The following is a 140143-nucleotide window of genomic DNA, read 5'->3' as shown; positions in this document are numbered from 1 at the left end:
CCATACAACTGTGGGCAAAATTTTTACCCATGGGGTGGGGGGGCATGGTTTCACAGCACCCTGCACCCCATAGTCAAAAAAAACAAAAAACCTTCCGGTGGCTGTGTTTTAGAGTAGATTTGTTTAATATAGTAAAAATTGCGTTGTTGTACAATCAGTAGGGCTAACTCAAAGGATTCTGTTAACCATATTAATACATCTGAGATCTTACCATTGCTACAAAATGTAGCAGATTCATGCCCGGTTTGTTGGCTTTGGTGTCAGCCAGTTTTAGCAGCGATGAAATTCGGAAACCAGCGGCATTCCCCGCATATCCACCCTGAAAAACCACACGCACAAGGTCAGAATAACATACACACAAACACATGCACACTATTTATGGCAACTTTAAACAAACAATGTTACAGAACCCAGGTGCTCCTGAACACACACCCAGAACTTCAGCATCTTGTAAGTATTGTGCACAGATTAAAAAAAGGGCAGATTCTGTTTTTGTCAGGTTATATAAAAGACAATATAAAGAAAACTCACAGCATTCATATAGTTTCCAGCTTTCAGCACCAGACGAAGGATGGAGTGTAATTCGGGGCAGCTCAACAGTTCTAGGAGACACAGATTCAATGTTGTACCTCAGAAACGTAGCTTACAACCAGGTATTAAAATGAGCTCTGAGGGGTTGAGTGTGAGCAGTGATGTAAACCTCTGTACAAAGCAGCTTTCCTACATATCCTTCATTTATTCTGTCTTCTGGGTCACCATTCACTGGCACACTAATTGCATATAGGAAGTGGTGGAATACACAATTCCATGCTGTTGCTTTACCTCTGGCCGCCTCCCTCAAACATCTGGCAGCCACACACAGAGAGGTCACAGCGGGGTCAAACTCTTGTTGCAGGATCATGGCATCCAAACGCAGCCGAAAACTAATGGAAGAGGAGAGAGACAGACGGATGAGTGACTGGACAGGTGAGTGATGATAGAGACAAAAAGGGACTCCTAGTCAATCGTCGGTTAAATAAGCGTGTGTTGTTATACAAAAAAAAAAAGCACAAGTGGAGGCATATTTGTGTCAGGCATTTGGGGGAAGAAGAGATGATTTTTGTACATATGTTGAGGAGAGTCAATAAGTGTAGAATCAGGTCGAAACAACAAGATAAAGTGGAAACGTGGAAGAAAACTTAGAAAAAGAAATTGTTTTAGAATAAGGTCCCAATGCAGAGAATAAAGTTTAGAGAAAGTTAAGAGATCAGTCAAAATTATGCCAATAATATGGAAATGTGAATAGTAGAGTTGAAATTCTGAGAATTAGATCAAAATTACACGAATACTGCTATAATAATGCTGAGAATTCGGTTGAAATGTTTTCATTTAGGTTGAATGATAAGTCGAATGGAGAATTGTGTGATACGTCATAATGTTCAGATTTAAGTCAAAATGTCACAAGTTACATTAAAATGTAGAGAATACAGTCAAAAACAGGAAAAATCATCTGGTCTGTGGAAGACCTGACCTTCGACCTCCTCCTCCAACTTCGGAGAATATCAGGAGTCTGAAGTGGAACGTTTATATTCTCATCTGATAACTTTCTCATATCATTGACATAGCTGAGCTTATTCTTTTATTTAATTCTCAAAACTGGATTTTAACTTTGAAATGAAAACTAAAGGAAAAATCCTCCTCAAACTTGTTTTAGTCCTCCGCACACATGCAAGACGAGAGTCACGTGATAAAAAATTTCTGAAACAGTTACAATGTGGATTGAGGCACCAGGGACGTGCTTGGTAATTGTATCCAGTGTAGATTTAAGGTGGGGTGTACCTGGGGACTTCCACCAGGAGCAGCATGAAGAGATCAGGCTCTCCGAGCAAGCTACGCTCCCCACTGAACCTCCTCAGGCGAGATTCCTGAGAGAGAACAGATGTTCAGAGAAAATCTGGGATACTAAAAGCAACATGCCGTTAATGGTCAATTCCAACATCTTTCACCATGCTCTTTCTCCGGAAACAGACCGCATCATACAGCATGGTGTAATGGCAAACTTTTGATCATCCTAACCAGAGCCAGATGATGAGTAAAAGGAGGGGCTTCAAACTGTTGCGTTTGTGTGCCAGAAAGGGCAGTTTACCTCCTCACTGTCAGGCAGCAATTTGCAGAGCTCTGCAAGCTTCTCTGCTCCGTAACGGTCCCCAGCACCATGCCTGATGTCCTCAACTATCTCCTTCGCAGGCCTGTGGAGGAAAAACACGCATGACATCATCTTTAGCATATAATAAGGTTACCTTGGGTAGACCTGTGACCCCTCACACATTTAATCCTCCTCTTATCAACTAAAGTGTTGAGGACAGACGCTTGGTTGACGCCACACTGGCGACGCTAAAAGTTGCATATCCACTGTACAAATAAAAGGCACACACACACACACACACCATGTCTGAAGGACTTGGGGATGTCAAGGTGAAAGAGCACAAACTGAGCTGCTTGACCTCTGACTCACTTCTTTCCAATGACACATCTGTCCTGTTGTGCAGCAGCTTTCTATTATCCTTTTCCTTCCCCTTCTCATCTTACAGCACATCACACACACACACACACACACACACACACACACACACACACACACACACACACGTCATTCCTACCAAATATTCTCATCTACTTTAAACTCACTTTAAACAAAACTTATCACAAAAAAATCACCAAATAAAAGCCTGTAATAATACACAGTGAGACAATACGGAAGTGCCAGATTTGTTTGAACTGCTCCTGCCACATTTCAACAGTAGCTCCATCTTTGTTTAAAACCAAGAGCAAATAAACTCCCAACAAGACCAACTTTTGTGTGCAGAAGAGGCACTTTCACATAATGGCTCTCCCTACAAGTCTTGACAAATCTGTTTCAGAATAGAGCCGCTCTTCAGTTGAGAGCTGCACAATTGAGTCTCTGAGGACATTTAACGCACACGTGGAGGCACGACAATACAGCGATTCAAGCACTTCCTTTCCCTTTTCTTTTTTTTTTGTTACTACATGCAAGGTTGGAATATGTCAACATCAAAAAGTTGACGGGAGCAATTGTGTGTTTTAGAAAACACAGCAGCTTTGTTTGAGGACATGCTAAAGAGGTGACCACGGGGGGGGGGGGGGGGGGGGGGGTTACGGAGCTGCAGGGGGTCGCTTTAACAGTACGCGCTTCCTGAAAGGGCATCAGCAGGTGTCAACTCTGACTCCCTCGGCGCTATACCCGGACACTTAAGACACCCGGTCCAGCTGCTCAGATCACCCCCCCTCCCCTGCACCTGTCCCCTGCTATATACTCATGTCCCCTCCGTGCCACCAGCCATCCTCTCTCCTGATGGGTCCTCACACTTCTGACACCCATCTCTGATATATGGCTTCTCCCTCTTCTTCAAGTCAAGAGCTGTTCCTTAAGGCACAGTTGAGCACGTGTCTGTTTCCTGCTGGCAGCTCCAGTTTCTGACTGATGCCACCAACGCACAAACGCCAGAAAACTGCTGTTAGTAACAGAGCTGCAACTCGTGAGTGGTTGTAGGGTTGATTAAAGCTGTATCCCCCCCCCCCCACCCAAAAAATGTAAACACTATTTTGTCTAACCAACAAGCTGAAGCTGCTTATGTCATCTGTCAATTTACAGAAAATTATTTTACATCTAATAAATAACCGACATTCACTGTTTCATTAGACTCACTTGAAAACCTTTAGCGGGACAACAAACTCAAGCTGAAACCATCTCAGGCTTAAAATTAAATTTCAACTGAAACAATTCATAATAATGAATATAATCCTAAATAATTGATTAGATTTAACAGGAGAACAAAAATGACAATCTTTACATTTGTGAAGTTAATTTTCCTTGTCCATGACAACTCAGTCATGAAATGTTCTTATTCTGAAATGTACTCCCACACACGAGAGGTTTTTCTTTAACCTCCAATTTAGTCTTACAGACAGATAGCAATGCCTGATGGGTATTTGTATTCCTTGCTCCTGACATCTGTTGTGTACCTTAGAATTGAGGACTAAACACATCCTATAGGGTGTAAGAACATATTTGTGCCAAAGAACACTTAATGAATGTTCCCCAGCTCATGTTAGGAAGGAGTGAGCTTACATTTTGAACTGGCGGAGAAATATTCCAATGTTCATGCTGCGCTTGGAGTCCAATAGGGAGATCTGGAAAGAGGAAGAAGAGATTTTGATGAGGACAAATAAAGAGCAAGAAGAAATGATGGTAACAGGAGTTGGTACCTCCTCGGCGCTGTCCTGGGGGGTTCTGCAGCGCAGCAGAGCAGAGCGCCGTCTCAGGGTGGCGCTTCTCTCCTGAGGCTTACTGTCCTTCTGGCCAAACAACTCATCCAGAGAGTGAAGGTCTATGGGGAACTCATCCTCACCCGAGGCAGCACCGGTCCACACACTCTTCCTCCCCTCCACCTTCTCTTTGGGGATACGCTCCCAGTTCAGCTTCCTGAGCCGGCTCCGTCTGGCGCTGTCCACTCTGCTGAAGGGTGAGGAGGAGGATTCAGGTGGAGGTGGGAGAGGAGGAGGGGGAGGAGGGGGAGGAGGCGGGGGTGGTGGAGGTGCCAAGGGAGGCAGCTGAGGGGTGACCAGCACCGAGACCGAATCCATGGCTGTCACTTCCACAGCGTCACGGGCAGTGGCGGGGAGGGGGGGCGGTATTCCATGAAAGGCACGAGATTCCTTGACGGCCACAGTCAGGTTGATGAGCATAGAGGCTGCCTGGTCCCCAGAGGGAGGGGAGGGGGGCGCTGTGCTGACGTCTTCTCCAGCTTCCAGTGAGCTCTAAGTTCAAAGGTCTACCAGTTAATCCAGTCTATGAAAGAGAACAACAATAACAAAAATCTAATCTCAGACGTTATTGAGCGGAGAGACGAACAGGAAGTCAGGCTTATCCAGGAGTTTTGCAACAGCAAGCCACTCAGACGACTGAGGCCGATGACCTCACCTGAACGTTGTACGTTTGGCCGACACTTAGCCTGACATCTCCTTTCATCAACAAGACGAAGGCTTTAACCCCAAGTTCAACTTTCAATGCAAGTTCAAGGCATTTTTGGGAAAGTACACACTGGGCAAAATGAGCTCTTCTCCTCTGTGGGCTTTTAAACGGCTTGTCCCATCCTGTTCAGCTTCACCTCACTGCATACACACAACTCCACCATGCACCTTCTCCCTTCTAATTAAAAATAATATGGAGACACCAAGATGCTCAGCCCCCCCCCCCCAACCCACACACACACACACACACACACACACACACACACACACACACACACACACACACTTCAGTCTGTTCTGGTTCTGGGAGGTTGACATCTGAAAGCTTGTTGCACACTTGCACCAGCAGGTTTTAGGCTGGATTACTAATGTAATTGCTGATGACTCACACGTTTCAGGTGCCCGTTCAAGGAAACATTTGTCATCACGGCAAGCACACATCTTTTTTTTTTTATACTTTCGCATTGTTGCCATGAATCACAACTTTTGGGAAACTTTGGGAGTCTTCCGCTGAGCGCCGCATGAGCGCTCCGATGATCTCACCTCCCTCCAGCTCCGAAATCTGCATTTACAGGCCAACTATTAATATTAATAGCAGAAAATAATGTGGCTGCTTAGGGACTCACGCGAAAATACACAAAGGCCTACTTGCGAGTTCAGTTTTCTTATTCACATTTATACTCATTTCATATCAAAATAAACCTCGACAGGTTTAATGTATTTTAGGTGGAACTTCAAACCAAAAGTTGGTACATTTCTGTAATTTTTTATGTTTAATTCAAATTTTAAAAAAAAATCATACGTAATTAAATGACGCACCCCTGTTGCTGCATCAGATTCAACTCAAACAAGTAATTTGATTTACCTGCAGTGAGGAATCAGTTAGGTCCCCTCCAGGGGACTAACTCCAAACATTCAATACTCCGCGAAAGTAGAAGCGCTTCACTCCAGTCTTCTTACTTGGTACTTTCCTCTTTATCCCGGTGACTTCCGTCGACCCGCTCAGACTCTCTTGGCTTGCAGGAAAACTTCCACACGGTTCATCCAGAGCGCGCATGCGCGTTCTCGCACGCTGATATCCCTTTATTGTATCCTCCCAGTTTTCCCAGGGGCGGATTTAGAGCTGTCAGGTGGGAGTGCACTCGATCTTAACTCCACTACACTTTCTAGACTTTTACTGTTATGATGTTACCAGTTATGAAAAGATAAGATTGAATTGAAGTAACAGTTGCACTTAACCTTTTATTTTTCTATCTCTTAAGTCAGGCTGAAACCATAATGCTTCTTTAATCCTGTTAGTTCACATTTTCCAGCCTATTCATCGATACATGCAAAAAAAAAGTTAAATCTGTTCCAAAGATTCTATATCCAAAGCCAATGACTGTATCCTTTTTATTTTAAAGTGTTTTGTGAGCAATAGCAATTCTTTGCTAAATTAAATAACTAGTATTTAGTTGGGTTTTGTTTGTTATTGTTGTTGTTTGTTATTATTTGGGGGACATAACAACAACATTTGTGCTATCAGGGTAGTAGAAGAGTCAGTTTAATAACACCTCAGTCCAGATGATTTCTAGAGAAGTCAGATTAAGTAAACATGTTTCAGGGAGTGCTCGGCTTTGGTATTTGTTTGAACTGCTTTGTCACATGGAGAGGTGAGTTCCAGCATGTGTGGCTGTGACCTTTTGCCTTCTATGTTGTTGTCTTATTTACTTGAATCTTGTTTTTTTTTTTTTTAGTGTAGTTATTTTTTTCTCCGAAAAGCAACCATAGGTAACTTATTCAAGGGTTCCCTTTTCATGCATCTTGTATTTTGTGTTGTATCACTCATAGTTATTTTTGCATTGACGTAAAATCATGCGTTGCTGGATCGTTTACACTCATGAGCAGAGCTAAATATGCGTTAGCTAAATGGGAAAAAATATTAGTTGGCTTATTGGGCTGTAACGTGGTTCGTCGTCTCAAACTTTGTTTTCCTACAGAACTGTGGGCTGAAATGTGTTTGTGATGAGGAATTTGTGTCAGTTTTAGTTTTCTTTTTTTTTAAGTACTGCCTCAGCAACTACTTGGAGCATAATCTGGCCTTTGTCTCCCTGATGGTTACTGCTCACCTGTCCGCGTGTACCGCCGCTGCCTCACCTAACTGTAAGTTTTGACACGATCTAGGTTCGCCCACGTTTCAGTCAAATTCCTCCCAACGTTATGCACTTCCTTTCAATCCAGATTCACATCACGCTGAAGCAATTAGACGCTCTATATCAAATAGTTTTGATACCTCATATAAAGCTTTATAGCTACATTTGCCAAGTCCGGCGGTCGTACTGACCTCTCTGTTTCAGACTAATCTTCCTAGAGGGTGGGACTCTGATCTGTAATTGGCGTAGAAGGCCTTGATCAGCCTCGTCTGTGGGAACCTGAGAGAAAGGTCGGATGGCTATCAGATATGGGAAATGATGTCTATATCTCCTCCATGAAATAACCTGGAAAAGGAGATAAAAATGGGTGAAAACTAAGAGTCTAGAACTCACTCCAGGGTGTTGAAACGGCCCGGGTGCTGGCATGAAGACCCATAACACTGACCTTTCATCAGAGGTGCTGGACAGCTCCTGGCCCGTGTCACCTGGTCTACCCGAGTCCAGCTCAGGTAGCATCTTTCAGAGGCCATGCTGACAGGCACTTATCACCACCTCTCGGGCTACGGTAATTAGGGGGTTACGACCCCGTGGATCTGGCTATTGTTGTTCCTGTGCAGCGGGGCATGTTTTAGTGTACCCGTGCCAGAACAAACCTCTCTCAGGAAACTTCATTTTCTATTCAGTCACCCTCTTCTCAGAGTACAGTGCACTTCTCAGAATACAAGGAAATGCCACTGTTGAGAGATGGCTGCTTTATAGTTGATAAAGGGCCTGAACAACCCTGCACGATTTCACTTACCATGCCAGCAGTCATGTAACGCAGACACTGCCACAGTGATGAATGAATAGTAAGGAGTTAACTTGGCATCCTTCACTCCTTGTTTCACCAAGACAGTTAAACTGCAAGAGACAAAACAGTCTGTGATGTGTTTACAGGCTCGCTCCTAGCCAGCCCCCCCCCCCCTTTGCATAACAGTGAGCTTCAGAGCCCGAGCTTCACGCAGCCCATTCTTCACTGAATGAATGTGCATGAGGGTGTTCATGTGTAAGATTTGTGTGTGAGCCCGTGTGAATGCCCTCATGTTTAAATGGCACTGCAATTGACAAACTGTGAGAAATTGGGTTTGTGACATTTCTGTGATGTTTGGTGGAAACGTGCTTGTCTTTAAACACACGAGGACCTCCACCCCCTCCCCCCGCCCCAACCGAGGTTTGATTCGATGGTGGCAGCCATGCAGCTAAATGTTAGCCCTTCACCATCTCCCCTTCTTAATCCCACTTTGAAGTCCCAGAAGGGTTACATAAAGGTGACAGCTATTACTTCCCTCCTCCTTACACATTATCATGGGTGATCACACACACACACACACACACACACACACACACACACACACACACACACACACACACACACACACACACACACACAGCAGTGAAAACAGCTGCAGCAGAGGTTTAATTCTGTACACTAAGAATCCGGATATAAAGAAATCAATGCGATTGCTTGTTGCTACGCAGATGTCCCACTTTTAAAGCGTGTAAAAGTGGCTGTTCCATGTGAAAACTATTGATATAACCAGCTCGGTGTAGTTCTGCCTCTGGTGTATGTGGTCTGCCTCCTGGGTCTTGGCCATGTCCATGGTGGAATAAATAGGTCAGTGTGACTGTGGCTCTGCGGGAGTATTAAACACATGCATAGACAAAGTGTGTGTGTGTGTGTGTGTGTGTGTGTGTGTGTGTGTGTGTGTGTGTGTGTGTGTGTGTGTGTGTTCATGAGTACTCATACACACACCTGGGTTTGATCTAAGACTCTTGACAGTAGGTCCGGGGAGGTATTTCTAATCAAAGCCAGCTTCCTCGGATCTCCTCTGGTTTCCCAGCTGCACTGGGATCACGTGCAGTTAGAGCCTGACAAGGATCTCTGGCTTTGGTCAGACCACCAGTCTGATAAGGAGAGACAGCAGGAGACAGACAACACAAATTCTCTCACACACAAACACACATGTCTACAGACTGCTTGATGACATGAGAATGTACTCCCACGTAGTTATACATGATAGCGAGAGACAAAAAGAGACTTCCACATGCTGCTGCTGCTGCTGCTGCTGCTCAGGGGTTCACAGACAGGCCATTAGACCATGATACAAACATTCTGGAGACAGCCAGATGAAAGAGGAGACTAGTGGAGAATGAAAAACACTCCTTAAAGAGTACGGAAGCTTTCACTTTCTGTGGGTTTTCATGTCTTTGTGTGAATTTCCAGCTTGAGTTTTGCAGCAATGCTGGCTTTTCTGGATTCAGATAGCAGACGCAACTGTCCCTCACTCTGTTGTCCTAGCGGGACAGCTGAGGCTTGGCTGTGTTTACCAAGCTGTCCTTTGTCACAACATTTTTTGCATCAAGCCCACGTGTGTCACATTGTCATGAAGTTAAACTCCCTAAAGATGAAGAGCTGCTTGTGGTCAGTTGTCCTTGGCTAGTGTGTGTTGGGTTTAGATTAAACACAGCAGGGTGAAAAGGGAGGCTGCAGCGCTCGTGGTCAGTTGCCCTCAGGGGCCGTGGAAGGGGGGGGGGGGGTTGGGGGTTGACTTGTTTGTCTTTGCACATCTGGCCACAAGAGCCACTTCCGACTCCAATTAGGATTTCCTGAGACTCAATAAAGGGGATTATTGGCCTGCAAAAAAAAAATCCCAGCCCTGACTCTCCCGCCCTCGGCTGCCTTCCTGCCCCAACTGCTGTGGCCAACACTTGAGGCTTACAGTCCTTCCCTCTTTTTGTTTTGTATTTAAAATGCATCTGTAGTCTCTTCAGAATGAATCAAATGATGTCACTGAAGCAAATTTCCACCTAGCCGGCTGATGAAAGATTACATTTGTCCGTATACCAAGCTGTGGTTGGGCACAAAGCCCCGAAGCAGACTGCAGGGGAGCAGGGCAGCACTGATAGGGGGTCCAGAGCAGCAGCTTGTGTGGCAAGAGTGATCACACAGTTAATATTCAAAGGGCCGGGTCTGTTGTAAAGAAGCCACTAAATAGAGGTTGACAAAGCGCGTCGTACAAACAAAGGCTTCTCTCTAAGTAGGCTGTGTATATAGCAGCGAGCACAGTGAAGGGCTGGGCTTTGCTGGGGTGGTCATGTATGGAGTCTATAGTGAGTTATTAAAGCGGGGGCTCTCCCACCATCACAGCAAAACTCAACCACACAGCTTCTGTTTCATGTCTGCATGGCTTTGATGTGTTTGAAACATTCTGATGCACTGCAGGGAATGAAAGTAGTAGTAAGTATAACATTTACAAAGCTTCTATTTCAACAGCATTATTTTTCTTCCGCCTCCATTTAAGTATTACTCATCATATCTACGTGCTTCATGTGGAGTAAAGCCTTGTGAAACCAATTCAAATCCGACACCCCCATCATCTCTGCGCACACACACACACACACACACACACACACACACACACACACACACACACACACACACACACACAGAGTTACTTCAACCATCCAAACTTAATTATTCCCTCACGCTCCTCTGTGCCAACCAGTGATGTCACTCCCAGAGAAACAGTGGGACTGTTGGCTTTGTGCCAGAGGAGAGGAGAGGAGAAGAGGGGAGAGGAGAGGAGTGGAGAGGAGGGGAGAGGAGAGGAAGGGAGAGGAGAGGAGAAGAGAGGAGAAGAGAGCAGAGGAGAGGAGAGGAGAAGAGAGCAGAGGAGAAGAGAGCAGAGGAGAGGAGAGGAGAGGAGAGGAGATTAGCAGTTGAGAGGTTAGCAAAGCAGGAAAATGAAGGGGGACCCCTGGAGTCTTGGCAGGCCGTTGTGTTGGAGCTTCAGGGATTAGCTGCACTGCCGATACACCTCCACAACCCAGACCTCCGCCGTTCTCGCTCCTTCTCCTGCTCTGATGTAGCCAACACATTTAAGACAGCAAAACACAGAGGAGTTATGAGGGCCAAGGGGACTCCCTCTGGGATTAACGTTGCTACTCTTCTCTTCCCATCTTTTCCACTGGCATTCACTGGGCCTGTGGTGAAACCTATTCATTCGTACCAAACTGTTGCATAACAATGTGGCCTGGCTTTTCCTGAAGCACATGGGCTGTTGGTAAAACAAGACGCCCTTGGGCCCCTTAACCCAGGGCTCACTTGAGATTGATACTGCCCTGATATCTGTCAACTCCAGATAAAATTATTCAGCATGCAACATAGTCTTAGTTCCAGTTACATATCCAGGGAATCTTAAGCAAACTTTGGAAATGTAGCAAAAAAAAAGGAATTGTAATAAATAAGGTGCATCCACCAAGAGTAGCAGCTGGTCAGTCACGTGAGCTAAGATTCGCCAGTCAGATAATCTTAACTCATGCGCATTTCAGTTTGCACAAAAAACAAACATCTTAAACAAAAATTAAAACATTTTTCCAAAAGTGAGAGTGTTGTTTAAAATTTACAGTTAAATTCCATGTAAATAGGTGAGCTTTGGTGGATTTTGTTAGCATTGGACAGAGCCACACTCTTCACCTCTTTCCAGTCTTCATTAAATGAACCAGCTACTGTAACGTAGACCAGACAGTGGCAGCAGTCTTCCCTTGGCTGGAGAGCAAATTTCTCCCAAACTCTTCCTGTATTAAGTATTGGTGAGAGTATGAATTTGTCTCTGATGACCCTTTGGGTGTTCAGGTCATTTTAAACAATAACAACACTTAATTTCAGTGAGGGAGGGGGACAGAAAAGAAGAGAAATGACTTAATGTAGGTCAGATAAATGGGAGGACAGCGTGGGGTATATTCTACTCTCTGGGGATCACGTGCAACCCTCTCTCCTCTTCCTTCCTCTCTCCCTGACACATGTTTGGCAGAGGGAGAAAAGACTCTGAACAAAAGGATGAGTGACAAATGCAGAGTTGGGATGGTCAGCTGAGTTATTTGGTCAGGACCCAGTAAAATGGAAGGACGGGCTGTTGCTAGGCTGTGCTGTGAGAAAGACAGAGCACTTCAGCAGAGCTCATTGAAAAGAACCAGGCCTCTATTTACTCACACACATATAGTACTTTAGAGGCGCTGCAATCACCACCAATTAGTGTTATTATCCATTATTACTTCCTATCACTCTCTGGGAGCCTTCATTAACCACTCAGCCCACCGTGATCTAATGGACTTACAAAAGGCTGGAAGAGAGCCTGAAGTGTAGGCATCCATCATAAAAACATCCTCAGTTATCACTTTTGTTATTTCTACATAATGTTCATTATCTATATTTCTATATAGATATCTATATCTATCTCTATATCTATATCTATATCTATATCTATATCTATATCTATATCTATATCTATATAGATATAGATATAGATATAGATATAGATATATATAAAATAAAAAAAATTCTATAAAGACAGCACAATGGAATGTGTTCCAAAATGCACTGAGACGCTTCAGGTGAGTCAGCCAATCAGAGTGCAGCCTGAGGTGAAGGGGGTGGAGCAAAACCTGCACCACCTATAATAAGTTCTATGCAGCTCTAGAATGGGGCTAAGCTAGTTAATGCACAGCAGCAATGGTACTGGACATTAAATTCAGATTACGGGAGAAAATGATGGGAAGTACACAAAAACTTGACACAAAATATCGGAGAGTGAAGTAAAACAGAGCTAACCTGGAGCCGCAACACCAGGTCTCCCCTGGGATTGATACTTTGTTCCACTCCACATACCAAGATGCACACAAGTTTTTTAATCCCACGTAAAAGTCTTTCCCATCGCAAGTAGTTGAACTGCTTTTCAGGTTTTTTTTTCCTGTTGCATCATATTCAATTCCATGAACAGATGAACAGAACAGGATACACCACAGTAAAGCAGCATGGAGGGCAGCGACTCTGTTTTAGTGCCTTTTATTAGCCTTTGCTCCAGTTTGTATTTTAGACTCAATGCTGACGAGCAATGTTAGAACACAGAGTTTATCGTATCATCAACATTATCTCCATGGAGCCCGAACCACTCATCACATATGGACCTGAGGTAAAAAGCGCCACTAGCAGACCAGAAGTTACGATGTTCTGTTGTGTTTTGAGTGTATTCATCAGTCAATCAGACTTCATTTGTTGAGCTCTTGTCAAAGTAAATGTAACACAAAGTGCTTTATAAAATACCCCCAAGAAATACCATCAATAAAAATAATATTAGATAGGAGGAGGAGGTGGATGAATGGAAAAGAGTATAAAATAAGACAATAAAGAAATATTATGATGCCATATCAAGGTTAGTCAGTGCCAGAGCAGCATGTACCCGTGTCTACTGAAGGGTCATTTCACCTGGGACCAAATTAAGCCCTTTCTCACTGCAGACAAAAGCCAGATGCTAGCAGATAAAGGGGCAATAGAGAGTATTTTATGTATGTTTCTGGATCAAGACTATATGACTTTGCTGTCTATAGTCTATATAGCTGATGTCAAACACACAGTTGGTTTTACCTTTTCATTGAATTTCGGGTCAAAGTTGTTAACGTTCATTGTGAGCAATGTTTGAATCTATTTAATGATTCATGAACGTGTTTATGGATAAGTACACTCGTGATCAAAGAAAAGGGTTTCATTGTCAGAAATGTGTGTCCACATGAGGAGCATTAGCCAGAGAAGCTTGGACAAACAAATTCATGCCCTGCTGCCTTTGCACCACTGCAGCCTCTGGCTCTGTGCTGTGAAAGCTCAGGATGGGCTCCGACGGAAACAGACTCCGAGGTTTATCTTGTTGCGGCCCTAAACATAAATCAGAGAGCGAGTGGAACTAGATCGCGGTGTAGAAAGAAGGAGAAAGCAAAACAAAGAATGAAAAAAAAAAAGAAAGCCATTAAGATATGTTTGTTGAGTCCCTAGAGGCCAATGTCTTGTTTGAAGAGCCCTGAGGTTAAGGTCAAAGGTCACAGGTTATGCTGGGAGGTTATCAGCGATGGTTTGGGGGTTAACTGTTGTCTGAGTAGATGGGTACTGCTACAGTTCAATGGATTAACCCAGCGAAGGTATTCAGGGGTTAAAACCTGAGCCCACAACCGTCACACTCCCACATTTTTGTGCACGTGTTCTGTTTATTGAGACACCCACTCGGGATTGTATCTCCTGCTGCTCTGGGTGTGGCTGAATGTGGAGCTGGGGTGTGAGAGGAAGTCAGTGGGGAGCAGAGGTGCTGAACCCTGTCATCCTGTTGTTGGTGGTCACACCTGCCTGTTGTTCCCAGGGAGTGTTAAGGAGCGTGTGCGCATGTGCATGTGTGTGTGTGTGTCTTGGGAGGATAAAGTTTACCAGTAGAGAACCAGTTAATCTCACAATAAGACTTGGAAAGAACGCATTTGTGACAGAAGAAGGGGCTTGGCAAGGTACAAGAAGAGACACAACAATTACACACACACAAACACACACACACCCATATCCACAAACACACGCTTATATGAGTGATAATAGCAAGGCTTTTATTTGACGCCTCCCTCATTTAGCAAGCTGGGGGATGTACTACAGTGCATTCTTAATGGTCTTCCAACTGTGACCTGAGCAAGACGTGTGGCGGAGGAGGGGGAGTTGGGGGATGGGGGAGAAGAGGGAGGCAAATGTCCTAACAACACAAAAGTCTTTGGCTGCATTCAGTGTCCTCATTGGCCTAATTCCAGTTTTTCTCTCTCTTTTTTTTTTTGCCCATCAGTTCATAGTTTTGTATTTCATCGTGAGTCAGTAGCATCCATGTGGGTGCATGGATTTCACTCTTTTCCCTTCCTGACAGCTTTTTGTAACATTTAGGTAACATTTATCAATAACTGCACATCACTGCAACACTGTCCCAGCACACACACACACACACACACACACACACACACACACACACACACACACACACACACACACACACACACACACACACACACACCCCAGCTTCACCTTGGCATCGGCACGGTTTCGCATCTTATTGCACAGTAGAGCCCAACTGTGAATTCTGTGTATCTCAGTCATTTCTGGTGACCCGCAGTGGTGTCGCCTATGAGACACGCTGTCGTCATGCTTAGCCTTCGCCGCTGCTGTGATCGAGCATAAACAGAACACGGCTGATTACTTCTATAGTACTCTGTCACAATATGGTCATCAAAGTAGAGAAGGGTGCCAGTATGTGGCACATCAGGGCTGTGGGGTCCAGGGGCACAGTTCTGGGCACAGAGTGGCTCTTTCATATGTGGAATGTATTTGAACCCTGATTGACATGGAAATGTCTTTGAAGTGCGACTTGGCGAGGTTTAAACTCTGAAGCTGTTTTAACATGTTGAACGTGTTCACAGATATCAGAGAGACTTTTTTCTTCCAGTGCACAGACCAGCGTACATTTGGGGTTTTTTGTTTGTTTGTTTGTTTTAAAAAAAAAACGCTTAAAAAAAAACAACCACTTTGACCCCGTTTCCTTTTCCAAGTAGATGAGTTGACTGAAAATACAGTGGGTTAGAGGGCAGCATGGAGGCTACTGATGGTCTTTTGGTGGTTACTACTTTATATTTACCTCTGGTCTTTTTTTTCCAATCTCAATTGAATGATGTGAATGTGCTGCTTGAGTGTAGTTGGGTTGAATTTGAGGCCACAAAGACAAAAAGTTACATGTTGCAGGATTTTGTGTTTACATCAATGCCAATCATCTTTTTGCCCTTGCAGAAAAAAACCCAATGTTATCAGTTTTTTGGCAAATGTAAAAGCAGCGACAGAGCTATTTCCATCATGTTTTTATTGATCGTCATATGCATTTTACTGAAGATGTAAATAAGAAATGTACCTCAAAAGAAGACAGACATAGACCAGGAATTCTAATGACATGTTGGAGCTGCCATGATAATTCTACCAGGTGCTAGATATGGGTATAATAACAGGGGAAGAGCCACAAATTGCACAGCTATAGTGCCCCACAGGTCATAATAATATAGTACCGCCATAAAAATAGCAGATAAGCTAAAGTTACTCATTAAAGTTCTTAGCACTATAAAGTCTATAGTCAGAGAAGATTGTAAATAATCACAAAAATCCATGATGAGGACGATCTGTTGATTATTTATGGACAAATGGAAATGTCCTGTTTCCCCAGGTGCACTGGGCGGGTCCTTGCTGGGAGATGCTAATTATGAGCTGTTCGATTTCAGCATTATGTATCGCACAAAGGGGATTTGCTGCTAACCAAGGCTATGCCAATAAAGCAGGCCTGGACAAAATGCATGTAAGCCTGGATGGATGAACTGCAGGTTGTATCAACACAGTGACCGCATGCCTCAAGATAATAATATTCCATTATGAGGCATTAAACTTGGCTTAAGACCACATATTAATTTCTCTGTAAGCATGTACACACCATGTGAGCGTAGTACACAAATCAGAGACAGCAGCGACTTGTGTCTTAGGAAAGTTCACAATTTGCCCTTTAGCACAGATTTGCAAGCAATGAGCCAATGCTGATTTGTCATGTTGGCAGGCTCCAAAAAGGCTAGTTAGAGGCAAATCCAAACAAAAATTTTACATTGTGAACTAAGTGTGTCTCTATTTTGTTTTGCACATTTGAAAGTGACAAATCGTTTTGGTCAACACTTTCCTTTTTATGCTGTTATTCATGTATTATGTTCTTATGTCAAGTGGCTAAAGTGGCCAACATCCTTTAGACTTTATGTGTTTTTCTCTTATTTTCGGTGGAAAAATAATGGCTCTTATCTCGAACAAACATATTCACTTGTTGTTGAGTCAGTGCCACAGTCGGAGCCAATAGCCATTTCTTAAAACACAAGCACTTCCCCTCCTGGGGCATTTCAGCTCTCCTCTACCACAGAGCCTTCAAAGACTTATGAAACAACCAGCTAGTCACACAATATAAGGACGAGCTCATGAAATTACAGCGCTTTCTTGTAAAATTTTATGAAGCAATTTCATTTAAATTTGCTTGTTGTGTTCAGGATGATGAGATTGAGCTGTGTCAGTCCAGGGTCCACATTCTTGGAAGGCTGTATTAATAAGGCTGAAACGACCTGGTCAACCAAGGATTTCCTATTCACATCACCAACTGCTCTTTGCTCTTGCATCATGAAGTGTTGCTCCTGTTGCCTGGCAACCATAACAGCTACAGTTGACAATCAAGCACTGTCACATGAGCTTATTATGTTAATCAAAACGGTTGGTTGTTAGCTATTTGACTGAGATGTGGCTGCAGTATTGGGACACAATTAGAAACACTGACGAGCCTTTGATAGTCACGAGCTAGCAAGATAGCTTCTATTCAACACGACGTTATCATCTCAAGCTACCTATTTGATTATTCATGCTCATAGTGTAACTGACAGTGTTGGCTGTCACGGTTGATGCTACATGCTGCATAGAACATCGTGCACCTCATTAATATCTCATGAACTTAATACACACAGGTATGGTGAGTAATTTTAAACACTTTGGAAACTAAAGAGTTGTAGTCTGCAACTCTTTTGCTGCGATGTCAAGGGTCACCAACCCATCCACTCCCTCGCTGACCCTTGTTTCTGCATCAGCAATCTCTGACCTTTGACCTCATGTTTCCCCCTGGTTGGTCTCATCTCCTCAGGCTCCAAGAAGCACAAGGAGAGCATCAAGAGTACAGACTTGCTAATATTCAGAGGTAAAACTGAAGAAAAAATTTATGTATGAGAACACTTGATGTCTCTCAGAATACATTACTTCTGCGTACCCTCTCACCTCGCTGTTCCAGTGCTTCATATAAATCTTGACAAAATAACTGTGCCAAAGGACGTGCCTGACCTTGGACACTGTTTTATATCCTCATTGTTTTCACTTTTCATTCATACTGTCAGTAAGACAAAAGAGCCTGTGATTCCTGTCATTGTTTTGCAAGTGATAACACAGAAAGGATGTAATAATGTGAATTTGAAAAGCTTGCAGGCGTTCAAAAAATTCCCCTAATGTGACTCTTTGGGTTTTGCTGTGGGTCAAAACTATTAATTTTAGTAGACCATACAGTAAAGGCAGTCCGTATGAAGTAAAGGTTAATAACCTCTGCTCTCTGGTTGGCCTTTGACTCGATTGACCTCACGACCAAACAGCTGAACGCCATCCCACACTGTCTCCTGTCTGTCTCCTCACTGAGCAAAATTACACTTTGAAACAAGTGGACTGGTGCACAAATAGCACCGCCTTCTTCCATCTTTCAATTATATACTTTAAACACATAATTTGTTGTTTTGGATACTGTGGTTCATGTTCTTTTGTGATTAATAAGGGTGTGTGACTTGCAGAACAACTTTGTGTAAAAGCTTAGCAGGGTGTGAACTCTCCAAATGTGGGGCAAACAAATTGAATGTTCTTGCCCAGCCCAGTCGTACGCTGATTATACTTTCCACTTTTCATGTTATGGCTCAATAACAGCCGTTGTCGCTACAGCTCTCTTTGCCATTTTTTGACATGTTCAAGAGTGTGTGTGTGTGTGTGTGTGTGTGTGTGTGTGTGTGTGTGTGTGTGTGTGTGTGTGTGTGTGTGAAAATGCCTTGCCTGTATATGTTTTATTGCACCCTGTGGCAAGGGTACTAACTGTAGTGGTCAACAGGCTGCAGTTAACGCCTTTTCCTCCGGACTCCTTCCCTGTTCCTTCCACAGCTACTGCGGTCCAGCCCGTTTCCGACCTCACATGCACACACACACACACACACACACACACACACACACACACGCACGCACGCACACACACACACACACGCACGCATGCACGCACACATACAAATACACCCTCAATATGTCTAGAGAGAACCTCACATAAAACTCATAAAATAACCCACAAACCTTTCAAAGCAACCCTGACATACCAGAAGATCAGACCCTGAGTCTGAGTTAGGTTAGAGTGATAATATTTACAAAAAGCTGTCAAAAATCTTCCTTTTTGTACACACTCAAATCAAGTGTGTATTGTATCTTGAAATGAGTCCCAGTTTCCGCAATATTTTTGTAACTGTGTGTCATATAAACAGGATACCTAAAGAGGAAAAGAGCAGGGTGGGAAAAGACAGAGACAGACTGAGATTGGATTTACGCTGTTCAAACAACTGTATGAACCAATAATTGTGCAATTAGTCTATTAGAGGAACTGGGGAATGACCCAGTGGGAGGATGAGCAAATAAAGAGATTTTTACCTCACTTGCAGGGAATGGGATAACATATTATACAAGTGCAGCTTGTTATTATTATGAAGCTTATCTTTTCAAAGTCATTCTAATCCTTTATTGTGGCATAGTGTGCAGTTACATAACTTGAACTTGCATCAATAAGACAGAGAGGAAAAAGTTCTCACACGGACAGAAGCAGCCTAATTAATTGCTGGTGACGTAAACGCCGTCAACCTGTAATGTGAACAGGTGTGATAAGACCAGTTCAAACACACTGCCTTCCTCTTAAGCTGCTTATATGAAGGTGGCGGTTGGAGATCTTTTTGGTTTTAGGGTTGAACAGTGCTGTATTGTGCCCTGAGCCCAATAAGAGGCTGATTTCTACTCCCTGGCGGTGACCTTCTTTCCGGACAAAATGTTCCCCCCACTGTAACTGACTCACAAGGTACGGCCTATTACGCAACCACGTGGCAGGAGAGGGGCTGGAGGAGTGTGAATGATGGATGATCCATTTTTCAGGATAAAAGGTTTCACCAAGTTTTCACACAAGCCCTATTTGCTGAGGGCTGGCTACAGTTGAGTTGCTGTATATTGTAAGTGTCACTACTGAGGAGAGCCATTGGAATGATGCGGAGGAACCCACAGAGATGACGAAAAACGGAACGCGACAGGGAGGTTGTTATTTTTATTTGGTTGAATCAGGGTGTGTGAGTACTTTAGGCCAAAAGAACAACATCAATCTTCTTATTTGCACATTTCAGTGTATTGCATTACAGAAGTAATTACAAGTTTAACTTCGGTTTATTTGTATTTTTCATTGAAATGTCATCATGTTAAACCTTCATGTGATCTGAAACAAAAAAGGAACGCGCCACAACATGAACTCTAGTTACAGTGGAAAAGTCTGCTTGGTGCTTTGTCACATTTATTTTGAATTTGATGGTATGATAAAACATTCATGTCTCATAAAATAAAGGAAGTTCTAAAGAGTGAGTTAATAACACCATAAAAGATACTGAAGATAAGTCACACAGTTAACCTTTTAATGTGGACTCACAACGTTCGTCAAAAGCAAGTGAAAGCAAACTCATTAAATAAACTGAAACAAGTCTAAAGAGGAGCGTAAAGCAATAAAAAGTCATGAAAGACAAACTTATTTCATCTCCCCCCACCCCCCCAAGACAAGGGATTCTGGTAGTCTGTCTGATCTGAGGCTGCACACCAGTTCAAAGAGGGTGGAAAACTACAGCATCATCAGAACTGTAAAACGTGCCCCCACGTAGGCACACACGAGTGCCTCTCAGATAGTCCAGCCAGCCAGGGGGAGTCTCCTCTAATCCTTCTCTATCCCAGACATCCCGTCTCTTGGATTGTATGCCACCTGATGCCCCCTCAGGTGGATCTAAATGGGATCTGGCAAAGCTGGGATCAGTAGAGTTTTTATCTGAGGAGAGTTTTTACATGGGGGATTTAATCTAAAGCCTTAGGGGAAGGCCTAGTCAATGCAGGGTGCAACACGTCTTTTTTTTTGAGGATGTCTTCTTTTAAATATTTTCTTGTTGTATGTCCAGAGCAGGAGGTGGTGTTCTTAGAGAGATCTGCATTAGGGAGGGGACAGGGCCAGAGATGGTGAAGACTCCTAGAGGGAGTATAGAGGCTTGAACCAGGGTTTGAGAGGCTGTCAATCAGCCGATGTAACCGGTAGAGCAGACTAACAGCTGCTGTCATGGGTGGTGTCATCAGGGCTTCACCACTTACACTCTCCTCCCTTAAACAGAAAAAGGCAGAATAAGAAATGCAAGAAAAGAGTAGCACCCAGGGTGAGTGAGAGGGGTCAGGAAGTCAGATGGACGACAGATGATGAATGCGGAGATGTAAACGAAGGCAGGCTGTGACACCTTGTAAGTCAGCCTGGACCTGTCCTCTTCCTGCTCTCTGACACCATGATGGACACAGAAACAGCCTGAGCACTCAGATAGTGTCAAAATGTGTGAAGTGGATGATGATGTATTTGTGTTTTTACCAGCCGTATCAGAATAGCTTTAACTCAAGAGCACTGGCAGAGTCGGAAAAAAAGAAAAAGGAAAAAAAAAAACGGTTATATTTTGTAGTTTTAATACCTGAGTATTAAAGTAACTTCAAACAGAAACAAACTGTTTACAGCAGTGCATTTTCCTGCATAGTTGTTTTGTTCAGACACAAGTTCCGACCGCAAAATGTGCAGCTATAAAACATCAGTCTGCACCTGACAAATGTCTCAAATGAGCGCCAGGAGCATGAATCAAACTAGTACCTGATGATTAAACTGGCTGGCAGTCAGAACCAATATGAGTGTCTACCTCTGCTATCTAAGATTTTTCCACCTCACACACCAATTCTCAAGACTGATGAAATGTTGCTAATAGCCTAAATTACAATGAAATCGCACGCTGAAAAGTGTTGCACCATGTCAGTTGGACAACAGTCTGTAAGGATGTTGGTTTGCACTACAACAGCAAAGCTGTTTCAGAGTGGTGGTTACGAAACTTAACAAAGTCCCACTGAGACGTTCAACCTCCTGCCGTGTACCTCTCTACCCCCACAGATGGCGCTAGCACTTCCAGTGGTGCCATCGCACATCCTCCTGGATACAGAACGACATCCTTCCAAACATTCATTCAGACTGAGCAAGTTAGACAAAATATTGTTGGGTTTTTTTTTGTTTTTTTTTAATGAGCCGGGATGAAATGGACATGGGATACTGGGTGTGCCTCACCCGACAAATTTCTTCCCAGTGTTTAGTGAGAGATGGACCAGGGTCAGCATCAGAGGAAGAGACGAAGCGGGTCCTCACAGGCTGGGGCTGAGAAAAACAAAAAACTGGTTTATTTTTAATGAGGTATTCTGAGAGGATCTTTACAGTTTATGATCTTTATCTTTATTTATAGTCAAGTGGATGGAGCATGTGTGGGGAGGAGGAAAGAAAACAGCTTACTGTCATGCCAGCATAGTCTTGCTAGCTAGCTAACATAGAAACATCAGGTGCTTGGATGTGTGAGTTCGTGTGCGTCACCGATGTAAACGTTATCATTTACATTCAGTTGAAACTGTCGTTTGATTGTACAGTAATTTGCACTTGTTGAGTCATGAAAGTTAAATTTCAGTGAACAATGTTACATTATAATATTCTTGTTGTAAGTTAATGTTACTTGGCATGGCAAGCTAATGAGGGGGACACCAGGGGAAGTTTGCCCCAGGCATGAAACATGCTAGGACTGGCACTCTGTCTCACACAATCTACAATCCAGATGCATGTTTATCAGCTGCAGGACTGACTGCATTGTTTTGTCTTGCAGCAACTTTACTTACAAAGTTGCAGTTCTATCCGCCAACAGACATTGTAATTAGTTCTATTACTCATTTTGGTCCTGCTTTCTTAGCTTTATAAAACTCTTCATTAACTCCCACCTGGCTCTTTAAATAGATTTGTCCACTTTCATCCAGAAATCAGTACTTATTCATTTGGACCACTGCAGAGGAGAAAGATCCGTTGTGAAACGGGGTCTCTGAAAGTTAAATTAAACTGCAATCAACCTAAAATTTGCATAAAAAATATTTGTCAAGTTGTTCCAGATGTGTGAGACTACGCAAGCTCACCAACTATAATTGTGTCTTCATGTGCAGTAAAGACTCACACAGCTTTGAATGGCTGAATACAGACAAACATCTAAATAATGAAGCCCCTCTCTAACCCAAAGCGACCCTATTCAAGTATCTAGGAAAACATTCCGAAGCACTGCAAATAATGTGGGTCATCAGCTTGGATTGGATCTTCTTGAATAAATGGGTTGCAATAATTTAGGCCGCTCATTTGCGAGCAGAATATGCTGGCCTGGCAATTAAACAGCCCAACCAATTCTTAATGTCTCGGGGCTATGCTGAGATTTTAAAAACAAACAGTCTAAATTGACCAGTGAGTTAGCGAACCTCTTTCTCTCTAATGTGATTCCTAAAATAGCCTGTGTGAAAGCAGGGCCTGTTGTGGAGAACTGTCAGCGACCCTCTAGGCAGGGAAGATGTGCTCAGCCCAACTGCCAGGCTGCTGACTATAGCCTGCACAAAGATAAAGCATGTCAGATGCGATTGCCGTAGACACACAGTGCCCATGACATCATTCTGTGCAGCAGTGTGAAGAGCAAAGGAAAGGAACGCGAGGAAGAGTACACAAACCCCGCGCATGCTTTGAGCACACAGAGCAAACCTAACATGTGCAATGATGTCAACTACTTTCCCATACCGGGACGATGGGAAAAATGAGGTGCAGCAAGCAGAAGCCCCCTTTTCAACATCTTCAGGGCAGAATGGCACGTTAATGACTTTCACTGGGCCAGATCCTCAAAACTGACTGATAAGGGAATGCGAGAGATGCTGCACATAATGAGGTTCTGTGTTTGGCTCAAATTAATAATGGATTATTGGTTGTGTGTTTGCTGTTGTGGAAACTGAAGAACTCAGGAGGATGATATGTGCACTCGCTACAGGCCTGCAGTGATCTGAGGCGTCATCCTCAAAAACAGCCTGGAAGTCTCCTTAGTTATTGCTTTACAGAGGTTGCCCCCTGTTGGCCATAATTTGACACTTCAACAAAAGCCTATAAAGTGTCACCGCTATCCCTCGTATTCATTTCAAATGTGGATTAACAGGCAGGAGAGGGGGGAAAAAAAAACACATACATGCTGTACATTTTAGTTAGGATGGAAGGTTTCACTCATGAGATCTTTATTGAGAAAAACAATCGGACACAAAACATTCTCGACAAATCCGACCCACACAAAAATAGACAATACTGGTCCGTACTGAAATGGCATAGAGGGGTTAAAAAAAGGTGTACTGATTGATTAAATACATTATTTTATCGGGGTGGCACGGTGGTGCAGTGGTTCGCACTGTCGCCTCACAGCAAGAAGGTTCCGGGTTCGAGCCCCGGCTCCAGCACAGGATCTTTCTGTGTGGAGTCTGCATGTTCTCCCTGTTCCTGTGTGGGTTCTCTCTGGTACTCCAGCTTCCTCCCACCGTCCAAAGACATCAAGAGAGGACGAGGCTGATTGATACTCTAAATTGACTGTAGGTGTGACTGTGAGTGTGAATGGTTGTCTGTCTGTATGTGTTGGCCCTGTGATGGACTGGTGACCTGTCCAGGGTGAACCCTGCCTCTCACCTGAAGGCTGCTGGGATAGGCTCCAGCCCCCCACAAGCCTAAACAGGAATAAGCGGTAGAAATTGGATGGATGGATGGATGGATGGATGGACATTATATTCCCATTGTACTTAATGTCATACATGCACAATATAGAGGCTTGAATCTCTTAAATGGAATAGAGACATAATTAATGTGGTTAATGGCAGCAGACTACAATACATCTTCCATCATGGCTTAGTAATAAAAAAGATTAGATGTAATGGTAACACTGTTATTATATCACTACTATGGTTTAACCTTTGTATCTTTAAAAGAACTGTAGTTTAACATGACATGAAATCACCACAACAAAATCAATTGGAAACAGGGAAAATGTGTATTACAGAAAAATGAATCTTTCATGCTCTAAGTGAACACAGAAATATAATGAGGATCAACTATAAATGTCAACAAGAAAATGGAAAACATCTTCCAGTCTCATGACAGAAATACACAAAGGGATGATAAGGTTTGTGTCCAAAATGTTCCTCTAAAGGTCTAAACACACACAGCCTGCAGTATTTGTGAAAGGATATCTGCTCAGATTATTATTTGTCTCTGTGTTTTGCCTAATGAAGGAGGGATGCAGTGTTGCAAACTCCAATGATTTATTTCACGTAAAATAAAACTTTTCTCCTTCCTAACATGGATATGTCCCACTAGACATCTATCTACAGGGAGTGCAAGGTCTGTACTATCCATCCATCCATCCATCAATTTTCTACCACTTATCTTGTTAAGGATCGTCAACTGGGTTTATCACAGGGCCAAGACATAGAGACAGACAACCATTCACACTCACAGTCACACCTACAGTCAATTTAGAGTATCAGTCAGCCTCGTCCCCTCTTGATGTCTTTGGACTGTGGGAGGAAGCTGGAGTACCAGAGAGAACCCACACAGGAACAGGGAGAACATGCAGACTCACACAGAAAGATCCCATTCTTGAGCCGGGCCTCGAACCCAGAACCTTCTTGCTGTGAGGCGACAGTGTAAACGACTGCACCACAGCCTTGGGCTGTACTATTTTACATTAAAAACAAATTAACCAGAGTGCAGCACATAGTAGTGATTCTGCAGCAGGCCAACACGTTTGGTTTCTCTGACTTAAGAGAATCAAATTATGAAGCAAATAATTAAAAAATCCATTGATACATATTTGATTATGTAAATATGACAATAAAACAAAGGAATTGCATTACCATACTCAATATTGCTATCAACTACCAACTTTATTTTGAGCACTATGCCTCTGTTTTGCATGTATTAAAGAACATTTATTGGTCTATTTGTAAGAAAGCTTATCCCTGAGTGTGTGTGAACTGTACAGGTTTCTACTTGGACTGGTCTGTAAATTGTAGACTGCTCTGTTTCGTCACACGCTCACGGGCACGAGCTCACCATCATCTGCACTCCGTCTCAATGCACCAATGTGCTCCTCCGCGTAGTATCACTCGATGTCGGTATTGTATCTAAGGAATTCGTATAACTCACGCTTTTTAAATAATACTGATAGCCTTCACTCGATGTAGAATTTCTGTCTAATCCAGTATCCATTTGTATTTTTTTCATAATTTTATTTCGTCGAAATGACGAAATGTGGAACTACTTTCTCTCAAAAATAAGTGCCACCATTTCGCCATTTTATGTTGCAGAAGTGCTTTGTTGTGAGGAGGAAAACTGGTGTGAGCTACAAAGTAACTCATGTATTAGTCAGATTTTAGCTATTGTTCACGCTGAGATGGTTGATTATTAGTCAGCTATATGCTAACCACTACTACATTAACTGTGCGCTGCATGAGGTACGGACGATCAAAGATAGAGGGAGCTTCTTAGCCTGCAACGTGTTTGCTAGCCGAAGCCGACCAGGACGACTTCCCGTAGGGCTTTATTTTTTCTTTTAAAAATCGTTGCCCACCAGCTGACACATTGACGACCACCGTGCAGGACGCGAAGACCGAGGAGATGGCGAGCTCAGTGGGGAATGTGGCTGACAGCACAGGTTGGTTGTTTTTAATTGAAATAAGTAAGCCGTTACAGTAACTTACCATGGCCCAGCGGTAGCTCTAACAGGATGGAGCGGACTTGTGGCTTTTGAAAGAGAGAAAAGGAGTTAAACTGAATACAGTTTAAACGAGTATTACGGTCTTAACCTCTGATGTGACGTTAGTGGGGCGCGATGGCATTTTTCGCTGTGGGCCTGCCTAATGACAGCCATATTAAACTGGAATAACCGGAAGGCGCATTTCAGGTAACGTTAGCATGAATGTTACGGTCCACGCGGATATATTTCGTTACAAATTTCAATTCATTGAATGTCTATAAGGAGTATTTATGATAGAAATATATTGAATTAGCTAGATCTATCTGGGTGGAGTTGCTATGCGATTATCTGCTAATTTCCGCCATGTTAGTGCGTCTCAATATGATTGGGGTGATCAATCCCTTACCCAGACACCATGACGTAATTGTTACGTTACATTAAATCAAGATGAATTACTCCTATACCACACTTGAATAATTGATCTGAAATGATACTGCAGGCTCACCCATAACCAGTGCTTCCATTTGTAGTGGCATAGAGTCTTTTGACGATTTGTAAACTAGAGATTGTGGTGTGTATGTGTGTGTGTGTGCGCACGCGCGCGTGTGCGTGCGTGTATTTCCAATAGTGGTATGTGTTTCAGACCCACGTATTATAGACTTTATCTCAAAATAAAGTTTGACATCAGTAGTGCAATGCTTTTGATTACAGTTTTAAATATCTTGATTTTCACCACCAAATCCCCTACTTTGTCTTTTTTATTCACCATCTCATGCATGCACATTTTTATTCCTTCATTTCAAAGTAAAATAAACTAAGTTGTTGTGTCAAGAAGGAAAATTAAATCAGACTGATATTTGCAACATGTAAATTAAATTTTCTCATAGAAATCATATAAATTTGTAAAAATTTCCCATAATTCGTCTGCAGTTATATGCAACTGACAAATATTTTATCAAATATTAGATAAAATGGATTTATCGGCAGTAATTTTATTTTAAATAAAATTCTGATCCCAAAGATGAGCTACCCCTGACAGATATGACATTTAAGATTTTGCATTTGTCATTGTTGCAATACTTGAACTCAGTTCTTTTATGATGGCCATGTCGTCTGTTGAGTTTCAGTCATTACATATTATATTGAATGCAGTGGCCATATTTTTATTTAATTTGATTATTTTCCTTCATTTTCATTTTTCAGCCTTATTTTCTTCCATCACCTCTAACATGTTGTTTCCCCCCTCCTTGGGCTGTGTTGGTGCTCCAGAACCGACAAAACGTATGCTTTCCTTCCAAGGGTTGGCTGAGCTGGCACACCGGGAGTATCAGTCAGGGGACTTTGAAGCAGCAGAACGCCATTGCATGCAGCTCTGGCGTCAGGAGCCTGATAACACGGGCGTGCTGCTGCTGCTGTCCTCCATCCACTTCCAGTGCCGAAGACTTGACAGGTGAGGTGTGGGAGTGCTGATGCATTGCACACTGTGCAGGGAAAGATGGAGCTTCTGTGACTTACAGTTCACACAGCTGGTCTGGGGAGGCAAACGCAACACCGGAACTGTCTTCTGGAAATCCTGTAGCCCTAATGTGGTCTTGCTCTGTCCCCTCATGATTCTAACACAGCGTTTGTGGCAACACTAATCTTGCTTCACAGGTGACATGGTGAAGGTGTCCAGTCTTAAAAGGTTGCAGGTTTAAAGATTTAATCCTCCATGTCAATTTCTATGTTTTCACTGACCCACTGCTAGCAGTATACTCCAATAAATTTAGGTAGTGAGGGGTTTCTGTGGCTGTTGGCTCTGCATCGGTTGGTGTGATGTAAATGTTGTCATCTGCCATTTTCGACAAGGGTCAGCAGAAATTGTCCGTTCACCCTCCCAAATCTGTCACCATCACTTGTCATGCTCTGTCAGACCAATGTCCATTAGGTGGCAAATGCAGTAGGAAGTGATGGCTGTGACCAATGTCTTGTGTTCCCCATCTCACATTACACTGATCCTTTTTCAAATTGCTCTGCTATGAGTAGGAGCTTCTTACTTAAAAGAAATTATTGAGTTTGATAAATGAAGTTGTGGCACACTGCCACCTCCAACTGGGACAATTGCCAGTGTACTTGCTCATTAATAGTGCACGTCTGTCTTAAGCAGTGAGATGAGCTTGTGGGTTCCAGCTACATGAGAGTTTGAAATACTTAAAGACAGGTTAAATAATGATTGTCTGAACCTGTGCAGTATTCTAGTTGCAGATGCAACACTGTCATATTTTTTTCAACTTAATTGGGAGTATACTGCTAGCAAACCATTTCATTTATTGACTTTGAATAATGAATAGTAATTGCATGTATTAATTGAAAACGTCAGTTTTCTCCAACATTGTCTGACACTTCTAAAGGTTATCAAACATTCAGCTTGGTGCAGCCAATGCTTCCACTTGATCCTTTCACTATTGTGACCATTATACACGAATTGTGACCCTGCAGGTCAGCTCACTTCAGTACCTTGGCCATAAAACAGAACCCAATGTTGGCCGAGGCCTACTCCAACCTTGGGAATGTGTACAAGGAACGAGGCCAACTGCAGGAGGCCATAGAGCATTATCGCCATGCGCTGAGGCTCAAGCCAGACTTCATTGACGGATATATCAACTTGGCTGCAGCTCTTGTGGCTGCAGGGGATATGGAGGGAGCCGTGCAAGCTTATGTGTCTGCGTTACAATATAACCCTGTAAGTGATGGAGGACACAAAATTGGAGTCACCACGTTGGTCTTCAGCATATTGTAGCGAGATGACAATTGATCATTACTGTTCTTTTCTCCTAGGATCTTTATTGTGTGCGTAGTGACTTGGGCAACTTGCTTAAAGCACTTGGGCGTTTGGAAGAGGCCAAGGTATGTCACAGTGGGTTGGCTTTTCAGCTGATGTGTGGTTTTGATTTCTGTTTTTTTCTTGTCAGTCAGTTCTTTGTTTTTAGTGTCCCCCACTAAAACCATAGATATTACTTTCTCCTCTGACATTTTTAAATCACATGGAGCCCCTTCCCTGCAACACCAATGGCCAAGTGAAGGACAGAAAAAAATTAGCCTTTTGTCATTCTCATAGCAGCACATCCTTAACTTATCAAATGCCTTTGGAAGCATTGGACTTGAATGAGTCAAAACCCATTTGAGGTAATCAACAGTTTTTCTATGTTTAATTTTGTCTTTGAAATTATAAGTAGCCTCAAAAATTTCAATTGCTTTTTAAGTAAGTTTAATCTGTATTGTTTCTCAGTAAATTAGATATCTGACATCTATCCCCACCCTCTATCACCCATAGTCCTTTGCTTTACCTTGACCTTGTACCAGAGGTCAGCCCCCCTCCCCTCCCTTTCAGGAAGAAAGGCTGGAGTATTGACTTTGAATCAGCTGATCTCTATTGTTCATTTCCGTAGTTGATTTTGGAGGGAAAATGCTGGCTCGATCTGTGAAGAATATATGAACTGATGAGAATCTAGTTTATATCTGACGTGCAAAAGATAAGATGGTCTCTAACCTAACCACGAACTCCAGTATTATATAGCTGTCTGACAACACCGCACACAACGCAGTTGCTGCCAGTTGTGTTACTCCCTTTAGTGTTAATCTTCCATGTAACGTCCAACTTGTCCGGGTACTTGGGGGACTCCCTGGGTTGGGTCAAATCTGGAGATGTGGAGTTGTCCCAGTGGTTACAGGCCATCTTATTTTGTGCTAGAGGGGGGTTAAGGAGTGGGGAGGAGCACCAGGGAGTGATAAGCTCCCCCGCTCTGTCGCTCCGCCCCCCCGCGCGCTTGCTGAGGATCGGTGGAGTGTGCGCGCCCAGAGCTGTCTTCCTGACCTTTCAGCTATTCCCATTAGTGCAAAGAGCACCTCAACAGTGCTTCTCATGCACACCCTTTTGGTTTTTCCTTTTCAATGGTTAATAATGCAGTGTTATCTGCTACCCAGTGTTAAGGTTTATGCTCTTAAAAGAGTGAAATCTCAAGTACCCTTTAAAATAGTCCCAAGTGGTGTCAAGCAGACAGCTCACTCTCTGTACTCCACCGCCTGCATCAGATGCTGGGTTAGAAAGACAGAGGCATGCGCAGCAACAGCGATGACTTCTTTATTTCAGAGCTGTGGAGGCTTCTAGATACAAATAATTAAACCACAGACTTTTCTTCCTACCCCATTGGCCAGGATTCAAGAAAGCAAGCCAGGATAAAGAAAATCAAAGTATTAAAACATTTCCTGAAAATGCTAAAAGAATAAAAGGAAAGCAATGATTAATTCTTCTTCCATTTTCCTTCAAATATGTAATATTATTCCCAAAGAAATGGGATCAGTTCATTTGGGCAAGATCAAGCCAGTAACTGCCCTCCTGTAGTTTTGAGTAATTGAATTGTTTGACTCTTTCATTGATAAATTGAACACATGAACACGTCAAAGCCTTTCTTCCCTCCCAGCTACCCTCGAAGCTTTATTTTTGTTCCTTTGAAATGAAACATTTATTGCATGAATGAAAACTAAGAGTAGTTTGTTTTTATGTTTGTTTGTGATTTCAAACAACATGTTTTATTTCCATATTTAAAGACAAATGTATTGTTTGAAAAATTTTTTACTAACGATCTTGTTTCTGATTTTGTCTCTTTTGGTTTTTCCACAACTGATATTGTTATTTAGAAGGTTTCAGGTGGGTGACACTATTCCTGCGTAGGTGCCCGACGGAAAGGAACACTAGGGCAGCCTCAGTCTTCTCCTCTTCTTCCAGCCAGCTGCGGCCACCACTCTGACAAAGTCCAAAAATATGGTAACGGGTTTGTAACTGCCAGCAAAAGAAAAACCACCTCTCTTCATGCTTGAGTTCCTCTGTCTTGTGGCATCTTTGAAGAGCAAAAGAAAAACGTAACAAAAGAAATTACAGTAAGCATTTCTTAAATATGCTTATACTAATTACCAAATTCTATATTAAGTAAAAAGAAACTTCGATTTGGAAGCAATAAACGTGAAAAACAAGTAAGAACCCTCTAACTCTGAACTGTTGGGTTATTTTTTTCCTGTTTTGTTTTATTTTTTCCTTCTTTATTTGGAGTTGCAGCGTTCTGATGATGCAGATAGTGCGCTGTGAGTCTGCAGTAACGCAGGGGCTGCGCAGCGATATCCTCCAAGCGACCAAAAAGGCGGAACGCGCAAGCATGCGACCCCTACCCCACTCCCTTTGGCCAGTTGGTTGCGGACCTCGCCCTGCTCTCAACCAGCCTCGCTCCCAAATGCCCCCAAACCTCTGACACAATCGGCTCTTAAAAAAAACGACAATTTAATATGTACAAAAATGACTCTACTAATTCAGTACCCTTTCATGAAGCATTGGCTGTTTGCTTCTAAAAGTCAAATATTAGTGTAGCCACTGGCCATTGTGGTCTTACGCTCTCAACATGCCCCCTCCCCTCCATTGTGAGACAATGTGGGCATAAGCGTGTGCCAGTCTGGTGTTGCAGGTGTTCTGCCGGGGTTGGTGGTCTGCAGCTGTTGACTTGGCCATTCAGCGAGCGCAGCAGCAAAACAATGGCCTGTGCCAGGAGCAAGGTCATGCCAGCATTCTATGGTGCATTGTGGTGGTGCTGGTGGTGCTACACACACCCGCGCGCCCGCGTGGAAATGTTGCGCATGCATTTCAGGGACCATCACCTGCACTAACTGTCCAGCATCCCAGGTTGTGATATTTAATGATCCTAAAATCTGTATAAAATTCATTCAGATAGATTTATGTTCATTTCTAATAATATGAAGAAAGATGGGTTGTATCTGGAAGTGTTAATGCTATCGGAGCAGAGGGAGTTATAATGTAATGTGTAATGGCACCACTATGTTTGGATATAATGTGGTCATAACTGCAAGATGCGGGCCTGCGTGTGGGTGTTGGTTGGATCAGCGCAGCGTAGGAAAAAGCAATGCAGCTTAGCGCGGCAGACTGGTGCGCACGCGAGCCCATGCTGTAGACTCACTTTTTGTTATCATGGAGAATAGTCACTAATTTTGCTTTCTCTGCTCTTTTTGTTTTTTCTTACTTTTATTCTCAATCTTCTATTTGTTTTTATTTTACAATCCCTTGTCCTCCCCCTTCTACACACTATACCTCTCCCTTTCTACCTCTTCTCCTCCTGTCCTGTGGTTTTTCATTGTAAACACTGAAGGCTTGTTACCTGAAAGCCATTGAGACTCAGCCCAACTTTGCAGTGGCTTGGAGCAACCTGGGTTGTGTGTTCAATGCCCAGGGAGAGATATGGCTGGCCATACACCATTTTGAAAAGGTCAGTTGCAGCAAACTCCATAACATATTTTAAATCTTGACTAAGCCTTGTGTTGTCCATATTTTTAAACTTTGTTTTCATTTTAAGGCTGTGACTCTGGACCCAAATTTCCTTGATGCATACATCAATTTAGGAAATGTTTTGAAGGAAGCCCGCATCTTTGACAGGTGAGTCCAAATCCCGACATAGTACGCTGTGCCTGCATCCTGCATGAAAAGGAAGCGTCAAGAAGAATGTCAACTGCATCACCTTGTCTGTACTCATAGCACTGTTGCAGCAGACTATTTTTGGAAAGTTATCAGAATTGCTGTCATGGTTGGGGTTGCGTTCATTTTATTAAGGCCACTAATACTATGTAGAAAGTAATTGATGTAAGGTTAGATTTTAAATGTGGCAACCTCTGAATTCTTGCATGTTTCCAGAGCTGTGGCAGGATACTTGAGGGCCCTGAGTCTAAGTCCCAACCATGCAGTTGTCCATGGGAACCTGGCCTGTGTCTACTATGAGCAGGGTCTCATCGACCTGGCTATTGACACCTACCGCCGTGCTATTGAACTGCAGCCCCACTTCCCTGATGCCTACTGCAATTTGGCAAATGCCCTGAAGGAGAAAGGCAATGTAAGGCAGTATTTCTTTGAAAAGAAGCTAAACATTTATAGAGTTGAGCTAAGATGTCATCCTTTCTCACAGGTGTCCGAAGCAGAAGAGTGCTACAACACAGCCTTGCGATTGTGTCCGACTCATGCTGACTCTCTCAACAACTTGGCGAATATCAAACGTGAGCAGGGCAACATTGAGGAGGCTGTCCAGCTCTACAGGAAGGCCCTAGAGGTGAGGGCACTTTTGAGTATTGTAGTTTTCTCCTATCAGGTCGTATTGAGCCATTTTATCAAGATCTCTATAATTGATGTAATAATGTTCATGATTGCCTCTTGGTTTTCAACAGGTATTCCCAGAATTTGCTGCAGCTCACTCTAACCTGGCCAGTGTCCTGCAGCAGCAGGGGAAACTACAGGAGGCACTCATGCACTACAAGGAGGCCATCAGGTTTGTGGATTCATGCTCCAATCATCTGCTCCTGTAAAACCTTAGATAAACCACAAAGTTGACAGCTCTTTGAAGATATTAGACATGTATGATCTCTTTGTTGTGCAAAATTCACATTTTACCTGCAATGTTTGTGCATGAATTGAACCGCTAACCATACTCTCTCAGGCAGCAGTGTTAATGTTGTGCAGCAGCTGTTGACACAGGTTTCCTATGTTAAATTCAGGATCAGTCCCACATTTGCAGATGCTTACTCAAACATGGGCAACACACTGAAGGAAATGCAAGATGTGCAAGGAGCTCTACAATGCTACACACGTGCCATCCAGATCAACCCTGCCTTTGCTGATGCTCACAGCAACTTGGCCTCGATTCACAAGGTAAGAGTCATTCTTAGACTGTAGTGCTGGATTCTTTTTTTGTTTGTTTGTTTGTTTGTTTTGCCCGATTTCTCCGAGAAACAATCCTTGAACAGAATGGATCAATAATGAGTTTGTTTTCAATTTATCGAGTAAGAATGTACTTTATCTCTTTTTGAACCAAGTGACATTGAACTTCACATATAGACATAAACATTGCAATGATATTGTCTGGAAAGGAGCTGTCTCTAATGTACTCTGTTTGTCTTAACTGCTAGGATTCTGGAAACATCCCAGAGGCCATTGCATCCTACCGCACAGCCTTGAAACTCAAGCCTGATTTCCCTGATGCTTACTGTAACTTGGCACATTGCCTGCAGGTTCTGACATCTTTATATATTAGCATGCAATAACAGTACTGACCAGTGAATTTTTGCTGTTTGTATACTCACTTTGTTTAGTTGAACTTGAAGCACATTTATTATTTCTGCTCTTTGGATTGCTTTTCCAGATTGTTTGTGATTGGACGGATTATGATGAGAGGATGAAGAAGCTTGTGAGCATTGTGGCTGACCAGCTGGATAAGAACCGCTTGCCTTCAGTCCACCCTCACCACAGTATGCTGTATCCACTCTCTCATGGCTTCCGTAAAGCCATTGCTGAACGCCATGGAAACCTTTGCCTGGACAAGGTACACGCACTCATCAAAGCAAGTAACCTTTACTTCATTTTGGGTGGGAGGGGGGTGGTGCAAGGTGGCTGGTGATACATTGCCTGTCTGCTGGGATGAGGGGTAGGTAAGGGTTGGCTGGGATACTGGTGAATGGATGGCTTGCAGGATTGAGCGTATGGTATAAGATGGGACATGATGTCAAAGTAATTAGTCTATTATGTATCCATGTTACTTGTCCCTTCAAGAAGTGATTATTCTGCTGTAGTTTTCTTAATACATCACTGCGTTTTCCACAGATCAATGCACTGCACAAACCTGCCTATGAGCACCCTAAGGATCTGAAGGCCAGCAATGGACGCCTGCGGATCGGTTATGTCAGTTCAGACTTTGGCAACCATCCCACGTCCCACCTGATGCAGTCCATTCCTGGGATGCACAATCCTGAGAAATTTGAGGTGGGTGCCATCTATTGTAAATGTTGGAATATGTGGTCTTGTAAGGAGGTAACATGGAAAGGCTTAAAGGAACTATTTATTATTTTTAAATTAAAGTGGAACTTAAGTTTGTCTTTGCCCCCCCCCCCAAGGTGTTCTGCTATGCACTCAGCCCAGATGACAGTACGAACTTCAGAGTGAAAGTAGTTGCTGAGGCTCACCATTTCACAGACCTTTCACAGGTAAGTGGTCTTCACCTCTCCTGGTAAATATGTGTTCATGTTCAGGATGGACATTTCACTCCGTCTGGTCATGTCTGTACAAGAGCTGTTACCGAAACTTAAAAGTCTTCTCAACATCCAGATCCCATGCAATGGCAAAGCAGCTGATCGCATTCACCAAGATGGTATCAACATTTTGGTTAACATGAATGGATACACCAAAGGAGCCAGAAACGAACTGTTCGCCCTCCGCCCTGCTCCTATCCAGGTATGGTCTGCATACCATTTCTGATTGGGGCAAACTTTGGCATCAGAGGGCATCCTTAATTTTTTTTCTTCCCCTATGGAACAGGCTATGTGGCTGGGGTACCCAGGAACCAGTGGGGCTCCATTCATGGACTACATCATCAGTGACAAAGAAACATCACCTATGGAAGTAGCTGAGCAGTACTCTGAGAAACTCGCCTACATGCCCAATACTTTCTTCATTGGAGATCATGCTAACATGTTTCCTCACCTCAAGGTGGGTTTACTCACATTTCTGTTATTTGTTTCTTCAGGGAGTTTTTCTTCATTGTTGCCAAGTAACAATCAAAAAAAAAATTGTGAGGTGTTTTGGTAACTTTTTTTTTCTTGACTCAGAAAAAGGCAGTGATTGACTTCAAATCAAATGGACACATCTTTGACAACCGCATTGTTCTCAATGGCATTGATCTGAAGGCATTCTTGGACAGTCTGCCAGATGTCAAAGTAATAAAGGTGGGTACCCAGAGTTCCCTTTACTTCCAACCTAAATAAATGCAGCATATCTCCAAATCGGTATCAGATATGATGTTTTGTTTTACATTAAAATGAAACTCTTTTCTTGTGCAGATGAAGTGTGACAACAACCAGGAGGCTACCGGAGAGACAAATGGAGCTCTCTCCATGCCTGTAATCCCCATGAACACGGCAGCTGAAGCAATCATCAATATGATCAACCAAGGCCAAATACAAGTCACAATCAATAGCTTCACTGTCAGCAACGGCCTAGCCACCACACAGGTTCGTAGGACTTGGTGTCACTTGTCTCTGTTAATATGTGTCATGGGCAATGGAGCTCTGGAACAGAACAGTATAAATGCAGACGCAAGATAAGAGCAGCATTTAAATTTAGTTTGGTGCTCTTCCAGATCTCCTCTGCCAATTAGGTCATAGTCTGTGAGACTGGACAAGTATGGTGTGTTTTCTGAAAGTAAGGTGAAGGCACAGAGTGTTGGTGAGGGGAAGGAGGCTCTGAATCTATAATCTTCTATTTGTAAGACCAGAAAGGCTTGTCTGAATGAAATACCTGCTGAAAGCAACATCTCAGCTCAACCGCTTACTTTTAACCCCATTTTAGATCAATAACAAAGCTGCCACTGGTGAGGAGGTGCCGCGCACAATCGTCGTGACAACCCGCTCCCAGTATGGCCTCCCAGAAGATTCCATTGTCTACTGCAACTTCAACCAACTCTACAAGATTGACCCTCCGACCCTTCAGATGTGGGTCAATGTAAGTTACACAGATGTGCTCACCTATCTGCAGCACAGCAACACAAATCTTTCCGTTCACAGCATCTTTGTCCTCCTGCAGATCCTAAAACGTGTGCCAAACAGTGTGTTGTGGCTTCTGCGGTTCCCCGCTGTTGGGGAACCCAATATCCAGCAGTATGCTCAGAACATGGGCCTCCCTGGCTCTCGCATCATCTTCTCTCCTGTGGCGCCAAAGGAGGAGCACGTAAGGCGGGGCCAGTTGGCTGATGTGTGCCTGGACACCCCTCTTTGCAATGGTCACACCACAGGCATGGATGTGCTCTGGGCTGGAACTCCCATGGTCACCATGCCAGGTGAGCTTTTAATGATGCTGTCACATACCAACTCCTGAAATTAACATGGATAAGAAGCATCTGTGTAACAGATTCATGTGAAGGTAGCTTCTTAATTCTTTAAACTTCATTTGCTAAGGTGAGACCCTGGCCTCCCGTGTGGCTGCCTCACAACTCAACTGTCTGGGCTGTCCAGAGCTAATAGCCCAGAGCCGTCAGGACTATGAAGACATTGCAGTCAAACTGGGCTCTGACATGGAATAGTAAGTGAAACTTTCCCAGACTGTTTTTGAAAAACAACCTTTTCTGTTTTTGTTACCTTTAACTGACTCACCTCACCCCCTGCAGCCTGAAGATGGTTAGAGCGCGTGTTTGGAAGCAGCGAATCTGCAGTCCTCTTTTCAACACCAAGCAGTACACAATGGACCTGGAGAGGCTCTACCTGCAGATGTGGGAGCACCACAGCAACGGCAATAAGCCAGAACACATGTTCAAAGTCCACACAGTAGAGACCAGTGAGAGTGCCTGAACTGGAAGCACGCTGACATCCTCCCATTTGTACCCCACCATGTCCTCCCATCACTCCACCCCCACCCCCCCATTTCACTATCAGCACCCCAGCTTGAATGATCCCCTTGGATGATTGTGTGCCCCTCTCTCATTGACTATTAATAGGACTCTTATTTTCAAAGGGTCCTAAAGAGGTACACGTGTCCCCATCACATTCACCATTGAGGCTGTCAGGCAGCTTGTCTGAGACTCTTGTCCTATACCTGAGTATATTTGGTGAGCATGAGCTGAGCGCGAGAGCCCCGATACACCTTCAGTACTTGGATCAGTGGATTTTTCTCTTTTGTTTGTGTGTACAGGACTGATTGCAGCTTTTGGAGACAATAGCCAGCTATCATTACTTGTTGATCTATTTATAAATGGATTAAGGATGTTGTGTGTTTTAAAAGGACAAATGTTGCACCATGAAAATTGTAACTGACTTAAGTTTCATCAGCTTTAACATGCAACTGTCAAACATAGACTGCAACTGCTCTTTAGTTTGTCTCGAGCTGTTATTAAATGGCTGCGATGAGTAGATGTGCTAGTTTTGAGGAATAGATGAGGACTCCTCCCCCTCCCTTCACCAAATGACAAGTTCTATTAATTTTGTTGTCAATTATGGAAAATGTTCACTAGCTGTTGTCCTGTTATGATGTCTCACTGCTTGTAGATGACTGGACAAAGGAGCTTAAAGTCATTGGAAAAGGGCCTAAATTTCAGTTCAGCAGCAAGAGCTGTTCACAAATTGATCTTGTTTTATTTTTTTTTTAATCACTCAAAAAAGGAACGGCCTAGGTAAGTATTTTCTAAGCAGTTTTTGTATTGTCTGTTTACTGTATGCTGTCAATGATGCCATGAGGCCCTAAATATAATAAAGAGATGGCAAAACTTAGTAATGTCTGGAGTGCTCATCTGTCCCCCAGGGCAAACGTCCTGTGTCAGTGTTATTAAACCGCCCATGATTTGAAGGATGACTCCCAACTGCCCTCCAGTGGCATCAGGGGTGGTCCATATATATCTGTGGGACTTGAGGTCTTCTATTGACTCCTTCATCAGGAACACTGGTGTTTGGTCATGGCTAATCACTCTTATTCTGCTCAGATCAGATCAGTCACTTCCAGAGTTAGGGGCAAAATTTGAGAGTGCTTTGTGAGATCCATGATTACGATTAAATGTATATAATCATAAATATTAACATCAATAAAATAAAAAATTCTAAATAATAGGTCGTCGATTAAATAAATGACTTAATTTTTTGCAGATGTTGCGTACATGTATTTCAGCGATTTGTCATAGTTTTCGCCGTGTAAAGTAGGCGGGGTTTAATTAAACGGCTCTGTGCTATGACGTCACTACTTGAATCCTGTGTTGAATGGCCAATTGTCCTCGTGACCGCTGATTTGAATTTACCCTCCGTGATATGAACGTTTGCTAAATTTGTCTCTTTTGTTTCTGACTACAGAAGAGAGTTTGGATGCCATATATCAAGTAATACAAAAAATAACTTAGCCTAATGTTATTGTTGTGTCTCCATAGTCGTCATAATATTAGCTTGTTCTGACACTAGCACGATGCTAACGCTAGTGTTGCTAACGCTAATGTTTGTGATGCTCGTTACATCATGTAAAGTTAGCTTGTCTTTGCCCGCATTACGAGTAACAAATTAGACTGTTATGAACTCTAAATAATCAGTTTAAGGGTCAGTTAGTCGTGTGGTATGTTCTTTAGGTAGCTTACTGCTATTGAGCTATAGAACCGTCGTTAGCACTGGACTTTAAATGTTAAAAGACTCATGCTGACTTCTGTCCTGTTTTCATAGACAAAAGTAAGGAAAATTATGAATGGCGATACCAGCAAATTATTTGAAAGAGTGGCCAAAAAGATGGGGTGGATGGACAACGGCGGACTGGTCACAGCAGAAAAGAAGGTTTGTTGCAATAGCACGTCTTTAGAAGCTAACGCGAACAACATCAACTCAACGCACGCCTGGCTCCCGAAAGAAACACCTATGGAGTTTGAGACCTCGGGGCTATTTTCAATTTGAAAGATTTATAGAAATGCCATGTTGGTATGTTTTATAGCTGATAAGCTCAATTGGCAAGACTCGCCATGCTGCCAGAGGTGATAGAAGTCCTGTCAAGCAAATCTTGTCTGAGGATGAGTTGGACTCAGAAAAGGAGAACCAGGACCGCAGGGGACACCAGTACAGGAGTCAGGTTGCAGTCGAGTCCAGCGATGATGAATTTGACCAATGTCAGTGAGTTTACTCAGAATTGATGTTAAAGTCCAGATTTTATCACATGTGGGGTTGAATGAAATCTGTTTTGTGCATTTTACCTTCTTCAGTTCTTGTGGATCAGGCGACTCCAAAAGCGAAAGGTACCTCGAAGAAACCATGCAGCGCTGTAAAGAAAGACAGGTATGATCTCATGGAGCAGTCTTACTGATGATTTAAATGTCTCATCAGTCATTGGTCATGATATTTGAACCAGTTTTGCTCATTGTAGCTCAAACGCTGTTGTGGTGAGTTCTGACGATGACTGCAGTTTTGAGAAATGTAAGTTTGACTGTATTTTTGCTTATTACGAAGACAAACTTGAGGAGGGAAATGTGTAACATTTATGCTGTTATTTAGTTCTGCAACAAGTGAAAACACCAAATCGCAAGCCTAAAATGTCAGAAAGTGGAAGTGAAGACAGGTGAGTTATGTAAATGCACTTCAACTTTTTGGAAAGTTTTGTTTTGAAAAAAAACGACTAACTTGTGTTTTTCCTAAAGTATGAAAAACTTCATAGTGGATGATGAGTCATCAGATGATGATTTTATAAAGCCCAGATCATCTTCTAAAGGTAATTCTGATTGAACCTAACACTTCGGTTGTGCCTTATTGTTTTAACGAAAAGCAAAACCCATTTGTGAAACTGACTTTCCAACTCCTCTCTTTTTGTCTCAGCGCCTAAGAGGATCACCACTCCAGCAGCCCAGCGCCCAGTTAGGAGGCAACTGTCTCAGTGTGACTCTCCAGTTTTTGTTAGCAGTAGTGAGGATGGTGATGATAATGTTGTGGTCAAGAGCACTTGGAGGACTCGCCACTCAAAGCCAACATTTCTGCCAGAGCACATGAATAACACTGCATCCTGTAACCATGGCGACAGGTGCCCGTCACCGTTTTTCCCCCCTGTGCCTTCCTTTTTTTCTTCCCATCAATCTTCATCTTTACTGGCCACTCCCAAACGCACCCTCTCAGCTCCATCAAAGCTGGATGACTCAGCCAGCTCTGATGAGGAGTTCATGTCGCTGCTGGAGAGACTCAAAAAGAAAAACAAGCTTACAGGCACCTCATTCTCACCACAGAACAGCAAAGGTATCTGCTATTATTTGCCATTATATTTTTAGCTGAGTTATGACACAGGCACACACACACACTGATTTATTTGTGAAAGTGTGTTTGATTGAAACTGCTAGGATTTTAAGTTGAGGAATAGGCTTGAATTGAGATGAAAAATGCTTGATACTGTGTTTCATCAACAGTCGCTCAAGTAATATTTGAAATGACAAATATTAATATTTGTTTGTGGTACGTAAAGTAATTAGCATAATTATGACCAAATATAAACTGATTTCTCTGTATAAACTTTATTTTTCACAGTTGTGTCTATGTAGAAGTGATTATTCAAGCTTGTTTGTTTGACTTTTTCTTTTAAAAAAACTGTACCCACCTTTTTGTGGCTTTTGTTGTTGACTTCAGAAAGCAGCAAGGATCCGCCACTGCCAGTTCCACCTGTAAAGGGGCTTGTAACACCCACGTCTAAATCATTTGGGGAAACTCAGACGTACGCAAAGACTCCAGTGAACCCCACCACCACCTTCAGGCCAGCAGTGAGTCAGACAGAGCCTAGACGAGGCCCCGTCAGCAGGTATGAGGAGACTGGACAAACACTTCATCAGTTTTGTTGGTCAAGTGTGTCACATGCCTACAGCAGCATTTCTGTTTGCTGCTCACTCATGTAAACTTCTTCACTTTTTCCTCCAGGGAAGTGGTGTGTAAAACCCCTGGGTGCTTCCTGCAGTCCCTCTCAAACCCGAGCTCCAGCTATGGACATACTTTTAAGCAGAAAAAGGAAGAGCTGACCAAGATCCTCTACCAGTTGTACAACACGAGTGTTTTTGACAGTAAGGTAAAGAGTACATCAGTCTTCTGATTATGGATATGTGATGCTCTGTAGATGGTTTGTTAACATGTTGAATGTTTTCTGATTCTAGCTTCCTGTCAATATGTCTGTCACCTGGAATAAGAAGATGCGTAAAACAGCTGGCTACTGTGTTACGGGGCAGGAACGAGCCGGAGGGAACCGGTACGCTCGCATTGAACTGTCGGAGAAAGTCTGTGATTCTGCAGGTAAGATGGCCTCCAACCTGTTGCAGCTCATCTCTGATGTTAACAGAGGAGGGCTAGATCGCCCCAGTCATCTTGAGAAGACAAAACATTCTCATGAAGGAGCACTGTTTAATGATAAGTGAGCAAGATAATAAAGTTAAGTGAGTAAGATAATAAGTGAGCAAAGTACTTGTCATGGCTATTGATTGTTTTACATTAGCCAGCAGTACTGAATCTATCTAACGCCCCTGTATGGTAAAAGATGCACACCAGAGACTAAGACCATGTGAACTGCCTGTTTTGGTTTGGTCCTTGCTAACAAATGTGGATGAATAATGGAATTGTGCAGCTCTACTGACTTTGTGAATGTTTTCAGGTCAAGTGGATCAAGTATGGAGTCATTTGCAGGGGTTGTGTGACAGACTTAATTATGTATCCGCTGCTTTGCAGCTGAAAATGTCATTAGTTTTTTGGGATAAGATGAAGCAAACAACTCCCTGTTCCCCCTCTGGGAAGCAACGTGGCTGTGTCATGGGCGATGATGGAATGAAACAGCTTGAAACAAACAGAATATGGTGGAGATACTTTCAATGTATTCTGTGCTCTTCTATTCAGTGAGACCTACTTTAAATGTCCAAAAGATTGATAGTGGATGCGTGAATTGAATTAAAATATGTAATATCATCCATATTATGTCACACGTACAGAATCGCTTCTGTCTGCTTGTTATGTCAGTGACAGTCTGGTTGCTCAACCCTTCTAGATCGACTCCGAGACACACTCATTCACGAGATGTGTCATGCTGCAACTTGGCTGATAAATGGCGTGAGGGACGGACATGGAAACTTCTGGAAGCTGTACGCTCGCAAGGCCACGGTGGTGCATCCTGAGCTGCCGATGGTCACTCGCTGCCACAGCTACGACATCACATACAAGTACCAGTATCAGTGCACTCGCTGTCAGAACACGTACGGAACACTTACTAACAACAGTTACTCTCATCGAACATTTATTCAACTGTTTCCACTCTGTAATATTCCTTCACCATGTTTGTCCACAGGATTGGGCGCCATTCCAAATCTCTGGATGTCCAGAGGTTTGTGTGTGCGCTCTGCACGGGGCAACTCGTCTTGCTGAATCCATCAAAGTCTCGTGCTCCGACACCGTTTGCCAGCTTTGTCAAGGAACATTACGGGAGCGTACGGCAGGAGCTGGCAGGACAAAGCCACGCAGAGGTGATGCGTAAACTCAGTGCAGACTTTGCCTCCAAGTCTAAAATCAGTCACAGTTGAGATCTCTGGCCTGCTGCAGCGGACAGACACACAACCGGTGAAACACCTCAGAACTATGGTGCAGCTACCACAGTTTAAAAGATATCAGATGTTCAGTCCATGTCCTTGAATGTGTTTGGGCTCAGTTTAGTCTGTGTGTGTGTGTGTGTGTGTGTGAGAGGTTATTAGTATTTTTTTTATATCTGTGAGCGTTTGTTGATGAATTATGTATGTTCTTCTCAGGTGTGTAGTTGTACTTCAATTCTATTTGACTCAAATATTTGTTTGTTTTTTTCATTGTGAATAAAGTTTCAGTATGTATTTGTACTACCTGAGGATACTGATATTTGTATGTCAATAGCTGAAAGTATGTTGAAGCCAAGTGACAGAAAACAAACATAACGTGATGAAAATATTCAAATATATGAACACAATTACTGCTCCCCACTCATCACTACATAGTGCTGTACATGGGGAGTAGTATTTCAGACACCACCCACCCATGTGGTGGGGAAGTCCATATTTGGATACTTATTGGCAAACGATAACTGCTTTAATATCTTCAGCCTGACTCCCCTAAAGGGGTGCAGGCTGTAACCAGGGACCTCCACAGTTCTCCTTCTAATGCCAAGTGTGTCCCTTCTTCAGGAAAACATATAAAAATATTTCTCCAGTCTCTTGGAGATTGTTTTCCTGGGATGTTCATCATGAAACCAAGGGAAAAAAAAACAAATTACTATGATAACGGCCCCTGAATACATGTGCAGAGAATCCTGCTGGTGTGCAGCTACCACGGACGAGAGCTGCAGCAAAGGAGACCATCACTGCTGCAATGTGTTAATCGTGTGTGTGACTATGTCAGAGGTCTTTTTACATTTATGCATGATAACTTCTGAGGGATTGAAATGATTGAGCCAGCTGAGCTTGAGTTCAAACAATGAAAACAAAAGACAAAACTGCTTCAAGGGGTTTAATTTTTATCTTCAACACTATAAATATCCTGTTTGTACTGTATATATATATTCATGACTATACAAAACATTCAAAAATACAGGATGACTAATCCAAGCTACAAGAAAACAGCAGAGCTGGTGGGAGGTGTGGGGGCGGGGGCTGCTTCCCTGATATTAGCGGGATGTTCACTCTTTCAGAGGCACGTCTGCAGGGAGCGCTGGGGTGAGACAGCACTCCCTCTTCATCATCACTGGTTACACGTCATTAACTGCGAACCTGCCAGACAACAGCTGATACAAAAAACACTGCAGCTGCCAGCACAAACGAAACCATGGAAATGCACAAACAATAATATCAAATGACACGTTGGAATGTAATGTTACCATATATAGGCAGGCACTGAGTTTCTTGACAAAATAAGACATAGAATCAATGCATTCTTTGTATTTGCAGCATTCTGAACAAGACAATCTTTGTACTGAGTGTTTCTTTCCATTTAACCTTTGAATGTTTTTTGTGATTTTTTTTTTTTTATTTTTATGGCACAACACAATACTAAGTAAAGGGAAAGTAGAGATAGAATCAAATCAATGAGCAGCTTCACATGTAAAACCTCCTGGTCCCGCTGGTCTTTCAGTACAGGCAGGTTTTCTTCATGATCCGCAGGAACTCCTGCTGGTTCACCTCCCCGTCTCCATCTCGGTCGGCTTCATCGATCATTTCCTTCACAAACACACCGTAAACATACATGTACATACAGTAGCTACTGGATTGAGTTGTATTAATATACAAACGTACCTGGAGCTCTTCATCTGTCAGGTTCTCTCCGAGCTCTTTGGCGACTCTCTTCAGGTTCTTGAAGGAGATCCTTCCTGTCTCGTCGTCATCGAAAAGGCGGAAGGCTTTCAGGATCTCCTCTTTGGAATCCTTCTCAGCCTAGATTCAAATAACAGGAAGGGATATCTTTTTTTCTTTTTCTTTTTTAACTTAAGACGACATGTACATAAGTCACTGAAAACTCTGAGAAATATGGTTTCTGTACTCGAAATGGGATATTACACTGGGAATATCGGAATCAGCTTCAAACACTGACGTTATCCATGCACCGATCCAGATTTAATTCCATAGCTGCTATGTGTGTGTGTGTGTGTGTGTGTGTGAGTGTATATATTTAGTTTTTTTAATAAGAGGTGACATGATTTACTACAACCTCAAGATGTAACCTTATAAACAACAACAATCAAAATGATGACGTTCAAGAAAACATGCTCTGGTATCAGAATCCGTCTCAGCAGATGTGTATCTGGATCGGATCAGAAGTGAGAAAATGCATCAGAATTGGATCTGGAACTGGAATATATAGATCGGTGCTTCTCTATACAGTCAGTCCAACAGCTGACAGGAAATGAAATAGTCCAGATAAGACTCAGTTCTAACTAGGCTGCACAATTAATCAACATTTTATCAAAATCACAAGATGGCCTGGATTATCCAGGCTACCGCAACCCTAAACAGGGTAAGAGGATGACGACGGATGGACAATACAGCAATTTTTAAATCCCAACAGTACACTATCTTTATTAAAACTAATTGTATCAAAATACCAGTGTAAATTAAACATTGTGGTGCTGCAGGGATGTCCTAGTTACACATCCGATTCTACAGATTCTTAGGAAAACATTTCTTTTGATACAGAATCCCTATCCCTTAAAAATTGCAATTATCATCCAATTGGGAATTCAATGAATTGGAGCCTACCCCAGCTGCCTTTGGAGGAGAGGCGGGATCCAAACCCTTATTCCCTCGAATAATGAAAATCAAATCAAAATATCAGTCAAAAATAATTGAAATAACACGACTTTCCCAATCATGCAGCCCCAGTTCTAATGGATGAAGTGGTTTGAATTATTTAATTATTTAAATTAGCAACTGTGAGTGGTGGATTCCTCGAAGAACTACAACATGGACATGTACCATTTTCTGTGTCATGACACTGAGGAAGTCAGCGAAGGAGATTTTCCCTGTTCCATCCTTGTCCACTTCACCGATCATCTTCTTGATCTCCTCCTTCTTTGGTTCGAAGCCCAGAGCTCTCATCGCCACCTGGGAACAGCAGAAAGAACCTGTTGAGGGTGTCACAGGAACCATTCCTCTCCTCCTGGGCCTTTGGGTACCGTTTTACCTTCAGCTCCTTCACATCAATGTATCCGGATCCATCGGTGTCGAACAGCTCGAAAGCCTCCCGGATCTCCTGCTTCTGCTCCTCCGTCAGCTCGGGTTTGGGGCTGGTCTTCTTGCGAGGAGGGGGTACCGGCCCCTGCAGGGACGGCCTCTTGGCGCTGGTCGCCTGGTGTACAGGAGGGGATGACGAAAAGGATTGCTGTTGATGATCTCAAATTAAGCATCAAATTATAATCACCAGATTTCCACTCACCATCCGTTTGTCTGTGAGGAAGCGGATCAAATATCCAATCTAATAGGCTGCGGAGGCTTCCTGTCATGTAGGGAGAGAGAAATCGAACAACGATCTCTTCCTCACATGCAGTCGCACGCAGATGATCGCGGAGGCACTTATTCTTCAGAACAGCGAATTTATTTACCAGGTTCAGACGCTGAAATGCAAAGAAAATTGTAGCGTCAGGTAGAATTCACAGGTTTGGATCAGTCCAGCTGCTGCTGTCATGGAGTCCAGATGTTTGTTTAGTTCACCCGAGCCAGGAAACACGCGCGGCATCCTGAAGACCAGGACAGAGTTCCACCAGAGGCACAACGAGGAGAGGAAATCAAACATACCAGTCGGGCAAGCCTGTGATTGGCTGGTGGAGATCACGTGGTACTGAACACGATCAGTAAATTTAGAGTTGTAGAACGTAAATATGCTTGTGTTACCTATATCATTGAAAGATAAGAAGGAACAGTAACGGAGAATGTGTGTGTAAATATACGTTAGCACATATACTAAGATGGTGTGCTGTTACTACGCCTCAATGCGCCCTCTAGTGTCAGGTAGGTTTCATTGCCTCACACAGTAGTTTGTATGACAGATTCACCTGATTACAGCCGGTTTTAGAGCTTCTGAAAACACATGATAAACTAGTGAATTACTTATATTTTATTATTTAATTGAAATGCATATAAGGAATTGTTACATGTATAAAATTATAAGCCTGAAAAGTAGAAGCACGGTTTCGTATTTGTACATATTAATGTTATGTTTAGTCATTCGTTGTTGTTTAATACACATATTTCACATTTTCTTTTAGTTATATCTCTTTGGTCTTACATATTTTCTGAACTTGAAAAAGATTTCGCGCATCCTTTGTGTCACATACAGTCCCACATCCAAAAACTACAGCCATAATAAAATACATTCACATTTCACTTATCAAGCCAACTCTTATCTCCGACTCCCGAATGACCAATAAAATGAACAAATACCTCTCAAACACATTCAACAAAAACTGAACATTATAACTTTCATGTCTACAGTTTACGCGTATTTGAAAAGCGCTCTGTAAATAAAAGGTGTCATAATAATAATAATAATAATAATAATAATAATAATAATAATAATAATAATAATAATAATAATAACAATAATAATAATAATAATTATAATAATAATTATAATAAAATTATTAGAAAGTTTAAAGGGAGAACATTTTCATGAAGAAAAACATTTTAAAAGTTTTTGTTTACTGTGTTACTCTGTGATTGCTAGTCTGACAGCAGAGGCGGAACAAGTCACTGATTGGTGTAAATTATGGTGTCCTTTGACGTATTCTCTATCCTATTGGCTGACTCTGGGTTCCGGGCACCGGTTTGACCAATCACGCAGCAGCTCTCACTCAGCTGATTCAGAAAGTTAGTTAATGTGGTGTGCGCGGTTCACTTGCACATTCTGGATGTAGGTGAATGTTCATACAACAAGTATTTGCCAATAGTTATTTGAGTTTGCTTAATTAAGGGGTGTTAATAGTTTAATTTGACATTAGTGAGTAAGATACATACGGAGTAGTCATTTGACACGGACGAATATACGAATATTCCCACCATACTTCCTTCTCTCACCTGTTGGTGATTTCTAAATTATGGCAACACGTGTGCGACCGGTGAGTTAAACCTACTCGGTGACGTTTTGTTTGAACTTGTTGTGATTCTAGTTCTCTTTGTTGCTTCTGCTGCATTAACAGTCTCTCTTTGAGCTTCGAATGTATTCATAATCACCGTTAGTTTATGATTATTAGTAAGTTCTTTGTTAGCTTCGAAATAATGAGGCGTTTCTGTTAGCTTTTTTTGTATTAATAATCACTGTTAGCCTCGAAAGTACTATAATAACCTCTGTGTTAGCTTCAAGTGTTAATATTCTGTTAGTTTCTCTGTTAGTAAATGATGTTTTATCTTCAGGTTTGTGAATAATTTATTTTCCAATGTAATCTGTTAGTTTCCTGGGTATAATTATGCCACTATTATCTCCAAGGACATTAATAATCTTTCTGTCTGCGTCAAGTGCCTTTATAGTCACTCTCTTAGCTTCAAGTGTATTAATAATCCCTTCCTGGATGATTTCAGAGTAGTAAACGCTGTGCCGTCATAGGAGGGTCCGGGTTCCTGGGCAGACACTTGGTGGAGAAGCTGTTGGATCGAGGCTACACAGTTTCTGTGTTTGACATCCGTCAGAGCTACGAGCTTCCTGGGGTCACCTTCCACCAGGGGGACCTCTGTGACCCCCAGGTGAGGGGGCATTGATAGAAAAGTCATGAGAATGAAGATGAGAAACTGAAAATGTGATCAAATATCCTGCTAGGGGGAAAAAATGAAAATAAAAGGGATACTTCACCCTGAAATGTCAATACAGTTATTATTTACTCACCCTCCTGCCAATGGGAGGTTTGGATGAAGTTTTATAGTCCGCAAAATACTGAAGGAGTGTCACAGGAAAAGGTGATATGGCCGTCTCTCAAACAATAGAAGTGAATGGTGATCAAAAACATGATAAATCAATACTGCTCACCTAATGTAATCTAAGTTTCCTGAAGCCTCAACAGCCACATTCTTTTGAAAAATGACACTGAAAACTAAAAACATGGAGCCATTGACTTCAGTTGTTTGGGAGTTCTGAATCTTTGTTTAATGTGAAACTCCAGCAGTATTTTATAGCCTAAATAACATCAGCTGCCATTCCGTTATCATGCAGGGAAGTAGATGAAGACTGAGGTTGTTTTTTTTGTTTTTTGTTTTGTAACTCTCCCATTAGGGGCAAAAAAATGGGATCTCAGCAATGTGAAAACTAGTTTTTGTGTGACAGTCCGTTTCAGTGTAGGAGAGAGAACTCTCTAGTTCTCCTGGGTAAAATTCACCTCTCAGTTCAGTTAAAGGTGAAATTGTGACGATGAAAAAAACAAAAAGAACTTTGGCAAGAAACGCTCTGTAACCTCCCTTTGGATTAGTGGAGCTTCAGCTGAACTTTCAAACATATTTCAGTGCAGAAAAAGACAAAAAAGAAAAAGAGCAAGGCTTAGAACCTCCTATTGGTACAGGCGCTTGAGTAACGTATCAATGGATTCTCTGGGGCCCCGGTAGCATATAGCAGCATCTAGTGGCAGGCAGCGGAACTGGCCGAGTTTCATGACAGGTCACGACAGTCATTTTGTAGTCAGTTGTGCTACAACTGTTAAAACAATCTTTATTGTACATCGTCAGTGTTCACAGTAATGCAGTTATCAACTAACCAAGTAGTCACAATGAAGTACATGCAAGTCTAACAATGAGAAACTAAAAGAAAAAAGCAGTGTAAAAGATGAACAACCATGTTTTACTTCAGTGTTACTTTATTTTATGTAATTAGTTTTACAATAAATATGAGCAAGTGTAAAATATAAAATATTTTTTTATATTTATATTTATATAAATATTATTAATTATATACAATATAAATAAAAATACTGTCCCTTAAATAGCCTGCCATGGTACTCAGCTATTTTGCTCAAACATCTTTCAAATCGGTTTACAAAGACATCATGTGTTTAATTAGACAGTCAAAATAATATTGATAATGATTTAATAATCAATTAACAGTTTCAGTCTCTTCTCAGACTAAAACATTTGCTGGCACTTAACTGAAGTACAAGGATTTTCCCTGTCTTTGACCATTTTTGACAGTAAATGAAGAGTCTTTCACTTTCTCTGTAAAAAATTTGCGTTTATGAGATGGCTCGGCTTGATATTTTATAGACTAAACAATTTCATTAATTGGGGAAATAGTTTTTACTATATTATTGTTATTATATAAATATTATTGGATTGTGAAAAGTAATCCCTAGTTGCTGCCACAGTGGACACTGTTTCTATGTAGAACAGCTCAACGTTAAGGTTGAATAGTTTTTTTATTATGCATGTTAAACTGACAAGTCTGTGTGGATATACCTCAGGCTCTGCTTCCAGCCCTGAAGGACGTGTCCCTGGTCTTCCACTGCGCCTCCCCAGCTCCTGCCAGCGACGACCGCAGGCTGTTTGAGAGAGTCAACATTCAGGGCACCAGCACTGTTCTCCAGGCCTGCATCCATGCTGGCGTACAGGTGAGGCTACAAGGGAAGCCGATGTGGGGATACGGGGCTTTCTTTTGCTCCAGATGTCGTTTTAAGTGTTTGAATGTTTTGCCAGAAACTAGTCCTGACGAGCAGCGCCAGTGTGGTGTTTGAGGGGACAGACATTAAGAACGGCAGAGAGGACCTACCGTATGCCAAGAAGCCCATTGACTATTACACACAGACCAAGATTCAGCAAGAAAAGGTAGGAGGCTGGCTGAGTGTGGCTTTAAAACCACAACCAGCTTCAACAATACAAAGTTTGTAGTTTTCTACAGTGCACATAGTGGAAGTGTATCTGTGTTTGCCCTCTCATGTGAGGAGACAGTACTTGTCAGCATGGTTTCTAGTAATTATTAGTGATTTAAGTGAAGATTATCAATGTTTCTTCCACATTTTATTTCAACTGAAAATTCAAAAACAATTGATATACAGTGATAAGTGGTGATAAACCCTGGACTAGGTCTACTGTTAGCATCTCCTCCACACCCGTCACACCACAGATGTGAAAGAGGGATGGACTTGGAGCTGTATCTCGTTACTACACGGCTCTTTCTGCAGTAACTGTATGAAAATAGCACTGTAAAATACCATCGTTTTGCCCTTAAGTAACATGAGGGATACAGTCTTTAGAGATGCACAAACACAAGATTGTCCAACTGGAACACGTGATCCCGACCATCATCTAATATTAAACAATACAATTGATACTGGGCAAAAAAATGGAATGAAAAACTGTTTCACATGTCAGAATTCAGGTCAAAAATGTTCTAGAGAGTCATAGTTTTCTACCCCAACAGAGCAAATATTATTTGAATGCAAATATTTATATTAACACTCAATATTGATGAATTGATTCCTATCATAGGGAAGATGTGAATGCTGTGGCGCAGCCCTGATGCAGAGATGAAAATTCCTGCTTTTGTGTCCTAGCTGGTCCTTGAGGCATGTGACAAGCAGAAGGGTTTCCTCACGGTGGCCATCCGTCCTCACGGCATCTTTGGCCCTCGGGACCCTCAGCTGGTCCCCATCCTGGTGGACACTGCTCGCAGGGGCAAGATGAAATTCATCATTGGGTGAGCTAAAGGGACACTAGACGCACTGATGCAGTAACTGATGCTGATAAGATGTAGATGTCCACCCGCCTAGGAACAACAGATGTAAATTAGCTCTACTAACTCTAGGGCACTGTGTAATTGTGCACTGTCCCTATAAAGACAAAAGAGATTTAAATTTTCATCATTTTTATTCCCATGCACATTGGCCTCCAAGTTTTTGTCTTTCTTTCCCACTTATCAGTCAGTTTTACTGACTTTGCACTGCACTGAGCTGTATGAAAGATGCCATACAGATAAAGTTTGATTGAATGTGCTGGACATGTTTAGTTAATGCAGTTAAAAGATGTTGATGTCTGCTGGCTTCCCAAAAAGAACAGCCACGATTGTGTGGAAACTGAACCGAGATGACCAAAAATCCATGACTTACCAAAGCAAAATATTTACATTATTGCAGTAGTTGGAAATTCTGAAATGAATCTGTCAAACTATTTACCATTACTTCTGTTTAGTTGCTCCTGACCTCCTTCTGTCCGTGATGTGGCTCAGTGTGGCCCTCATCCCATTTTCATTCTCTTCCCCTCTCCCTTTGCTTTCCCCAGCGATGGCTCCAACCTCGTGGACTTCACATTTGTGGAGAATGTTGTGCATGGACACATCCTGGCCGCCGAACACCTGAGGCAGGACTCGCCCATATGTGGTAAAGTGAGTGAGTATAAATCTGAAAGTACTATTACTAATAGATCTGTGGTTACATCTCCTCTTATACTCTTTCAGCCATACCACATCACCAATGATGAACCAGTTCGATTTTGGGATTTCATGTCAGAGGTGCTGGTAAGTCTAGGATACGACGCTCCACGCTACCACCTCCCCTACACTCTAGTGTATGGACTGGCTCTTCTGCTCTGGCTGCTGGCTCTGGTCCTGCGCCCCCTAGTGTCCTTCAAACCCACCTTTACTCCGATGAGAGTGGCTCTGGCTGGAACCCACCACTACTACAGCTGTGAGCGCGCAAAGCAGGACCTGGGTTATAAACCAGTGGTGGGTCTGAAGGAGGGGATAGTACGCACGGTGCAGAGCTATCCTCATCTCAGACATGGCGCGTGATGGAACATGAACACTGGTTGTGGCTGTTACTATAGTTACTCTGAATGAACGAACCACAATGAGGAAAAAGTGTCTTCAAACCCCCCCTTCACCCCCCCCCCCCCACACACACACACACACACACACACAAGAATTTATGTGCCTTCTTAATTGTAGTGCACATTTACACCAGCAGATGGTGGCAGATGGTCTTGGTTTGGTCAAGACACACACACACACACAGAGCAGTCTGACCTTGTAGGTTTTTGCAGCCTGTACTGAAATTAAGCGTAAACCACAGGTCACATCAACTTAAATCTACTGGTTGTACACTGAAAATCACCTGTACACACTTAATATCTTAATTACAAGAAAAAGCTGTAAGTGAACATTCACAATTTCTTTGTCAATAAAAGTAGAGGGGTATGACTTCTTCAGTAAAGAGTAAGAATTTGACCCAGCAGAAACTCAGGCACTTATTAGGACAAAGCCTAAGTGAAGTCAAACAGGGTAAACACAGGCGTAATTGATGAATTAATCATGGTTCTTTCCTGTTTACTGTGTCATGGCCATCCTGTGAGCCAGCGTGCACCATACCAGAGCCCCAGGCTGCCTAAATGGAGCAGGGCCTTAATCACTTCTATTAATTACACCTGTGTTTACCCTGCACTGAGCTGTCAGAAAGGCAGCAGTGAAAGGGGCTTATTGGGCTACCTTGTCTTAGAGGCCAAATAGCATAGTCATGATGCCACAGACAAAAACTACGAGAGGTAATTAAGGGGGTGTGTGTGTGTGTTTCTGCTCCGCCGTATTACATTCCACCAAACTCTTGATTCCTCCGGTGAATTTTATTGTTAAGTCATTTACATTGTATGACCAAAGCTGTCATTTGAGTACTGCAGTGAAAGTTTAACAGGTGTTCCTCCAACTTTTTTGGCAGCATTTAAATTTATACCTGCCTCAATGGCAGCGAATCTCAGTAGAAAGGTCCCTTAGGTTGAAAGGCGCATGCCAATATGCCGTTTCGTCAATTTTTCGCCAGACAAGACGGTAGATACCCCTCTCTCCTTATTGTGTACATTAGGGAGCTGAGACACCCCCCCCCCCCGCCCCCCTTAGCATACCTCAGGCAAACATCATCTAGTAATAAAGGTTCAGATGGTTTGTCCAAATGTACTCTTCACCCAAGTTGGTTCGGACAAAGGTCTGCCAGCAGTTCCAAGCCAGATTGTTTGTTGTGCTAAGCTAACTAGAAATCTCTGTAATGCAGCACAGGGGAGAGAAGGGTATGTACCTGCTCTCTGGCTCTGGGATAACGGGGAGCGAGTGTATTTCTCAAACAGTTTGCGTGCTCTGTAAGATGAGTCGTAATGCTTCCCAGTCTGTGGCCCAAAAATTGAGTGTGAAAAGTCTTGAGATATTAAACCATCAGTAATTACATCTGACTTATTTTGTATCAATCTTTCCAACACACTTTATAGCTTCGTTCTTGATGTCACAGCAACTATCACACCAACTGAACAGTGTGTTTATGTGTTAGAATGCTATTTTATGACTTCAGTACAATCAAGGGATGGGTGATTACACACCACGTGGCATAATTTGTCTCAACATTCCAATCATCATTTTGATGATAATTTGTTATGTGACACAGTTCTGACTAACTGTTACAGAATGCCTCACTTTCACACTATTCCTTTTAAATCTTTTACTTTTTTTTTTTTTTTTTAAATTACCTGTTTTTCTGCTGTGCCTTTTTGGCATTCCATATTGCGGTGTGGCAACATCTACAGAACCTAAGTCCAGATACTTTGCATTCTCTGTTTAATACTGCATCAGCAGCTCCCCAGTGATTCACTGCTGGAGTCAGAGCCACCAGGCAGGGCTGTCGGACTGGTTTGTCGTTCATGGGAAACGGGGAGAGGGATCCAGCGAGATAATAGACTTGAGCGTTTACACTAGCCAACAGGATCAGCAGAGTGAAACTTTGGCTCTCAGACTTGCTAATTTCCTCTTTCACCTCTCTCTGACATATTGTGAAATGTATTCACACCCTTTTCTGATGGGGAAGGGCTTTGCAAATATATGCACAGTGTGAGTGAGATGTTTCTATTTCTCTTTTTTCTCTTTTACTGCAAGTGCTTGTCAGATCTCCATTTTGTGAATTTCAAAGCGTGATTACTCTGGCAAATTGCTCAGATTGTGCTTTTTGTTGCAGTTTGTTGAGGAAATACGTCTACAAATGTGTGTTGTTTTTTTTGGTCTGTCTGACAGTGACACAATTACAAATTTTTTATTTTTTTTAAATCGGAGGCCCGTTCTACATTCTCTACCACATATTATTGACATGATGGAGTTTCTAAATGTTTTTATTCTCCTGCCCATTTCAGCCGAGTGTCAACTTAAATATCCCCTGTTCAGAAATAAAACTGTTCAGCTCTTTCAGGACATTGTATTCAGTGCTTTTTTGAAATCTACCTTGTATGCACTTTAGGTTACTTAGATTTGATGTTAAATGCAGAGGAATTTGATCATTTTTGGTTCATTGCTGTTGTGAGAGTGTGTGGCTTCATTGTCATTCAAGGAGATATCCCTTACAATTGAAATTACACGAGTCTCTAAACACCATTTCCTACAGTTTCATACCTTCATGGGTTAATTATATATTTAAACATAGAGAAATGTGTCTTTTGTCAGCTCAAATTGTGCTTTTCACCTCTTGAGTTGAGAGTGCCCTCAAGTGTAGAGTTTGTGAGTTTGTCTTTTCTACTTTAAAAAGTATTCACTTCTCACTTTGTTTCTTCACATTACACTGTCTGCAGGAAATGCCTGGTCTAGTTTCTAATTTAAAATCCAAACCTCCATAATGGGGTTGTGTGGACCTCATTGTTTGTTATCTAATTTCAAGTGTGTGTTGCTCCCAATCTCATTTTAATGATGTGCGTACCTCCTTGATTTTCCTGCGTGGTGAGCCTAAGAGAAGCATTCCCACAGGAGAGGTTGCTACGAGCCACCTCGGCCCGTGCCACCTCGCTCTCATCAGCACAGCAGTGATTGCAAATGCTGTCAACAAAAAAATGAATTCTTAGCAACCTTTATTACACACACACACACACACACACGCAGTCACTTACCAATAGACAAACACTCTGCTCCACCCCACACATTCACCTTCCTTGACTGGCTGGGCTTGTTAGTGCTCACGCCCGTACCTGTTCACTCTCAGGCAGCAAGAGACACCTGTCTGACACACACACACACACAAACACACACTCGACAGTGCTGGCTGGACGTCGCTGTACTGGAGGTCAACTGGATATAAAGTTAAAAACAGGTAGGCAGGTGATTAGGAATGTTATTACAACTTCTTAGGATAGTGCTCGCTGTTATGAATCTGCAGCTGTAAGAACAGAATGTGTAGTAAGTGATTCATCATGTTCTATAAACTGTACGATCGTCCACGTTTGCCCTCTCATTTCTCTGGGTGTTTCCTTGTCACCGCTGCTCGTCCATAGAGTTGCTGATCCTGTTCCCTGCTTGCCTTTAAATGCTTTACCTGTTGATTAATGATTGATCTTGTGTGAACTGATCTTTTAAACCCAAGATAAATATGCTTTCTGAGCCCTCAGTGTATTTGCTCTGTCACCAATATTTGGGGCAATATCCTCACGAGATATTGTTGCAACGCACTTAAAAGGGAGTTATTTCACAAACTCAGGAGTTTTACAAAGTTTGATTTGCATTTGGAATTTGGTAGAACTCCACTATTTTGCATAAGCTGTAGTCTGTGCCTATTTCCAGATAAGCGAGCACTTGTCAGTATTTCATTAATTCCCTTTCTTCATTTCCCTGGAGAAGTGGGCTCATTCTGACTGTAAATAACTGAGGGGTCAGCTATCTTGGATATGTGTAAAAGGAGGCAATTTTTACCTAAACTCATTTTCTAAGAGATGTTGTTTCATATCCAAACAAATAGGGACTGTGTGTCCATATTTAGGCAATAGCAGAAATTTTTTTTTCTTTTTAGAAAGCTGTTGGACAGGATTATCTACATGTTTAAGGGATGAGACAGGAATTCTTTACAGAGCACACGTTTATCTTTGGGAGGGTACAAATAGAAGGGAACTGTTAAAATAAATATCCATTTGCTGTGTTACACAATTCAATTTTTATTCTATCTAAATGTGATCTGTGTTTTTCCAGGTGGCTTGATAAGGAAGAGGAGAGAGAAACCATCAGAATAAACATGTCAGGCGGTGAGCGCGCTGATTGATCAGATCTGAATGTGACATGACGCGTTTCCTGAAGGAAGCAGAGGGCACCATCAGGCGTGTCCCTCGTGCCAGCCTCAGAATGCTGTTCGTGTGTCATCATTCAGCAGATAACAAATATTTGATTGTTGTGCCAAAGGGGATTATATCATATATGCAACCTGTATGATGTAGCCTGCAAAGTAAAATATCTAACCTGTGGTGTGTGTGTGTGTGTGTGTGTGTGTGTGTGTGTGTGTGTGGCTCAGAGGGGGATAAAGCAGCTGTGTTTCGTACCACCAAAGTGAGGACCAAGCTGAGAGACGATGGCTGTTGGATGCGTAAGCCTCAGGACGAGGCTGAGGAGGAGAAGCCATGGTGAGATTTACCTGCCATTTGCAGAACATACAGTATTTTTAAACTGTCTAATCTGACTGTGTATCCATGCAGGATAGCAGAAGTAAGAGCCAGCCGTATAAATGGGGCCCCAATTGAGACCAGCACAGGGTCCATGCCAACCAGTTCCACCCCGCCACCCACCAAGTCTGATGCTGAAAGGTAAACACTGGCTGTTATGTCACTGCGTCATCTCTAACGCACATAAAACAAGGATTTGCTGATATCATTTCTCTGTTTTGAACTTAGAGCGCCAACGTCAGGATACCTGATCAGGTGAGGCTAGTATGAGTTCTAAAATGGATTTCAGCACCAGTGTGCATTTTGTAAATGATACTTTACATAAAGCTTTCAAAAATGTATTCACCCTTATTTTGTGTTTTTCTTTCAGGGGTGTTTTCACGAAAATGGACAACGCGGCTCCATCCTCACCTTCCAACGGCTTTAAGTAGGAGCCTTTCTACTTCCTCGTCCATGCTCACATGACTTATGTTTTCAATTCCCGAAGTTTGAACAATTTTAACTTTTGTGCCAAAATGTAAAACTCAATACATTTGCATCAGTCAGTCAATTTGAATTAACTGTAGCTACTTCAATTGCTCTAATGGATTTGTTTTTGTTTGTGTTTTGGGCCAATAGTATGTTGTATTAAAACTACTGCTACCAAAAGAAGCAGTATGGAGTGTTTTTTCACATTATCGTAAGCTGCTTTCTGTGTTTACAGCGCTCCAACTGGACCAACGCAATTCACCAAAAGACCTTCTGAGACCTACAAGAGAATGTAAGAGTGCAGGAGCCAGATTAATAGTGAGCTGTGGGCAGCTGAGAATGTCTCTTCATGAGGGTTATGTTTGCGCTCCCTAGAGCTCCCCACACTGTGAGGCCCACGTCAGAAAACCTGGAGAGCAAGCTGAGCAATGAGGAGCAGGACAAGCGGTAAGACTTGCTGCGTGAAGAGAACATCATCCAGTTTAAATGGAAAAAAAAAAAAGACTGATTGCATTTACGGCGTCATGGTTGCAGGACGGAGGCTGCAAGCAAAGTTCTGAGGCCTGCCTCATCCAGGCAACAGTCCTACGTGCTCTCTGCTGCTAAGAAATATGAGTATGTATCTCGTGCTTGAATTACTAAAGAAGTAAATTACAGGTTAAAAATACATGTTCTTGCATGTTCTGGCTGTGACTGGCATTTATATATTGAAATGTGTGATGATTTAACCTCAGGACTCAAGAGAAAGCACCCGCCCCTGCAGTGGTCAACAGCACTACATCATTTTTGGCTAAAAGGTAAATGGTCCCTCTGAAGTCTCTGAATCGGAGTCGCTGTAAAACAGCTTTCCGTCTGTCTTTACACATCAACACTGTGTGTATGTGTGTGTGTGTGTGTGTGTGTGTGTGTGTGTGTGTGTGTGTGGCTACAAATGTACAGGGTGGAGATTACAGATGATGATGACAGTGCTGCAACTCCAGCACCTGTCAGCACTCCGCCTCCTTCCCCCACCAACCCCTTCACATCTGTGGCCTCCACGCTGGCGCCCAAACCTCGAAAAATGCAAGTCCTGTGCCATGTTTCTATTTTCAGTGCAACAACTGAGAACTGCTCTTGTAAATTATTCAATTATCTCTGTGATTTTTAGGTTCAGCTCCAAATTCAAGACATCTGTTGATGAGCTAGCAGCTACAGAGGTGGAGAAGATTACCACAGATCCTATTGTGACCCTAGAGGTGGAGAAGGTCCCTACAGATCCTGTAGTGATCCCAGAGGTGGAGAAGGTCACCACAGATCCTGTAGTGATCCCAGAGGTGGAGAAGGTCACCACAGATCCTGTAGTGATCCCAGAGGTGGAGAAGGTCACCACAGATCCTGTAGTGATCCCAGAGGTGGAGAAGGTCACCACAGATCCTATTGTGATTCCAGAGGTGGAGAAGGTCACCACAGGTCCTGTAGTGATCCCAGAAGTGGAGAAGGTCACTACAGATCCTGTAGTGATCCCAGAGGTGGAGAAGGTCACCACAGATCCTGTGAAAGACGACCCATCTCCAGTGTCTGTCACAGTGAAGAACCCATTTGAAGACATGACACCAGGTTGCACCAAAGTAGACACGCCCCTCCCGGAACTCATCCTTGTCGATGTCCAAAAAGTGCATGCAGACCCAGAACTTGATGATTCAGATGTTTCTGACATTCGTCTGGCTCAGCTCGTCCAAACATCGCAGACCCTGCTGTCACCTACCCCTCACTCACCCACTGCACCTTCTGCTGACCTGCAGTCTGCTGTATCAGAGGACACAGTGACAGGGATCGAGCCAGAGCCAGAACCAGAACCAGAACCCACCCCAAGGTCAGACTTCCATTAAAAAACAGAATAAATGCATAAATGTTGTAGCTTTGCTCAGTGATTAAAAGTACCATTTTATATACTTCAAGTACTACTATCACATGCTACTTCACTTTATGTCTAGTTGTGATTTTGTCCTGTTAAAGTTCAAATTAATGTCAACATGAACATAAAATATTGTTCTAACTACTTAACTGCCAAAAGTATATAAAGTAGATTTGTTTCATGTTGACTAACTACAACAGAGTGATCCACAGGTGATAATGATCAAGTGATTTAATATGTAATAAACCATTCACAGGCTTGAATGAGTCATGACAGTGTCAAGTATTTCTCTATAACATGAATATAAAGAGCTTTATCAGGCCGATGTGGGTGTGGTTTACTGAGATTTGACTGTTAATCATTTCACATGCATGATTGACAGCTGAGCCGTTGTGGCCTCATCTGTTTTTTTTTTTTTCTGCATCTTTGTTCACAGTTCCGGCGTTGACACTCTCGTCACCTTGTCCGACAGTCTCATTTCTTTCGGCACAACTTCAACAAGGTACCAGCTGAAAAAAACCCAAAACACATAGGTGGCAAACTAGAGGGAAATAAATATGACGTAAGGAGTGCAGATGGTTGCAGACAGAAGAGAGTGGATGTTTAATTAAATTTATGTGACATTTAGTCATCAATAGATAATGTTAGACAGCTCTGTCCGCGTCAAATGAGGGAATATTTGTTTGGAAGAATGACGTTTTAACCCTCCTTTGTCGAATCAATGCCCAGGCACATTGAATCTGTTCTGGCGTAACACCTTACCAAGATAAATTAAGTCGATTTTGTCATTAATTCGTCACCCATCGCAGTTGAAAGCAGCAAAAAACCAACACCAAAAAGATTACTTTGGCACTAACACACTGGAGCCTCCAGCCTCAATATGCCATCTGATAATAAGAGTTTTTATTTCCTCTCCAGCTTCAAGGAGGATGCGCCAGAGCTGGCAGAGGAAGAGGGAGGCTCAGTGGACAGCCACACAGAGGACGGGTACAAAAAAAACAAAAACAAAATCTAACAACTTCCTCATTCATGTCATAGCAGCGTTGGCAAGAAAAGCAATAATGGCAAACCGCCACTGTGTTCACTTCAAAGTAGTCACAAAACAACCCCCTATCTAATTTTCAAGTTCCTAAAACTACCTTCCACAAGAGGTTGTCCTGAATTAGACTTGATTAGAATTATTTAATATAGAGATGTGTGCTAATATATTTCCCCCTTGCAGTGTTGAGCAGGATCCAACTCCAGCATTCAGCAACTCAGAACCAATAACAGATGATCTCCTGGCACTGGATGATGGGTTTGTTAAAACTCCTCTTTGAATATCACCCACAAGGTGGCACTGTTGAGCTTCATATGATCCCCTCCTCTCCCCGCCACCTCAACTGCCCTGTTCTTACTCTAAAATCTCCTCTGAATCCTAAATCCTCCTTTGTTTACCGCCTTCTCTCCCTGCTCTTCCTCTTGTCTTTCTGCCTCTGCAGTCCAGAGACATCAGCAGAGCCTGTTCCCACCAGCCCGGGACACTGGAGTCAGGATCTGCTCAGTGGAGTCGACAGGTACAAGAAGCCCCCCCCGAATACCCAGTTATGCACAGAATTATCCTTTTATCAGAGGAAAATCAATATTGTCAGTGGTAATGTGAAGCGCTACCTTAATTCACCTCACCAGAGTTGCATATAAAGTTTCAAGGGAGCTTGGGCACATAAACACACACACACACACACACACACACTCTCACACAGCTCTGTGTTTGATATTTTAGTGTGACGGTCCCAGAAAAGACCAGCAGCACCCTGGATCTCCTGGCTAATGATGTCATTGTCATCAACACGGAGGCACGCAGGTGTGACACACTCACTAAGGCCTCTCTTCCCGTCCCTGTATGTGCACCATTAACTCTTATCAGCTCAGATGAAGGCGAAAACATCCTATCGCTTGTTCCCCGAGGTGCCAAATCTTTAATAAACCTCATCCCTCTGCTCCATAAATCAGGGCTCCCTTACCTCCCACATTCTATTTTAACCCTCTACTCCATGTTAGATACAAACAAAGTCACAGATTCCTGAAGTAATGCTTTGAAACAGAGAGCCATGTCTTATCTGCATGCGACTCGAAATAGAGGCGAATGTTCTGTACTGATTAAGTATTGCTGCTTTGTTTTGTCTTCGCCAGCCTCAGTATGCAGCGAGAGCCGACGCAGACAGATGAGACAACCAAGGAAATACAAAGGTAGACGGAGATGACAGGCTCCTCTTAAACAATTATCTATCTATGCAGAGCGGCCCCCGCTAAGAAATGCATTCAATTCCAATGTGCCTTGTAATGATTTATACTAACTCTGCCTGAAACTCTTCTCTTGCTCACCAGCCTCACCGAGACAGTCACAATCACCGCCAAAACTGTGATCATTACTGAAAACAGGTAACACACACACACATGCACTCACACACACACGGAACATATTCCCTTCTGTACTATTTTCAGACGGTTTCCATGCTTGTTAAATAGTTCAGTGTGTTTCAAGTATTTCTAATGGACTGGCATTTTAAATACTGTATGAGAAGAACCTCGCTGACCTTTACTCGTCCTCTTTTCTCTTCTCATCACGCCATTCATGCATTCTATCTGGCTTACTGGCACCGTCGTGTAGTGAGGAGGACAATCCGGCTACCTGGAAATCGTATAAGACCAGTACAGTCACTGAATCCAGGTAGTTCATGACACATCACCAGTGCTTTAAAAATGTGAACATTCAGAGGAATGTGGTAAATATTTTCCTGTTGTTAAGATACCTGGACTATGATGTGTGCTGATAGTAATTCTAGAAACTGCAGACAAGCCGAATACACTCCATTTGTCTGATTTTGGAGTCCCTCTCTGTTTCTGTTTACCATTCAAACTGCATTAAATCTTTCCATTATGAGTCAATGTGATCAGAATTCCTCCGACACAAGATGGGCCATGCTGACTATTGAGAATGAAATCAGTGTGAAATTGTTTTTCAGCTCGGCTGATCCGTTTGATCCATATCCGATAGGGACCACATCCCTGAACAGGTAATCATATTGGTGTGGAGCTGCGACTGTTTTCCAGTCAGCCAGATAGCATCTCGCCATGCATAATGCAGAGCATTCTGATTATCAACCACATTTCTCTACTGCAGAACCTCTGACCTGCTGCAGCCCCTCACAGATATTTCCATCAACAGGTAGACGAGTGATCAAGCAAATCTTCTCTACAGTCACCTTTGATCCTACCATCTAATTGCACATTATCATAGCTACATGACTCCGAATCAGCACCCGTCACTCCAGACTCAGCTGGTAAACCCCGTGGTTGTGTCTTACTGATGCGCTTTTGTTTCTGGATCCCTGTAGAGCGTCAACCACTTACACTGAGGAGAGAGAATCAAGTCCAGAGATCAAGTAAGTCGTTACAAATAGTTGTGTCTCTGACGTGTTCAGCACCACGGAGGGAGTGACATAGTGAGGACGTAAGAAGGGAAGCACTGCAACACCAGATGCTGTAAAAGATGAGTGAGACCCCACCAAGTGTAGTTGCTGCTCGGAATGCTTGCATGAAATTGGGCTGCAACCAGTCATTTTCCATCATCGATTGATTTCACAAAGAAGTTTTGTATGAGCCCCCTCCCAAAAAATGCTGACTAAAATGTAGAAGTGGTGCTTATCAGAGATATCTTCATTTTCAATAAAACATTTTTGTCATTTTAAAACGGAAAACTCAGCATTCTTACATTGGAGAACATCTACATTTTGAATAATAAATGGCCCCGAATCATGAATATGTAAACATTTTTTTTTTTTTTACTAATCCTAACTAATGTTTTTTTCAGTTCAGATAAGTTAAAAAAGGAGGAATGGGAATTAATAAACACACATCTGGTATTCTATTTGGGCTGTTTAATGAGCTATTGTTTAGGTCTTTCTACTCTTGTGTGTGCTAAAGTTTTTTTTTGTTGTTTTTTTTTACATGACATTAAATTGACTTCTTTTCATTTCAGGGAAATGCACAAGTTTAACTTAAGTGAATTCTGGTGTTTTTTTGTGTGCAGCATGAGCAGTAATGCGCTGGGATCCCTAGCAGACGACATCATCCCCATCAACACAGAAGCTACAAGGTAATAAAACTTGTGCTTAAGCGAAAGTTTGAGTGAGAGATGGAAAAGAGAGGAAGAAATCAGTGTCTCCAGCTGTACACACGATCTGATATCTTGATCCGTACCAACTCCTGCTCCGTGTCCACAGTCTCAGCACTGGTCGCTCTTGGACGCGCACGTGGGAGACCAGCCTACCCCAGCACGCTGACACGGAGGAGAGGTGATGATGACACGCTTCGATTTACTCTTACACCTCCACACATTGTAGTCCGCTGTGTTTCATTCCCCCTCATCCTTGTCCATTATGTGCTAAAAGCCTTTCAATGTATGTCCCCCTCCTCTCTCTCTCTCTCTCTCTCTCTCTCTTGCTGTCTCTCAGCCCCAAGGCTCAAGCTGGAGATCACCAGACCCTGGTCAGGTTCGAGAGAAAGTAAGTCATCTTTTTATTAAAAGCTCTGGGTGCATATCTGCTCCTTTTATTCCCATAACCTCCTTCCCATCCACCATGGTGAAGTAACTAGGCTTCTGCAGCATGAACACTCTACTCAGTGAGCCAGAAGACATTGTGCACTTGTGCTGATGAAAATAGGTCAGGTATATATTTGTTACAACTCTCCCTCACAACTGTGGTAAACACAACCGGCCTTTGCCTGCTCCTATGTGTCACCCTCTGATGCTACAGTGTCATGTCTCTGTGCTAAAGGTCCAGTGAAAATGACTCCCCGTGGGACAGGTGGACATCACCGACAGTCTATACTATCACTAGCAGAGAGGAGGAGGAGGAGGAGGAGAGGTATCTATCTTTCCTGTGGCTGAGCTCATTATAGCACCCTCAAATGCAAAGTCTGTCAAGCAGTTAATTAAAAGTGAGCTAAATACAAACTTCCTGTGGAATATTGTCTTGTTTACAGCCCGGCGGATACACAGACGCAGACAGTCACCACCGTTACCACCGTCAGGTAAAAAACAAACCCTAAACATACACATTTGTAGCTAATGCTTGCCATGCAATTCCAATTCATGAGAGGGGGGCAGAGACCACACCAGCTCTATAAACCTCTGACCTTTCTGAGCTCTCAGAGTCAGAGAGATCAGCTCCAGGATTCTTGTTTGCTGGATTGCATCCAGTTTATTGACTGCTGCAGCCAACAGTAAAACTCTAATCCAGCTTTCTTTCCATTCCAGGGAGACCTACAGTGAACCGGAGCCCGTTATGGATCGGTAAGTTCATGATCTGGTGGACGTCAGACTCAGCGTGACGCAAAAATCTCCAGAGTGTTATTTTCCTCAACTACTCTATTTGGTCTGTTGATTTTGAGCTTGTGGGTTCTTATCGCTGAACCTTAGACGAAGGGTGCAGTACTTTCTTTCTTTGCTATTTATTTTTACTGCACAAATTATTATTTGAAATTGTACTGCACAAACGCTGCAGAGATGTACAAAATATTATTTACAGAACTTCACTTCATTTCTTTGGGGTTATTTTTGTTCATGCTACGTCAAGTTTACGTCTTTGAGTTGATGCATTTCAAAGTTATCAGTAATTTGCAAGTATTTTTCTGAACTGTCTCATACTACCATTTTTTTTATCACATACTTTCCACAATAATCACAATTTGACTTTTTTATGATATTGTACAGTCCTGCTGACAATTCCCTAACCATCTATTTGAGATAAAACCATCCAGAGGCTTTTTTTTACCTATTAGATCGGCATCAGCGGCAGTGGTTAGAACACGGCTGTCTCAGTTCGAGAGGGAACCCGTCGGGATCCTCCAGTCTGGGTTTTAATTTACCTGCAGTTCCAGAGTGACACCCAGCAAGACACTCTCCTGACTCCACTCTATTACTGAAGTCAAGTGACAAGCTCTGCTTTTCTATTGTCTTTCAATTTGCCCTCATTTCCTTCCCTCTAATTATCAGTCTCCAGATGTCAGATTAATGATGTGTATTAGAGATGTCCTTTTGACAAATCACAGCCTGTTAAACAGCACGCCATTAACAAGTGATGGCAGAAAGCGATTATCTCCTGAGTTACATTTGACAGATGCAGAGTCCTTCTGTGTCATCGTCACCATGGAGTGAGATGTGCGACTCTCTCTCTCTCTCTCTCTCTCTCAGCTATGAAACCAGAACCGTGATAGAGGAAGACCACCGTGTCCAAACGCCAGAACCCGAGACCAAAAAGTGAGTGATATTACAAATTAGACACTTAAATTGAAGTGACAACGAATATCCATTTTAACATCACATTAATTGAGTTCATCTCTACTCCACCCGACCGCTGCTGCAGGGGGTTTGTGTATGTGAAGGAGTACGTCAATGCGTCAGAGCTGTCCTTGCACAACGCCTGTGACTCATTCAATAGGTTGGATCAATACATGATCTATTATAAATAAGAGTATTGATATGTGTAACCCTGCTCTACTGATGCTTTATCTGCTGCTCTTTCCTCCGTAGCAGCTCAGATGGTCTGACGTCGAGCTCCATCGGTTACTCTTACAGCAGCCCATCGTCCTACACAAGGTAATTACACAACTCCCGACACTTAAAATCTGGACCGTTTCAGACGTGCCATCACAACAATGGACACAAAAGACAAAAGCTAGCTCTACGCAGCCACCTCGCTCTCTCTTACTCTTGCTCTCTCCCCTTACACTTGATATATTTTCATCTCTGGTGCTTCAAAAGATGAGTTCAATCGTTGGACTGCCTTCCCGGGCTTCTCTTCATCTGACATTCAGGTCCTTTCAATTTTTTCACTTTCACACATTAAATTCTTTCAGGTCAGAGGAATTCACCTTTCGAAGTAATCCTTCGCCATTCATTCAGAATTTACTTCAGCTCCCAGTACCTCTCTTTGTTGTCATTGTTCAAGGAACTCTTTTCAAGGCCGCTGTGATTTATAAAGATAATATTCCAATAAAATAAAAGGGCTAGGAATCTTTTAACAGATTCGGCACAGAAGTAAACATGGAATACTTCAAATTCACGCGAGTGATTGGATGTCGAAAAACTAGGTACTTCCGCCAAGGTCACCTCATGTAAACTGTTCAACAGATTTGCTCCAAATTTTAATTTTCCTCCCACAATTTTGGAGAAAATCAGCATCCTAGCTTTTGTGTAATCCTGACAACAGACGGACAGACATGAACTCAACACTTCTTGTCAGTTTCTACACTGCCTCTAACTGTTCTCAAGACTCGATTCTTGACTAACATTTGGAGTGTGTGGCTGTGTGTTTTTCCGACAAAAACAATTAAAAAATGAAGAGATCAGTATGACAAACAGAAGCCATTCTTGCAGAACACTGACTGAATGCATTTATAAAAAAAATTAAATATATATGAATGTGATTATTCTTAATAAGAAGGGCTTTAATCTTTCAAATGAAACCTCTTGTCATGGTTCTGATTATTTCATCACTCAAGTCTTTTGGGATCTTAGTCCATCCATCCATCCATTTTCTATCACTTATCCTGTTAAGGGTCGTGGGGGCTGGAGCCTATCCCAGCAGCCTTCAGGTGAGAGGCGGAGTTCACCCTGGACAGGTCACCAGTCCATCACAGGACCAACACATAGAGACAGACAACCATTCACACTCACAGTCACACCTACAGTCAATTTAGAGTATCAATCAGCCTCGTCCCCTCTTGATGTCTTTGGACTGTGGGAGGAAGCTGGAGTACCAGAGAGAACCCACACAGGAACAGGGAGAACATGCAGACTCACACAGAAAGATCCTGTGCTGGAACCTGGGCTCAAACCCAGAACCTTCTTGCTGTGAGGCCACAGTGCGAACCACTGCACCACCGTGCTGCCCAATCTTATTCCGGGAAATGTCAAAATTTCCCAAACCTGCATTAAACAAGCTTTAAATGGGAGCTCTCTACCCCCACCTTGTTATTCGGAGCACTAAGGAAACTAGATATATGTAAGCTGCCCCAGTGCTGCCAAGCCTGCTCATTAGGCTGCTAAGAAGGGACATCAAAGGATTATTTACTCTTATTAAATGCCCCAGCACAGGACCGAAAGGTTTCCAGCTTCTTTCAAGAACTGCTTCTGTCAGCCTCCAAACTAACGTGCTCCAACTGTTGTCCACCCAGCCGCTCGCTGTCATCCACCTGCACGTACTGTGGAGAGCAGGTGGGCAACGATGCCAAGATCACCATCGAACACCTTAATATCAACTGCCACCCGGCCTGCTTCAAGGTAAACCGTCTCCAGTGTTCTTCCATCCCTCCCCTGCCCTGCCTGCCTAACACGCCTGATTCAAATGAAGGCCTAGTTATCAGACTGACGCAGCGCTTGCTGATGAGCTCATTGTTTGAATCAGGTGTGTTGGAACAGGAAACACCTAAAACATGCAGAGCACATCAGCGTCCTGCCCTTGAAAGAATGGTTCCCAGATTATACTTGTCTGCTGAATCTGACTCTTCAATTAGAAGTCTCTGTCGGTTGCTTGGCAACCTTACGACAACTCCTGCAAGGTCTGCACCTGGCCAAGGAATAGTCTCGCTGCTTACATCCCATGAAACCACAGCATGTTCTTTTTTACGCTCCCAAATACAACAGCTTCAATTTTTGCCAGTGTGTGAAAGGTTCTCAAGGAAGCTGCAGCAGCCTTGTGTCTACTGTATTTTCTCCCCATTACCTGATCCTCTTATGTTGCAGTGCGAGGTGTGTTCTAAGCCGATGGGAGACTTCCTCCACAGCATGTTCCTACATGGCGGGAAAGTCCACTGTGAGAGCTGCTACTCCACCGCCCTCGACTGATCACCAAATCCTCTCGTCGCCTTCCCTTCATCTTCATTTGCATTTAAAGTGAGAAGCAGTCTTTTGCTAAAGTTTGGACTGAACTCTGAGAACGATGTGGTTTAGGGTGACCCAAGAGACTGTAATAGTGAATACTAAATGTTGGCAAAGCTGATTCTTCCATAAGATTAGATGTCCAGCTTCTCAGACCTGTTATTGGAGCTTGTGTGGTGGTGAAAGCTGTGTGCCTCTGTCAACCATGAAGGATACGTCTATCAAACATACGTGTAACTGAACAGTCACACTGGCATGTGGGAAATGATTATACAAAAACAATGTTACATGTTTAATTCCTTTGTTCTTCTTGATACAAAACTGTTCACTTGTAACAAAATAAAATGATTTATATAATCCTGGTATAAATATGTGATACAAAGCTAGTGTGCTAAATATTTTCGAAAAGCGTGATTAAAAAATATTGCACATTCTAATGATCTCGGCATCATGTAACAGGACAATGACCTCATTAGATGAGCGGTTCCTGAGAGTGACCTCACACATCCTCTTCCTCCTCTGTAGAATAATGGTGTCGTTGCATAGTCACTTAAAATAGCTGTGTACATAATTGTGACTTAAGCTAATAACCAGCAGCAAAAACAGTCCGTTGGCGAGATGTTCTTCACACACAGTTAGGCAGAGCTCCCTCGACACAGAGGACAAGTCTGTGGCTCCACCCCAGTCCAACAGAATTCTGCCTCCCATGAGAATGTGCCTCAGTGGAACAACTGAATAAAGTTAATGCTAACGAGGCCAACGATGGCAGCTCAGTTATAGCAATAAGGGAACTATTAGTATATATATCATCTTCGTTTCTCATCTGTGATCTTGGCTGAAAGCATCATAAATTATAACCAAACTGGCTCAGGTGCAAGAAAATTTCTGCTTCATCCGTTTCTTTAAAGAGAGGGGATACATATACTGGGACACCCCTCCAATCCTGGATGTGTTCCACAGAGTGTGTGTGTGTGTGTGTTTCAAGGCCCAAGTCAGTGTTTTCCTCTGGCTCTACTCGCAGCAATGTTTTGGATGTGCTTCCACAGTAGCGAAGGGTCGGACTCGTTATGTCTTATCAGAGACTCCAGCCCCTCTGCCTGGTCCAGACTCTGCCAGTAATCCTGTGGCCATATTTGCAGCCATCTGCGGGCAGATATACAAACAGATTAAAATGGCAGCTGGGATGAGCCTAATTAGACAATTAAAGTGGACTGATTTCTCCACCTCTGGGACGTTGTTATTCACATTAAAGTAGAGAGAGGAGACTGCTCTCACACCTGGCACAGTGAATCACTGAAGACAGACTCACCCATCGTCTGTGGGCAAGTCCTGGATGTCTCCGTACCCCGGGCTGGGCAGAGGGCATCCCAGGTGGGAGTTATTAGCCATTTTAGGTGGCGGCGGCTGGTTCTTCTTGGGAGCCTTCCTGTGCAGTCGCTCCGCAGCCAGTCGTGCATTCTCTTGGTCACACACGTAACACTCAAACCCATTCAAGAAGTTGGGTTTGCTCATGTCATTAACCCCCCACTCACGGCTCTGAAGATCCTCCATTAAGCGAGTGTTGGTAATGTGGCCTGAGCTTTTGAACTCTAAATATTTTGCATACTCCTCATCATTCTCATCCAGAAACTTGAGAAAGTCCGCGAGAGCTTTCGGTGAGGGGAAATCGTCTATAATGATCACAGAGTGATTGTTGGGCATCCAGTCGGCCACCACAGAGGAGCCTCGGTATACGGGCACGCAGCCCTGGTGGAGGGGCCGCCACAGCTTCTCCGTCATGTAGTCCTGACAGCGGCCGTTCTCCAGGGCCAGGTGGAACTTGTAGCGCGCCACAAAGTGCATGAAGTTAGGGTCCTCACCTGTGGCAGTGGCCGTGTCCTCCAGATACGCAGGTAGAGGTTTGTTGTTCAAGCATTTCCCATATGAGTCCACCTGAGGAGAGAGGGGCGGGGTTAGGACACATCGCTCACACACTTTGATGGTCCAACTGTGTCTTTATTCCCATCACATACATTTAGACTCCTCTACATAATATTTTTTTTAATAATATTCCTTCACCTCCATTCACCCAGTTTCCCCTGAAACTGCTTACAGCCCCCCTGGGGAGTCTAGCCTCACTCTTTCAAAACCTCTGATACAATTACTCACTGACTTTGAAAACACCAGACTAGCTGCTGTTTCTTGTCGGACACCTTGGAATCAAAGCATTTCCAAACAGCTGAATTGGTTTTGATCTTTCTGTCATTCTGTCACAAAATAGCAGCATCACTGCAAAACAGCATGCGACGCATCGAGTGTTTTATCTTGGAAGGACCTGTCAGACAAGATCAGACAGGCTAGTTCTCTTTCTTCTTTTCATTCTCTTTTAAAACACTATTTTGGAAGAATAGCCTTGGTTAGGTTTTGCTTTTACTATTCATCTTGTAATTTCTCATTTCTGTAATGCAAATTGCAACCTGTATTATTATTATTTTCATAATTTCTGGGAGCTTTAATCGTAACGGGAAGTAAAAATTATATCAAAAGTCCAGCCTTAGGCCTCGTTTGTTCCTAAGTGAACTGAAGGCAAATTCCAGCAGAAGTTGACAATAGATGTCTAGTTCAGATAGACCAGAACTTTTACTGGTCAGACCAGTTTCTGGTTCTTTGAGAGCAAAGCTGCCACATCAAAAAATGTCTTCGATGTTATAATTAAAATAGTTAAATACTAAATGAGCTGCTAAATGGGCCAGTTGACTAGAAACTGCTGCACCCGTCTAGTATACATCTGTGTAAATATTAGAGACCCTCTAAAACTGGATTTTTGAGGTTGATGTCTTTTATTTAGTTCAAAAAAATACTGCGTGAAATATACAAGATGTATAAGCCATCAGCTTAACTATTAGCTAGATCTATGGGGCCAGTACTGGTGGACCAGATAGAGACGCACCAATCCAGTACAGATCTGTTGATAGTTCTTTCTTCTCTTAAATTATTATCATTATCGTTGGTATTATATTAAAGACAGAACGTGTCTTTACTGTACCTCGATGTACTTCATGAGCTCACGGACGTATCGGTCTCTATCTGATGGGACGTCACAGTGAGACTGCATGTATAGCACGGGGGCCAGACCCTTCTTCCTCAGCTCGTTCTTCTCCTTCAGGGCCACAGTGGTGGGCTTCAGCAGGTAGCTGAGTGAGGGCAGCCACTGCAGAGTCAGCGGGTAGTCAGACTCCCTGCGGAACGTGGCAGTGTAGTTGAAAAGCCTGATCCCCGGTGTGTGAGACAGGATGTAGTTATTCATGGGTGACTCTTCATGGAACAGGGCCCAAGTCTGGTGATGGAGACGAGGGAGAGGTGTCTCGTATGCCCGGATGTCTGTCCCATAAAAGATGATGGATGTTGTCCGTTTGTAGAGCTGAACCTGTTAAGATTAAAATCAGAATTACTGCCTGAGGACAACTACGAATACATGCACCCACTAAGCCGGAGGCGCTTCACACAGGTCGGACAAGTTTTTCTGGTACCTTTCGGTTGCTTGTGACCAGGCAGGAGGACGAGGCACAGTCGATGCGTTCAGTGTCTCCAGGAAAATGAGGGAACAGTCCTCCGCTCCACCAGAGAAGAATGGGTAGTTCTTTATTACTGCGCTGATCATTGTTACCAGGACCTCGGTAGGAGGTGACAGAGGCGAACTCCATATCTGCCAGAGCACTCTGGGGCTGGAAGGCTCCTCGGTCCACTGCATCCAAAGCCTCCAGGGGAAGATGGTCATCAGGGAAGGATGCGAAAGAGACAATGACCCAGCAGAAGACCCCAAAGAGCCCCAAACACATACAGGACACCAGCCTGCTCCTGCCTGCCATCTGGAGGGAGCAAACATACACATCAAGGGAGGGTCTCCTTTCAAAAGGAATGGTTAACTGTATTGTTTCATGAATTAAGTAAGAAAGAAAGAAAATACACGACTAAAGGTTAGCATTCAAATACAGTGTTGACTCTAAAAACGTGTGAGTGGCGCACTTGTTTAATTTAGCTTGTGACTAACTTCGTCTAACAAAGAATTTAGCAACTAAATGTTACGTGTCGGCGATGTCAGAACAAGTAACTCGGTGATAAAATATTGAAATATTTACCTTTTCACTGCGGTAAAAACATGAAGGTTTTCCTCTCTCGATTCTCCAAAACAGAAATATATAAATCGAAAGCTTCCTTCTGATAAAATCAGCTTTAATTAGGGGTTGTCCGGTTCAAACCAACGATGTATGACACGATAAAAACAAGAGGATTCTACTTCTACGTTTGTGATTCGTTTCTTCTTCTTCTTCTTCTTCTTCTTCTTCTTCTTCTTCTTCTTCTTCTATTGACCCATGTTGAAGCTCCACACCACCACCTAATGGCCGGAGGAAGAACAGCTAGTCTGAGCACAGTTCAGAACATGTAGATTGAGATCATGTGCATCATCTCTACATTTTCATTCAGTATTTGGAATATACAGTGACGATTTAGTTTTTTCAATCATTACGTTGACAAAATTCTAATGATTTCAATGCGCTTTTAAAATCAGTTATGTTAGAATAGTAATAACATGCACATACACATCTTGTGTCATGAAAAGAAGGGGCGTATACTGTCACAGATATATTTTTTGATGTGATAAATGTTAACAAATACACAAATAGGCCTATTAACAAGACTCTTTCATATATTCAAGTGGGTGTGTGAATGCGGTATAAGTGTAAAAAAAAAAAACCTGTATCAGTGTCACTTCTATTTAGTCAACAAGAGAAATAGAATGATAACAAGGCTACAAGTACAAGTACAAACTAATTTATTGAAGTAAAACACATGGACCAGGACTTCACAGCATAGAATAAATGGTTGAGGAACATGTACTATAATACATACAATACATGTGTTATAATACACACAAACACACACACGCTCACAGACAAACTCACACATTGTTAAAAAAAAAACTTTTGTTCCTGTTTTTATATCACATTCACATCATGAAGTAGAGAGTACAGTTCCTCTATTTTGAAATAGGAAAAGTAACACAAGACAATTACAAGCGAAATATGTACATATTATTCACTAACATGCATTAATTAAAAAAAGACAGGATTTGTGCCTGAGTTGACACCACGTTTGGAAGATAACGCCTCGGGCTTTAGGACCTGGGGTCGCCTGGGCGATATGCCAGCGCTGCACCGCTCACGTCACGACACTCAATCTCAGTCAGATGTAGGGGAGGAGGGCAACAGCCCAGTATAAACTCCGAAGAGTCAGGTGAGTGGAAACACACTTCAATTCTTTATATATCAAATGCATTAATTCATAGAATTGTTTCTTAAATACAGCAAATTGTTCTCGCGTTGTTTACAAAGCTTTTTTTCTAATTTGTTCTGAGTGGCTCATCCACTGAAGCTAACAGTTAGCCTGACAAGGCTAAAATGTCAACAACAGTAGCCGGCTAGCATGCTAGACGCTTCATGACAGTTTTATTCTACGTCGTGCAAAAGTTTTTTTCAACCCTTTGTGCGTCACATTGAGGGCTTCATGCACAATTTCGTAGAGACAATGAACGAGGTAGTTAAATCTGTATTTGTCACAAGTCACATTTGCCAACAAGCTGGTACAAGTTGGCAGTCTGCGCAAGTGCAGTGGTTGTTTCTAGAGTCTATCCAGCGCATGATTCCTGGACGTTCTAAAATGAAATAAGTAGAGTTTTTATTTTAAGATAATGTTTATACCATATATATGTCTTGACTCTAGTTAAGTTCATTTTAGTCCATCCAATAGTGATAGTAGTAGTTTAAGTAATTATGAGTCAGGAGTGTATCATGCCGTAAACAACGAAGCTGATGTCATCGAGCTCAGCGCTAGCCTCCTCACTTCAGCCAGAGATGTCGCTGACAGACCTCTGGCCGGCCTCTGGGTCATTCACCCCTGTCATAATGTGCCTAAAACTGGTCGGCCATCACACATCCGTCCCGCGGTGCAAATGTAACAGGTTCATTGGGGGTTGTAATGTCTGGTTTTGTTTGCAGCCGTTTACACTGAGTCATCTGCCGTCTCTGTCATCGTCACCATCTTTCATTTCCTTATTTTCCCAGTGCTCTGATGATCGTCGTGTGTGTGTGTGTGTGTGTTTTTTTTATAGGTTTACCTGACCCTGCTCTGCCACTTGGCGTGGGGGTCCGTAACCCAGCGAGGAGGGCTGGGTGGAAGCATGATGAGTGGGAAGAGCCTACTGCTGAAGGTGATCCTTTTGGGGGATGGAGGAGTGGGCAAGTCATCCTTGATGAACCGCTACGTCACAGACCGCTTTGACTCACAGTCTTTCCACACCATCGGAGTGGAGTTCCTCAACAGGGACCTGGAGGTGGATGGACGCCTGGTGACTCTTCAGATCTGGGACACGGCAGGTCAGGAGCGCTTCAAGTCCCTTCGTACACCTTTCTACCGCGGCGCTGACTGCTGCTTGCTCACGTTTGCTGTGAATGACCTGCAGAGTTTCCAGAACCTCGGCGGCTGGAAGAAGGAGTTCATGTATTACTCTGATGTTAAAGACCCTGAGCGGTTCCCTTTTGTGGTTCTGGGCAATAAGGTGGACATGGAGCAGAGGGAGGTGGGCGAGGACGAGGCGCGGGCCTGGTGTGAGGAGAATGGCTGTTGCCCTTACTTTGAGACCAGTGCTAAGGATGACACTAATGTCACAGCTGCATTCGAGGCCGCAGTCAGGGAGGTCCTGGCTGCTGAGGACCAAATTGACCACTCTCTGCTGAGTGGAACTATCGATCTCCATGGTAACCGAAAAACATCTCGTGGGTCTTGCTGCTGACTGGTCAGGTGTGACTCCACAGTTTTGCAGTATCTCGGGCTGTAACCTGCCTGTGGCAATTTGGAGAGCCAGTCACTTATCGTTTATGATACGTGTACTGCAGGTACAAGGTCCAAGGATATTATGGATAAGATACAGGTGTACCTATATCCCCTAAGCTACCAGTAAACATAGCAACTGAGGAGGGCTGTGTCTAGATTGTTGAAACATTGCTCCAACTGAGGTACAGCACAGGCTCTCCATCCTTTGTATGCTTTCATCCGTGATGCACAAAACATTTTACCCAGCTCCAGCTGTGTCTGCCACCAAAAAAATGCTCTTGGAGCATTAACTTTAATCAAATAATGTTCAATCATACAGTAAACAAACGTAAAAGCACAGCAAAGTGGTGTGGCCAGGCTCAGCTGCCTGTCCATGTTTTGATCTTTCCAGTTTTTAGATGGATTTTTTTAAATCAAATGTATTATCAGTTGCAGGAGAATTTGTGTATTTGCTGTGAGTTGAGGGTGTGTCCAGGTCAGGCAGGTAGATACTGTGCATCCAGGCCTCAGTATGACTTCAGGTACAAGAGTTCAAGGTGATTGCTGCTCGTAAATGGAAGACGAACTTCATCAGTCGGAAGGGAATTTTAATCTTTTATGTTGCAGCTCTTTCAGAATTGGGTACAGGCAGTTGTGGTGCTCTTTTTAATTTAGATGATTGAGCCCCTCAGCAAGATGCTACAGTGCAGCCACAGGTGCTGTCAGACGTTACCAGGTCCTTGATATTATTTCTAGTGATTCATTAACATTGGCCAGGTCACTACTAGAACCAGTGTTTTTGATGTTAGACTGCTTTTTCTACTGTTCATAACCTGCTGTTTATGTTTCTGTGAAGCACATTTCCATCCTACTTTGTGTTATTTTTTAAGATTAGGTCTCACTATTGTGTCATTTTAATTATTGGAATTAATCATCTTAATGACGACATGTTTGCTTCTACTCTGTTGATGCATGGCAAGCTTGAACATTCCGAGTCCTTAGAGCTTTTCTGAAGGTCTCTTTTTGCTTAAGTGATGGAAAACTTGACATCTGCTTTGTGCTGTCAGTCGGCGAGTCTGGTAGTTGGAGGTCTCGGCTGAATGTGAACTATACTGAGCACAAAGATAACGCAATTGCGTAACAGCTCCCCAGTTGTCTGCAGTATTGAGTGAAACGGCATCCTAAGAAGTTTGTGTTTACCTGCTTTTAGCTGTACAGTACTTTTCTTTCATTTCAAGGTACGTTTGACTCTAGTTTTCAGGGCTAATGTTGAAAGTTTCAAATGGAGTTTATATTTTAAATTCATCCTCGTCAGTATATTGAATGCTGCTCAAATTTTTAAGGTATCGACACCACCAAACTGTAAGTAAGAACTCATTTTATGATTATAGCTCCACGTTTTCAGACTTTTGGACTTGAGATCACTATTATTATTTTTTTTTCCTTTTTTTTAAGTTAAAAAATGCATCGGCTTGTGAACGTGAGCCCAATCCAGTCAGGTACTGTCACGTTTACCCTTGACACGGTTCTTCTGGCTTTAGTGCAGGCTTCTAATGAACAGCTTGTTTATATGATTACTGTTAAGTTTTATACGGTGTGTTTGAGTACTGGTACTCAATGTATGACAGAAACTTTATTAAACTGTGAATTGAGCGTGGGGCAATGAAACCAAACTAAGCTGTTAGCTGTTAGTCTATTATTTGTCTGTGTTAAACTTTGTTCATTTCATCTCTTATCCAAAAGGAACTCATCAGTGTTTACCCGAGACCCTCCAGTATGCTTCTCTCATACCATTACATTAGTCTCATGTCAGTATTTCTTTTCTTTAGTGGTGCAGTAATATTTATGAATGTACAAACTGTCCCCATAATGGCTCATGTAAACGGCAAAAGGGCATTTATTTTCTAATATCTATGACATCTAATAATGACACTGAACGTCCCGCTCCACTGGAGGGCGTGGCTTAAGCTGTGTGGCTTCTGATTTTGTTGATTTTTAATGTACCTGATTTCTCTTTTTTTTTGCACTTGAGAGGGTACGACTGGTTGTGCCAACGTGCTGGCAAAGCAGAGAAAATTCTCCAGTGGCTTGGGTGCAAATAAACCACACCACCTACCAAATGAAGACTTGTGTTCTGGTTTGTGTTTACACCTCAGAAATCTGTTAAAAATATGTCCTTTACTGCTGAAATTATTGTATAAACTCACATTTTTCTCCGCAGTCACTATCAAGAGCCTTAACATTTGCAGCCGTGATGCTGAAATGATACGGATTTCTAAACCCAAACACTTTTATTTTTATCCCTAAGACCCTAAATGTCACACGTGAACCCAAGAAAATTATTCCCTCCTGTTGCTAAACAAATTAATGCTTCACATGCTTTATTTTCCCTTCTTTAGATCATTAATGAAATCAAACATATGCACAAAAACTTTCACCGTGTCTGCTGGTGAAAGTACTTATTTGACTTAAATTGTAAATATAGACTTATAAACATAGTTCAAGTGCACATAATCAACAGAAAATATCGAACTGTCATAACTCCATTCAAGAGAGTTTATGTAATTCAAAGCTATTTTTTTTCCAGTAAAATAACACATAATGAAGGGAATCACACCAAAAAAAAATGCAAATAAACAACACGGAAGCCCTCTCAGGAGCTCTCTGATGGGTATGCTGGGTACGGAGAGTGCAGGGTCCCCCCTCTGTCTCTCTGCAGCCGGCCGTACAGCTCATAGCCTCTGGTCTCGTCCTGCGCCCAGTGCCTCAGCCTCCTTAGGTACGCCTGGTTCACAGCCAAGTGCAGCGAAGAAAGCACCTGAGGACAAAAGAGGGGGGAATACAAAACACCTTGGCCACAAGACATGGCAGGAAGCCAAGGATGGAGCATCAATTAAACACCTACACTTTCACGCTGACTGTACAAAAAAACAAAACCAAAAAACAAATCCAGGCACTTAAGAAAATACTTCGAGGAATGTTTGTTTTATTATCAAATATTACTAAAAGAAAAGAAAAAACAGCCAGCTGACTCTTGAGAAAGCCACCGCTCACAACTGGATAAAGCTTGCACCAAATAAAATGCTACATTTGTCACAGTTTTTGTTAGTAATCACCTGTGTAAAAGTAGTAAATTCTACTACAATAAGCAAAACGCAGTGTTATACAATAACTACAACACAATTCCTAAAGAATTAGTTACAAAACAAAGCAGCCCTATCTATACAATAGCGTCTCCGCTGTGTGTTAACAGCTGGGGGGGTGGGGGGTTGTGACACCTCATGTCTGACAAGAAGAGGTTACTGGATAAGCATCTCAGATGGATGAGAAACAATTCCAGACCTTTCTAGATCACAAAATAACAAGCAATGTCCCTTTGTGAGATAGAAACCATCCAAAAGTAATCGAAAATCCTGCAGTTTCGCTCTTGATCCATCATTTCCATTATTCAGGGGGTGCTGTGGGTCATGCAGCAGTGCGCGCATGTGTACGTGAGTGTGTGTGTGTGTGTGTGTGTGTGTGTTTGTGTTTGTGTGGTTGCCGTCCCAGATGAGCTGTATTGAGGCTTTAGAATAGCTGTCCCCTCTTTTTGTCCTGGGGATCCTTTCCCTTGACACCCAATCTAACCTCTGGCCGAGGCGTCTCACGCAGGTGGCCCCATGCTGGCTTCCTATTGGCCAGCTTTGAAAACAGGCCTGACTCCATTGTTGAGGCCATTCTCAAGCCCGTGAGAAAAGTCCTGAGGTCAGTTGCAAGACTGCAAATACGTGCTTGTCTGTCACCATGGCAACCAGATGTGTGGGGATGGTAACCATGGTAACCTCTAATCCCTCAGCTGCATTCACATGTGGTGCATATTAGCTGTTATTTCATATTTTGATGTATAATCAGTATATTATTTTAATTTTATAGCCAGATGGGAGGCAAAACTAGACTTTTAGACAGAAACGATCATTCAAACATACTTTGGAGATAAAAAAAGATTCTCTGAAGTTTAAAGCAAACCTCACACCCATATAAAAACAACAAGAAAGTGTAAAAAGTAAAATTTCATAGATAGGAGTTTTAGAGTCCCAAAGAACCAACACCACAAAAGGTTCTCTCCACAGATGAAAGGTTGCCGTCTCTTTGTGTCCCCATGGTGGTTGGAAAGAGAGCCGACAGGAAGCCGGCGGACCTAACACCGTGCACCTATGCCCTTTCTCCCCAGATACCGAAGAACCGCAAAGTTATAGGTGGTTGACACAATATAGGCCAGCTGGAAGAAGAGGAAAAAGCAGAGATGGGGACAGTCAGGGAGGAGAGAAGAATAGAAAAATCCATCTGAAAACTATGAACGGCTAATTTGTGAGCAGATTACATTTGTATAATCGCTTCTGAAATGGAGTATGTGAGAATAATGAAGGCAGCATTTGCGTGGCTGGAAAATCACTAGACATTACAGCATTATTATGATGTTTGTGTCAGCTGAGAGGAAGGAACACAGAACGATAGAACAAAAGTCATCAGTCATGGAGGTCTGAGATGCCTCGCCACCTACACACTCAGCGTCACTATGTCACATGAGCCATTATAGCACTACTGTTGTACCCCACAATCACTCACCAGAGCCAAGAGAGTGATGCCCGCACCGGCGAAGGCAGCAATGTAGAGGTCATAGGTCATTCGGTACTGATAGGAGAAGATGTGCATTAGAGGTTAAAGATTTATTTTGAGGGCAATTATAGAAGAGGGAGGCAGCAGAGCTCCTTACCTCTCTGGTCTTGCAAATAGTGGACAAAGTTATGCCACAAGCTTTTCCTGGCACTGCGTTCCAGGGTAGTAGCCCTGTAAAGAGGCACTCATCAATTCTACCCATCCAAAAACTCAAAAATGACTCACGACTCGACTGCGTTTGACTGTACCATGTTATAAATCAGAGCAGAAGCAGTGTGTTCATACACATTAGTCAAGTACACGACGAACCAATGTGTTTCAAAAGGAGTTACAACAGAAATCAGACTGACATAACGCCCAGGTCCCCCATGCTACACGAAACAACCACCTCTTAGCTAGCAAGTAGCGACCTACATGCTGAAGAATCGCAAACGTTTGCCAAAAATTTGGATAATGCAATAAAGCAGGCCTGCTGGGGTCAGAACCATGAAATGGACATACACCTATACTTACTAAAATACATCGATTATTTTACAAGGGCACCGTCACTACAATTTGGGCTGAGCACCACCCACGCTGATTATGAACAGCTAACTGATATGCGAACAAGCTAGGGTGGCGGTGTTTTTTTCAACTACACCACAATGATGAACAATAAGTCACTTAGTTTAATTTGTACTCATTCCAGCAGAAAGTCACGATATATTCCACAATAGTATGTGTCTTTGTTGTTGGTTCAGTTTTGGGTTTTTTTTTGTGGTTGTCATGTTAGCCTCTTAGCTAACTACATCAAAAAGGTCTTTTTTTTCCCCCCACAGCTCCCTGAATCATCAATTATTCTATATTTTATTGAATGTCCATAAATCCCTCAGAAAAGCCAGAACCAACATGGTATTTTCTTGTTTAATCTGATTTCTGTCCCATTTGTGAAACTCAGCCCAAAGCTCACTGAATGCTGTAGGCGAATAAATAGGCTGCGTGCCATTTTTAAACGATTGATATGTTCTTTAAAGAGCTGGGCAGGTGGTTTTTCATCAAGTCATAAATTTAATGCACAAGTAAGTATTTACTGAATCTACATATTCAAGACACCAAGATTGGTTTTGGTACTTTTACGGGGATCTTTTATTTGAACGCATTAAGCTGTGAAGGTTGCCGTGAGTGGATTACCGTATTGCCTTGCATCAACACACAGCTGGTTGATGCTTGCTGGGGTCTCAGTCAGAACGTCAATGGTGTGGCAGGTGGCGTCCATGTTGTAGAAGAAGTAGACGGGCAGAGCCGACAAGGCGAACACTAGCAGCCACAGCAGTGCGAGGACGTATGTCATCACTATAAACTGCACAAAGGGAAAGCAGAAGAAAAATTAAGGTGCATTCCGAGATTTAAAATGCAGAGACTCGTTTAGTAACAACATTTCTCTTAATAAGCCCCCCTCATTACCTAAACGCGCAGTGTATGCTTATCTTTGGATGTCCCCAAAGGTTTTTAGAAGCCTTAAGATTTTCAGCTCAGCACCCACCAGGGACTGATGTGTATTAATCCCCTCCAAACCCTCCAATCCCCATTCCTCGTCCTACTCTGGGCACTCTCACCGTGGAGCTGAGGCAGCGGCCACACATGGTGCTCCTGAACTCTCCGTAGGTTTGCTTGGCAGCGCTTGTGGTGTAGAAGCCCTCGGCCAACAGCATGATGCAGTAGAGGAAGAAAAAGGAAGCCAGACCATAGATGACGTACTGGAAATACTGAATGCTGAGAAACAGGTGGCAAAAGAAAAACAGAGAGGACAGCTGTTTAGATACAGGACCCTCTTGAAAGAAAGGACTGAATTCGCTGGTAAACGTTAAAAAGATGTCACCTGCATGATGAACATGCTTAACATTACCACGCACATGTAGGCCATGGTGATGTAGTCCTGCAGGTTCCGGGAGAAGTAAGTCTCGATGAGCCTCTCTGTCTCTGTGAGTGCCTGGTGTCCACAACCGCAGAACAGGGCCACGCCAGTGAAGCACAGGAGCGTGGCGAGCAGGGAGCAGTAAGGAATGCCCCCCAAACACCGCATACAGCAATCATAGCAACCTGTCAGTGGAGATGCAACACCATGTAAACTAAGATCAAGTTAAATCCTATGCATACACTTGATGTGTAGGCAAAAATCTCCTTCATGTCACTCATAGTTCTCTGCTGCAGAGTTGATGTCTGAACTCCTCAGAAAGATTCCTCACAATAAAATAAATGTCCCCCATATAATTGTTTACATCTCATAATTTCATTTGATATCGTCATCACAGGTAATCTTGTCTTTAAATGTGTTAATACAGCTTACCAAAAGTTCCAAAACCCCGAAATATTTAGTTTAGAATGATTAAAAAAAAACTAAGACATTGCAACTGCAAATGCAAAAAAAGGTCATTAGTTCCTATAAGCTAGTGGCTACAAGATAACTTGTTCTACTTATTAATCAAAATGATCTCTCTGTCAAGAAATTCATTTTGACCTGATTTTGTTGTTCCATTTGTACATGTAACTATTTCAGGTATTTAAAAAGGTTCTTTCAGTAATTTCCATCACTATTCTCTAATGTGAAAAGCAGTTCTACAGGCTCATCGTTGTAGAGCGTAAACTACGAGCAGAGCCAGGTGAAGCCTTTCTTTCTCTCAAGCATACGCCTTCTTCTACGGATCCATCTGCAGCTGTTCACACTGTATTCTCCTTAATAGTCATGTGCTGCTTGAACAGATGCCAACATCCAAGGGTATGGGCATGTGTCTGCTCGCACCCTGACTCCATTCACCAGCCAGCATGGAGAGTGTGAGAAAAAGGGGGAGGACAGAGAGAAGAGAGAGACAGAGATGCTGCTTTTGTGACTGCAGAGACAACAGTCTTTGTCCCACAGCATCATGGGGGCACAAGGGCCGCCAATGTCAAGCAAACAAAGGCCAGAGGCACCTCTATGCTTGACACACACATGCACACACTCATAGACTTCCTTCTGAGGAGACACAGGAACATGATAATGAGGAGCTGTTGGTGCTGGAAGAGGATGAACATGCAAACAATGCGACTGTGTGCATGTGGGCCATTACGCACTTGCATACACACAATGCAGGCAGACTGACTGTGATTGGTACTGTATGGTAAACATGGATGGCAGCAGTGTGTGTGCTTGAATTGAACCGAAATATACAGCAGGATGGTGTGTGTGAGTGTCGCAACTTTTCTATACAGGCAGAAGCAGGGGGAACATTTCCAGCACAGTACAACGGTAAGTCAGTGAATTAATAAGATGTTTGGGATGACTTTCATCTTGAGTACAGCCGAGAGTGGCCGATTGCATTTGGGGAGAGAAGTCAGAAAGTCTGACAGTTAGAAAATGTATTTGAAATATTGATTGATCGGATTGTTCTCTCATAACTCCCTACCGGGTTGTGACAGCGTTTCTGAGCCAAAAGGCGTTCACTCAGGCGCCCGGCCTTAAGAAGCGCCAGCACCTTCCTTCTGTGAGCTCTCCACAGCTCACGTAGGCGCCAGACAACATTCTATCTATTATGCAATTTGCTAAGATATACTCAGGGATGGAACAAGCCCAATGCCAGTGAGTGCGTGTGTGTGTGTGTGTGTGTGGGAGGTGTTATTTACCTCCATTCATTATTCTTATAATGGGACACTGTGTATCAAGTGTTCCCATACTTATAAATATAAATTATTCTCTAATGGGGTCTGATCGTTATTCCCACAAAAGTCAACTGCAGAAGTATTTATCTTAATAAACGTGTCAATAAAACATCGTGCATAACTCTGAACGTCAACACTATGATCAGACTAAAGTCATGTCCGACAGTTATGACGTTTATCTGGAATAGCATCAACTGTGGTAACCTGGGGGGATGTCGGTGCTTCTGAGTTGAAAGACGTTCATTCAGACCGTTGGAAGTTAATGTTGCTTATATTGAGGTTCCCGTGAGATCCCGTGAGTGGTGGCCAACGCGAGGGCCTCGCTCATCAGGGGCCCGGTGCTCAACATCCCATCATACCGTCTGCCTCCATTTAGGCTGCACACCTTCTCGCAATTAAACGGTTAATGACATCACCTGAACGATCAGCTGACGCACTCTCAGCTAGGACTCAATGGAAAATACACTTGGAGTTTGAAAGGTAAATGCAAACCTGTGGCCGTGGATTTAAAATATGAGGAAAGATTGCAACTGAAACCAAATGCGACAAGGCTCCTGTGAAAGTAGCCCTGGCACCTCAAGCATGAAATAAATAACACCAGTGGAGCATCAACCGACCTTTAAAGTGACAAAATAACTTCTCATGCCCTCTCATGATCCATATCAGGGTACACTCGCATAAATATGAGATGAAAAGCCGCTGGCTATCTACTTAAAGATAATAAAATGGAGTTTATGGAGTTTCTTACCCATGTCTGGAAGGATGCGTTCAGGACTGATCGGTTCCTCCCTGCTCCGCTCTGCTCTGCAGCTGCTCTGCTGATGATATGCGCAACTCTTCCCCCGTGTTAACAATCTCAACTCACTTTGTGTTCCAGCAACAATGGACAGAGCCGCTGGTGAGTGCGAGTGCAATCTTAAAGAAACAATGTCGCTTTTCAATGAACTTCAAGGCGGGGAATAATGAAGAGGTCAAGGTTCTCACACTTGCAGAGATATACTTGCTTCATTGTTGAAAACTGCATCTTAGACATTAAGACACGAGTCAAAGCTTTTTTTTCACGTCAATAGAATAAAATACTTTTTCTTCTTAGTCTTATGCGAAATAATCATCCTGACTAATTTTCTTGTTTCTAACGCACAACTGCAGACATTTTGAGCTTGATACGTAAAGGACATGAGAACGTGAATCTTCCAGAAGGCTGACCGGGGCCTTATGTCCCCTTCTCGGGTTGTCTGTAATCTAGCAGGGCCAAAACTGAAACCCCAGACCCAGGTTGGACCTCATTCAGGATGAGCCTTGACAAACAAACTTATTCTCAAATATAGAAGGACTTTCTCTGGTGTCATCTAAGAGTTAGGAATGGCATCTTGCTGTCTGTAAAAGTCCTAATGTGTTTGAACGTTTCAAGACAGACTTTTTAAACTTTCAAACTTTCTGCACTTTAGTAGCAACTTAACGCCACGTTTCGGTGAAAAATCATTTTTGAAAGATGCCTCAAATAACATTACAGTTAAAAATGAAGCTAAGGGGAAAAAGTAGACTAAGAAATTAGTGCTTAACTTTAACCATCCAGGGCATGACCCTCTGCAACATTGACTGACATAAAGAGTCGCTCCCACCTGATTAAATTATGATAAGATAATAATTCAAGAATTTTTGCCCCCCCCCAAAAGGAAAACAGCACGAACAGATTTACAGTTGATGTATAATTTCCTTGAACTCATTCTCATCGGGCCCATTTCGTCTCTCAGCCTACATCTGCTCGCTGAAATTGAACCATACAGCGAGCTACTTATGGGCCGCGCGCCCCACTTTTCACAACCCTGCACTGTAGAGTTAGGTGACGCTGTCCAGATGTTTGAGATACTGTTCCGAGAAACAAACATCCGACTTTTCAGTTAGAGAATTCTATAATTCATCTTTGTATTTAGTGCTGGAGTTCTTGTGGCAATCATAGATTGTGAAAATGTGGACGACTCAACTTCTGATTAAATTCGCATTTTTAAGTTTGATATTTTATTGGATATGAGGGGTATTTATCACCTTGACAGCAACAAAAAAAAAAGTTCCCTGACAGGGACAAAAAAAAGTATTCTAACACTACTGTTATGACGTGTGTGCTCACAACACCCACTGATATATATCTCTGAAATAATCCACTGGGTCTCTAGAGAGAAGATGCTCTATATCAAATGTTTAGCTTGAAAATAATGATTCAGCATGCAGCGGGGAGACTTCTCTGATCCCAGTTGACCCTACTGTGGAGGAGTGAGAGACGAGTGTCCTCTGATTCATCTGGAGAGAGAGAGAGAGAGAGAGAGAGAGAGAGAGAGAGAGAGAGAGAGAGAGAGAGAGAGAGAGAGAGAGAGAGAGGGAGGGAGACTCAGTTCCATCTATGACCAGTAGATGGCAGCTTTCTCCTGCCGCAGCGTCGCAGCAGCAGTACCCACATGCTTGATCTAATAAAAATATTATACTTTAAGCATCTCTAATAAAAGCAGACTATAGCTTTAATATTTATATCAGCCCTGCAATAGACCTGCTTTAACATTAGTGTTTATACATGTATTCATCTAATTGAGTCTGTCCCTCCTTGAGTACATTTTAAAATATTTTGTCATGCTTATCTTTAGTTCCTCTCACTTAATGTAGTTAGTCTCACAGTACAACCCTATTAGATTATTTATCTATGAGCCGCTAGCTAACAACTCCTCGGAGAGACATCGCTCATGTTATACAAGCCTTGTTCTCTGCTAACCAGACTCTTGTACTTAGTGTTTTACAGGCTCATGACTTGTGGGTTCCCTCCCCGCATCTCTTCCAGGTGGATCATGATTCTCTCAGAGAGGTTAAAACAATTACCTCGTCTTTTTGTGTAATTTGCAGGTTTGTCTCCAAACAGTGCTTACTTTTTTTCTTTTTTTTTCGGGTAAGATTTCACTGCAAACATCAAGACTTTCACGTGCGGTAATGTCGGTTTTCCTGCAGTGATCCAGCAGCACTATCAGGTAACACGTGTGAGGTGGTGACTTGAGATGATGGCGTGCCTCCCTCCCCTCCCCCACCGCCACCTCACTCCGCTGCCTCTCACCTGTCTACAACCGCTCCCCACCTCCTGCAGTCATCTCCGAGCTGCCTCTTGAGAGACTTTCATCACCTCCTCGTCAGAGGAACATAAACCCTTTTGTGTGTCTAAATGCTTTAGACTCTTCATCACTTGGAGTCTGAAATCTGAGTAAGGTCCAATCAACTTAGCGGACTATTATCTCAGTGGTCACTACACTGCAGGGGTCGTGTTAAATAATCCCAAAAGATGATGACTGGTGTTTTAGCTGTGATATCCTCTATCTCGTAGTGGCTAATACTGCACATCACCAGGTGCCTGCGTGTCAGATTACGGTGTCATGCAGTTTTCTCCTCACAGCACCCGTCTCCGCTGCTAACTTCAAACACTTCACTTATCAGATCACACTTTTTTTTAATGCTTTAATGGTAGCGCCTTATCACAAAATGGATCGACTATTTTCACCGTGCCTCTGTTGACAAATGTTTGAATAAAATGTGCATCAGAATAAGCGGTAAAGCAAGCAGCCTCTGACAAATATGCAAAATTCATCCTTGACACTGTGCGAGTGAGGATTACACACATTGCTCTCTTGTATTCTGTTAGTCCTTGGAGTGATATTTGTCTTTGTGCCTGAGTGGAATCTCATTCTCCTCAATGTGCTCCTGCTGTCGACGTCTTCCCCTCTGTTTCAGGTATAAAACAGCTGTCGCCACCAGCAAACAGATGGACGCCAGCATCATACCCAGGCCGACTAACAGAGTCACCTGGGCATATCTGCTAGCGCTCCCCGCTGCATCACAGATGGGGGCCTTTGAAGGGGTTTGAAGCAAAAGCTCAGGCGGTCCTGTCCAGGTGGGTGCATTGTCCAGCTGGCAGGGCTCCATGCTCTCATTGACCAGCAGATTAACCCAGACGGTGGTATGAAGCGGAGCTGGTTTCCCACTGTCACTCACCACAATGAACAGGTGATGCATCCCCAGGTCCTTCCCCCCTAAACGTTGTGCTAAGGTGATGTTCCCTGACCTGGAATCTAGCCGGAAGGGGCTGCTGTCGAGAGCTGGCTCTTGCACAACAACAGTGTATGTTATCTCTGAGTTCAGCCCCGAGTCCTCGTCGGTGGCGTAGATCTTCATTATCATGGTGCCTGCTGTTGTTGCTGGGGAGACAGTCAGGCAGGAGATGTTGCTGTTGGGCAGGATCACTTTTGGCTGGTTGTCATTGATGTCCTCCACAAAGATAGTTACTTTGGCAGTGCCGGTCAAAGGGACTGGCTGACCATGATCGCTGGCCAGCAGGTGGAGCTCATAGCGCTCCTGTGTCTCGCGGTCCAAGCTTGTGGTGGTACGCAGTGTCCCCTTGGTGTTATCTACAACAAAAGGTCCACCACTATTCACTACATGCAACTCCGTGTCCCCGTTCTCACCCTCATCAGGGTCCGTCACCCCCACTCTCCCCACCTGAGAAAACTGTGCTACATTCTCAGAGATGAAGAAGGTGAAATGAGGAGTTAGAAAAGCAGGTGCATTGTCATTCTGGTCCAGAACACGAATGGATACTGTAGCTGCAGACTTCAACGCTGGCGAACCGCTATCTTGTGCAACCACAGTGAATCTGTGAATCACCTGCTGCTCTCTATCCAGAGACGTCAACACACACAGTTGACCTGTCGCAGGCTCAATGTCAAAAATGGCGTATGTGTGTTTGTCTAGACTGTAGGTCACCCTCCCATTGTAGCCGCTGTCTGCATCCACAGCAGAGAGCTCCAGCAGTGTCAGCCCGGGGCGGTTGTTCTCCTCCACCTCCAGTTCATAGTGAGACTGCAGGAAATATGGCGCATTATCATTGACATCCGCCACAAGCACCTTGATCATACGGCGGGTAGGAGTGATCACAGATCCGTCAGCTGATCCTCCATGCACTACCAAAGAAATATGATGTTCCCTTTTCACTTCGAAGTCGAGAGGCTTTGATGTGGAAAGCAGGTATTTACCATTCTGTGGGCTCAAAGTGAAAGGCCCCTCACCCTCGATGGCGAGAGATGAGCCTTTAAAGCTGCTGTCACCCTCCAGCTCTAAAAGAGCTAAGACGGTGGGGGGCTGGTTCTCTGCTAATATAATAGTCTGGTTTTGATGCTCGGCTATGAACCCGATCTTGATGCCAGGCTCTGGGTTTGTCCTGGGGAGCAGAGATATGGTTAGCTGAATGTCTGCTGGGGGACAGTGATGGCCGCTAGCAAACACTTTCAACACCAGCTCCTCGGAGATGTCACTCTGAAGGTCCTGTGTTAGTCTGATGTACCCAGTGAGGCTGTCCAGGCTAAAGAGCTTCTTGGCCCGCTCGGAGACTTTGGGACTGAGGGAGTAAACGATGGCAGCGTTTAGGCCTGAATCTGGGTCTGTGGCTCTGACCTGAGTGACCAGCATGTTCTTTGGGGAGCCTCCAGGGATGCTTACACTGCGGGGGCTGTCAGAGCTAAAGCTTGGACAGTTGTCATTAACATCTGTCACTGTGACTATTATAGTTGCCGTAGCGCTTAGAGGCTCTGAGCCGCAGTCGGTGACTACTAGCGCCATCTGATACTGGTCCTTCGTCTCTCGGTCCAGAGCTCTTTTCAACACAAGAGTGATGAAAAGCCTGTCTTCCACTTTTAAGCCAAAAACCTCATCAGAATCTTCTAGATGGTACCATAACTCACCATTAGGACCTGAATCCCTGTCCTGGGCCTGATCATCTAATAAGAAACTGGTCCCCACTGTTGCATCCTCAGACACCCTCAGGTGTATTTCACTGTTTTCAAAATGTGGAGCATTGTCATTGACGTCCTCTATGATCACAGGGAACTGTATTAGGTCTCCTTTGGGCCCCACGACAGCATTGTGTAGAAGAATGCATTTCTCCTCTTTTGTCTCCTCGGGGCAGAGCGTCTCACGATCCACCTTCTGCTCTGTTGTGTAAAAATTCCCTGTGTTTTGATCCATCCACAGATAGTTGTGGGACAGGAGCTGGTACGGGGGTGGATAGTGTTTACTCAGTGACCCAGCCAGAACACCGGGCTCCTGTTCCTCTAGGATTGAAAAGCGAAAAGAACTGCACATGATCTGCCTCAGGTGGACCAGGACCAGCAGATTCTGACGGGGAGAAAAACAGCTGTGAGGAGTGATTCTTTTTTTTAAAAGCATTTCTTATGATTTGACTGCCTTTCTGTTGTATTTGAACCTGACAGAGTATTCCCAGGCAGTGATAAGGTTTTAACTTCATGCCTCAGTGAGCTCTTCTTAAAAGTGGGGAACTGTATAATGAAGGAATGTGATGCTCCCACTTTCAACAAATTACACTCACTTTCAGTAACACACACACACAACATACCCACACAACAAAAACAAATGAAGGGGCGTATATTTGTTTTCTACATCTCAAGTGTTTTTTGTTTTTTTTTGCAGATACATTCTGAGTTGCCCCCCCCCCCCCCGGAGATTTTAAGGCATTCCTCCACACATGAAGAATTTACTCTTTTTTTAAGGTGTACACCAAAGATGCACACGAGCACAAGATATTGCGAGGCATGCGTCTATTTCTCTTGCCTTACTGACCTGCAGTAGTCCAGCCCAGTTCATATTATCAGGAGTCCCCTGGCCCATGGCCCTCACACATGCTACCCGAGTCCCCAAGCAGCAGCAGCAGCAGCAAATGAGCACAGAGGTCGAACATGGCAACCTAAACCTGCAAAGCCGATGGCATAATTCATGACATGCCCCTCCCACTTACCTCGACAAACCCAAGAGGAGTGAAAAGAACAACAGGTTTACCTGGATGACTGGAACACAAGCGTTTCTAATGAATGAGTAAGCATAGGGCTCATGTTATGTACACATGAGGCCTTTAGAAGATTTACACCATATTTGCTTACACGCTCTATTTTAGAGTCCCTGAAACCTGTTTGTTTTAACATCTCATCTTTTAACTCTCAGAGTTTCTTATGTCAAAATTTACAAAGCCTTTCTAAAATGTCAAGTTCAAGTCCTGCGTAAATAACATTTAGTACATTCAGCATCCATTAGCTTTAGCACTAAAGGGCTGGAGCCGCTTCCTGCTGAGGTTGGGTCAGAGATGAGGCACATCAGAGACAGTTAACTAGTTCATCACAGGCCTGGCATGCAGACACAGCAGACAACTCTGCTGCTACATTACAGGTCATTTGGTCAGGGATTGACTAATGAGCATGTTTTGATTTGAAGTGCACCCAGAGAAGATATACATGTTTCTATGTATGTGTGTGTGTGTTTGAAAAATAGAATAATTTGAAATATAAGATTATAAACTATGTTTTCCCTGCATCTCTGCAGTAATTATATACTATAGAGTGCTGCAGTCTGTATTTTTGCATCCAACCCAGAAGTTAGCATCCCCATGGCTTCCAAAAAACAGTGGGATCTTAACACTTGGTTTTGGATTATTGCAGAAAGTAAAAATTTTGTGACAACATTTATAAGATGTTTTGATAAGTGAGGGCGTCTTCACAAATAAGTTTCTTGAAGCGTAAATGCATCACTGGAAGAACTAAGCTGACGCTGTACTACGAACCAACCACATCATGGATGCATTGCTTCAACGTCAACGTCACTAGCTAGTTTGTGTTTTGGCTTGAGGCAAACCACCATTTTTAAGAAGCATGAAAAAATTTGAAATTCACAAATGCAGTATTTACTGATATATTTAACGCGGTAGAACAAAAGTCAGGTGACTGTGGAGGCCAGGTCATCTGGCGCAGCCCTCCATCACTCTCCTTCTTGGTCAAATATCTCTTACAGAGCCTGGAGGTGTGTTTGGGGTCGTTGTCCTGTAAGAAAATCAATGATGGTCCAACTAAACGCAAACTGGATTGGATGGTGTGTCGCTGCAGGATGCTGTGGTAGCCATGTTGGCTCAGTGTGCCCTCAGTTTTGAATAAATCCCCAACAGTGTCACCAGCAAAGCCCCTCCACACCATCACACCTCCTCCTCCATGCTTCACGGTGGGAACCATGAATGTAGAGACCATCCGTTCACCTTTTCTGTATCACACAAAGACACAGTGGAAGGAACCAAAGATCTCAGATGTGGACTCATCAGACCAAAGCCCAGATTTCCACTGGTCCAATGTCCATTCCTTGTGTTTCTTGGCCCAAACAAATCTCTTCTGCTTGTTGCTTTTCCTCAGCAGTGGTTTCTTGGCAGCTGTTTGACCATCAAGGCCTGGTTGGCGCAGTCTCCTCTGAACAGTTGATGTAGAGACGTGTCTGCTACCAGAACTCTGTGTGGCTTTTATCTGGGCTCTAATCTGAGGTGCTGGTGACTTGTGATGTCTGAGGCTGGTGACTCAGATGAACTCATGCTCAGCAGCAGAGGAGTCTCTTAGTCTTCTTTCCTGGGGAGGTCCTCATGTGAGCCTGTTTTGTTGTAGCACTTGATGGTTTTTGTGACTGCACTTTGGGACACATTCAAAGTTTTTTAATTTCCCAGACTGACTGACCTTCTTAAAGTAATGATGGACTGTCTTTCTCTTTACTCAGCTGATTGGTTCTGGCCATGAACTCTAACAGTTGTCAAATCTAAAATATAAAACATCCATCCATTTTTTATACCGCTTACCCATTAAGGGTTACACAGGGCTGGAGCCTATCCCAGCTGACATTGGGTGAGAGGCGGGGTTCACCCTGGACGGCTCACCAGTCCATCGCAGGGCCATCAGGAGCAATTAGGGGTTCAGTATTTTGCTCAAGGACACTTTGACATGGTCACCTGGGGAAGTGAAGATCGAACCAGCAACCCTTCAGTTGCTAGATGGCCACTCTACCCAAGATAAAACATATTTACAGTTATTTAACAATTTTTTCCTTTGCTTTATAATTCCATATATCTGGCTTCACATATTTGATGTCTCAGTATGTATCTACAATGTAGAAAGTAGTAAAAAAATAAATAAAGAAAAAACACTGAATGAGAAGGTGTCCAACTTTTGACTGGAAGTGTATAATAGGGGCAGATATAAGGTATGATAATTTCCCGCTTCTTACAAAGTAATTTTCCAAAAACAGACAAGGAAATGAATGAAATAAACAATGAATATATGAAAAAACATTTAGGATGTTTTGGCATGAAATCATTTGATAGACAATCTGTGTAAAGATCTGCGACTCTGGAGGGGGATGGTGGCTCAAATATGAGCAGGCACGATACAAAAAAATGCATTTGAATCACAAATAACCCTAATTTTAGATTTTAAAAAATTCTGGATAATCAAAACTTGCTGAAACCTCGATCTTTCATTTTCTGTTAGTTGGAATAAAACATCTGGTTCTCCATGCAGGGCTGCTTCTCTAGAACTTGAAGCGTGTCACTCACAGCTGCCATGTGAGTGACAACGAAAGATTGCTCTTGGGGGGCCTCTTTTGGGAGAGCAGAGTACTGCACCTCTTACGCCACTTTTACTTGACAGAGATTTAGTTTTTCACCCCGAGAGAAAGCGCGCTTTTTTTTCTTTCGTGAGTCAAGGACTACAAATAAGACAGGATCATTTTATAAAACATAGAAATAACCATAAACTCAATAATAATCTCGAGGTGTACGTGACAAAGTAAACCAACTTCTGCCAGCTGCTGAAATAGAATTCATCTGCATACTGAAGAGAGGAAAACAACTTTCCCTCCGAGTGTTCTCTCTTACTTTGAAAGTATTGCAAATATGTAAGTCTCGACCTAAGTTGCGTAATGTCTACTTTCCGCCTGACTGCCTCGTTTACGTATCAAGCTTCTTTCCGTTACAGTAGACTTGAGGTTTTTCTGCAAGCTGATTGGCTGCTGGGGTGCGCCAGCTGAGCAGCCTGCCTGCTTTATAATAAAACTACAGTCCCGCTTGTCCGCTAGACGCGCCTTGACCCGACACACACACGTTCACACACACACACACAAACACACAAGCACACATACACACGGCAGCCCGGTGGTGGTGTATTCACAGCTCCAGCATGTCGTCAGACATTACAACAGGTGAGTCCTAACAGTATTTTACGCCTTACTTTGAAAGGATGTTGCATCTATGGAGGACTTTTTATCACTGTGGGCAACATCCTCTATCAGAATGATCTGTATTTCCTATTTCTTCTCACACAGTTTTGTCTCAAACACGCCATATTTCTGAGTGTCTAAATCATGAAGTGTGAAGGGCTTTTCTTTTTTCTTTTTTTTTACCAATTTTTTTTTAAATAAGAAAGCCTGGTTTACGTATTCATATTTTCCTTCTATGTTATACTTATTAATCAGTCAACTCTGTGAGTAAATTTAGCAACATGTCCTACATAAAACTCAGGGGAATGTGATCTGTCAGTCTAATAAAACGTCTTTGGAGAGGAATAATAAACCGATCTGTGTGTTTACAGTTTTTTTTCTTTTATGACAGTGTATTTATTCAGGAAATTGCCCAAAATGTTGTTTTATTGCAGCCCAAAGCCCAGACTTTAGATCCGGATGTAATATTTTTATGTCTTAGTTTACGGACCAGGTGTTTTACAACAGTTTAGATGCTTTATTTGCCTTATGGGCTTTTATTTTCACACGTCAAGTTACCAGTTACAACTCGCTGATATATAATGGTCAACTAAAAGCTGTGGTTGTTTATTTCATCTTCTTTCCTAGGAATTTAGTGACTTCTCATTAATTTCACTGACTAGATATTTGCCTTAACCCCTGAGAGTCACAACAGGCGGTTTTGGCCTTTTTTTTTTTTAATCTTTTGAAGAGTAATAGAGTATAAAAGGTTTTTGAATAAAATATTGTATTAACATGGTTTTGTTTTCATTTTCTGTTCGGTTGATGTACAACTATATCAGCATAACTTTGTGATATGATCAATCTGGTGCGAAGTTTAAAAGTTATTTTTTGGTACCGTGAAACCAACTCTGAGTTTTTATTCATAAAACAAACCCTAAGTTGGATCAGGTCTGTTAAAATCAATTCCTTGATAAAAAGTTCTATTCTGGTAGACAAAACTCGACCTACTCTTCCTCTTTCACGTGTTGTTCCAGTGGGGTATAATGGGTTTTTGTTTCTCTGCGGTTCTGTGTCACATTTTCCGTAGACTTTGAGCTGCACAAGTTGCTGCAGGAGTTCCAGGATGTGGTGGAGGAGCTGCAGACGCCTCGTCAAAGCAAACCTCAGGCCTACCAGCACGCGCTGACGCTGGCCAAGAGTCGCCTCGCGCTGGGGGACGATAGCGGGGTAGAGGACTCAGATTACAGTAAGACTGAGAATCGTAATGTTACTGTTCAGCACGTCCAACAGCAAAGGGAAGAAAAGAAAAGATGATTTAGTGCATCAAATACTGCCGTGTGTGTGTGTGTGTGTGTGTGTGTGTGTGTGTGTGTGTGTGTGTGTAGTCCCCATGGGCTCTAGTTGAGACCCTTTATCAGCTCAAACAACTGCAGCGAAACGCTTCTAATTTGCATGAAACTGGTGGTACAAGAGGACACGTCCCTGTGCATCTCTAATAAAGAGACAGTTTGTCCTGTGATAATAGCTGCGTCCCGGAATGAACCGCAATTATGGATAACCCATCTTTTCCTTTTGTGTCCTTCCCCCCCCCCCTCTTTCTTTGCTGTTTTGCATTTGCCACAACGTTTACAAGACAAAAGAAGCAAGCACGTTCCCTGCTCCCATGTGTCATCATTATTGAAATATTTTGGTCTCTTAATGTTTCAGATGGCAGGTTGCGTTCAAATACTGACGCTCGGGATCCACTGATAGTGAACAGACATTTACCTCCTTCTTACTGCATGTTATCTACGTCTCTTGCATTGTTGTCGTTGATCATTAGCATGGTCTTATGTAGTTCTCTTCACTCCCCCCTCAGGCAGCGAAGCTTCTTTGGGAAACAGTTTGAACACCAGTGAGGAGGAGCTTCACACAGCAGGCTTGACGCTGGCACCGAAAGGTACTACAGGCATCCATCAGCCTATCTCCATCCAGATAGCCCTAGCTCTTACAGCGATCACTATCACTTTCTGTCTGATCGCTATCACAGCCACACAAAAACCCTCCACATTAGGCTGGGAGCTCTTTTGTTTTTACACAACAAAGCCGCTGCCACTGTGACGTCTCCTGCAGGGCTTATTTGTGTTGTTTGTTAGTGGAGATGCTGAATCAGGTGTAAACAAATGCTGTATTTTGTTGCATGCAAGATACACAGACTCATGTTAAATCTCAATGGGGGAGAAAACAAAAGTGACCAGTAGGTGGGACCAGGCGATCCTGGTGGGATCTTTCATTCAGATTAACTTTGTCCTGCAGAAAAAGAGCTGGAAGTATTTTTCCAGCCCCAAAGAAGTTTGGTTTATATTAAATTCTGGGACTTCATTTTTTTTTCTGCCTCTGGTCCAAAGGAAATACCACTGAACTGAGCTGCATTTCTCCACAAAAATATTTCATTGCTGTCTTTTTTTCCTTTCTTTCCTACAGTTCTTCTAATTCATTTTCTTTCTGTCCTCTTTTTGCAGCCAAGCTGGGAGACACAAGGGAACTGGAGAGTTTTATTGACATGTTGGATCGGGAACTTGCTGGTGCGTTGTTGTTTCTTTTCTTTTTTTTAAAAAGAAAATTACACCCTCTATCACTCAATCTTCACTTTATTCCTCTTGCACTTAAGCAGACATGTCAGACATGTCAGCCGGCTGCAGTTCGTAACGGTGACAGTGTGTGCTTGTTACACATTGAAAAACGCAGCCACCTTGTTTCTAGCCTGTAACCCCCCCCCCTTATCTCTGAGCACCTCTTGTTCATAAATACCACGTCTGGGGACTCAGGTGGACTATCTACATGGCCTTTCGTAATAATAGCATACTCCATGATCCTGCTATCAGCACAGAGAACTGGTGTTTCAGACCTATGACCACACACACACACACACACACACGCCACACATCCACCGCTATCTTGACACACAGAGAATTAATATTACAAATTAATCGTTACCCCGCTGTATCTTCTCAAGGTTCACCTCATGTTTGTGCCAATATGCTTTTCCTTTTCCTATTGTGGCGCCTGAGCTTTCAGTGTTCACTCTGTGTGTGTGTGTGTGTGTGTGTGTGTGTGTGTGTGTGTCTCTCTCACTCTCTTGCAGACATGTGAAAAGAGAAATGAAGCGAGCCACGTAGACAGGAGGGGGGGGGACAAACAGTCCGGGGGCTACTGCTGAGCAGACAGGCAGATCTACACCAGGACAGATCTGAGGAAGGAAATGCTCCCCTGGCTGCTCCAGGAGAAAAGGTTAACATCCGAAATTAAAAGGGCATTCCATCCAAAAGAAGAGAGAGAAAAGAAGAGAAAATATGCAAGAACACTTTCAGACTCCGGACAAAGCTGTGTCCAGTCGACCAGACAACACCCCTGCAGCATCAGTTCCACGATGTGAGACGTATTCTAGACCGGTCCGCCTGTGATTGTGTGTGTTTGAAAATGCTACCCAGAGTATAAGACAATGTTAATTCCACATTTGAAAACTCCCTTAAATATTCCATCAGGTAAGAACCCGGAATGTTCATTGTCATATTTTTTAAAGGAGGCTGATTTTTGTCCAAATCATGTCTACAGATGGCACTTTAGTGGAATTTCCTAGATGTGCAGATATGCTGTGTAATATCAAATTTCATATATATGCTGACGTATTATTTGTACAGTTACTGTTAATATTGTTTTTTTTAATGAAGCTTTATACTGTACAGGTGAATACAGATTTAAATAAAACCAAACTTTGGATGTATTTGGAATTTTATCCCTTACATAAAGCTAAAACTAAAAATCCAGATGATATGAAAAAAATGCTTTTTCAAAATCTCTTTAGTTCAGATCCTTAGTCCCATAGTTAACAATACATGCCTGAAAATGACACTTTCTGTTATTTCATATGACATTCCAATTGTTTTTTCTTTAAGAAGCATGAACCAATCAATTACAGCCACCTTGACATCAACCTGTGAATTAATTTGTAAATTTTAGCACCATGTATATGCCTATAAGGGAGCTTAATTAGCTAGCTAGCACAAATTGCACAGAAATGTTAGCTAGTTCACTTTGGCGGTTCCCGGTCAAACCCTGTTTTCCCTCCCCATAGTACAGTGGTTACAGGCCTGCTGACATCCATCCATCCTTAAGGGTTGCAGGGGGTGGGGGTGGGGGGCTGGAGCCTATCCCAGCAGCCTTCAGGTGAGAGGCGGGGTTCACCCTGGACAGGTCACCAGTCCATCACAGGACCAACACATAGAGACAGACAACCATTCACACTCACAGTCACACCTACGGTCAATTTAGAGTATCAATCAGCCTCGTCCCCTCTTGATGTCTTTGGACTGTGGGAGGAAGCTGGAGTACCAGAGAGAACCCACACAGGAACAGGGAGAACATGGAGACTCACACAGAAAGATCCTGTGTTGGAGCCAGGACTCAAACCCGGAACCTTCTTGCTGTGAGGCGACAGTGCTGACCACTGCACCACCGTGCTGCCAGGAGTTTATTCATGTTGTGGAAAGTCTCATGTCCACATGATGAGCAAGACAATTGTATTATTTTCTCACAGGGGACTGCTTTAGCAACTACATGAACATGATTTCTTCATCTCTCTCTCCCTCACTGACACTATCCTGTCTGTATATTAAGTGGCATAGGAATGAGTACTACTACTGCATAACATCCATCCATCCATCCATCCATTTTCTATACCGCTTATCTGTTCATAGTTGCAGAGGGCTGGAGCCTATCCCAGCTGACATCGGGTGAGAGGCGGGGTTCACCCTGGATGGGTCACCAGTCCATCGCAGGGCCAACAGGAGCAATTAGGGGTTCAGTATCTTGCTAAAGGACACTTCAGCATGGTTACCAGGGGAAGTGAGGATCAAACCAGCACCCTTTAGTTGCTAGACGGCCCCTCTATGGCTGAGCCATGCCGCCCATAACTGCACAACATACCCCAGTAAAAACTACACTTTTGCTCAGTGGTAAAGACTGTCTTACAAAACAAAAGTATCATTAACTTTTGCTAATTTTTGACAGTAATACATTGGTTTATTGTTGAGGAAACCCATGGTGTCCCCCAGGCTTTCAACAACACGTCATTTCTGAATTCCACTGTATACCATCAGGGCCTCACCTAACATTTTGTTATGAAACACTCTGGATATGCCCACTTTTCCGATCAAATTACTTCCAGCACTATTTTCCTCCTTTCTATCCCCTGAAATATGTCACAGTATAGCAGTGAGATGCCCTCAGAGTGCCATTTCAGCGAGACTTTAACATGCTTTCACTTTAGATGAGAAACTGGCCTCGCGCGCTGTTGAAAGCCTTTTGGTTCTTGACAGTACTGGAAACAAATTCTCGTCAGTGTTCCCACACTTCACCTTCCCCTAAATTGCTAGTTTCAAACCACACATCTGAGCAACCCCTCACACCTTCATCTCTGTTTGTACTCTTGCTTCATGTATGTCTGCTCTGATTTTGCTTTGAGTTTCACGTCTGACACCAAATCAGGAAAGCCACAAATTTAGCTCAGACAGCATGCAAAGACAGCTTTGAAGGGGAAATGCGTCATCTGGGCTCTGAGAAACAATACTCATCTAGACTTTGTGCTGTAATTCTTTTGTGCGGGGAGGGGAGTGGGGCTTCGACTCTGCTCTGACTTCTTACCACAAATCCTTGCTTTGAACTGCAGGAAGGAAATTGTTCTGCTTTGTTTGAGTTAGCGGTTAAAAAAAAATAAAAGAGCATCTTAGCAGTCACCCAGTTGTGACTTTCCCCTGATAGTTATGTTTATATTTGGCTGTCATATAGTGAGCCTAGCGAGCGTTATCCTCACGCAGGTGTCTCCTCCTCGTTGTCAAAGCAACTCGGCTTAGAGAAAAAGAAGAGGCAAAGGTGAATGTTGGCGGTTGTAAAATGGGATTTTTCACTTGTGACTTTTCATTGAGTGACATCAATGGTATAATCCAGCTGAAGTGTGCAAGAAATTATTTTTACTCATCTGAAGATTTGAGCTGGGGAACTACAGCTTACTGTAGTCTTCCTGAAATCCAGAGGCGTCAGGGACCAGCAGTTTAATGAGTTATCATTGTTTACTCCTTAGTAAAAGTCCTCTTACGGTGTGCTGAGGCCACCCGTCATCCGTTCCACTGGGCCTGCTGATGTATTACGATCGGACTGCTTGGGTGGACCTGCTATTTGACTTGATGTCAGCAGCAGAGGCCAAAGGAAGGAAGGCTGGACATTTAAGATACTGCTCCTTGTCTGTTTATGTCTTATTAAAAGACACTTTGTTCAGAGGGACTGGCTCTGCTCTGAACTCTGTCCAACTATTTAACCCCGGTGACCGAGACAGGGGCTGACTCGGCACTGAGAGAGAGAGAGAGAGAGAGAGAGAGAGAGAGAGAGAGAGAGAGAGAGAGAGAGAGAGAGACATGTGATCTAACAAAAAAGCTGCTCTCAGAGTTGTCTGAGATCTAGATATGTCCTTTAACTCATGCGTCAAATACATTTCAACTCATACTTTTTCCGCATCTTATGTAACATTACAGAAATCAGACACATCATGTGTCTAAAAGATGCAGGAAAACTAGTCCATGCCTTTGTTACTTCCAGGCTGGATTACTGCAATTCCTTATTATCAGGCTGCTCCACCAAGTCTCTAAAGACACCCTGGCTGATCCAGAATGCTGCTGCATGTGTGCTGACAAGAGAAAAGAGATCACATTTGTCCCATATTTGCTTCTTTGCATTGGTTTGCTGTAAAATCCTGAGTAAAATTTAAAATCCCTCTCCTCACCTACAAAGCCCATAATGGTCAAGCGCCATCTTATCTTAAATAGCTCACAGTACCTAGATTATCCTTCAGAACACTGCGCTCACACATTCAGGCTTACCTGTGGTTCCTGTAGTCATTAAAATTAGATTAGGAGGCGGAGCTTTGAGCTCTCAGGCTCCCCTCCTGAGGAACCACCTTCCTGTTCGACTTCAGGAGGCAGACACACTCTCCATGTTGAAGGCTTAAATCTTCCCTTTTGATAAAGCTTTTCTGAACAAAAGTAGCCAGTTTCAGGATGTAAATACCTTAAATATTTGCTCTGGTTTTCTCACTTTTGCAAATTTCTTACGTTTGCGAGCATTTCTTCTTCGATGAGGTAATCTGTTACACAATGGCAGCATATTCCTCAATAATCGATAATCTCATTCACTCTGCATTATGGAACTTGAATGGTGGTTACAAACCCCACTGAGAGGGAAACTTGACACTGATCACCTCTGTCTCTCAGGGACTTGCATTCTGTGATGAGAGCGCCCGCATTTTATAGTATTTCATTGATTTCATGTAAGTGCATTATTTGATGAAACATTTTCAACCACAAGTACCTAGAAAAAAAATGTACATCTTCAGCATTGCTTTTTTGTTTATTTTCATTGTAGTCTTTAGGTTTATCTTGCGCCCTCACACCATAACAACGCTGCTACAGGCTGCTGGCTGACGTGAGCCTCGTTCTCTCCAGCCGTACATATGCATGATTTCAACTCTGCATCGTCTCTTCCCCATGTAGTTTCGTTCTCTCTCCTCCCCTCCTGTCATTTTCTGCAGGTATTTCTGCCTCTGGAACTGTAGAGTCTCGATCTGACTACAGCCACCTACTGCTCCCATGACAATGCTCACTGCAATATTAATGAGTTTTGTTAATATTAGTACTATTTATTATTGTAATAATCTAGGTGGACCTTGCTTTGTACTATATCTTCTAAGTCATTTCGGTCAACCCTCGGCTAATTATGCTGTAGGACTTTTATTAGATTGCTCTTCAGTGGGATCTGATGTAATGTCATTTTCTCTTATGGGATCCCCCCGCCCCCCTCCTTTGTTGAGCCACTAATTACTATGAAGCTGGCATTTTGATTGGCAGTGCACAAAAGTAAGAGGTCAATATGTGTGCCAGTCGTCTTGTTTGGATAATAGACAGAGTAAATGATGAATGAATTGAGTTCATTAGCTAGTAAATTAAAATGAATTGGTGTTATGATGGGGCCACAGACTGTGGATGAGACGGTGAATGGTCTTGAGAGTTGAAGACATAATAAATATCATGTTGTGCCCCTTCCAGCCCTCACCTATAGACTCAGGCTTCCTGGTAATTAATGTCACATGGACTTAAAATCTGTACACACAATGCTGGTTTGTTTTAAGCAAGTTAAGTTAGCAACCTAATGAAGATGTAATTGAGTATAACAGAAGGGAGACACTTGTTATTATCAGACAATGAGTAAATGAAGCAGATACATGGCCTTCATAGCGAGGCCATCGTGGCCGAGATGAGAGCGGCATGCAGAGCACGCAGAGCTCTGTCATTTGCCTGATGAGCGACTGGAGCAACATCGCTCCCCCGAGAGCTCCTCAAATGGTCCACGCTAACAGGGCCCTCCCAAGGAATTAGCTGGCTCATCCCCACCCATCCACCCAACACACACACACACACACACACACACACACACACACACACACACACACACACACACACACACACACACACACACACACACACACACACACACACACATCCTTTTACTTATATCTTTGTGAGGACTTTCATTGACGTCATACATTCCCTAGCCCCTCACCCTAACCCTAACCATCTCAACTGACTGCCTGATTCTAACCTTGACCCTGAAACCAAGTCTTGACCTTCAAACGCCCCTGTGAAGATGTGAGGACCAGCTAAAATGTCCTCACTTTCCAAAAATGTCCTCACTCTGTCGGTTAAATACGTATCCTAGTCCTCAAAATGTAGCAAGTACAAGAACACACACACACACACACACACACACACACACACACACACACACACACACACACACCACACACACACACACACACACACACACACACACACACACAGGGGTACTTAAATTGACTTACATTCATTTCCTTGACTTTACCCCTACGCCCATAAAGACTAAATACAACCTCTCATGTTTTGTTGCTAAAACTGATGGAAACAATTAAAAAGTCCATGCAGAAAATTCTGATAGAATAGATTCACACAAAAATAAGCCAAACTCTACAGAATATGCGGCAGCTTGTAAATATTCAAAATTTGTGCAGTTTTGTCTCAAAAAGTTGTCAGTTTCACTGCAAAAAAATTGGAAAATGCAGCATTTTCCCTTGATATGGGAGTTGTCATTTTCTAGCCTTTTATCATCATAAGAATAAATAAGAATAAGAATACTTTATTAATCTCACACAGGGGAAATTTGAATAGTTTCAGCAGTTTCAGCATTTACAGAGGGAAGACGAAAGGATAACATGAATTGAAAGAAAGAAAATATTTATTAAATAAGAAACAAAAAAATAAAACAAATATTAACATCATGAGAAGAAATTTGATGTTTTTTTCCCCACCAAACCACAGTTGTTTGCACCATATATAACGTTTTGCAAGTTCCTGCAATTTTACAGAATAAAACAGAAAAAATACTGTTTTTAAGAAAAAAAAACCCTGTAAAACCAAGCATTTTTGATGGCGGCAATCACAAAAACACTCCTGAGGGGTCTGATTAGAACTTCTTTAACTCTGTATTGAGTCTTTAGGACAGCCCTTCATACTGGAACAGTGACGTTCAAATGTTGTACCTGTAACATTACTGTACCATGAATACATGCATTGCTGGAAAGGCCCCGATTTTTTTTTCGTTAATCCAATAGCAGCGACCTACATTTCTTAATTGAAAACAAACATCCTCTTTTCTTAGGACATGATTACCCATCCGGTGAGACTATTGTTATTTTCATGTTATAAGGGAATTTTCTGTTGTACGTCTCTGAGGATCATCACAAAATGTACAATATGAAAGGGTTTGAAAGTGATGTTGAACCGTCTATGCTCAGAAATCTGCGGCTGTCAGGGTGAAACTCTGCCAAGTCTTATCACAGACTACCCGAACTAGAACCTGTCCAACCACTGACCCAAAAATGAGCTTTTTACCAATTAAGAACACAGCTTTTGGCCCCAATTGCACATGTCGTCCAGTTAATTTGTAACCCCCAACCCTATGACAAAGTCTAACAGCCATTTGATATTGTTGCAGGCCCCACTAAACACCTCAGACCATTTGTGGGGTCACGGTTTTCGTGACTCAGTATTGGATAACACATGCGTCACTCACACAGTGAACTCTCAGATCTGATCAGTTCTTCCATAAGTGAGGCTGTTCCCTGACCCCGGATCAAGGACTCACGACGCTGCTTTGTTTTTCTCTCAGAACTGACAAAAGACAGAACAAGGGGCTTGAACCGTTGGAGAACTTGGTGGTGCTGCACTGTGAAATCCCACGACTTCCCTTCAAAGTCTTATGAAATAAATACAGTATTTTTCAGTTATTCTGATATTGTGAAATGACATAAGCCGATCTCAAAAGCAGGGGTAATGACAGATAATCTTCAACCTATAACTCTTGCTGCTCTGCCGGTCGGCTGGCCTCCACCACCGTGGGTCAGAACTATCTCAACATGGATCGAGTGCTTATAAAATTGTAAGATATCCACGTTTGTCCTCTCCCGACTTTGGTGTTCCCGTGACATTTCCTTTAGCACCAGAGGTCACGTTTTCACTTACACAGTGACATATCCCAACTTTGATGGATTACCTCAAAATTCGATACAGACATTTGGGGTTCTCAGACAAAAATACCCAGTGACTGTCCTGATCCCTTGACTTTTCCTCTGTACTGCTGTGAAGTTTACGTTAGCGTAGCTGTGTGAAATATCACAACATTTTGAATGCATCGTTAAAGAAGTAGACCTTTTAGTCCCACTATGAAGTCATTCTAATTAGATAAATTCATTGGTTTATGTCAAATACTATAAAACTCAGCTGTACTTTTGGTCTCATTTGTGCGTTTTGACATTAAACCATGATGGTGACCTTAGTTGACATAAGACCTACTAAACACAAACCCTTTAGCATGGCTGTTGACTGCCAGATGCAACATCCTCACTTTATATGTTAATGAGCTCAGCCTAATCAGGAGTATTGGCCTGATTTCCTGCTGGGTTCACGATGATTGATGTAATCAATGGAATCAGAGAAATTAATAACTTCAAGTGATGTTTTGGATTTTAAAGGTGGAGCAATTCTGGAGAAAGATGTTTTCTGTCTGAACCAAACAAGCACACATCTCCTTTGTGTCCTCCTTCCAGGTCTGTCCCGCCTCACTTGGCTGCAGATCACCAAGGCATTGATGCTGAACTGAGTTCACTGGATAACAATTCTAAATGTGAGAGAAATCAGACAAACCAGAATCCTGAGCACCTGGGACAGGTTGCACTGATTGCTTTATTAAGCCCACTGCTCAGATGGTCTGAGTTTAGACCTGTTTTTAGAATGGACTTTATTGGGCAGTTTATAGCACAGATTTAGGATGAGGATGAAACATTTGTAGGGAAAGTTACAGCGGTGTAAACAGACCGGTCTCAGCTCGACTCCAGCCTGTGGCTCAGTGTATCAAGTTGCCAGAGATAAAGGAACAATGGCTTGTGTAGTGGTAGCAGTATAAACCGGCAGAATGTTGTCGACTGGTGCTTCACGCGTAGATGCGAGTTTCAACTCATCTTGTTGCAAATGTTTGGTCTAAACTGATCTTTGGAGATCAGTGGCGATATGAATGCCTATGAAACCGTGGCTACTGCTGGCAGTAATGTACACTATACTGTCTAATGCTATCCTGCTAATTTGTTGTAAATGACAGTAACTTGTGCAGTCTGTGTTTAGAAGTCAAGCCAAGTCAATAGTATTTGTATAGCGCCAAATCACAACAAAGGTTATGTCATGACACTTCACAAGCAGAGCAGGTCCGGCACCACACTCCCTTAATGAATTTACACCCAACAATTCTCCATCAGCAAGCACATCCTGCAACAGCGGCGACAAAACCTTCCATTTAACAGGCAGGAACGTCGAGCAGATCCAGGCTCAGTGGGGACGGCCTTCCGGTTGGGGGGAAAGAGAGCAGGAGGGTGGGGCAGAGACAAAGACAGGTAATGGAGGAAGACAGATATGCAGAAGGGAAGAAAGGAAGGTCTTTAGTCTGCTCTTAAATGTAGAGAAGGTGTCTGCCTCTGGGACTGGGAGACGGTTCCACAGGAGGGGAGCTTGATAGCTGAAGGCTCTGGCTCCCAGTCTACTTTTAGAGACTCTAGGAACCACCAGTGACCCTGCACCCTGGGGGCGAAGGGTTCTAGCTGGATAATAGGGGACTATGAGCTCTGTCAAATATGAAGAAGCCTGACTGTTGAGGACTTTGTGTGTTGGAAGAAGAATTTAGAATTTTATTCTAAATTTGGCCAGAAAAATGATGTAAGACATGAGAGGAAAGACTGAAGAACAGTTTTTAACCCCGCTGATGCAATCAGTTCCTGCAACAGGTGGCACATCTTTTACTAGTACCATAGCAAGTGTGACTGCAGCCTGTACTTAGTTTTGATGCTTATAAACCAAACTGTAAGTGTAGATTAGCCTACGTATCAATAAGGTGCTTGTTACTTCAACTATGATAGTAATATGTACTCCACTGTCACTGATATATGACGCTGTTCTTTACAAAAAAAAACGTCAGTGGACGACTAAAGGCAAATTTGCCTAAATTCAAAAAATAAACATCATGCCAAGCTGCCAGTGATGGTCCAGCCATGTTCATGGTTGGGGAGAAAAGGAAAATGAGAGAAGCCAACAAAAGTAGAGAACCGTGTAGGAGCAGGATTGTGGATGAGCAGACAGAAGACAGCCACATTGGCGCTGTCGCTTCACAGCAACATAAATGTGTGTGAATATTTGTGTTTTCATCTCTCTGAGCGTCAGCTGGGATTGGCCCTGGCCCCCCGTGACCCCACTTTCAGGATAAGTATCTAATGAGGTAAGGGTATTGGATTAGAAAGATCTGCACCTTTAAAAGTGAAATAGATCCACAATGCAATAGCCAACCCACCCAGGAGAGAAAAAAATCACTACATCCTTATTTTGAAGCTGTCAGTGCAATGGAAACAATTTAATGACTTATTTGGATTTCTGAGGCTCCCTTCACGTAGAGCCAATTTCCATCTGTGACATGTCATTTCCTGTTTTGTTCTCGGACTCTCCAGACTTCATTGTATGCAACAGGAAAACATTGAGGAGTTCACATCCAAAGAATGTGACTCATCCAGCCTGGGCTGGACTTCAAATGAGCTCTTACATCACTGCTGACTGGGGATTCCTTCATTCCTCTTTACACTTCCTCTTTGCACCAAAACTGGCCATTTACTTGAATTTACAACCGAAAGTCAAGCAAGCATGATGCAAAAAAAATAGTCCATGTACATATAAGTCCAGTCATGGAGTTTCAATCCACTATATTTTGTCTCAGCTCATATTTTCCTTTTTAGTTTTCAGGTTGTCCACATCCTTGGCTTCACAACTGTGGAATATTTTTGCTAGAAACATCCTCTGGGATTGAAGGATGAACTGAAATGATTTTTGCGGTTAAAGGTCCAAGTTCAAGTTGCCTTACATAAATACAATATCTCCAGAAAGCCTTGAGGGATGTTGCCAAAAATATGTTGAAGGGCAAGAGTCAAGGTCACTGTGACGGCTGTACATCGCAGGGGAATACAACCCTTCAACCTGATGTGGTATTTCTAGCTGTCCTGACTATTTGCAGGTTCAGTGGAGGGTAAAAGGAAAGAATATTTGAAACTGTCATTACGCCTCAGGTGGTAACATCTGAAAATGGTTCGAATTTTGTAATATTTTTAAGGACCAAAGGCAAATGAATCTGTATTTTCAGATGTTTCCCATCAGCAGAACTATTGTGTCTTTAAAAAGAAGTCATCCACATTTATTGAACTTTATGACTTTTAGTATTGACAGTATGTAGGTCGATTTAGGGCAAAAATAGACTTAACTTCAAAGGATGCCTCACAGAAAAAAAAGGGTACAGTTTTTTTTTTTTTTTTTTAGTGCAGTAAGCTCTGATATTGAAGTCAAACTCGCAGTGTATTTGATCTGCAAGATCTGTCAAAAGCGTGGCAGCCTGGATAAGCAGTAAAGATCAAATTGGTGCCACAAAAAGTCATTGTAATGTGAGCTAACTGATAAGATACTTTTCGGGAAGTCCTCTGGGAGTCCTCTGTACTGGAGCACAGTACAGGCCAGTGAGTTCAGACACCAAAGGTCCACTGATGCAACCTTCAGCCGCCACCAGCAATCCACATCTGAGAAAGGCATTAGTGGACTGCCATCTGACGGTAAACTCCAGCTGATGCAACGGAGAGATAGTGGCAGACCTGGCCTCAGCTGGAGAGTAGCGACTTAGCAGGAAGAGCTCCGGATCTGCAGGATAATGTTGTGAATGATTAGGAGAGTTAGAAGAAAGAATTACATAGCCTTACCATGAACCTTTCCCCCTTCCAGCCATCAGAACTGGAAGAACTAGCAGGAAAAATTAGCTGTCAAGCAGCATCTCATGGTGTGGGGGTTTTACAGGACAGGATACAGGATAGATAGTGTGTAGAGGTTTAAAATGTGCTTGTTTCCTGTTGTTGTTACTTCTCTCACACACACTGGAAGGCTTTAGTCTCAGCAGCCTTAGCAGCCGCTATCTCCAGGCCATCCATCTTACAGATCATTATGCAGTCGACAGGCAGCTTTAGGCCAGGGGCAGGTGGGACTGCTTGGAAGATGAACTATAGGGTGGACCTCCATAAAAACACACAAGCTTCTTTTACTGTTAAATAGTACATTACACTTGTTCCACATTGCACCAAAAGCTAGCATTTAATCATTGTTTCATCTGAAAATAATTAAAATGTCTCTCCCTTCCGAACAAGTATAGTCTGTGGAGCCACAGCTGGCTGCTTCTGCCTCCACACTCTTCCAAAAACCATTAAAAACACATAAAACAACTATACCTTTGGGTGATATTCCAGTTCGGTGCGAAGCAGCATTTTCTCTGATCAGTAGCTCCGTGTCGGGCAGATGTCACTGAGCATTCTGGGGGATGTGGCTTCTTGCTTTGCTAGTTTGATGAGCTTTGAGCAATAAACTCTCGCTTTCTGTGTTCATTGTAATTAAAGAATATGTCACCCGATGGCTCTCATTTGTCTCTGGGTTTTAAATGGTTTTTGAATGGTAATGAACTCAATGGCACAATATGCTGCAACACAGACAGTGCTCGTTAGCAGGATAAATTCATTGTTGGTCTTTTCTTTTTCTTTTTTTCTGTGGGATTTGTATGATTAAAAAAAAAGAACAAATATGCCAGAGCAGTGGGATGGAACAGAGGAACGTGTCCTCTAACACTATCATCAGCAGCAAATGTCTTTAGTTCACTGAAAATGGACGTCATGATCTGTATTCATGAGAACCACAATGAGATACAGAAAGAATTTTATTTTGATTACTCCAGTTGGCGTGGTTGTAAATACATTCTATGGTCATGAGCAGAAGAGTAACAGGGCATCTTTATCTGTACAATGAGATAACAGAGATGGATCATTATGTTTTTGGTGTGAGAGACCATTGGTTTAGTCTTGTAGCCAGACAATATCTGGGTTTGATGCCACCAGTACATGATGCTCCTTGTTCGTAAAACCTGGAAAATAAGCCAGTGATTCGTCAGTGTAGAAAAGACCTTTGATCAACAAGAATTTTTCAGCTGATTTGACTCTGATTCCCAGATATGCTCATTATTTGATTAGTCAGCATAGAAGTCAAGAAAATTAGACCGTAAATTATTAGAAATCAGCGAGTAGTCCAAAAAATAAGGGAAGAAAATGTCCGTGGGAGACAGTACTGCAACAGCTCCGGTTGCATTTTGTGTGAGGGAGGACGCGCACACACACACACACGTGCACACACACACACACACACATTGTATGAAAGAGAACGAGAACAAAGACAAATGAGACACAGGAAGAAAGAGATGAGGGGGAGAGGAAATGAAGGTAGCAACACTGTTCACAGCAGTAGAAATAAAATTAATAAATTAATATCTGCACTTATGTACTGCACACGTAGCAGTGAGAGAAAACACACACACACACACACACACACACACACACACACACACACACACACACAAACCTGCAGCTTTCTCCCAGTGGGTGGCACTGTGTAATTTGGCACATCCATTTCTAAGCTGGGTTTGTCTTCAGTGCTGCTGAGGCAGTCACAAACCCCATCGGGGTATTCCAGCCAGCCCTTGAATGTTGTCAGTTTCAAAACACACTCACTGAACTGCAAGCAAATCTGGACTGTAGAAGTGTATCTCTCAAAACTGTCCTATATTTCTGGGTGGGTGCATTTTTGTCGTTGGAATTGTAGACTAACTTCACTGATATTTCAGGTGGCTGATTCGAGAAGCGTTCTGACCCTATTTTCACTCTAGCTGCACCACCACCAGTGCAATTTCCATGTTCTTTCCCTTTGGTCCAGCCCTTAATTATACTCACCTGTCCGTGTGTCCCACCCAACACGTGTCCCAGAGGCCACAGGTCTACCCATGGCAGTACTCAGAGACACCTGCTTGCTTTCAGCAGCATATGAGAAAATTACATTGTGAAAAACAAGTCTCTCCCATGACATTTCTTCCCTTTGGTAGTTCTCGACACCACCACTTAATTTTAGCCTTGCGCTGGTGTATGGAAGCACGTGTGTAAGTGTGTGTAAGTGTGTGTGTGTGTGTGTGTGTGTGAGCCAATGATATTGACCCCCTACAGCAGCAGATGGGTCGGACCAGGGGACAGTCTAGACTAAGAGGGCAGCTGTTGCACCTTCTCTGGTACTTTTCAACCTGTTTGCTATGTAGTTAAAATGATTGATGGGGACCAAATTATCGAACCAATTTTGAGTGAGAATGACTGTCATCAAAAGAAAAAGTATCACCAGTATTTACATCAATCAGGGGCCCTTTTTTAATAGTTTTTCAACTCTGCATACACACTAGTTTTCAACTGTCCATGCAACTTCAAGAAAACAGTGTCTTTAATCCCCCCCCCCCGAAAAAGGGTTGAAATTCTTATCTTGTTTATCCAGAAGATTCAAATTTTTTTCCCTTCAGCTGAATGCAATATTCTTCCAGACAAATCAAAGAAAATAACACTGCTATGGTGGGCAGGCCATCAAGGGTACAGTTGTTCCGAATCATTACAATACGGCTGTTCTGCAGTTGCATTCAGTGCTTTTGCTGAAAACTGGAGCAATTCCAATAATTTTTGAGCATTTTGACCAAAAACTCATAGAAAAACAGGTCCCGGGTTGAAAAATACCAGGATTTTCCTTTGCAGAACTGGAATGGCCCACACTTTGCATCATAAAATAGTAAAAGTAAGGAATTTTTAAGGACAATTTTGCTCAATGTTGACACAGTCTTTACTCATTTTAGGCCCTTAAAGTTTCAGATCCGAATAAAAGCACAAGGATTATTATTATTATTATATGTTTTTGTATTATGCGACATGTCACTGCTTGTTCTGTCTCAGCGGCTGGTTAGAAGGTGAGCCCCATTTAAGGCAGGATGAGGGAAAAAAAATGGAAAAAGGATGACTCATGTGTTGATCAGTCCCCGAGCTGTTTCCCTGACATAACCCCATCTCTCTTTCTGCTACTGGTGGGCTGGGTGATGATCTGACTAGACTGTGATTGCATCTCGCATTGTAAAATATACATGAAAGATGAAAATGTTAGCACATGTACATGAAGCATCGAAGAATTACAAGACTGATGGAGGACAGTTGGTCAGCTTGTGTTGCCGCTGTAACATTAGAGGCAATCTCCCCTACGTCAAGATGGTTAATGAAAATTGTCAGTTTTAGTCACAGAATCAATAACTCCAGCTTCCTCCTTGAGAAAAACATATAATAGGATGCATTGTGAGTACATCAAGGCAATCTTTCCACAATCTCCCAATGCTGCAGCACTACTTTGCATGAATTACAGTAAAATCTAGAGTTATGCACGCAGGCCCCAAGCTGTTAGCCTGTTTCCCGAAGGTTTCAGAGAGAGAACGAGTAGAGCGAAGAGGAAGAGGGAGAGGGAGAGGGAGAGGGAGGTAGAGAAGAAATCCTGCGGGGGAGACTTACACTTGTTGAGAAAATCTTTCTTTCTTAACTCATTCAAAATGGAAATTACAAAAAAAGTCATAAAAGGGAGGAAAAGAACTTTGATCAAGAGAGGGAAAAAAAGTTTAGTGAAACTTTATATTCTTCATTTTTTACAGTTTTAATTTGGTACATGGCACAATCAGCATGTATGCATCTGGTATACATAAATAAATATTAAATATTTTATACATAAATATACATATAGAGCTTATACAAAGACACCTTCAGCGTTCTTGGCTTGGGATGTTTCAAATGGCAACAACTATACACAGAAAATTATTTGTGTTGGTCCTTTTGGGTTTGAAGATTTGCAAGTGGGGGAGATATCTCCATAGAAGCCCTATACATATATGTATGTATGCCCATATTTATATATATATTCAAAGAAATACAAGTGTGCACTGATGTAGGTTTATTCAGTGCAAACAGGCCACTGTCTGCGTTTGAAGAGAAACTCTTACAAAGTCAATGGAATCATGTCAGTTAGTTCAGTTGAATCTTAAGCTATTTTTTTCTCTTACACGTAAAATAATAGATTTATTTTTGTAATCTTTAAGCAAAATTAGACATATATAATTTTGAAAATAACAAAAGTGCTATTTCGCAAAGACAGACACCCAGAGACGCAGCAGAAACACTACTGGTGGTGAACTGAAATCAACAACATGAGAAAGTACTCAGCCCAACCCCCCGAAACCACATTATACAACCTACAAACCAACAAAAAAAACCAAACAAAAACAGGTGCGCGCGCACACACACACACACACACACACACGCACGCACACGCACGCACACACACACACACACACACACACACACACACACGCACACACCACGCTTGCTTTTGCAAGCTCAAAGAGTCTCTTCCTTTATCTCAGCCTCTTAACCCTGCTTGCACACAAGGAAAGAGAAGTCATTTTCACATGCACACAAACACACAGGTGCTCAAAGCAGCATGTGTACGTGCACACTTTGTGGAGATATTATCAGATAGCTTAACAGATAAATTGGCTGTAAAAGATGCACTTTTTTTTTTCTTAACAAAACAATCACAGTAACGTAGTATTTATCTCTGCCTTCTCATCTCCTAGCAGGAGCTGTCCCAGACAAATCATCTCTATACCAGCTAAAAAAAGATAACACCAGTTGTGTTGTGTTGGTACGCCAACAGAAAAAAAGAAAAAAAAAAAGAAGTTGCCCAAAATGGGTTTAAAATCTCTACATCTGCATTTCCTCTCAGTTCCCATCCTGGATTCAGTCTCTCATCTTTGAGTCTCATCGGCTTGTAACACTCTCCACTTGGAATAGTCTCAGGGAACAGAAATAATGACAAAAAAAGAACAAGCTTTGTAAGGCATTGAAACGTAAAACAAAAACAAAGAAGCAATTAAAAACATATCGCGAATATTGACATAGAGGCCATTGTTCTAGATGTGTCTCCCGCAGGAGGAAGGGATGGGAAATAAAAAGCACTTCTGTTTGTTTTTGTTATGAATTCAAGAAAAAAAGTGTTGATATCTCCTTAGTCTGCTTAAAAAGGCTTTTAAAATGATTATTTTAGAAAAAAACACAGCAGAAAGACCCCCTCCCTAATCAGGAGAAGGGAAGCAGTTTGATTTTGGCAGCTCTGCACAACTTGACATCCATAGAGAGCTCTCAGCAACTCTCCGCGTAGTAAAAGTCGAGTTAAATCTCTTCACGTTTTAATCCGACTCCTGCCCTTCCCTTCCCCTCCCCCTCAGAGCCCTCCCCCTCCCTGTGATATTTATAAAACACAATCCTCTCCTCCGTTTGTTCATCCCGCTGTGCCTACTCCTCCTCCTCCACCGCCACTGGCGCCCCCTCCTCCCCCTCCCTGCTGCCCATGGCCTCCTTAAAGCTATACGCGGGTGGTAGAGTGGGAGTGTGGCAGGCCGGTGGAGTTGAAGCCGGTTGTGAAGGTGTTGTACGGGTGCAGGTTCGGCATACCCACCAGGGAATTTGGGATCATGGTGATGGTGTTGGGGGTCATGAGGGGTATGTCGTCCGGAGAGCGCCGTAGAGTGAGTGTGTAGTCGGGCAGTGAGGCCAAGCGCAGTGCCCCCTCATTGTTGTTCCCTGCCTCGCACTCATGGTGCGTCTGGTTCATCTGCAGCGACATGATCTCCTCCTCAGGCGCGTGGTGGCCAATGTCGTTGGAGGTGGTCTGGCGCTGTGGGCTGGGTTGCCCATGGCCCGAGTCCTGCCGCCGCTTGTCCTTGCGGTAGTAGAGGGCTGCGAAAGCCAGTACATTGAGGAACAGCAGCGAGGCTCCCACCGCGATGGTGACGCTAAGCTCTGTGGAGTAGTCCCGTGGGTTCTCCACCACTAGAGGCCCTGTTTCCTCCTCCTCACTCCAAGAGTCTTTGTCCTCATTGTTGTAGGCCGGTGACATGGGAGGCCGCTTGGTGTTGAACGGCCAGGAAGTTTTACCATTGGGTCTCTTGGTGGACAGAGTGTTCTGAGTGGTCTCTGGCGGGGGCACTTTGGTGGTGGTGGAGGTGTAGTGGAACATGTCATGGAGGTTGTAGAGGTGGGGCACCAGGTGTTTCCAGAAGGCCACTTTGGTGGCTCGGTAGTGGTCCCGCACTCGTGGCTTGAGGCCGATATGCAGGTAGAGCTGGTCCTGAGGGTTGTACTTGGACCAGGCCACCTCCTCGAAACGGTTGGCCTTGGTGTGGATGAACTTTGTGTCTTGGGGAACAGGTTTGTTGGGATCCCTGCAGACAGAGAAGAGACACAAGTTAGTACATTTAATATTCATGAAAAAGGAAGCAAACCATAACCAATCCTGTACTTTAGCATGAGAGGGATTCATATTGATCCTGCTGATCAGGACTGATAGATCCAGTCTAGTACACATCAATCCTTTACAAGCTGCATCAGCTGGCACTGATTTCTTCCCACTTACTCATTTAACTCCCAAACCTTGTACAAATTGCACGGCAAGATCTCCATGCAGCATTTGTGCTGCCTCGTCTGTCTCTTCTCCCTCCCCAGATGTTGTTCTTAATTCAGTTCTGATGCAGTCCACCCACAAAAACCAGGGCAGAGGCTTTTAAAGTAAACACATATGAATAAGTCAGCAGGCTTTAGGGCTCGCGTCAGGAGGCATCTTGTTGTTGATAATCCAACACTGGTGGAGCCCCTTTGCTAATTGCTCAGGGAAAGCAGCACAGTGTGCATTGGCATCCAGTGCTCTGATGTAAAGTGGACCATATTAATCAAGACACTACGAGGGAAATGAAGAAAATTGTATGTGTGCGCGCGTGTGTCTGTATTTGTATGTGCGCATACACGTTTGGATTTTGCGTGTGAGACTAAAACTGAAAGACAAAAGAATGTTTAAAAGATAAATATATCTATCTATCTATCTGGATGCAGTACCTCGTTTCGTCTACAGAGTTCACTCTTCCACCTTTCAGTGTTTGACACCTCAGTTTCAACACTTGGCCAAGCATTTCAATTAGAGTGCAGCTATTGATTTATTGAACAAATTAACATGTAGCAATCTCTCATAATCATACCACTCATTGTTGCTGTACAGTGTCAGGAGTGCTTGCTGCTGTTTTTTGGTCCACTGATGGAAATGACTGAGCTCTTGATAGCATAAGAGCTGATTGTGGATCTTAAAACGATTTAGTTGGAAGGAAACAAGGATCTGCGTGGCATTTCTCTAAATGTCATGAAATATCCCTTTGTGGGTCCGATTGTGATGTCAGTGGCAAGCAAAGTTCAAATTTAGTTGGGGATTTAGGGATACGACGGCTGCAGTGTTTTTCTGGCACGGGCTGAAAACCTTCGAACACGGCCAAGAGAATTAAAAGCCATGCCAGAAGAATTCACCCTCCATCCGCTCTTCTGTTCGTTTCTCTGCTGTCAATTTTTCTTTTTCAGGTCAGTGCTTCTGGGAGAGGTGAGAGAGAGCGAGAGAGAGAGAGAGAGAGAGAGCGAGAGAGAGAAAGAGAGAGAGAGAGAGAGAGAGAGAGAGAGAGAGAGGGTGAGGTAAAGCAAATTGAGATGGCTGAAGCTGAATCCCTGGACCTGGGCCGGTGTCAGCAGAGCAGCCTGTAAATAACCACTTTTATTAGGCCCGTAATGATCCCCAATGAATATTGACAGCCAGACTATGATGACTTTGTAGCCGAATATCAGTAATTAAGTTTCAAAGGAGCGGCTGGTGGAGGTAAGGTCATATTGATCTCCCTGTGCACAACATGCCAGAGAACAGGACGTCAATGGAGCAGCCTGAGACGTGGTTGTCTGCAGCCTGCGTGCTTCTCTCAGCAGCGTTGTGTTTGTACCATCACTCGCGCGCGCGTGCGCACACACACACACACACACACACACACACACACACACACACACACACACACAAGCAAATCTTCTTTCTCTTGTCCTCTCACGCATGTATATACACGCACATGACAACAGCGACGAAGGGCACAACAATCTCACTTAATGGGAATTCCGGGTATTTCCATAACACCGCAAATGCTCTCATCTCATGAGGGTCAATTTCCCAAAATGTGATATAAAAAAAAAAAATAATAGAAGAAAATACTTGGATAAATCTCGCACAAAAACAAGTGCAGAGTGCAAGAGAGCAGCAGTGCAGAGGAGTTTGGATTTTTTTGAGTTTAGAGAAGCTCTGCTAGCTGGCTGATTCACTTCAAGTGAAGATGAATAATTGAGGGAACACAAAGAAATCAATGTGGCATCTATAGTTAATTTGACTTTAGAAAACAACTGGGTGCTTTATCAAATTACACACACGTATGCTTGGGTAATTTTTGCAAAGTCAATAGTAAACAGACTATATTCCTTTGAACAGTTTCTAGGGCTGCAGCTCAACTTTGGACTGGATGCTGGCTTTGAAGTTCGACCCTGGCTGACATGATCTGAGGATCTGCAGGTTATTCCTCCACTGAGTATCGCGGTCTACGCCGATATAAGGTCCACTCATGCCTGAGTGCGCGTCTGCTGAGTTTTCCCTCTCAACATAATATAGTGCCGTGACTGCTGTTAAGATTGTCTCAGCAGATGGCAACCTGCGTGAACTTTGTATAAAACATGTAAATGAAGGAAAAAAAAGTTCAATAACATGCGAAACATACTAAATAAACTCAAAAGTATTCTGCATGCAGAAGGGCAGTGTTGAAAGTCTTCTGTTATGACAAGCAGGATTTTAATTTTGGATGGGTCAAACTTATATTCGCTGAGCCTTTTAATTACACAAGTTAATACTGTTTGCCTTCTTTTGACGGTTTCTGCAGAAATGACTGATATCTTGCCCACAAGTGAGTCCGCTTGATTATGAAGCTTTTGAATGTTTTTTTTTGTAATATTTTCATAGCAAAGATTATTTACCCACATTTTCATTACAAGTGAGCGGCAAGGGTATGTCACTCAAACGGTGCAGAAATGAACCTAGAATTAATCTGTCAGGTTGATTTTTTTTTTTTTTTTTTTAACTGAGGACTGTTAAGACAATCACTCATTCAGACATTAATTTACTATCTTGTTTGGATGGGCTGGCTTGATTATTGAATTAGTTGAAATTGATGTCAATTGATGTGCTGGAACACAGACAACTCGGTGCTCCCAGGACAGTTATACAAGGTCCATACAGCAGTTAAAAAATACAGTTCATGCACCTTTCAAGCACTGTCATGATACCTTAACAAAAACTGGGCAGGCTCTCATATGATGGTGATGGAGACATGAGTGGTGACTAACATTTTAGAAGCCTGCTACACTCCTTAATTTAGCAGATAATTACCAGAGAGTGTTTTAGTCTGTCGACCAAAGCGGAACAACCTCATGTCAACATGTCTACTGTGATTGGTCCTGACTTTGTAGAGTGATCCATGTTGTCTTTGCCTTATTTCTTTTGGCTTCTTTTGACTATTTTACTGTCATAGTTCAGCATCACACACTATATTTATACTTGGTGCACGGCTGGCGAGAACAGCAGCACAGATCTTCATCGTATCGCACAAACATAATGTTTTATTTACTATGTAAGAGTAAAATGTAGAGAATTGCATCTAAAGTGTAGTGAAGTATAAAGTTGCTTTAAATGGAAACATCCCAGCTCAGGGTACATGATTAAATGTTCTTATGCCAACACCGGATGTTTGTTAACTGAGAAATCTCATCATATTTCACTCTGAGGACAAAATAACTTCCAAATATTTAAATTAATTCAAAAATCTGTTTGAATTGGTCTACCTGATGTCTTAATCTCTGTATGGAGAGTTTACATTTGTCGGGGCTTTTATGACTTTGTGGTTAAACAATAATGTTAATAATGATGACTAGGAATTCAGTCAAATACAGAAAATGGACTTCCTCTCCCTTGAAAGAGAACTTGACCAAAAGAAACCAACAACCTACTGAGTTAACAGAAGTCACGATGGAAAAGTGACAACTGAAGCTGAAATGAAGGACGTGAATCAGCCTGAACGGCCTCAAATCAAAGCTAACCTTGTGGTCATTGTATCATTTCAAATATTATAACAGTCTGCTGCTAAAAACACTGACTGCTGTCCAAACACTTGAGCTGGCTGTATTTGTTCAGGTCTATAGCAAACGCCCCGGTTATGATTTGTATAAACAGCCTTGGCATGTGATGTGATGTGGTGGTGTGGGTCTCTGGGAGCTGCGCTGCATTAGCTGATAGCCTGCCTCCTGTCAGACCTCCCACTTAATCCGGATGGTCATTGGCACTGTGGCTGGACTCCAGGCAGAGGACGGATTATTACACCCATAAAAGCAGGCGTTTTAATGGCTCCATCAGATTTCCTCTGATGTGTTCATATGGCTGTGCTACTATAAACCATCGCCTTCATCTCCTCCTCAACCCCCCCCCCCCCCATCTGTGACCTGCTGACCCATGCTAACCTTGGCTAGCCATGCGTGTTTAAGTGCTCCCGTGTGTTTGTATCTGTGATTGACTGGGAGTTTGAATCTGTGTGTGTAAGTGTGTGTGTGTGTGTGTGTGTGTGTGTGTGTGCGCGCGCGCTTTTTTTTTCCTCATGCCTGTCAACTTGTGTACCTGAGTGTGCATTTGTATTTGATGCCAGTGTAATGACCTCTGGGGCTACACACTTGAGAGCATCACACATCACGAAGGTGAACATGTTGTGTATTCAAGATCCTCTCCAACCTGAGATGAGGAACACTTCCTTTAAGTGTTCAACAGCGCTTCTATAAGGCACTGCCGCCGATCACAGACACAACTCCCTGTTCTACCTACACATGTGGCGGTTCAGGGCCTGAGCGCATTACTTATTCCAAGCTCTTACTGCAAGCACTGATGTAAAAGGTAGATAAGGGGAAAGAATGAATATCATTTTCTTTCTTTTTTTCATTTCCCATGTACCTCCTTCCCCTTTTCATCCTGATGTAATTTGAAGCGCTTGAATGATCATAGACCTAGCCATCACCAAATCTGAAAAGACACGTTTAGGTGCCCTTAGGCAGAAGACAAGAATCTATTTTCACTACACTCAACATCTCTGAGTCCTGAGCTGAGCGTCGCCCCTCAATATAAAACAAGGGACACGCATTCATTTAGCGACGCTGATGCTCGCTTTGCTAAACTGCTAAAATATGCAAAGTTGAGGCTTGTTTTTTTTCCTTTCTTAAATTATTGTCGTGTATCAAATTCACCCCCTGCAGTTGTTTATCTACTTACCAGGTAACACAAAGTAAGTGCAAAATTATAATTTTCACTCTGACAGTAAGGTTTCCAACACCTTTGCTGTGCGAATTTATCAAAAAAACACATTCAAATCAATTGTGTTTGTGGATGCCTTGGTGCAGCGTAGGGAGGCAACGCCAACGCTGCGTGGGCAAATGATCAGGCTGTGCTCTTTTACCCTTCCTGTGGTTGCATGCTGGGACAGAGGGCTGACGGATGCGTGCTTTATATTTAATGGAAGCCTTCGGTTCAGCAGGCTAAGTGATGCAGGGCAGTGACTTTGGGGTTGTGCAGAAGTGTTGGAGGACACAGCTTTGGATCGCTCCCTCTCATGGATGTTACTGATTTATTTGATTAGATCAGTGACAGCGAATGCATTCCCTTCACTGTCTTTCAACTCCAAATTTCACAGTTATATTTTTTTGGGGGGTATTTATCAACCTTTTTAATCTGACATGCAGATCTCCTCCTTCTTCCTCTCATTACATTCAGCCCACAGCATGCACATGGATCAATGGCATCCAGGCCCCTTAACAAGCCACACCACTTCCTTACCTTCTCTAATGCAAATCAGGATATTGGCTACAAATCTCCTATCAAGTGAGTGCCAATTTAATGGAGTAGGTATGTGGCTGTGCTGCTACACAATACCGAGCATTCATAAGACTCCTGCTACAGGTTGATTCCTAACGAAGGAAGCTCAACGGGACAGGAGAAGGGTGGGGGGATAATCCGGAGAAAGGACAAGGAGGAGGAGGGGTATGAGTGATGTAACTAGACAGCTGGGGTAAAAAGAGCGCCGAAGCAGTGCATGAACGAGGTCCGAAACAGTTGATGTATATGTGCCGATAACCCTAGCAAGGGTTGTAAATCAAAGCTGGCTGTTAAACTGCAGTATGGACAGCTTGCGGTTACTTCTATCTACATTTGTTTGGCCGGCAGCAGTTGTCGCTAAAGACAAAGCAATCGATACTGCATATTTTAGCTCATGTTGTGAATGTAATACATGAGAAGACTATCTTTTTTGTTGTTGTTGTTGTTGCACAGAATAAAGGGTGAGAGGAAGATGGAGGAGCAGTGAAGGAGAAGGGGGGGGGGTCTACACAGGATAGTTCTCTGCAGTCCAGCTGCACATCGTGCACAGACAGACGATGTATATTTATAGCTCTAATGATACGTAATGATTGATCGGTTGTCTGCTCTTCATCACTCTGTTGTCTTCTGAAGTTTTTGTGCGTAGACTGTGTGTGCATTATGAGGCAAAAACTTGAGGCAAAAAACTTTTTCAGAGAAGAAGTTGTTGTGACAATAAAGACCAGGCCAATTTTGCTTGTCAATAGTAAAACAAATGTTGCAGCCAGAAAAATAACTGAGCTGAGTAAATCCCCAGCTTCTGAAACATCTCTGACTCTCAGGGAAGAACAGCCTCCTAGTGTAAACACACACTCACACAATCACACACAAGTGCACACACACATCCACTGAGAAGATTTGACAGCGTGCTCTCTCTGTATGCTTTTATGCTTCGCTGACACTGATGGAGGTAAAAAAAAAAGAAAAAAAGTGCACGAGTGGGGATTTGCCCTGTAAAGATGACACATGAGAGCCGGGGACAGCGAGAGCTTTAGTGGGCGACGCTGCTATGATACGCACTGTTGACATGCAGCGCAAGTGTCTCAACATCGTGTCGCACATGTTTCGACAGGCGATGTAGAGATGAGGACAGGAAGTGCAATCTGGGTCAGTTCATTATGAACATCTGGAAGGGGAGCAAGAGCTGCTTTACAGATACGGGGAGGACGGCTGTTGGACAGGCCACGGAGTCAAAGAGAATTCAGCTGGGTCTTAATTAAAAGGATGTTCTCTGGAGCCAGATTGGGTCGGTGCTGGTGAGAGATCTATATCCCCCTAGTGTAGTTTAAATGAGGATGAACTTAAGAATCTCTGGGAAATGTCTTACATGCTCCACCCCCCCACCCCTTTGTAAAAGAGTTGATGGTAGATTCCTGCACTTGGACTGGAAATAAAGTCTCCCTTCGGAGCAGCACAGTGAGTTTCTATTATCCTGGCATTTAGACTCTTTACCATCTGAGTGACTAATTGTGGTCTGCCTGTAATCCCCCTGTCTGCAGTTCCAACATGGCCACACACCATACGGAGGACACTAACAGTAACACATGGTGAGCACGGATATACACTCCTGCTGCTCTGCTGCTAATCCTCAATCAATCAGCAATGCACAAATCTACAGAAGTGATACCGGGTCAGTAGTAAAGTGCCATTTCTGGTTCAGACTCCTGCGTGAAGGCCGTATTACTAAATGTGCCGGCTGTCATCACCCATCAGACTTAATTTCACCGACATAGCAAGATCCACGTTTAGCCTCCACTGCTTCCTCAAGGCCTCAAACTCCCAGGAGGAATCGGGAGTGGAAATCATAGGTGGGGAGAGGTCCAAGAACTCGTTCCTCGTCTGTATGCAGGATTCACAGATTGTTGCAGATCAAAATATTACACCGAGACCGCGCCTCTCAAAGCCGAGCCTCTCCAAGATGTTTCCTACAGTAAATCCTTCCTGTGATCGATGTGGAAAGGCACCAGCTTCATTAGCACGCATGTCTTTTGAAACCACCCAAGCATTGTTAATTAACAGACTAAAGAATTCCAAAACAGGCAAAGCAGTGTTTGGAGTGAAAGCAGCTATGACAAAGCTGACAAATATCAATATAATACGATTTTGTTACATTGTTAGTACCAAGACTGATTTTGTTAATTTGCTGAATCACTTTTTTTTCCAGATGAAGTATTTAGTGTCAGAAATTTAAAAGGTAATTTATCTACACTGGTGATATCACACCACTCTTTGGCATTTCTTTTGCAACAATACATGTACAAAGGAACGAAAATATACATACAATAATTGTGCTCAAACAAACTACTAACAGAAACACCGGGCCTCATGCAGGAGTGTTGTTTTGTTTTTCTTATATTTGTTTTTCAAGACTTAAGATTATTCAGTGGTGGACAATAACATACATTTACTTGAGCTAAAGTATATTTTTTTGAGTATCTGTACTTTACTAATTAGTTTCTTTGGAAACTCAACAGTGGAAGAAACATACAGTTCTTTTACTTAAGCAAGAGAAATATATACCCAGATGTCACAGAACTCTGGTTAAAGTAAAATTTGAAGAAGTTTTTGATACTGAGTGTACGTAAGGATCAAAGTTAAAAGTAAAGAAGTCTACGGAAGTTCGAAAGTCAGCTGTTTATGTTTTCTTTTCTAAAGCTTTCACGTTCCTCACAGGAGAACAAACAATCACGGTCCTTCCACTGGGTTTGATTTAAGAACCATAATCTGCCATCCAGCTGTGTGAAACATGATACATCCACACGTGAAGCAACAAGCGTGAGGGATGTCCACTTGCTTACATGCGGATGGTAATCATGGTGTGATGCTGAAAAGGAGATTTCAGAAATGAAATTGATTCAATTCAATGGATACTCAAGGACTGCTCTTTTTTCCTTCGAAGATGTTACTCCACCACTGCTTATTTTATTCCTAACAAAGTCAGAATAAAATCCTCGAAATGACTCGAAGGAATATGTGCTGAAAGTCAAAATCTGGCGTTCAGAATGTTGATGCAATACATTCGGTCGTATATCGGACGCGTGCGCCAGCCTGGCAACACGTGATTACCATCAGAAAACTCCCCGATGAATCCATCCAGAGAAGGCAGACTTACAGGCTGAGAGCAAGCCAACAGCTCACTGGACAGGTGTGGTAGCTCAGACTAAAGATAGAAGGTAAGGTAAAGCAACAAAGGGGGACAACATGATTAGTTCAGTGAGTCAGCGTTGAGTTTCAAAGCCACGCGTGTCATCAGTGAGGGTGGCATGGCTCAGGGTTTAGAGTGGCCGTCTAGCAACCAAACGGTCGCTGGTTTGATCCTCACTTCGCCCGGTGGCCATGTCCAAGGATCCCTGAGCAAGATACTGAACCCCTAATTGCTCCTGATGGCTCTGTGATAGATTGGTGACCGAGCCAGGGTCAGCTGGGATAGGCTCCACCCCCCCCCCCCCCCGCCACCCTTAACAGACAAGTGGTGAAAGGAATGGATGGACAGACGGATGGTGTGTCGTCAGTTCTAGGGCCCTGTATTATCCAAACTTTCTTTTCAGGCATATTATAATAGTTTGCCCCCTGCTGTGTCTCGGCAGCCATCGGCCGTTTTGTGCAGAGATATCAACATCCTGCTGGGTCACAAGCCACAGCCGTAGTGATCACCTAGAATAAAAAACTCATGTTGAAAAGTAATAATGTAGTTTTATTACCAGTTTTTCTTATATAATATCACATATTTCGAGGTTGACTGAATTACATCAGGGAACAGATGGTGCTTTGATGTGCACATTAGTCTAGTAACACTATGTTGGCTGCTGATATGAAACTGTTTCAGATCAAAATTTTACACATAAAAGATGTGTATTCAATTTGTTGTATTTGCATTGTTAAACATGGGTTAGACGACTCAACTGTATTATGTGTTGATATGAGCTCGAGGACAAACAAAATTCTGCTTTTATCTAGTAAATATAACTTTCTATTTTGCGCCATTTTACATTTTTTTTTAATATTTAAAATAACTTTTTCTGACAGTACTTTTGCTTGACATATACAAAAAAATATGGGCCAATATTGAAATATATGAATCTGTTACACCCAAAAATATCCACTCCAAAAATCAAGCATAAATGAGAATCTATTTTTTTTTATTAGGGTCTTACTGAGCAATGCTATCTTACGAAAAATTCAAAATTTTGTTGTTAATCATTTAGAATTGTTTAATGAATACTTAATTGAATAATAATAAAAAGTCTCTTTCCTCACATCATTAATATTTAACACACATTTTTGTGTGTGTGTTTTGGCTGACAAAGACCAAACAGGAAGAACACAAGTACTGAAGAATGCAACAAAACGTCTTTATCTAAGATCGGATCCCTGCACATGTGACTCATGCATGAGGCCCAATATAAACTCATCCGTATCCACAACTTGCCACTTTGTATGTGTTGACACAAGATGGCTGCCAGGCAGAGGAGACAGCTGTTAAGTCCGAGCATCACTGATGGACCTCAGTGCTTTCCTTGAGGAGCCAAAACAACCTACATCCGTCCATCTGCACTTGTCTGCCATTAGCAGTTCAAGCATCCAGCAGAGGCGGTCGCCTGCAGCTGCAGCCTCTCAGACAGACAACTGGATGTAAACGCCACCTGATTGGACAGCAGATGATATAGAGGGAGATAAAAACGCAACAAGATTTCAGACTCAGGATTGGATCAATACAGCTCTGGTCACAGGGATCGTCAAATTAAATTTAAGTTGTTAGAAATGATTACTAGAACCTGTACAAAATACTCTGTGAAGGGAGGGGGTGAAATTGAGCATCATGGGGAACAGGAGTCACCCAGGGCACGAGTGATTGTCTGGGTCCAGGCTGAGAGAATCGATACGGCCGAGGGCAAGAGTTGGATGTGCCTCCCTGATAAGTCTCTGTGTCTTTTGGGCCTTGGTATAATAGAGCATAGATAGTATTTCCAGCCAAGCACACACGGGCACAGACACTGACATATACATAAAGACAGGCAGCCATGCACACACACTCAATCCAAACAGTCAGCCAAGCACGAATAGAAGAGCACACACTCTGGAGGAACATTTAATCTTCCTCAGATTCAATATGTCTCAGCTTTTAAGAATGAGACCCAGGAAGTCCAGGTAAAAAAACACCTAGGAGAAAAAAAGGCCTCTGTTGAAAAATGCCTTTTCTGTCTGGTGCTATCAATTGTAGAGCTTCTTTTTCCTGCAGCCTCTTTCATGTGGCACAGAAGTCTTTTTAATAGGATGGAGATAGGATTTCTCCCCATTTCTTTCTATTAATAACAAATCAAAGTTGGGATCGTGCGATCACGGCTTTTAACGACTTTGTGTTGTGTAACCAGTTTAATACACAAACGGGTGATTTGTGAAAATGTTTTATTTGGAAGTAATGTACACATGATACACTTTGTCTGATCTGAACTGGGATTAGGGATTGATACGGAGGACTGGTTTAAACTGGTGCTGGTTCTGGCAGCGAGAATTAACGTCTCCTTGGTAGGAATGAAACCAACCACTGTCGTTTAAAGTTCCCCACGAGTCGCCCATCCAAATGACTTCAAACTCAACACTTGCAGCAGTTGTCAAGAAACTCACAAATACACACACACACACACACACACTAAAAACATACATATAGATGGAGATTCCTTCCCTATTAGAAAGATTCAGAGGTGTGATGGGCTGAAGCACAATGGAGAGAGGCGTCTCTATAGGCGACAGCATTTCTGCATAACGAGGTCAACACTGTAGAATTAGTGGTTCAAAATGCTGTATATTAAAAGTATTTTTCAGAGTAAAATGGCAATGACACCATCATGACTGCACCTAGCATAGACGCTGACTCCATAGCAGACATTATTAACTGCACATAGGAAGGCAAAAGTTGAAACAATATAACATTTGGTACAAAGGTCAACATCAAGGAATATTCTGATCCAAACGATGTGCTATTTGTTTTATAAATGAGCAATTATTTCTACACTTTTTCCTGTACAAACCATGTGTGAGCTAGACAGACTCGTCTAAGTCGCATACACCCCCTACCTGATGAGGACGTCTAACAGAGTTCCATGATCGCATCTAAAGGATGGTCTTCCATCTCTAGACACACATTGAAGGCACTATGAAAGCACATACCTCTGGAAGGATATCTGACATCAACAGATGTTGATAACCATTCTGGTTATCAGATTTGATTTCAGATTAACTCTAAAATCAAACTGATTGTTGCTCAACCAAAGTTACATCCTCCTACCAAATTTCATCAAAATCCATCGTCAATTTTTTCATTTGTCTTGCAATCGTGTGACTGTATGACATCCTTGATCGAGTAGTAGGGAGAAGTAGGTGCCAGTAATCAAGTATTAGTGCATCCTTGAAAGCTCTGGAAGTAAAAGGTATGACTCACCCCGTCTTGGCGAAGTTGGTCCAGTAGGTCATCACCACAGCGCTGAGCATGACATCGTTCTTAGAGAAGTTACAGGGGAATAAGTCGGTGGGACCAATCATGGGAATTCCAAACACGTAGGGCACCTCATCTCCGTGAGCGGCGTCTGACCAGGCAGGCTTCATCAGACTCTGGCAGTGGTGGTAGAAGGCATAAAAGTAGGTGGGCGAGCCGTAGCGAGCGTGGAGATCCGCTGTTACCACAGAAGGCTCCACCCACTGGTGGTCAGTGAACAGAGCCACCAGCGTCTTGCGCCTGGTCTCAGGATTTTCCTTGTCAGCCCAGTCTGTGTACATGAACTTAATGGTCTCTCTTAGTGTGTCTTTGCCCTCTGGGTAACCGTACAGACTGTCAACAAAGTCTGACACTGAAAAATCAAAATCATTTCCAGAGACGCCATCCTCTGAATCCACCACGTTCTCCACAAACCGCAGCCCCTCCCCTTGGTTGACCCCCAGCATGATATCATAGTTGAGAAACTCGCCCTGCTCCATCAGGATCTCGGGGTCATCTGGGATCACATCACCATCGATTACGGGTCCAAAGGCCACGTGGTACCTGGCGGGCTGTATGTCCTGCTCCACCAGCTCCCTGGAGCTCTTCTTCCTCAGACAGTCCACCATGTCCAACGTGTCGAGGACATTACAGCCCACCTTCTCCGCCAGGAGACGCGTGTACTTGACCGGCTGATAGTTCACCGCCCAGCTTGAGAGTGCTGACCCGCTCTGAATGATGGCTCTGTGGAAGAGACCTGTGCAAGGACACAGGAGAAAGAGACAGGATCATGTTTGGTGTTTCTGGAGGATAATTCACTTACGCTGCACCATAGCTGTTAATTCTGTTGCTGTTGTGTTTAAAAGGTGACTGTACAGTTGATAAGAATAACAAAGGCCAGACAGAACAAGTCCTTGTTGCCACACAGAACAATAATGGAATCATGGCTGTGATAATGAATGTGCAGATGGCCTGGTCTTACGGACGGCTCACAGACAGGGGAGGAAATCAGCACTCTGTCCATCATCCTCTCTTCTTCCATCCATCTCTATATTCTCCCTCTGTAATAAGCTCTCTCTGTTTGTCAGGAGCAGATGCTCCCTGTATGGCTCTACGTGTCACAGGATGCATGAAAACCAAACCAAAATTCATTATCCTGCTTTGAACTGCAGACATTACTTCTGAACCATGTCCTTGCACCCTCCTTTAATGCACTTTTCACACTTGCTCAAACAATTACATTGACTCTTATTCATTTTTAACCTGACCCTGAATCTGACCCTAACCACTACTTCTCTCACCCTCAATTGACCTTCCAAACCAAGTCTTCACATTTCCATCTACTTGGTTTTTGTTCTCTAATGGCAAAGCCACTTTATTTATACAGCACCGCTGAGACGCAAGGCAACTCTTTGTGCTTCAGAGGAGCATAGAAATACAACCAAATTAAAACACTGAGAAGACATTAAAAGTGCATTAGAAGACAATAAAAGCATTAATACAAAGGAAACATTAAAATTACATTTTAAAGACAATAGGAACAAAATCAAGCACATGCATAGTTAAAGGGGAAAAAGAAGTTACTTATTTACTTTATTGGAAAGTGACAGTAAATAATAACATTTTGAGCACTGATTTAAATGATGGTGTCCTGAGGAAGTTGAGATTGAAGAGATTTATGTCCCAGTAAAAAAGCAAAGCAAAGCAAACCAAACCGCAATACCCTGAATCATCATTGTGCTGTGGTTAGATCACTCTAGGTGAGAGGAGCGGGTGGAGACTTTGTGGAGAACTTTACTGTTCTCCACACTTCGGCTCAATCCCAGACTGGCCCCCGTTCAGTCACCCTTCACCACGGGTGTCACTCCCAACACTGGCGGGTGCTCCATAAACTTGTAAATTGTTAACTGCGTAAACATTGCAGTTGTATTTTCAACAATTTAAAAAATATGACTACTATATACTAATGTAAACCTGATCATCTCCACTCCAACAAGGTCATAAGAAATAAAGAAAGAAGAAGGGAATAATTGTTATTCCCTCTGTGTAAGAAAAGAAATTCATCCCTTTCAAACTGTGACGCCACCACTGCCCTCATGCTCCCTTTCTTCTGTAACGCACATGCTACACAACAACCTCCTGGGGGGAGAGAGAGAGCTCAGAATCAACAGTTTCTGAAAAAACAAACATGGTGACTGTGGAGGCCATCCTGACAAAGAAACAACGCACTACATGGTACTGGTTGTATGTCCCTGTGCCTGAGAGGAAACACAGTACAGTACAATACATTGACAGATACGTGGCAAACTTGTACGACCTCTCCTCAAAAAAGTTACACCATATTTTTTTAATGTTTTCTTTTTGTCTGGTCTTATTGTCCTGTTTGTTTCCTGCCTGTAAGTGTTAAAGAAACAAACAGAAATTTGGACGCAACGAACAACTTATGGACAAAGGCTCCACGTCTAATGCTGTTGAAAACGAGCCTTAAGCAACGACAGAATGCAGACGTGCAATATTGTGATCATAGCGGCATTATTAAGGTACGCTGTAGAAACATATGCACTTTGAGCCCTCTATTCAAGTCCTACTGGAGTTTAAACTTGGCTGGAAACACAGTGTTTTGCATAATCAGCAAGCAACCATGTTTGCTTCATGAGAGAAGCTGTTTCTGATTCAGTTTTGGAGGGAAACACCAATGCAGGGATGAAGTCAGACCTTGTTCTTCAGTATGTAAACAGGAGTATAAATGGATTATTCCATAAGCAAATGTATAATCAAAATACTGTCTTTTTTTAGAACTCAAGAGTAGAGAGAGGGAGAGGGTGCACCTCCATTGACAGTGGAAAAAAGAAGCTATTTTTCATGTCTTTTATGCAATGTTAACCAGATCTGGCTTAAAATTTAATGTGATCCGTCTCTCCTTATGTTGCAGCCTCGACCAACTTTGGCAAAAGTCGAATTACCCTGCTAAGAGACAGAAAAAGAAACACAGGTGAAAGAGGACACCTTCATCTCTTGCTTGCAATGTACAGAAACCAACCCAAGCTGTTCTTCCACCCCCTATAATACAAATCTATAGAAGAGTTTATGTGTGTGGGTGAATGGTTGGGTGGGTGGGCTTCAAGGAGGGCGGAGGGGAAGAAAGAGCAAACAGATCTACAGTCTCATGGGATAGTCTCACAAATTAAATTACGTTTTCGTTGCAGTGCAGTATGGAAGGAAATCTAAAATGACTTTTCGGCACGAGGAACAGATCCCAAATAACAAACATCATTTCCTGGGAGATAATTGAATTGCAGCACCCTTTGAAGAATTTCTCCTTACATACAGTATAGCGAAGGTGACATGACATCCTCTCACATCATCACCGACTGACTGCAATCTCTGCCTTGACTTTACCAATCATCTGTCCTCCTGATAGGAATTCATTCCTGAGTGCTGTTTTACCACAGAAAAATCACAAGTTCCGGCCACTTGACCAAGCTACTTTATTCATGGCCTCATCACCATCATCATCAGCGCCGGAGACGAGAAATTCCACTGAAGTCGAGACGCTGAAAGATGAAAAGCGATGGCTTAAAGAAATGTCATTAGATGATTCCACATTAAAGCCACATAGAGGCATGCAGAATCTCTGTGTGCAGTATTTCAGCATCCGTGTGGGTGGCTGTGCTGTGGTCTTTGTGTTTATGAGGTAAACAGCAGACTTAAGTGCCAGATATATCACTTTGGTCGTCTTAATCAGAGGCAGCAGGGGGCTTATTTCTTCTTGGCGAAGATGAAGTGTTTATTTACAGGGTTATTTACATTTATTTGTTCACAAGTGGTTAGTGGAATTAGCATGTCTGTGTGAGTGAACTGTTAGATGGGGGTTTTTCATGACGAGTGCGCTTACGTGTAAAATGCCACAATTTGCGTGTTAGAAAGCTTATCTTTGTTGGCAATGAGTTTTTTTTCCAATTATATTCGGTGCGCAAGGTCGTGCATGTTTTTCTGTTTCTGCATCATGTGTCTGATTCTACGTGGATGGGACCATGTAGTTTTCTGTGGCGATGCCCTGACGCTGCCCTTCAAGCTGTGTCTCTGCAGGACGGTGGCCTGGGTTGAATCCCAGGGAGCGGAAGCAGATGTCGAGGGTTTCACACACTTGAAAGCATTAGAAGGGCAGCCATAAGATGAAATATGGCTGCTTGGAGGCTGAGAGAGGTGGGAGGGGGGGGGGGTGGGTGGCCAGGGGGGGCTTATCCTGCCATCCCCTCCCACTTTCCTCCTCTGCCCTCCCCTCCCCTCCTCAAACTCTTTAGTGGTATTGCCTCTGTTCACGTCTCCAGTCAGATTGTGCAAACAGAGCCAGTCACAGTGCAGGGAGTCTGTCCTGAATCCCAATGCTGCCAGCCATGCCACAGCCACTTTCTAGATGTCTTTGATCACAAGTTGCTGCAGGAAAATGTTTGCCAGCGGAGCAGTCCCTCTGATTGCCAAAGCTATTTGACAGACATACGTATATCAAATCTGTTTGCTGTAATTGAGGAGAGTGGCTCGAATGCAACAAGGCTTGCTCCCTGGGATGTGCCTGCCTTCAAACCCAAAGATGGCCATCTGCTGAGGAGGAAGGAGTCAGGTTACTAGATTTATCCTCAGTTTTGTTTGATGAAAGGAGAGCAAGAGCGACTTGAGCTTTAGTATTGTTTTTTTCGTGAATCATATAATTCCAGCACACAAGAGCTGTCACCAGAGCAATAAATATGTATTAGAGCTGCGTGTGATGAGCCCGGCTGTGGTAGGAAGCTCGCTGGGGAAGGTCAGAGAGAGAGGAGGGAAGAGCACAGGCTCTATCACCCACTGGGAGAATCCACTAATTATCCACACTGGGATGTGTGTGTGTGTGTGTGTGTGTGTGTGTGTGTGTGTGTGTGTGTGTGTGTGTGTGTGTGTGTATGAAGCTGTAATGACTTTGATAAGATGATTGATAAGACAGAAAGGGAACGAATAGACGGACAGGCATCATTACAACGGAGGTTAACCACCAGCGACACAGTCTTTACACCTACATGGCAAACAAGTCTCAAGTTCCTGAGCAATTTAACAAAAAGAGCACGATGCAACACCATCAACATGTGTGTCACATCCTTTGGAAAAGCAACAGATCACCCTATCATTATCTGCCTGTGTTTGACATGCGCCAACCCAACACCCAAACTGTGAGCAGATCCATCAAACCATAGCGTTACTGGCAGATTGAGGTCACACTGAATTATGACTGGCGCTCTGAGGTAATCACTCATTGGGCTACTGCTAAAATGCTGTCGCGTTGCTCTGCAGCCGCTCTATGCTGACCTCGACCGTACTGCCCCCTCACTAGACACCTGTAAAATAGCCAAGCGGTTCAAGCAGTGGATTGGGGGATTGGGGGATGGTCTCGTGGAGATAATTCACAACTGATAGGGAAAAAAATGAGTGACCTTGGGGAGTGGGACCACCCTATAGGTTAGAGACCCACAATCCAAACAAAAGAACATGTTTGAAGAACATGGATTAAATGCTGATTCCTGAATCGCTGGAGCGTGAGAGAGAGAGAGAGAGAGAGAGACAGAGAGAGAGAGAGAGACACAGAGAGAGAGAGAGAGACACAGAGAGAGAGAGAGAGAGAGAGAGTAACATGACATGGCAATGCTTTGGATCACTGCTGATTAATGTGGTGGCACGTATGGTCATGTGCGAGTGTTCAGGGCGCGTTAATGGACACGGATGTTCTGTTAGTGATGATGCCAGTAAGCACTAGAAAAGTACTTTGTAATCTGGAACAGCTGGCAAATATCACAGAAGCGTCAGCGGCAAGTTTTTATCAGATTTGGCCCCGAGATATATGTGACTGCATCATTAACAAGCCTCTCCCTCTCTCTCTCTCTCGCTCGCTTTCTCCAAAAAAAAATAAAATTACAAAAAAAAAGATGACCTTAAAAGTTTGACCAACTTTATAGGTCAGTGGTTCATTTTCATGCCAACGTTCCACACCACATTATTTTAGAGCTAATGGGGGTGAAATTATGTAAAGCAGCAAAATCTTATCAGAATTCCTCTCAAACACATAAAAGCCATCACAAGAGAGAAATAACGTGGCCACAGGGACACGTCTTTCTCACTCCTTCTTCTCCCCCACAACTCCTGCTAGATCTTGTACTTGCTTCTTCCTCGCCTTTAATCTTTCCTCTGCTCTGTTTTTCTGTCTCTCTCTATTGCGCTCTCTCCGTCTTCTGTTCTGAGGGCCCATGCTGAGTCTTTCCCTGGTGATTATTAGGCATAAGCCTGCGTTCAACTGAGCCTGAATCCTCCGAGCAATCTTACCTCCACCATCTCTTCACTGTAAGCAAATCTCCACAGACCCGTGGACTATGCAGAGCTGTTCTCTGTTGCAACGAGAAAAGAAAATAGTCTGTCGTCAAACTAGGGTAGCACTCAGTCTATTGCAGAACGCTCATCTTCTGTCAGCAATCCACAGTGTTATTATTTTAGCAAATGAAAAAGAAGGAACTCAAAGTATGCAATGACACGCCGCCACGGCTACATTTCACTCTTTGCTGACTCTTTCTTCTAGAAACCATCGCAACTGACAGGCTAATCACGATGAAGTGAACGCTAAAGGTTTTGTAGAAACTCTGAAGTGGCTGGAGGTGTTTGTGTCAATGCGACAATAACATGCACATAGCTGCTAAAGTTAGCTTGCTGCTTTACATTTAGAAATAAAATGTACATGTAAATACACCAACACATTACATACAAATTATGGAAGTGGAATATTCAGAACGGGTTCAAGTCCCGGCTCCAGCACAGGATCTTTCTGTCTCCATGTTCTCCCTGTTCCTGTGTGGGTTCTCTCTGGTACTCCAGCTTCCTCCCACAGTCCAAAGACATCAAGAGAGGACGAGGCTGATTGATACTCTAAATTGACCGTAGGTGTGACTGTGAGTGTGAATGGTTGTCTGTCTCTATGTGTTGGTCCTGTGATGGACTGGTGACCTGACAGGGTGAACCCCACCTCTCGCCCATTGATGCTGGGATAGGCTCCAGCCCCCCCCCCCCCCCCCCCCCGCGACCCTTAATGTAGGAATAAGCGGAAGACAATGGATGAATGGATGGAACATTCAGAAGTCTTTCTTCCAATCTCAGTGTATATTTTTTTGCTTTTAAGCATCAATTAGGACCCCAAAATTGTGTATGCATTATATTCAATATAAATACATATATTGATAAGCTTTGTCATAATACATAACACTTTAATTAACAATGTAATGTATACCATTATTACAGAGCCTCAAGACATAAGTTGCTCAGACATACATTTATCTTGTGATTACAACAATTTCCCTCTCTCCCAATGGCCACCCTTGGGCTCCATGATTATTATGTATTATAAAATCAATAGTTTTTCAAACGGTTGTTCCTTTGACTACATCAGTTTATGTTGTGAAGATAAGCATTTTTTTTGTAGTCAGTGTAGGAATTCCAAGTGTAATTACTTTGACTTGCTGAGACAGACACACACACACACACACACACACACACACACACACACACACACACACAAACTAGTATGTGATTCAGGGGAATACTGAAACTTTTTTCCACTTCAAGCTCTGAATTAAGATAAATGAAGTGGTTTATTCCACCTGAATTATTAAAATCCAGCTGGGAGATGAATGCCTATCAAATCTGTCTAATTGTACATCCGCGGTCACTCTCCTAACACACAGGGTTAAAGCTGCCGTCTCCATGACTACAGCCTACAGTACCACAGGCTTCATCCACTTATAACACAAGTGCCTGTGGTCTGATCATGCATTAGTCCATGGATAATTTCACATTGGTCAGGCAGCCTGAAACAACACCTACATTGTTGCTTCTGCTCCATTACATTTATGTGCGACGTCAAACTTGTCAACTTCAAAATGATGCTGATGGAATCAGGAATGTGGCAAAGCCCCAGAGTCCTGAGACATGGAAGTGTCATTGAAAAAATTCCCTGAATCCCAGCTACAGGGAGATACTGTAAGTTATCTGAGTGTGTGTGCGTGAGTGTGTGTGTGTGTGTGTTTGTATGCGTGTGTGTGTGTGTGTACATGCGCGTGCGTGTGTGTGCATGCGAACAGTAATCCATGCTGTTATTTTTTGTAGTACTTGTTTGGTGAAACATAACAAATGAAACATGACATCCCACGGCTCAAATAGGTCTTTCAATTTACGATTTATTGAATGCGTGATTTGTTTCCTCGCTGTTTTATGGCTGAAAGTATTCTTGTTACCTGGCTTTACATGTTTCCTCTAAACTAGATTTATTCTGGGCTGATTTCATAAGCGATGATCCAACAGGGTAGCAGCTGAAGGGAAAAAAAAGCATAATCCCGCAAACGGACTGCTTTTGTTTTGCATGGATCAAAACACAAAAGTCCTAATACAGATAAAACTTATAATTCATCCGAGGAGTTGCAGGAGCAATATTTTAGTGAAGTGGTGTTTCAAACCGAGGGACTGCCCTGCTCGTGTTTCATCATGCCCATATAGAGGCTGCATCCGAGGGGCCAGTGGTTTTATCTATCTGTGTGAGACATGCTTCATGCCAGGTCTATATAATGTCTTTTGAAGCTGTTGGTCCTCAGCTCGAGCCTCTGTGGGGACTGCCTGCTTGCCTGCGGGCTGCAGCTTGGGCCAGATAAAGAGTTTGATCCATGAGGGTGGAAGGAGGGAATAAGAAAGGGAATGGAGAGACAGACAAGTGAGGCGAGAGGGAAAAAAGGATAGAAGAGAATAGGAGGTGAGAGGATACAAGAAGTGAAAGAGAGGAAATGGCAGGAAGCAAGAGAAAGAGAGAGAGGATAAAAATGACCCCACTGACAGATGCACCAGGGCTTCCAGGATCGATGTGCATCCGAGTCCGGTGAGTGTGGTATCTCCTACAAATCACGACGTGACACGCGACATTCACCGGTCAATACTGCACACTCCAGGCGTCATCATCGCACACATGCTGGCATCCCTCCGTCTGCATGCACAGAAACAGCAGGGCTGCTACACCTCCTTCAACTCATCAATCTGGCTGCTAATCACAGGCATGCACACGAAAGCTGAGATGAGGAGAAGGGTAATTGTCATCTAGAATTGTGACATGGGTGAGGTTTACTCCTCAGGGACATTTCAGACGCGTGGACATTGTCATTCCAAATAAAGGAGATTAAACAGAATTTTCAAATACTTCACTTTTTGGGGATGTAGTTTCCAATATGCAAAGTAATGCTGCTAGTTATTTAAAAATCCTACGTGATCCAGTTATAATGCCCACACCAGCATAATTGGACCCACTCACTTACCACTGACTACAAAGCATCTAAAGGTTAAGGGCAGCTTTTAAGTACTTTGCTGTAGTTGTCAGAAAAGCATGTGGCACTTTGTTTGATGGGTGAAACAACCACAGGTAGTGAAAGTGGGCTCTCTTTTCCTTTAGATGACATGAGGAAAAACAGTTTATACTCTAACTACAATGTGAAAAGTGAAGATAACAGTTCCAACCAAAGGAAGAAAAGTGGGCGGCATGGCTCAGAGGTTGGGTGGCCGTCTAGCAACTGAAGGGTTGCTGGTTCGATCCTCACTTCCCCTGGTGGCCATGTCCAAATATCCTTGAGCAAAATACTGAACCCCAAATTGCTCCTGATGGCCCTAAAATGTACTGGCGGTCTGTCCAGGGTGAACCCCGCCCCTCACCCAATGTCAGCTGGGATAGGCTCCAGCCCCCCCCCCCCCTTGACCCTTAACAGATAAGTGGTATAGAAAATGGATGAATGGAAAAGGAAGAAAATCAGATGGAACAATTTTGCATTATTATTGATGAATCTAATCTGTGAGAAAATGCCATTTATTCCATCCTATCTCTGGGTTTGCTTGCACGCGCACACACACACACACACACACACACACACACACACACACAGAATTGATTTCTGTCTGCCTTTCCTCTCCAAACCTCCCTGCCAAATCAAGAGAAACAGAGAGCCAGCAGAGAGACTTTTTTTTCCATTTGCACTCATGCATGTGTCACTAATGCTGCAGCCTCTGACAAACACCCAACGCTATCTCCATGTATTGCAAGCTCTCTTTATGCTGTGGCGGCATTCACCCTGCACACGCCACACTGCCGCAGTGTTTAGATTGACCTGATATCGCTTGTGTGCACAACAACCCGCGCTGCCAGTGAGCCTCGACTATGCATCAATGTGGAAATGGAACGAATAATGAGTTATTACAGGGTTATCTGTGTGTATCTCCATGTCATGACTGTGTAAGCGGCTCTGCTAATCTCATTAGATGAGACAAGTTGTTAAAGATGTTTTCTGATTTCCTCTCTTCTCCTACTGTGTCCACAAATAGATTTCAGATCAGTGTGCTGAGAGGAAATGATTAGTGCCCACAGTTCCCACAGACACAGTTTCTTATAAGGGAATGGGGGAAGTGGCTGCTGTGTAGGAACAGTGGGAATCATGTGTTTCTAAATATGTTTTCCACAACATTGGTATTGTATAGCAGCCACAAAGCCGGGTTCATTTATGTATGCAGCTGACATTGACAGCCAGGGATAAAAAAAAAGTGCACTCGCCTTCATGCAAGTAAAGCCCCATAAGTACATCAGATGTAAAATATGTCTAGCATGGGCGGGTCAAAGATATAAGTCACACACAAATATGGCAATTCAGCCATGAAATGTGGAAGGATGGGAAGCTTCTATTCTTGGCAACATCTTGCCTGTGACAGCCAGATGGGATGGCTGTAACTCATTTTTGGGCCAAGGAAAGCCACGGAGAGGGCGCAGTTGCATTTGTGACAGACAAATTATCGCAAGGGGTGTACATCCCCTGGGGGGAATCAGAGGGATTCAGAGCAAAGAAGGAAAGAAAGAATGACAGATTGAGAGAGAGGGAGAGAACGCGAGGGGGAGAGGGACCTAAGTGCTTGCAGAAACAAATTTTCTGCGAGCTGTAGGGGTACTGGAGGTGAAACCGAGATGGATACCAACATTGTGGCTAAAAGGAGGTGGTGGGTGGAAGCTTATTGCTTATCCTGGCCCTTTTCAGTCTTCCAATGCGGCAGATCACTAGCTTACAAGCCTTACAGTCAGATCTGCTTTAGAGAAGGATATGTCCCTGATTACATCTGATTGGAGCTTTCCTACAAAGGCAAACAATTTGCATGGTGTTCACACACACACACACACACACACACACACACACACACACACACACACACACACACACACACACACACAGCCTAAATATCAGCTGTATCCTCTCAACATCAAATGTTTCTTGAGGGAAGTTCAATCACGCTTACACAAAAAATATAGTATATGTATACCATATAATCCACCCACATAAAAGCTACCAGTGTGCATGTGCACACACTCAGGAAGCTCATTAGCCACCACACACTGAGCACCTAGTAGGCAATAACCTTTTTTCTCTGACCAAGAACATCAACAACTCTTTTACTCTAAACCACCATTAATGAACCAGAACCAGAGGAGATGCTAAAAAAACTCATATAGATGCACCGCTCTTCTTATTACTCCTCTTATTACGATGCTTTTTAGGGTCAGTGGTCACACCAGCAGCGGCGTCCAAGCTGATTAAGGATTCTAGCAGGCATGAAAGTGCCAGGCTGGGCTCGGGTTCCAGCAGTGTAAACATATTCTTAGCTGTGCCTATGTCACTCTGTGTGTTCCTCCCTTGCAGCGTCTGACACCACTGTTCTCTGCTCTGCCCATTGTGCCAGGAACCCTGCAGCCAGGAGCCACACAAGCTAATTCAAGGCGGCACACCATGCAGATGAAAATAGGATGGATGTGTGTTGTTCCTGACTCACTCACATTTGAAGATTGAGAGTCCTGGGATGGGACATGATCCCAGCATCTGACTGTGGAATTACCTGCTTCTGTTTGCGTATGCATTGACTGAGACTCTGTGTGTGTGTGTGTGTGTGTGTGTGTGTGTGTGTGTGTGTGTGTGTGTGTGTGTGTGTGTGTGTGTGTGTGAGCTGAGAAGTAGAGAGACAGCAGCACTGTCTGCCCTGGAGAGCGTTGGCTTCCCTGCCTCATGCTTCATACTGTAAACTCCTATTGAGTCAATTACAGTGGCAGACTCTTTAGCCACCATCGGCACTTACTGTAAGTGGACGTTGAGACAATTGGGTTATGACCTGTCCTGCTGTAAAAATGTCTTGGAAAAGTTCCATTGGCAGCTGAAGCTCCCTGAAAATCTAAAACAAATCAAGTCAGCTGGAAATCCCAACAATTAAGAGCTATTTATGTTGCAACTCAGCGTTCAGCCACTGAGCATTGATCTGCTGTGGATCTAATCAGAATCAATCCATTCAAATGTGGGTTTTTTTTATGTGTGTGTGTGTGTGTGTTTGTGTGATTAGGAAATACACAGAGTTGCTGAGATGTTGATTTTAGTAATGGAGATGAAAATGTGTCGACTATAGTCTTCATCAATCTGAGATCTTTCATTTCTGCTTCCATTTGAACAAAAGCCTGTTGACACAT

At 43.0% G+C, this 140143-nt stretch overlaps 12 protein-coding genes and 1 long non-coding RNA gene across 26 annotated transcripts in view; 6 read left to right on the top strand and 7 right to left on the bottom strand.

Moving 5' to 3' along the window:
* Window positions 1-6095, bottom strand: part of fhdc2 (FH2 domain containing 2) — a 10293-nt gene extending 4198 nt beyond the window's left edge. Inside the window, exons 1-8 of one of the 2 annotated variants that reach the window (XM_086221377.1) lie at window positions 5897-6095; window positions 4267-4849; window positions 4130-4191; window positions 2126-2228; window positions 1819-1904; window positions 823-923; window positions 532-602; window positions 212-319 (exon numbers count right to left, since the gene is read on the bottom strand). In XM_086221377.1, coding sequence (XP_086077503.1) covers window positions 212-319; window positions 532-602; window positions 823-923; window positions 1819-1904; window positions 2126-2228; window positions 4130-4191; window positions 4267-4746 — 1011 coding nt within the window. In that variant the 5' untranslated portion in view covers window positions 4747-4849; window positions 5897-6095. The remainder of the gene's footprint in view (window positions 1-211; window positions 320-531; window positions 603-822; window positions 924-1818; window positions 1905-2125; window positions 2229-4129; window positions 4192-4266; window positions 4850-5896) is intronic. The other variant, XM_086221378.1, reaches the window with a different exon arrangement.
* A 14015-nt stretch (window positions 6096-20110) lies between these two features.
* On the bottom strand, window positions 20111-26918 carry LOC147250908 (uncharacterized). Its single transcript, XR_015118868.1, has 3 exons — window positions 26566-26918; window positions 22055-22141; window positions 20111-21067 (listed from the first exon to the last, which is right to left on the bottom strand). It is a non-coding gene; the product is annotated as an uncharacterized LOC147250908 (long non-coding RNA).
* LOC147250907 (UDP-N-acetylglucosamine--peptide N-acetylglucosaminyltransferase 110 kDa subunit) lies at window positions 26133-38891 on the top strand. Of its 5 annotated transcripts, none has more exons than XM_086221372.1 (22): window positions 26133-26519; window positions 27831-28011; window positions 29040-29283; window positions 29379-29447; window positions 32750-32866; window positions 32954-33033; window positions 33289-33484; window positions 33557-33697; window positions 33813-33913; window positions 34140-34293; window positions 34551-34652; window positions 34784-34981; window positions 35242-35400; window positions 35532-35621; window positions 35743-35868; window positions 35953-36123; window positions 36243-36359; window positions 36474-36644; window positions 36982-37134; window positions 37216-37468; window positions 37587-37710; window positions 37796-38891. In XM_086221372.1, the coding sequence occupies exons 1-22, from the start codon at window positions 26483-26485 to the stop codon at window positions 37974-37976; spliced, it is 3165 nt and encodes a 1054-aa protein (XP_086077498.1). In that variant the 5' UTR covers window positions 26133-26482; the 3' UTR covers window positions 37977-38891. The 5 variants fall into 5 exon arrangements, with proteins under 5 accessions (XP_086077498.1, XP_086077500.1, XP_086077499.1 ...); XM_086221374.1 differs by having other exon boundaries at window positions 26134-26519; window positions 27861-28011; XM_086221373.1 differs by having other exon boundaries at window positions 26135-26519; window positions 34784-34963.
* Window positions 38892-39352: 461 nt separating this feature from the next.
* On the top strand, window positions 39353-43975 carry gcna (germ cell nuclear acidic peptidase). The gene is made up of 13 exons (XM_086222595.1): window positions 39353-39487; window positions 39819-39926; window positions 40081-40252; window positions 40346-40418; window positions 40507-40556; window positions 40635-40698; window positions 40778-40848; window positions 40953-41363; window positions 41748-41916; window positions 42033-42177; window positions 42263-42398; window positions 43141-43345; window positions 43438-43975. The coding sequence occupies exons 2-13, from the start codon at window positions 39837-39839 to the stop codon at window positions 43667-43669; spliced, it is 1818 nt and encodes a 605-aa protein (XP_086078721.1). The 5' UTR covers window positions 39353-39487; window positions 39819-39836; the 3' UTR covers window positions 43670-43975.
* Window positions 43976-44610: 635 nt separating this feature from the next.
* Window positions 44611-47414, bottom strand: cetn2 (centrin, EF-hand protein, 2). Of its 2 annotated transcripts, XM_086222593.1 has the most exons (6): window positions 47396-47414; window positions 47037-47214; window positions 46785-46949; window positions 46577-46705; window positions 45401-45538; window positions 44611-45325 (listed from the first exon to the last, which is right to left on the bottom strand). In XM_086222593.1, exons 2-6 carry the CDS (start codon window positions 47037-47039, stop codon window positions 45236-45238), a joined length of 525 nt encoding a protein of 174 aa, XP_086078719.1. In that variant the 5' UTR covers window positions 47040-47214; window positions 47396-47414; the 3' UTR covers window positions 44611-45235. The 2 variants fall into 2 exon arrangements, with proteins under 2 accessions (XP_086078719.1, XP_086078718.1); XM_086222592.1 differs by lacking the exon at window positions 47396-47414 and having other exon boundaries at window positions 47037-47319.
* A 1064-nt stretch (window positions 47415-48478) lies between these two features.
* On the top strand, window positions 48479-55781 carry nsdhl (NAD(P) dependent 3-beta-hydroxysteroid dehydrogenase NSDHL). Its single transcript, XM_086221371.1, has 7 exons — window positions 48479-48714; window positions 49175-49336; window positions 51034-51180; window positions 51266-51394; window positions 52123-52265; window positions 52847-52949; window positions 53022-55781. Exons 1-7 carry the CDS (start codon window positions 48694-48696, stop codon window positions 53352-53354), a joined length of 1038 nt encoding a protein of 345 aa, XP_086077497.1. The 5' UTR covers window positions 48479-48693; the 3' UTR covers window positions 53355-55781.
* Window positions 55782-56507: 726 nt separating this feature from the next.
* znf185 (zinc finger protein 185 with LIM domain) lies at window positions 56508-69721 on the top strand. 3 transcript variants are annotated; one of them, XM_086221368.1, is made up of 34 exons: window positions 56508-56667; window positions 57537-57589; window positions 57853-57961; window positions 58034-58141; window positions 58229-58255; window positions 58371-58427; window positions 58704-58760; window positions 58844-58915; window positions 59003-59083; window positions 59203-59265; window positions 59408-59530; window positions 59616-60320; window positions 60799-60864; window positions 61281-61349; window positions 61585-61659; window positions 61844-61918; window positions 62125-62205; window positions 62535-62591; window positions 62730-62783; window positions 63013-63072; window positions 63368-63418; window positions 63526-63570; window positions 63740-63787; window positions 64435-64500; window positions 64628-64699; window positions 64859-64909; window positions 65183-65267; window positions 65389-65438; window positions 65665-65700; window positions 66601-66666; window positions 66773-66847; window positions 66940-67005; window positions 68586-68691; window positions 69154-69721. In XM_086221368.1, the coding sequence occupies exons 2-34, from the start codon at window positions 57580-57582 to the stop codon at window positions 69253-69255; spliced, it is 2868 nt and encodes a 955-aa protein (XP_086077494.1). In that variant the 5' UTR covers window positions 56508-56667; window positions 57537-57579; the 3' UTR covers window positions 69256-69721. The 3 variants fall into 3 exon arrangements, with proteins under 3 accessions (XP_086077494.1, XP_086077493.1, XP_086077492.1); XM_086221367.1 differs by having other exon boundaries at window positions 65183-65272; window positions 65391-65438; window positions 66943-67005; XM_086221366.1 differs by having other exon boundaries at window positions 65183-65272; window positions 65391-65438.
* pofut4 (protein O-fucosyltransferase 4) lies at window positions 69569-73607 on the bottom strand. Of its 2 annotated transcripts, none has more exons than XM_086221369.1 (5): window positions 73407-73607; window positions 72798-73136; window positions 72314-72694; window positions 70598-71220; window positions 69569-70431 (listed from the first exon to the last, which is right to left on the bottom strand). In XM_086221369.1, the coding sequence occupies exons 2-5, from the start codon at window positions 73134-73136 to the stop codon at window positions 70281-70283; spliced, it is 1494 nt and encodes a 497-aa protein (XP_086077495.1). In that variant the 5' UTR covers window positions 73407-73607; the 3' UTR covers window positions 69569-70280. The 2 variants fall into 2 exon arrangements, with proteins under 2 accessions (XP_086077495.1, XP_086077496.1); XM_086221370.1 differs by having other exon boundaries at window positions 70316-70431; window positions 70566-71220.
* Window positions 73608-74471: 864 nt separating this feature from the next.
* On the top strand, window positions 74472-78251 carry rab9b (RAB9B, member RAS oncogene family). Its single transcript, XM_086221365.1, has 2 exons — window positions 74472-74562; window positions 75437-78251. Exon 2 carries the CDS (start codon window positions 75506-75508, stop codon window positions 76115-76117), a length of 612 nt encoding a protein of 203 aa, XP_086077491.1. The 5' UTR covers window positions 74472-74562; window positions 75437-75505; the 3' UTR covers window positions 76118-78251.
* Window positions 78252-78555: 304 nt separating this feature from the next.
* On the bottom strand, window positions 78556-85486 carry plp1a (proteolipid protein 1a). Of its 3 annotated transcripts, none has more exons than XM_086221362.1 (7): window positions 84673-84820; window positions 82686-82872; window positions 82389-82545; window positions 81964-82132; window positions 80891-80964; window positions 80743-80808; window positions 78556-78955 (listed from the first exon to the last, which is right to left on the bottom strand). In XM_086221362.1, exons 1-7 carry the CDS (start codon window positions 84710-84712, stop codon window positions 78791-78793), a joined length of 858 nt encoding a protein of 285 aa, XP_086077488.1. In that variant the 5' UTR covers window positions 84713-84820; the 3' UTR covers window positions 78556-78790. The 3 variants fall into 3 exon arrangements, with proteins under 3 accessions (XP_086077488.1, XP_086077489.1, XP_086077490.1); XM_086221363.1 differs by lacking the exon at window positions 84673-84820 and adding an exon at window positions 85217-85486 and having other exon boundaries at window positions 78560-78955; XM_086221364.1 differs by lacking the exon at window positions 78556-78955 and adding an exon at window positions 79107-80395 and having other exon boundaries at window positions 84673-84817.
* Window positions 85487-87969: 2483 nt separating this feature from the next.
* Window positions 87970-90111, bottom strand: pcdh20l (protocadherin 20-like). The gene has a single exon (XM_086222463.1). The coding sequence runs from the start codon at window positions 90109-90111 to the stop codon at window positions 88138-88140; it is 1974 nt and encodes a 657-aa protein (XP_086078589.1). The 3' UTR covers window positions 87970-88137.
* Window positions 90112-94424: 4313 nt separating this feature from the next.
* LOC147250898 (regulator of cell cycle RGCC) lies at window positions 94425-98326 on the top strand. Its single transcript, XM_086222591.1, has 5 exons — window positions 94425-94563; window positions 95651-95809; window positions 96422-96502; window positions 97065-97127; window positions 97688-98326. Exons 1-5 carry the CDS (start codon window positions 94542-94544, stop codon window positions 97693-97695), a joined length of 333 nt encoding a protein of 110 aa, XP_086078717.1. The 5' UTR covers window positions 94425-94541; the 3' UTR covers window positions 97696-98326.
* A 13187-nt stretch (window positions 98327-111513) lies between these two features.
* Window positions 111514-140143, bottom strand: part of nlgn3a (neuroligin 3a) — a 132326-nt gene continuing 103696 nt past the window's right edge. The window contains exons 8-9 of one of the 3 annotated variants that reach the window (XM_086221359.1): window positions 127525-128314; window positions 111514-115464 (exon numbers count right to left, since the gene is read on the bottom strand). In XM_086221359.1, coding sequence (XP_086077485.1) covers window positions 114606-115464; window positions 127525-128314 — 1649 coding nt within the window. In that variant the 3' untranslated portion in view covers window positions 111514-114605. The remainder of the gene's footprint in view (window positions 115465-127524; window positions 128315-140143) is intronic. The other 2 variants (XM_086221360.1, XM_086221361.1) reach the window with 2 other exon arrangements.

The sequence above is a fragment of the Aulostomus chinensis genome, chromosome 13 (genome assembly GCF_037954235.1).
Source record: "Aulostomus chinensis isolate RoL2024-O1b breed Wild chromosome 13, RoL_Achi_v1.0, whole genome shotgun sequence".
NCBI lineage: Eukaryota > Metazoa > Chordata > Actinopteri > Syngnathiformes > Aulostomidae > Aulostomus > Aulostomus chinensis.
The sequence above is the reverse complement of the archived record's forward strand: the minus strand, read 5'-3'. Positions and strand labels throughout refer to the sequence as shown.

Excerpts from the sequence above, each read along its gene's own strand:
- LOC147250907 (XM_086221372.1), top strand. The coding sequence starts at position 26,483 with ATGGCGAGCTCAGTGGGGAATGTGGCTGACAGCACAG. Across the intron at positions 36,124-36,242 it reads ACATGTTTCCTCACCTCAAG|AAAAAGGCAGTGATTGACTT; the intron begins GTGGGTTTACTC and ends TTCTTGACTCAG. Across the intron at positions 37,711-37,795 it reads CTGGGCTCTGACATGGAATA|CCTGAAGATGGTTAGAGCGC; the intron begins GTAAGTGAAACT and ends CACCCCCTGCAG.
- gcna (XM_086222595.1), top strand. The coding sequence starts at position 39,837 with ATGAATGGCGATACCAGCAAATTATTTGAAAGAGTGGCCAAAAAGATG. Across the intron at positions 41,364-41,747 it reads CTCACCACAGAACAGCAAAG|AAAGCAGCAAGGATCCGCCA; the intron begins GTATCTGCTATT and ends TGTTGACTTCAG. Across the intron at positions 42,178-42,262 it reads CGAGTGTTTTTGACAGTAAG|CTTCCTGTCAATATGTCTGT; the intron begins GTAAAGAGTACA and ends TTCTGATTCTAG.
- LOC147250898 (XM_086222591.1), top strand. The coding sequence starts at position 94,542 with ATGTCGTCAGACATTACAACAG. Across the intron at positions 94,564-95,650 it reads GTCGTCAGACATTACAACAG|ACTTTGAGCTGCACAAGTTG; the intron begins GTGAGTCCTAAC and ends CATTTTCCGTAG. Across the intron at positions 96,503-97,064 it reads CTTGACGCTGGCACCGAAAG|CCAAGCTGGGAGACACAAGG; the intron begins GTACTACAGGCA and ends CTCTTTTTGCAG.
- pcdh20l (XM_086222463.1), bottom strand. The coding sequence starts at position 90,111 with ATGGCGCTAGTAGTCACCGACTGCGGCTCAGAGCCTCTAAGCGCTACG.
- rab9b (XM_086221365.1), top strand. The coding sequence starts at position 75,506 with ATGATGAGTGGGAAGAGCCTACTGCTGAAGGTGATCCTTTTGGGGGAT.
- plp1a (XM_086221362.1), bottom strand. The coding sequence starts at position 84,712 with ATGAACGTCTTTCAACTCAGAAGCACCGACATCCCCCCAG. Across the intron at positions 82,873-84,672 it reads AAGCACCGACATCCCCCCAG|GTTGCTATGATTGCTGTATG; the intron begins GTTACCACAGTT and ends CTCCACTGACAG. Across the intron at positions 80,809-80,890 it reads CTATTTGCAAGACCAGAGAG|TACCGAATGACCTATGACCT; the intron begins GTAAGGAGCTCT and ends TTCTCCTATCAG.
- znf185 (XM_086221366.1), top strand. Across the intron at positions 63,788-64,434 it reads GAATCAAGTCCAGAGATCAA|CATGAGCAGTAATGCGCTGG; the intron begins GTAAGTCGTTAC and ends TTTTGTGTGCAG. Across the intron at positions 65,439-65,664 it reads ACCACCGTTACCACCGTCAG|GGAGACCTACAGTGAACCGG; the intron begins GTAAAAAACAAA and ends TTTCCATTCCAG.
- nsdhl (XM_086221371.1), top strand. The coding sequence starts at position 48,694 with ATGGCAACACGTGTGCGACCG. Across the intron at positions 48,715-49,174 it reads TGGCAACACGTGTGCGACCG|AGTAGTAAACGCTGTGCCGT; the intron begins GTGAGTTAAACC and ends GGATGATTTCAG. Across the intron at positions 52,266-52,846 it reads AAGATGAAATTCATCATTGG|CGATGGCTCCAACCTCGTGG; the intron begins GTGAGCTAAAGG and ends TGCTTTCCCCAG.
- pofut4 (XM_086221369.1), bottom strand. The coding sequence starts at position 73,136 with ATGGCAGGCAGGAGCAGGCTGGTGTCCTGTATGTGTTTGGGGCTCTTT. Across the intron at positions 72,695-72,797 it reads TGGTCACAAGCAACCGAAAG|GTTCAGCTCTACAAACGGAC; the intron begins GTACCAGAAAAA and ends TAATCTTAACAG. Across the intron at positions 70,432-70,597 it reads GACTTGCCCACAGACGATGG|ATGGCTGCAAATATGGCCAC; the intron begins GTGAGTCTGTCT and ends ATCTGCCCGCAG.
- cetn2 (XM_086222593.1), bottom strand. Across the intron at positions 46,706-46,784 it reads TTGATGTGAAGGAGCTGAAG|GTGGCGATGAGAGCTCTGGG; the intron begins GTAAAACGGTAC and ends TGCTGTTCCCAG. Across the intron at positions 45,539-46,576 it reads GTGTCATGACACAGAAAATG|GCTGAGAAGGATTCCAAAGA; the intron begins GTACATGTCCAT and ends ATTTGAATCTAG.